The sequence below is a fragment of the Trichosurus vulpecula genome, chromosome 6 (assembly GCF_011100635.1).
Source record: "Trichosurus vulpecula isolate mTriVul1 chromosome 6, mTriVul1.pri, whole genome shotgun sequence".
NCBI lineage: Eukaryota > Metazoa > Chordata > Mammalia > Diprotodontia > Phalangeridae > Trichosurus > Trichosurus vulpecula.
Genome location: NC_050578.1, coordinates 155,829,795 through 155,973,973, shown reverse-complemented (window position 1 = coordinate 155,973,973; position 144,179 = coordinate 155,829,795). Strand labels below are relative to the sequence as shown.

Sequence of the window (144,179 nt, the reverse complement as noted above, 5' to 3'; positions counted from 1 at the left end):
TGCCTTTTCTCCTGGTTCTGATTATTTGTAAGAATTTCATCTTACAGTATTTTAAGCATATAGTAATAAGAATAGAAGTATAACTAGGATGAGGCAATCAGGATTTTTCCCCAGGGCATCAAAATACAGAGGGGACTGAGAGCACTTGAACTTCTTTTACTCCCCTATGACCCTGTCGGTCTTTTAGTCTTTCTGGACCTCCATTTCTATATTTGTAAAATGAAAGAGTTGGATAAGTTGGCCTCTAAGACTCATTCCAGCTTTAAGTCTCTAACTCAGTGACCTTTCAGAACCTTTTCCAACATAGAAACAACCAAGTTTAGCACCTAGTTATCAAAAATAAGAATTAAAAATAAGAAGCTGTCAACTGGTTGTTCCTCTCTCAGAAAGGCACATCCATTAGAGTTCCTCCAGGGCACACCTGGACCATACTCCCCATTGGCAGCTTCCCACTGAATCTTCCTGAGAGTCAAAATCGCTAGTTACAGCTCTGAGTAAATGAGACATTCTAAGCACAGTAAATAACCCTTTTCATCACAGGAATAGTCTTTAAGGAGGGACTGTAACATTATTTTGAGGGGGGGTGTTTTGGCAGAGATTTCCATGGTATAGATTAGACCTCCGAGGTCCCTTGAAGCTCTGAGATCCTATGAAACTGGAGGTGTAAGTTATACTGCCAGGTGAAAAGGAGGCTTGAGATAAGAACAAATTTAAGACATTGGTTAGGGACTGAAGGAGAAGGAGAAGCTGGAAGATAATTTCTAGGTGCAGTTTCCAAAATAACTTGAGCTCCTTGCCTCAATGCATGAGATCAACCTATGAAATGCATTCTTTAAAAGGGTGGATGAAAGGTAAGTTGGTAAATGGATATATACCCTAAAGGAGAGAAAACATGGTGGGGGCTGAGTAGGTCTGAGACACAAGAAAATTGTCTTTAAATATTTAAAGGGCTATTATGTGGAAAAGAGATCACCCTTATTCTACTTGGCTGTAAAAGTTATAACTGGAACCAATGGTTGGAGGTTACAAGGAGACAGATTTCAACCTGACTTATAGAAGAGCAATTAAAGCTGTTCCAAAATAAAATAAGCTGTCTTGTGATGTAGTGAATTCCCTCTCCCAGTACTTGTCTCAACAGAGATTCTATGAACACTGGTTGGACATAATGGAGAAAGCCTTACCACCTTGGGTAAGGGGGCTAGACTAGAGAACATCCGAGGTCTCTTCTAACTAACGATTCTGTGGTTCAGAAAATAATGAATCTCTAAAATAAGAGGGAATGTGGAAAGGTCAAGAGAAAGGAATTTGTTGAACAGCCTTGGAACTGGGTTTTGTGATTTGATAAGGTACGTAGGAGCAGATCAGACCAGTCCAAAATTTTTTTTTAAATTACTATGTGCCTAAAATGTGTTTTGCTGATATAACTGAAAACAGTGTAAGAGTTTAGCTGAGCTTGACCCAAATTCATTCATTCATGCATTCATTGATTCAACATTTATTAAGTGCCTATTATGCTAAGCATTTCTCAGTGCCCCTGCTATCGTTTTTTTTTGTTTGTTTTGTTTTGTTTTTTTTGCTGCTGATAGTAGTCCCAGGCTGACATCTCTATTCTTCTTTAAATATGGCAAAACCTTTCTCTTTGTAACTCGGAATCCTAAAGAAGGTGTTACACTATGTGTATTGTCAACCTTGTTTTCGGTTGTCTCAAAATGCAACCCAAATTCCTTTTCCCATATCATTAGACCTGCTTGCTGGTGAAGGGGATGGAGAGATACAGTATTAATAGCAAAGAGAGCCACCAAAAAAAGGTTAAGTGACTTGTCCAAGGACATACACCTACAGTTTTATCAACTCTAAGGCCAGTACTGTATCCACTATGTTAGCCTCTCAGAATTAGAGGACGTGGGTTCCAATTCTAGCTCTGTGATTTATTACCTGTGTGGCATTGGGGAGGTTATTCTGGGTCTCAGTTTCCTCATCTGTAAAATAAGGTGGCTAGACTAAAAGACCTCCAAGGTCCCAGGTCCCTCCTAGTTCTAAACCAATAATTCTACAACTTATCAGAAATAGGAATTCCTTCAGTGAAAAAGAGCAAAAATAAAATAGTAATATAATTGGCCTTCATGACAATTGTTTCCTTAGCTGGGTGCAGGTGAAAGGGGTGATGTAAAGATGAGAGAAGGGGTGAACTGGGGGCCTAAGCCGCAGCCATAATATGACTTTCCTTGGGGGAAAAACTACAATTCCAGGGAAATTACCTGTTTCCTCAGAGTTAATTAAGACATGATACTTGAGCAGCCAACAAGAGTTCTGGCTATTGGCCCAGAAAGGACCCCAGGAAAGGGGAAAAAGAGCAGGCCTGAGAAGGTCTTCATTTGAGCTAGTGGGGAGGTAGGAACGGTGAAGAGAGTCACATATGTGCTCAGCAGTCCCCTCAGTCTGTCTTTGTAATACATGGGGAGTGAGAAGTGGAGCTATTACCAGGGTGGGGTGTCTGGGACTTGGCCCAAGGGCCCCAAATAGAAACAATCTAGCCTAGTACCTGATTATCAAGGATAATTAGTTAAAAGAGGAAGCTACCAGGTGGCAGGCTGGGCTGAGCTCAGTAGATTGAATCTGGCCCGCTTATGAAAACAGGCATCACAAAGGGTGGGATTTCTTAAGACAACCCATTGTGGTGAATCCCTAATCAACTTTGTCTTTTCCCTTGGTTGAGAAGGCTTGAGTCGAATTCTTTCGGCAGGACCCAGCGTGTAGGTATTTTGGGGTCTCGAGCACCCCTAGAAACGTATGGTTCCCTGTCATTCATCATTTTGCTTACACCTCTTCATCACCACCAACACCCCAGCTGGGGGGCAGGTTTTGTGACATTCTCCCTGGGCATGGTTTGTGGTACTTGCCAGTGAAACTTAACTTAGGGATTTACATGCTTGCTCAAAGATTTATATTTTGTCTTCTTTTGCTTGATTAAACCATTCTATAATATTGTGAACCACATGTTTGCAAATGGGGATTTGAACTAAGTATATTGAGGGATAACTTTGCGTACGTTTCCCCAGATTCCCTGGGTTGGAGCTAGGAACCAGGAAAGTGGGAATAATCTCCCAGAGTTACTGGGCCCTTTATATCATAAGAAACCCCCTGACCCAAAAGATGACACCAAATCGGACCTAGTAACTTCCCTCTCAGACCTCTAAAATGCTTGAAATTTAAAAGGACGCTGAAATTGTATTCCAAAAATATGGGCTCAGATCCCAACTTGGCTGCTTAGTACTTACCACTTAACACTCTTGGGTCTCTTTTCTTCCATTGAAAGTGAAGGGATAGTACTGGATGATCACTAAGGAGCTAAAGGTCCTTTCCAACACTAAATCTATGATCCTACATCCCTGTGTTACTTGTTCATTACTTGTTTGTTTCTTTATTTCTGGAGATGAATTAGAGAAGGAGTGAGGTTCATAGAACTGGCACCCAGTGTTAGGCTAAATTAAGACATCCTCTCTTTGGGAGTCTTAGACCACAAGAGGCAACTTGACTCTTTCTTGGATCAGGTAAAATAGCCTGTACTTGTCATGGGGGCAGAAATATATCATCTGACCTTTTGGTCTGTATCAGGAGGAAAGCTTCAAGAACTTGGCTCCTTTCAATAGCCTTTTAGTGGGGCATGTGGTTTTGAATAGCACATCACAAAAAGACTTCAAAACATCCTAAAACATTGAACCCAGTCCTGCTTGTTTGACATTTCCCTCCTCTGTCAGATGTTCTTTTCTCAGACATACCACTTTTTCTTTTCAATATTTCTTAGCTTGGAAAAATTACACATTGCAAAGATTTCCCAAAGACGTGAATTGTCAAAACTCAACTTGGGCTTATTTTGACTTAGAAACATCCAAAAGAAATAACCTCTCTGTAATGTGTCTGAGCAGAGAGGACTCTTTCCCTAATGCCTTTTCTCCTGACTTCTGACCTATCTCTGTGTCAAGTGGAAAAAAGAAAAGTTTATTTTTTATTTTTCCCTTTCAAGTGTGGCTAGTTTGCAAACCCAACATGACAGTATTCCACAGGGCCCAATCTGGCTTAATGCTAATAATAGCCAATATTTACAATGTCTTTAAAGTTAATAAAGTGCTTTACATATGCTCTCTAAGTTGGACCTCTCAGCAACCCTGTTATTATTTTCCCTAATTTTTTAGATGAGGGAAGTGAAGCTAGAGGAGTTAAGTGAAGTGCCCAGAGTAGTTATTTGCTGCTGTTCAGTCTTTTTTTTTTTTTATCTGTGACCCCATTTAGGATTTTCTTCGCAAAGATACTGGAGTGGTTTGCCATTTTCTTCTCCAGCTCATTTTGGAGATGAAGAAACTGAGGCAAACAGGGTTGGGTGAGTTGCCCAGGGTCATACTGCTAATAACTATCTGAGGCAGGATTTGGACTCAGGCTTTCCTGACTCCCGGTCTTACACTCTTTCTACTATATTGCCCAGCTACCAGGTTTCCTATCACATGATGATAGCTGGCATTTAATACCACTTTGGAGTTTTCATATAAATTCTCTCAGTGGATCCCCACAACAACCTGGTGAGGTAGATTAAGAGGTAGTGACGTTTTACAGATGAGGAAACTGAGGCTCATGGTGGTAAAGTGACTTAAAATCATAGATCTTGAAGTTGGAGGCAACCTCAGAATCCCTCTAGTCCCACCAAGGAAGGTAAGTGACTTGCCTGCAACACACAGGTAAACATTGTCAATGTCTCTCAGAGCGTAAATGGAAGTTCGCACACCAAGGCAGCGTGTCCGTCGGTCTCCAAACCCAATGCTCTTCCGCTGCCTACCTCGTCACAGTTTAAAAAACAAACCAGCAGAAAGCATGACTTCATACACAAAGAATCAGAGCGATGTCCCCTCTAGTTTCCAGGCTGACTCCAGTTTTACCAAATGAGGCATTCACTCGTTACCTTGTCTGTGCTTGCTCTCGTTCTGCTCAGGTTTCTTTTTTGTGTGTAGTGCCAGATTTTCTACGCAAGTAAATAGAAACACAAACACGTGTCATCTTTACATGGTATTTGCCGTGTCTCTACCTTCTTGTAGCCAGAAAACTCCCTGTGAGCAGGCATTGAGGGAGATATGTAACAGGCAGAATCATGCCCATGATTTTTATCTTGAAGGTGCCCCTTGACATAAAGAATCCTAAGCAGCCGTTGGCGGTTCTTACGTATATATGTACTTCTAAGATCAGCAGTTTGTGGGTTCCTCTCGGTTTGTCACTCCAAAATGATGTCACTTGGGACAGCTAGGTGGCCCCAGCCCTGGAGTCAGGAGGACCTGAGTTCAAATCCGCCTTCAGACACTTGACACATGTACTAGCTGTGTGACCTTGGGCAAATCACTTAACCCCAATTGCCCTGCCAAAAAACAAACAAAAAAACAAAAACAAAATGACGTCACTGGACAGAGAGGCCGCCCTAACTGACCTGTGTATTCCATGAACTCTCATTAGCAGAAGATGTGATCACTGATTACAGATTCAAGTTTTCATAGCCTCCCACCTGGCTGCTTCATTTACCAGAAGAGAAAAGGAAAACCAGCAGTCATAATTCACTTTTCTCTTGCAGAGCACATTCAGCTCCCTTCCCTACCACATGCTCCCAGTATATCAAGAATGGATGTTTGGGAGCTGATGACTTCTGGGAAGGGCTGTATGAAGCTGTCTGGGACAACTGGAACATTCTGGGACAAAAACAGAGAAAGGGATGGGGAAGTAGGGTTTGGAGCAATGTTCTCCATCATGGGAGCATATGGGGAAGGTGCTAGTTCCTTAGGCTTGTGTCTCTCCTTCCCCCCACACCCCAGCTCTTTCCTTTAGAGAGACCATGATGTGCAACTGATTGCTACTTGGGAGGCATCTGAGGGTGTGGCGGCCGTTGTAGTTGTCATGGATGATGAGGTGCTGCTGTGTTGAATGGACCAGGTTTAGTGAGATTATCTCTTGGAGACATTCTCTTTTTCCAACTGACAAGGAAAGAAGGGGCTGTGTTAACTGCCCCTCTACTACCTCCCGCCCCACTCATGTCTAAGCAGGAAAACTATTTCCTTCCCTTATAGTCAGATATGCTGGCTGCTGTTAAAGCCATAGACTGGTTTCTTTCTTCCCTATATTTTCTGGCCCCTCTTACTAAAATTTATCAACACTGCTATATTTAAAAAATATGTTAGTGGCCAATAACCATAGTTTTGTCTTTGATATTACATGATGATAGAGGTTGGTAAAAGTATAGTCTGGATAAAAGTGGCAGACACATTCATTTAGAGGCAGCTAGGTGGTCCAGTGGGCAGAGCATTGGACATGGAGTCAATAAGACCTCAGTTCAAATCTAGCCTCAGGTGTTTACTAGCTGTGTCATCCTGGGCAAGTCAACCACTAGTTGTATGACAAGTCACTTCACTTCTGCCTGTCTATTTCCTCAACTGTAAATTGGTGATAATAACAATATTTACCTCCCAGGGATTAATCTGTTATATCTTTAGCACAGTGCCTGGTACATAGTAGATGCTTAATAATAAATCCTTCCTTCCCTCCTTCCCTCCCTCCCTCCCTCCTTCCCTCCTTCCTTCCTTCCTTCCTTCCTTCCTTCCTTCCTTCCTTCCTTCCCTGCTTCCTTCCTTCCCTCCCTCCCTCCTTCCTTCCTTCCTTCCCCCCAGCAATAGTAATGGGCTTTTCCCAGGGAGATCACTGATAGAGTGATCTAATAGCTAATAGCTTCCTTAACCAGATAAGGAAAGCTATCACCTGCTCATTTCCTGGGTAATGAGCAAGAGAAATTTTTTAAAAAGCAGAGAAAGATGAGGAATCAAATGAGAATTAAAGAAATTTCACGTAGACCAATAAGTGAACTATTTTGAGAGAAATAAGAGCATCCTTTTTGGCATGCTTAGCAGTGCCTTCCTGGGTTCCCTCATTCAGCAGCTTCTTTATTTCTAATTACATGTAATATCCCTATTTATTACATGTAGGTAATTATTACAATAGGAATCAAGGAAAATCCCTAAGACATTTAGTTCCATGTTAGGACAGTTAACAGCTGGAGAGAGTAAGCATGGTTGCTTTTTTGTGAATTGGTCCATCCACAGTGTTATAGCATCTTAATTGGAAGGGACAGATGTCAGAGTCAGAGATCATCCGGTATAGCCTGTGTTTGAATGGAAATTCCTTCTGAAATGTCCATAAGTGGTCATCCAGCTTCTACTGGAAGCTCTCCAGAGATAGAAAACCTACTAGCTGCCAAGGCAGCCCATGCCACTTTGGAATAACTCTAATTATTAGGAAATTTTTCCTTGTAGGGAAGCCAAAATCTGTCATTTTGCAATTTCTATCCATTGCTATCTATCCATTGCCATCTATCCATTGCTTCTAACCTGGGTTCAAATAGAATAAATCTTATCCCTCTTCCACAAAAGAACCTTTCAAATATTTGAAGACTGTAATCGTGTCCTCCCTAAGTCACCTCTTTTCCAGGCTAAATATCTTTCATCATCATTTGATTCTGATAGGGCACGATTTCAAAGCCCCTCCTTTCTCAAACTCTACTTTGTCAATATCCTTCCCAAAACATGGCACCCAGAATTGGACATAATTTTCTAGATAGAGTCTATCCAGGGTAGAGCACAGTGGGACGATCAGTTCCTTGGTTTGGGACACTATGCTTCAGTGCAATATAATTAGCTTTTTAGGTTACCTCATCACACTGTTGACAATAATTGAATTTGTGGACCTCTAAGACCCCTAGCCTTTTTTCCCCACATAATCAAGGATGTTGCTGAAACTAAAAAGGAGCTTTGTAGAAAAATCAGAGGATCCAGCCAATGCTGAAAGCATTATCCCCTCTTATTAATAGTGTTTGAGGAAGGGTCTGAAAGGGAAGTCCGTGTAGTTTATTTCGAGATATCTAAGGGAGCTGGAGGTTGGGCAGATATGTGTGACCATGTGCACGTCATTTGGCCTCTCTAGGTCTATTTTGTCACCTGTAAAGGGGCAGGGGGGAGTGAGAGAGGGGGTTGGACCAGGTGACCTTCAAGGTACCTTCCCATTTGAGATCCTATTATCTATGACTCTCTCCCTCATTTCTTCTCCAGCCTCCTCTACCCTCAGGATTTAAGCCAGCCAAGCTCAGGCCTATCCTTACCCCCTACCCTAAAAGGTGAGAGGAAAAAAGAAAAAAACCCATGTCTGGGTGGATAAATTCTAGGTAGATCATTGCTGGTAAATTACCACTCAGAGGAGCTTCATCATCATCATTTTATATTTCTAAAGCACTTTCCTCATAACAACTTTGCTCAAACAACTACTGTTATTTATTATCTTTTAAACTACTGTTGCTATTTTTTACTATTATTATTATATTCTCATCTGTGGCTCCAAGAAGCTATAGCATGCAGCACCCAAGTAAACTGTCTTGGCAGATGAACTAAACAAGGTTGAGGGTAACCTGTCAGTGAGTTAGGGGATGTCTAGCCCAAGTATGTGAAATATTCCCCCAGTGGAATGGGCAGATGAGAACAATTTGTTCCAATGGCCATGGAGGGAAGCTGAAACAGGCATTGTGGACCACTTAGAACTTGGTCAGGCATCAAAGACACAAAGGGGATCCACTGCATCCTAGGTCATCACCAGTCATCTTGATGTCTGTCTGTCTGTCTCTCTCTCTCTCTGTGTTTTATTTTCTGCTTTTATTTAAAACTTTTATAAATTATTTATTTACTTATTTTTAGTTTTCAAATTTACTTTTATAAGATTTCGAGTTCTAAATTTTTCCCTTTCCCTGCTCTTCCTCCCTCTCATGATGGCATGCAATCTGATATAGACTATCCATGTATAATCATATTAAACATATTTCTACATTAGTCATACTGTGAAAGAAGAATCAGAACAAAAGGGGAAAGCCATGAGAAAGAAAAAGAAGAGAGAGAAAATAGTCTGCTTCGATCTGCTTTCGGACTCCATAGTTCTTTCTCTAGATGTGAATAGCATTTTCCATCATGAGTCTTTTGGAATTGTCTTAGATCATTGCATCATCTTGACTTTTGTCCTGCCACTGGACTTCAATGACTCTGGAAGAGAGAGTGAGGCTAATGACTATGCAACTCTGCCTCACTTAAGTCCAATTCATGCACTAGTTAAGACACCACCCATGATCTCATTGGTCCTCTTTGAAAACAAAGGACAAACAACAACTCTTATTTCCAGTTTACAGGGAGGTAAATTAAGACCCATAACTAATCCCATGACTACTAAGTAGCTGAGCCTAGACTTGACTCCAGTCCTCCTAACTTCAAGCACAATGCAATACTATTAAAAAAAAAACATTTTCTTTAACCCCAGTTACATGTAAAGACAATTTTTGACATTCATTTTTTAAAAATTCTAAATTTCACAATTTTCTCTCCTTCCTTCACCTTCCCCTTCCCTGAAACAGTAAGCAATTTGACAGGTTGTATGTGTTCAATCACAATGCAATGCTATTTCTGCTGCAGTTTGGCCCCTTCAGAAAATAACCCTTCCTTGTCCTTTCCTTCTTTTGCTGACTCCTCTTTTTTCTCCCCCCTCTTCTCCTGCTCTTAACCCATCATCAGATGTGTAAACAGAACTTCAGAGTTGGAAGGAACTTCATAAGCCATCTAGTTCAACCTGGATCAGAACATCTGACCCCACTGTTCTACAGACATACCCAAGAAACAAGCATTTAGCATTTGCTTGAAGACTTCCAGCAAAGGGTAACCCATTATCTGCCAAGGTGGCCCATTTCACCTTGCTACAGCTCTTCTGCATGTCGCTTCTTCACGTGGGCCAGATGATTGCTCAAGTTGTGTCCAGATCTAGAACTTCAGAACAAACAATAACATCAATGTTTTAAGATCCATAGTGGTGGCACATGATGGGCATCCAGGCTAAAACAATGAGTTTGTAACTTTAAGGACTCAGAAAAGAGTCATTGGCCTAGAGCAAATTCTTTCTAGAGTGTATACATGATAATTAAATTTGTACATATCTCTGCTGATGGAAACACTGTCCTCAAAGTCACCATGGTTCATAGAAACCCCAGGATCATCATGAAAGACTCTGTTCTTCCACACTCCCTAGCTACAATTTCAAGGTCTTGTCAATTCTGCGTCCACAAAATATGTCTCACTCCATCCTCTCCTTTCCACTACTCTAGTTCAGGTGGTTACTCTCTACTTGCCTCAGCTATTACAGGAGCCTTTTAATTGATCTCCCTGTATTCAGTCTCTTCCATCTCTCTGCCAATCCATCTCTCATGCAGATGCTAAAATAATTTTTCTAAGAAAATGTCCAACCATATCATATTCTGGTTCAAATACCCCCCATAGCTCCCTATTGCCTACCTAGTAAGTTAAAATACATTTAAGGCTCAAACTATCCTGGCTCTGACTTGCTTTTCCTTTTCATAATCTCTCTGTTTTAGTAAATCTGGATTGTAAAAGGTTCTTAAAACTCAATACTCCATTGCATTTGAACAAGCTATCTCCCATGCCTGGAATACACCCCTCCTTATTTCTAGCTCTCAGAATCCTCATTTCCTTTTAGGCTTAACTCAGATGCCTTCCTTTATATAGGAAACCTTCCTGGCCACCTCCCGATCCACCCCCCACTACAAAAGGAAAACTCCTTACCCAGGTAGGGGCAGGTACCGTTTTATTGTCGTTGTATCTTACTTCCATTGCCTAGCACAGGGTCTTGGATTGAAGAGACCTTAATGAATGTTTGTTGAATTGAGGATTTTGTTGCTAAAGTTCTGCCTACACCTTACTTCTCTGGTCACTGCTTAAAAGACAGGCCCAAGTAGGGTAAAAACATCTAGGACTGTCGAATTTAATTAACGCTAGCAATTAGATATATCTTACAAGTGCTACTAATTGTCTCTTAAAATAGACTGGAACGTATGAAAATTGATGCCAGTCTAAAATTACACATCTATTTTGAAGATCTAATTCATAGCTTCTCCTTAAATGTTTACAGATTATAGTAAAAAATAAGGACTATCAAAATTGCAAAATGTTTAAGTATAATTTATGAGAAATTTATCATTCATGATTTAATTAAGTAGTACTTCGCAGCTGTTCAGTCTTATTCCTGAATAAAATTATCTTGTACCAGCAATACCATAAGAAAACTCAGAATTCTTTTCCCCATATAACACAGAGGTCTTTATTTTAACTATAACAAAATAAAACTGGATTCTAGTTACAGAATACAAGAAAATAAAATGAACTGAATTCTGTTTATAGACCATAAGGACAAGAGCCATTCCCCAAGAGATGAGTGATCAAAGAATATGGATAGGTAGTTTTCAAGTGAAGACATGCAAGCCATTAACATCCAGATGGAAAAAATGCTCCAAATTACTAATGAGAGAAATGCAAATGAAAAGAAGTGAGGTTTCACCTCCTACCCATGAGACTGACACAGATGACAAAAAAAGAGAAAATGACAATTGTCTGAGTGGTATGGGAAGGATAGACATGCATAGCCGGTGGAGTTGTGAATTGATACAACCATTCTGTAAGGCTATTTGGTACCATGTCCCCCAAATGGCTTACTTAAAGAAGTAAAAGACAAATGCAAATGTACAATAATATTCATATGAGCGCTTTGTGTTGTAGCAAAGAACTGGAAACAAAGTTGGCGGCCATCGATTGGGGAATGACTGAACGAATTGTAGACTATGGACGTAATAGGATAGCATGAGAAATAGTAAACATGTCAGACTCGGGGAAACCTGAGCACACAGAGTATGAATGGATGCAGAGTGAAGTGAACAGAACTATTTACACAATGACCACAAGAATGGAAAAGAAAATAGCTTTGAAAGATTCCAGAATGCTAATCAATGCCATGATCGATCATGACTTCAGAAGGCTGAAGATAAATTATACTTCCTCTCTCTTGTCAGAGTGTTGATGGGAATAAATTAGATGTATAGAGTGGAACATATTTTAAAAAAAAAACATAATTTTATTGATATCTTTTCTTTTTACATCAATCCCAGCCTACCTGCATGATACTGGGCGAGTCATTTTATGAGCCTAAGCCTCAATGTCTCCTTTAAAATGGAATCACATTGACACCAAATGTTCATGTAAACTTCAAAATGCTATATAAATGTGGGCATTTTCCTCTCTCTATCCTCAGTTTTCTTGGTTGTGAAATGGGGCTAGTAATACTTGAATTAGCTATCTCACAGGTTTTTTGTGATGCCCAAAGGAGATAATGTCCCTAAAAGGCTTTTAACCCTAAAGTTTTCTGTAAATCAAGCTACACTTCCCAACGCAGGAGACATTGGCATCGATCATTCCTTCTCCTTTCTCTTCTTCTGCCCCTTGGTCCTTTCGCCAACTGGATGGCTTGCAGACACAGGAAATGCCACCTCCCACTTCAAAGTCAATTTTAGCTTTTAAAACCAAGTTCTCATGATTGATTTAAGTGGGGAGAGGGGAAAAGATGCTACCGCTAGCAGAAAGTTCTTTTAAATGAGGAGCCAAATATTTAAATTGTAAGGTCTAAAAGCATTTGGAATCCACAGTCTGTTCAGAGTTGTTTCTTCCCTTGAAAATGTTTAGAAAAACAAATGAATCTCAAGGCCATAGACCACGGGATGGCTTGTAGCCCCATGCTCCCAGGCATATTATGCAGCCCCTTTGTCCCTTTGTTCAGATGAATGGGAAACTCAAAAAGCATCTCTGAATAATGGAAAGAATCATGGATTTGGAGCTGGTGGGACCTAGGTTCAAATACCAACTGTGGTGCTCACTGCATGGTCCTGGAAAACTCATTTAACCCTGTAAGCCTCAGAATGAAAGTAATGATACTTGTACTATTGACATCATTAGCACTGCTATGGTGGAAGAAGTAAATGTGAGCAGTTAGTGGTTGTTGGCCTTCCTGCTCAAAGAAGACCAAAACAACATCATTATGTCAAGGTCAAGGTACAGCAGGTCTGACTGTGACTGATCAGAACCATATAGGCTCAGAAAGCTCTACCACAGGTCAGGCATAAGTAATCCATGTGAACATTTGGAGTAGAGATGTCTCTAAATTTGCACTGCACCTTCTTTGATGTGGGTATGCCATGCTGGGTGGTCTTTTGCCAGTGTCTCCCATGTCTCACAATCGATTCCAAAATTCTTCAGAGTGACCTTGAGATTGTCCTTGTATCAAGTCTTCTGACTTCCACGCAAACACATGCTTTGTGTGAGTTCTCCGTAAAATAGTCTTTTGGGTAAGCATGTGTTTGGTATTAAGGCTACATGCCCAGCCCGTTGGGATTCCGCTCTCTACGGTAGAGTTTGAATGCTTGGCAATTCATCTCAAGAAAGGACCTCAGTGTCCAGTACTTTATCTTGCCAGGAGATCTTCAGAGTTTCCTAAGACAATTCAAGTCAAAGAGATTCCATTTCCTGGCATGGTGCTGGGATACTGTCTGGGTTTCATAGGCATACAACAATGAGGTCAGTACAATGGCTCTGTAGACCTTCAGTCTGGTAGGCAGCCTACTACCTCTTCTCTCCCACACTTTCCTTTCGATTCTCCCAAACGCTGGCAATGCATGCATCAACTTTATCATCTACATGGACATCCCTGGAGAGTAAACTGCCAAGGTAAGTAAAGTGATTCACAGCATTCACTATTTCTCCACGTACTGTGACCAATGGTTCCAAGTATGGATGAAGCGGTGCTGGCTAGTGCAGAGCCTCTGGTTTTTTGGTGTTGATTGTCAGGCCAAAATTAGCACAAGTGACAGAGAATCGATCCATACTCTGTTGCATCTCTGTCTCAGAAGCTGCATTGAATGCACAATCATCTGTGAACAAAAAGTCATGCAACAATTCTCCCTCTTTGCTTGTAGCTTTTTTCAAGCCGAGTAGTTTACCATCAGTCTGGTAGCCAACTTTGATGACATTTTCATCCCTATTGAAGGCATCTGACAACATTGCAGAAAACATCATGCTAAAAAGCATGGGAACAAGCACACAGACATGCTTTACTCCACTGGTGACTGAGAAAGTGTGAGAGCATCTAACTTCATCCAGAACTCATGCAAACATGACATCATAGAACTGGAATACAATACTGATTAACTTCTCCAGGCAACCAAATTTTGCCATGATCTTCCACAAGGCCTCATGACTAACAGTATTAAAGGCTTTAGTCAGATCAATGAACATTGTATACAGACCTCTGTTCTGTTCCTGGCACTTCTCCTGGAGTTGTCAGGCAGTAAATTCCATATGGACCGTTCCTTGGTCCTTTCTGAAGGCACACTGGCTCTCAGGTAGATTGACCATCTTTCAGGTGAAGGAGTAGCTTATTAAGGAAGACTCTGGCAAGGATTTTGCCAGCCAGTTTTCAGAGGAAGAAATTAAAGATATCTATAGGCATATGAAAAAATGCTCAAAATCACTACTGATTAGGGAAATGCAAATCAAAACAACTCTTAGGTACCACATCTCTCCTGTCAGATTGACTAAAATGACAAAACAGGAAAATGATAAATGCTGGAGAGGATGTGGGAAAATTGGAACATTGTTACATTACCGGTAGAGTTGTAAACTGATCCAGCCACTCTGGAGAGCAATTTGGAACTATGCCCAAAGGGCTATAAAAATGTTCATACCCTTTGACCCAGCAATACCACTTCTAGGGTTGTATCCCAAAGAGATCACACAACTGGGAAAAGGACCCATATGTACAAAAATATTTATAGTGGCTCTTTTTGTAGTAGCTAACAATTGGAAATCAAGGAGATACCCATCAATTGGGGAATGGCTGAACAAGTTGTAGTATATGAAGGTAATGGAATACTACTGTGCTATAAGAAATGGGGATGATATGGACTTCATAACAACCTGGAAAAACCTACACGACATAATGCTGAGTGAGGGGAGCAGAACCAGGAGAACATTATACACAACCACAGATATATGGATTCTGTGAGTACTAACCCTGATAGACTTTGCTCTCCTCAGCAACACAAGGTGCAAAACTCCAAAGGACTCATGACGGAGAATGCTATCTACATCCAGAGAAAGAACTATGAAGTATGAATGCGGATTGAGGCACCTTTATGCCTGCCTTTTTCCCCCCTTTTTTCTCTCTTTTTTTCTGTTTTGGGGTTTTTTTTTTTGGTTCTGTTTCTTCTTTCTCGTGATTCATTCCATTGGTCATAATTCTTCTTCACAACTTGACTAGTGTGTAAATAAGTTCAATGTGAAGCCATCTTGGGGAGGGAGGGAGGGAAGGGGGGAAGAAAATCTGGCACTCAAAATTATGTAGAACTGAGTGTTGTAAACTAAACAATAAATAAATAAATAAATAAATAAATAAATATGTATATATTGCTTGCCAGCAATGACTAAGAGAGAGGGACTTCTCTGTGATTGTTGCAGGACAACCTATTTCCCTTTCCTTTATAGAGATGGATAATGGAGCCATCTTTGAACTCCTGAAGAATAACCTTGTCTTGCCATATAACCCAGAAGATTTCAGTCAGCTTTTGTATGAGCAGTGGACCCCCTGCCTTGTAAATCTCAACTGAAATAGAATCAGCACCAGGCTCTTTGCCACATGAGAGGAGCCTAATGACATTCAAAACCTCTTCTTCAGTTGGAAATTTGGCTAGAGAGGGATTGATTTCAAACTGAGGTACACAGTTAATGGCTTCAGCATTGTACACTATGGGAATTTTCAGCCCATTTCTCCAGTATTGTGTTGTTATCACTAATCAATGTAGCTCCATTAACACTGAGTGGTTGTTATTATCAGCATAAAACTGAATTTCATCTATCTTTTTACTGAGCCAAGAATCCTGCATCTCTCTAAGCTTTGCTTGCAATTTACTTTTGATGGACTTAAATGCTGTCTTCTTAGAAACAGATGAGCTATTCTGCTGTAAACCCTGTAGAGTTCTTGTTTTTTGTTTAGCAGTTTCTGAATTTCCCCATCATTTTCATTAAACCAGTCTTAATGTTTGCAAGTATTCTGGCCCAGATGAGTAAATGCAGTGCTGTGTACCAAATCTCTGTCCACGCCTTTTCTGCTCCACTGTTGCAGCTTTCCCTCCAAGTTAGCAACACATTCTTCATACAGGGAGAATATTCTAATCTGTTGACATTAAGTCTTCTGATAATCTTCTTGCTTTGGGGTCACTGTTTTTATTGAATGGTAATGTTTAGCTTGGAGAGGATAAGTCTATGATCAGTCCAGCACTCTGTACCACACACTGCCTTTATCATACTCACATCTTGACTGTCTCTTCTCCTTACAATGACAGAGTCTGTTAAATGCCAATGTTTGCTTTGAGGGTGGATCCGTGAAGTTTTATTGCATTTAGGTAAACCAAAAACAGTGTTGGCGATGAGAAGGTCATGAGATGCACAAGTTTTTAGTAGTAAGTGATCGTTGCTACTGCTTTTTCTGACTCCATTCCTCCCAAGTACTCCCTGCCATATCTGATAACCTGTTCCTACTCTGGCATGTAAGTCACCCAGAATTATGAGCTTGTCTTCAATCAGCACATTGATAATGAAAGTCTCCAAGTCTTCATAAAATTTTTCTTTGACCTCATCAGGGTTCATCATGGTGGGAACACGTGCACTGATGATGGTGGCATGGTGCTTTCCTGCAAGTGGCCTTGACACTATCATGAGCCTGTCTTTCACTCCTTTTGGTAGGCATACAAGCCTGCTGACCATTTTGATGCATAAAACCTACACCATGGTGCTCGCTATCATTATAGCCACTCCAGAAAAATCTGTATCCAGCTCTGACTTCAGCAAGCTGGCCTTCATTTGTCAGCCTTGTTTCATTCAGAGGTACTATTTGGATGTGATACTTGTTGAGTTCTCTCACAACAAGACCTGTTTGTCTTTTAGGTTTACTGGATTTTGTGTCTTCCACAAGCATATATACATTCCATGTACCAATGGTGAGTGGAATCATCTTTGGAAAAATTTTTGCACAACCGCAGGGTAGGCTCCCTGCTTGCTGCGGTAAGCAGGTCAAGGTTAGGTTAGGTGAAGCAGACAATTTTTAGGGTACTTTTTCTGACCCCTTTTTCAAGCCAAGGGGTGAGTGAGCAGTGCAGTCCTTAAAAGGCTGCTCAGATACCCAGGGGGCTGCCGAGTCCCACTGACGCTTCAGTCCAATGAGATGACCCAATGACCTGGCAGTGATTACAACTCCCAGTGTAGATACACCTGCAGCTTTGTCACTTGTCCATTACCACAGGTCTTTGAGGTAGATAAAAAATGGTAAAATGATACATGTGATGTCTTTTAACTTGAGCATAAATTGGACTTAAATGAGGCAGAGTTGCACAAAAGAAGTCATCAGCCTCACTTTATCTTCCAGAGTCATTGAAATCCAGTGGCAAGACAAAAGTCCAGATGACTGGGATGGCCTGGGATGCCTTGGCATTGTCAATGTCTAACCAGTCCCTGAGTGCTCCATAGCCCTTGCTAGCCTTCGTGGCCATTGGAACAAAGTGTTTTCAACCAAAATCTTCACATGCTTGTGGTAGATACCTCCCAATTCAACCACAGGGTTGAGGCCTGCTGGTTACCCTCAACCTGGTTTAGGCCATCTGCTGAAACGGTTTACTGGGGTATGACTGCTGTACATGCTACAGCTTCTTGAAGCCACAGGTGAGAGTTGAGTGGCAGATGGACACTCAAGGTGGAAAGCAGCCCTCACACCAGAGGTACTAGTCTTCCCTGAATGCCCGTAGACCCTGAGCTGTTAATAGCAACAGGAATATAGAAGTCCTAGAAACAAACTAGAATGAGCCCCTCTCCCCAAGTGGGTACTAGATGTTATCTGGAGCGAGTGGAGCACTTCCTACTTTTGAAGGCAAAAATAGTCACATACAGTCCTTCCAATAGGCATTGGTAACCACATTCTTTAGAAGCTGCAGAATGTTAGCCTTGGAGTTGCTATTACATTACAGAGAAGGACAATGGGGTCCTGGGCAGTTAAGCAGCTTGGCTAAAATCATCTAGAAAAGCCAGATTCAAATTCAGGTCTTTTGACTTGATGTCCCTTGCTCTTTGTCATTTACTGGGGGATTTTGCCTCGAAACTAAGATTTGTTAATCTTTTTTTGTTTAATTACATACTTCATTACATTTGTTCATATCTCATAGGCATTTGAAAAATTTTCCTCAAACTAAGTCATCTATTGGGGTGGCTAGGTGGTGAAGTAGGTGGAGCACTGGCTCTGGAGTCAGAAGGACATGAGTTCAAATCTGGCCTCAGACACTTACTAGATGTGTGACTCTGGGCAAGTCACTTAACCTTGATTGCCTCCCCAAAAAACCAACAAAAAATAAGTTCTCTGTTCCACTCATACCTCTAAGCTGAGAAGTTTTTTGTTATTGTTTTTTGTCTAAGACGCCCTGTGTGGAAATTCTATCCACTGATACAGATCAGCAATTGGTCTATACTTTCTAGTCTTAAAGAGTTGCTTGGGGCACAAAGAGGTTAAGAGACTTGCCCAGGGTCATTTGGCTGCTACTAATCAGAGACAGGAATTGAACCAAGGTCTTGCCAATTCCAAGGTCAGACTTTTTCCTAATGTTTCGTACTGGCGTCAGTCAGCAAAATGCATCCAAATCTCAAACATTTAGGAATTTGGGATCCTCTTTGTGGATTTTCTACCTCCTTTGTTTTTCCTCCATCGTCTCCTTCTTGTCACCTATCAAGTCACATTAGGAAGAAAATACAACTGAAACCTTTGTCAATTTTGTTTCTTGTGGAGAATTTGGTTGAGAAGGAACCCAAAAATAATGATGTAAATAAAGTTTTAGACAAATCCATATTAGAGCTTTTCTAACTGTACCCAATGTAACTTGGAATGCAAATAATAAATTGTCATCCAAATGTGATTAAAAACCCCAATAATAGTAAATAAAAATCTGGTTATTAGAAAGAAGAGATAAGCCACTGTGAAAGAAGATAAGATAACAATATTAGCTTTTTTGCCATATGTTGTATTGTGGTTCATGTACATGGATCCTGTTCTATTTTTATGGAAACTAAGTTATTTTCAGTAGGGCGAGTATATAACAGGTCTTCAGGGACTTTGGTTATGTAAGGGAAATCCTTGCATATAAAATATAGTCACTATCCTGTCAAATGTCTTTTTACTGTTCTAATTTTATCAGATTGTCCTGGTGGGAGCTTGCCTTCAAAGTTAGGATCTTATAAAATGTAGAAAAGAAAAGGTGATAGGGTACCTTGGGTTCTACTTTGTGTATTTTACATAATTTGGGACAAATTCTGCTCTTAGATGCTTTTGTGAAAAATATCCAACTGAATTATCTCTCCTCCTCCTTGTCCTCAGAGTCCTACTCGTCCTCGTCCTCCTTATCCTTGTCTTCCTCTTCTTCTTCCTCTTCTTTCTCTCCTTGTTCTTTTTCTTCTTCTTCTCTTCCTCCTCCTCCTCCTCATTCCCCTCCTCCTCCTCCTCTTTCTCCTCCTCCTTCTCTTCCTCCTCTTATTCCTCCTCCCCTCTTCTTTTTCTTCTCCTCTTCTTTCTTTTTCTCCTCCTCCTCCTCCTCTTCCTCCTCCTTTCTCTTCCTTATTCCCATAATACTTTAAACCAGCTATAATTAATCAGATCTCAAAAATATTTTGTCAGCAAAGTAACAGAGAGAGATGTGTAGACTTACAGAGAAAGGTAATACATCGGGCTTGTAGCAGAGGTGAAATTACAGCCCCTAGTGTCCAAATTTCCAGTGTGACTCTGTTGGAAATGGTTCGCTCTGTGGATTCTGACTGGATACCAGCTAATTATTTAGGGGATCACAAAGATGGCACTTAAGACAAAGATACTATGCAAGACTGAGCAAAACCCACAAATCATCTAAAAATCTAATTTTAACTCTTCATTGCAATGTCTAGCATCATCAAACTTTTTTTTTCATTAGCCTCTAGCAGGAGAAACTTGATTAATTGGAGTTCTTTTCCCTTAACCTTTATGTCAGTGTTCTAGTACAGTGGCCAGTGGTTCACTGGAGGAGGGAATGAGCCTTGGATAATTGACAAACTATACAATCTGCTAGTAAATATTTGAATTGACTGAATTGCTAAATCTAGAGGTTTAAAAAAATTGGAAAATAGGATAACAAAATTTTCTGGTACAACCTGATCAATTCCACATTTTGACTTTGCTGGGCTAATAAATAAGCATTGGAAACGTGCTGTACATTTTAAAGGCATTTTCCAGGAGGAAAATGGTAGAATTCACAGTTGAATCATTTATGAGTTATTGAATGAATCCCAGAAAATCATCCTGGTGTATTTCCTCATTGAAACCTCTTCCTTTCCCCCAGTTTCCACTTTCAGTAATTCACCCATTAGTCCACATTGAAACTTATGAATATCTTAAATATTTTGTAATGTTAGTTATCATTGAACAGAACAGGGAGAAGGCACAGCCTTTGGCTTTTAAGTCTTTGCTCACAGACTACAACATGGAGCCTCCTTACGTCTCCCTTTGACCATTTCTAGCACCTTGATTTAAAATAAAAGACAAATGAACAATTTATGAAAGACAGAGCACTCCTCCCTTGCCCTCCAGTGGTAGAAACCTCAAAATCAAACGTGATCTTCTGAAAATCAAGTATGATAGGCACCTATCTACAAAGTTCATAACATTTGTACCCGTGAACTGGTTCCAAAAGCATTTGAGAATGAAAATAGCAATGTTGTTCGACTCTTGAGTTGGGCTTATAATATCTGAAATATATTCTTACTGCAAAAAAAGACTTTTAAATTTAGATGCTCATGTTACAAAATTTAAACAGGAAGAGATGCCATATTATCATTGTATTTGTGTGGCTCTCTCCCTTCCATCCTTCTAAATTATAAATTTCTTGTGTGTTTTAAAATTTTTTTTGTATTTTTGATGTTTAGATGACAAGCCAATAGTCAATATTTATTAAGTACCTATTAATGTGCAAAGTGTTGTGCTAAATGCTGGGGATGCACAAAGAGGTAAAAGACAGTCCCTGCCCTCAAGAAGCTCACAATCTAATGACAAGTGGCACGGAATAGTGAATATTTGTCTAATCTCAAAGTCTGGGAAGCCCTGGGTTCAAGACTTGCCTCTGATATATAATGTCTGTGTGACTCTGGACAAGTCACTTAACCAGCCAGTGCTCTAGGCAGCTCTCTAAGATGACAGACTACAGAAAAGTTGCCAGCCACGGGGAGTGTACTCTATGGATAAAAACACCAATTCATTTTTTCCCCTTCCCTAAACCCCTTTGTACTGTATGCCTGAGGCCTAGCATAGTAGGCCTTAAGGGTCAGTCATTTGGTCTATATGGGTGATGCCTCCTTTGATGCAGATTTCAGCTTTTCCCTCTCCGATTTAGAAGATGATCTTTCAGAATTGCTACGCCCCCTCCCAAAAAAAGCCACCACCCCGAAGCCAAGCTGCTATTGGGCCACTCTAAACTTAGCTCGGCCGTTCCTCGGAGGATCACCAGGCCCACAGCTGAAGCCTTCCCGGCTTGGCAAAGGGATGCCCCAGAAGCCTCTAGCTCCCCTGACGGAACATTCGAGAAGCCAGGCTCACCTCCGCAGTGCAATTCCAGAAAGATCTCAGGGGAGGGCAGGCCCTTAATCCATGTTTGCTGAATTGAATTTTTGAAAATTGCAGGGCACTGGAGACAATAACCGTCTTGTAAAAAGTGTTTCTGTTCATTTGAGGTCAGTCTGTTTGGGGACAAAATAGTTCTGCTTTTTGGAGGGCCACAGTCAAACAGAACGAACAAAGGTTTCCAGATTTTACCCCCTCCCTTCCCCCTACCCCCCCCCACTACCCCTTACCACTTAAACTGTGCTTGAATGCTGCATTGGGCTGCCCTGGCTCGGGCTCCAGTCTGTCTGGAGAAGAGGCCTGTTGGCTCCTGGACTGTAAGGATGAATCTGGGAATCAGCCTCGGTTTTTGTGTTAACAACAAATGTTATCTTAATCTTCAGAAAAAGCCTGGATCTTCTTTGTCCACTATCCTGTATTACTCCGGCACAAGGGAAAATAGCTAGCATTTATATAGTGCTTCAAGGTTTGCATGGCATCTATTATTTCATTTGGTGTGATTCCCATTTTACAGACGAGGAGACCGAGAACCAGAGAGATTAAGTGACTTGCCCAGGGTCACACAGCTAGTAAACATCTGAGTCTGGATTTGAACGCAGGTCTTCCCAGACAGAAGTCTAAGGCTCTCTCTACCAAGCTACACTGGAAGTTATCTTGCTTCAGAATGCCACCTTCTTAGCTGTAGCCATGGGGTAGCTCTCCAGGCAGTGACAGCCAGGCTTGGGTGGAATTCCCAGGCAGGGAAGCAGCAGAGTTGTTCTATGAATCTTACATGTGTTGGAGGGAATTCGGGTCCTGGAGGATATATGGGAGGGAGTTCCCTTTGTCTTTCTGTATCCTGTAAACAGGAGATGCTTATAAAAATGGCCAAATGACAAGTGTAAGTGAAGCAGTTCCTGTATCTTCACGTCTAGCTCCCGCTCCCTGCCCCAGCCCCCTTTCCTGCTCTCCTTTATGCTTTATCTTCCCCTGTTACAAGCTCCTTGAGAGCCGGGAATGTCTTCTTTTCTTATTTTATATCACCTGTGCTTAGCACAGTTCTTGGCACACAGTAGGCGCCTAATAAATCCTCAAATGGTCTATCTGAAGGCATGGTTTTAGGTCATCCATTTCTTGGTCACCAGTGAGGGGTGCTAATGATTTTTTATCCACCCATCTTTTGCTAAACCATCAGCTCTGGGCCACTGCTGCTGGGAATAAGCATTTATTAAGTTCCTACTGTGTGCCAGGTACTGTGCTAAAATATCATCCTATTAGATCCTCACAACAATCCAGGGTGGGGGGGGGGTAAGTGCTATTACCTATCTCCATTTTACAGTTGAGGAAACTGAGACAAACAGAAGCTAAATGACTTACCCAGGGTCACACAGCTAGTAAATATCAGAGGCAGGATTTGAACTCAGGTCATCCTGATTTCAGGCTCAGTGCTCTAACCATTGTACTACCTAGCTGCCCTAATCCTTACTATGAGTGGTAGGATGCCGTCCAACCTTGTCCCTCCCTTTCCCAAGTGCTAATAGTCAACATTTATACAGTGCTTTATACATACGTAATTAAAATGAACAATCTAACAATTAATCAATTTAATGTTATATTGTATTATATTATGTTATGTTATGTTATATTACATCATATCATATTAACATAAAATTAATGAATTTAACAATAAAAAATTCTATGCCATAATATATACATTATTTCATTTGATCCTCCATGAAACCTTATGAGGTGGATTCTATGGATATCATCTATCCCCCTTTTTTATATAAGGAAGATGAGATTCAGAGAGAGTAAGTCAATTGTCCCTGGTGACATAGATAAATACGTGATAGAGGTTACGTGTGAACTCAGATCTGTCCGGTTTGCAAGTACAATGGTTCTTGGCACTATCCCCTACCACCCATAGGCTGGGGACATTCTTGAGCTCTGAGAAACTTCATGTAATAACCACAGTTCCCATGTATGGTCATTGCTTCCACATCCTTATGTCTTTCTTCGTCCAGTAAGGATCACCCAGTATTCAGAAGGCACGCAATGGAAAAGCCATCACTGGAGGGACTGACTGTCTTTTGCCTCTTTTTGTATCCCCAGCTCTTAGCACAACGCCTGGCGCATAGTAGGTGCTTAATAAATGTTTATTGAGCCATTGGTTGAGCTCCCTGAGAGTAGGGTTTGTTTTCCTCTGTATTTATAATCTTCAGTGCCTAGCACAGTGCCTTCTCCCTAGTAAGCATTTACATAAATGCTTGTTGATGGATTCATGTGGGGAAAATCGAAGAAGAGACTCTCCTACTCATTTGCTCAACTATGGAGAAGACCTGTAATGGGCTACACATCAGCAACTCCCATTGCTACTTCTGTGGACTTGAGCTATGTAAGTGAGACTGAGATCCTATTTCAGTACTAGGGTGCTCCGATGTTTTTCCTTTTCTTTTTTTTGAAGCACAGGCATCTATTGACATGGTATTTTAAGAACAATAGCTATGAAACATTCCCTCATACACTGGGAGTGCATTCTCCCCCAAATACAGGTCGTGTCTGTGGGAAGAGTGAGCTTGCACACAAGTTATTCTAACAGAGAAGCACGCTAGTAGGCAGCCACATGTAGAGAGTATGTTGAGAGAGACACGCACATGGCCCATGCAATTCACACTCTCTGGCATGGCAGGACTCTCAGGTTCTTTCTTTTTTTGGTGGCATCTTGGCATCCTCATGATCCTCTTTCTGGATGTAGCGTTTTTGCTGCTGCCTATGGGCAAGTCACTTAATCCCCCTCAATTTTGGTTCCTCATCTATAGAAGGGGAATACAATGAGTTTTACCACATCCCCCACAGAGTTGTCGTAGGGCCCAAAAGAGATAGTAGACATAAAGTGCTCTCCAAACCTGAAAGTACTATATACATGATGTTTATTATTGTTTCCCTCCACGAATGCTTTTGCCCAACCACCTCACTCCTATCCCGCTAATCTCGCAGAGTGTCCACCCCTTGCTTTTGCTAACATTTCCTTCCTTCCCTAAAGGCAGCTAGTTGGTGCACTGAGTCTGGAGTTGGGAAAGACCTAAGTTCAAATCTGGCCTCAGACACTTACTAGCTGTGGGACCCTGAGCAAGTCACTTAGCCCCTATTTGCCTCAGTTCCTCATCTGTAACATGGGAACATGCTGGAGAAGGAAACGGCAAATCACTCTAGTATCTTTGCCAAGAAAACCCCATGGACAAAGTCCGTGAGGTCACATAGAGTCAGGCACGACTGAACAACAACTTCCTTCCCTGCTCAATGGGCATAAACTTCAAGAACCCAGGTCAGCCCTGAACCACAGTGAGGTGTCTCAAAAGGACTGTCGTGGAGGTTTCAAACAATTTCTAGACTTTTAATAAGAGGCAATGCTTTAAGTTAGGGGATTTTAAAGGTCTGAGATTCACAGATCATGAGCGTCTGAGGATAGATTTCAGGGGGTCTATAAACTTAGATGTGGGAAAAATCATCTTTATTTTTACTAGCCTCTAACTGAAATTTATTATTTCCTTCAGTTATTTAAAAACATTATTCCAAGAAGTACATAGGTGGAACTAGACTGCCAGGTGGACTCATCACTCACACACACACACACACACACACACACACACACACACACACACAAAGACCTTTGACTAAAGTCTTAATCCAAAGCCTCAATGTGGCTCAGAGGTTACTCTGGATCCTTGAAGTCTGTTCCAACGCACCACAAGCTCAGGCAGGTCTGGCAGGTTGGACTGGCTTCAGGTCTGGGCCTAGTAATGGCCTGTCCTCAAAGACCTATCCTACAAGCCTAGCACCTCACCAGGAGTTGGGTCACTAGGGATGGGTTTTCTTTGGCCACAGAAATCCATGATCATAACTCACTACTGAGGCCCTGGAGGGGTCATAGTCTATGTCAATGGAAGGTAAGAGTGTTGTGTTCAGAGTCAAACAACCAGGACTGCGATGCTTGCTTTGCCAATTAGGACCTGCATGACTGGGCAAAACTTTTCTGTGCCTTGTTTTCCTTATCTGTTGAATGATGGGGTTGGACTAGGGAACCACTAAGGTTCCTTTCAACTCTATATCTATGATCATGTGATCATGGCTCCTTGAAATCACAAAATTATCCTTTATTCTTTATAAATTATTCTTTATATTAGGCAAATGGTGCCTGATATAATATCTTGTCCATAATAGGTAAAAGTCACTTACCCTCCCTCAGTAAATGGAGGTGGGTTGTAATGGATGGCTTCTGAGGTCTCTTTTAGCTTTCTATGATCCTATAATCCATGAATGTATAATTTGGTGTCAGCTCTTGAGTCAGGAGGGCCTGAGTTCAAAGTTGGCCTTAGATACTAGCTGTGTGACCCTGGGCAAGTCACTTAATCCTGTTTGTCTCAGTTTCTTCATTTGTCCAATGCACTGGAGAAGGAAATGGCAAACCACTCCAGTATCCTTGCTGGGAAAACTCCAAATGGGGTCAGGAAGAGTCAGATACAACTAACTGACCAAAAAAAAAAAAACCCAACCCAAAAAACTAACCAAGTTGACTTGTCAGATATGTCATATAATGTGAAAAATACCTCCATTCATTTTAGCTTTGTGATGCAAATATACTGAAATACGATTTATAAAAGTGACCAATCTACCACTAAATAAGGCGCAGAACTGACCAGTTATCTAAAGTTTCTTCCAGATGTAAATCTATGACCCTATGATCTGTGACAGGAATGACTCAGGCTGGGGTCCAGGGGAGGGAAAAGGTAAAATACAGGTATGACTGTAAAGTAGTGAGAGCTATGACAGATCACACCCCCATTGTCAGTTTCACCACTTAATAATCTGCATATGCCTTTCACCTTGCATTAACCAGATTACATGTCTTGGTTTATCCAGCCTCATATTTAATCTGACTTTATTTATAACAGATTAATTTTCTGTAATACCTCAGGAGATCATGGGAAAGTCACTTCTATGAATCTGTTCCCTTCTTCCCAATAATAATACCTGTACACCTTACCTTACACGGCTGTTGTAAGGTTCAAATGAGATAATGGATGTAAAACTGTTTTGATTTTTTGGCAAATTCTCAGATACCAAATAAATAACAGTTAAATTATTTTATTATTTCTGTGACTCCAGGAATAGGCAGATATAAAAGTTTGGATTATAAAATTATGCAAATCATTCTTAAGATCATCCTCTACACGAATACCTCTATGTTTCTCATTTCTCTGTAGTTTGCTCAGAATTTCCTATTTTATGAATTTCATGTATATGTGTTCTTCAAGGCATTTGCATATTCTAGCAGATTTCTTGGTGCAGGTGTACAGAAGTGACTATAATCTGTTGTGATCATGCCTCAGAAATCCTCACCCGGCTGAGCGGATAGAAAGGACAAATTAAAAGTGAGTCAGATAGGCAGCAGTTCAGCCTTGCATAATGCCCATGTTGAGGATTTTTCTGCTGGAAGGGTCCTGCCAGGAACTTGATTGCAATGTCTCGCCTACTTACTCACTCTCCCTCCAGCATCAGCTGACGGAGAAAGAAAATTGCAACTTATTTCTTCTATCTCAGGCATAATATTGATATTTTAACTTGTATCTATTTCTCCTCTCCCACTCCACCCCATACCTAAACTGGAAGGATTTTAAAAAATAAATCAAGGTCCCAGAAACTCATGATTGCTTTGAGCCTTTCTGTCGTCTTGAGAGAAAAAAAAATGTACAAAACAGAAAACGTTCTTATTTCATTTTTGCTCCTTCTTCAAATTTGGATCCTAAATCTGTTCGCTCATTTTATAGGAGGAGATCCTAGGACCTGGGTTATAATCCTAGCTTTTCTACTTTACTGCCTGGTACATAGTATGATATTAATTAATGTTATTGACTTCACTGCCTTTGTAATCCTAACCTTTATGGAAAGCAGTTTCTTCATCTAAATGAAGATGGGATTGTGGGCTAGATGACCTTTGAGATCCCTTGTACCTCTAATCCAGTGATCCTCTAGGAGAAAGAAGTTTGGGTTGGTTTTTTTTTTTTTAAATTGATCATCAGTTAAATCATTCTAGGTCCAAAAAATGCATTATTTTGGAACCTGGGTAATTACAGTTAGGACACATCTAGATAGTCATATATTATATACATAGTTTTTCTTTTCTTTCTGTTCTTGCTAAACTACCAAATAGATGTATGCATATGTTATAATACTAACCCTTTAGTTTAACCTAATCTTAACCCTAACCCCCAGCACGCTGGCTGGACCTTTGTAGCAAATTTATGGAAAGACAAGAATTGAGCAGGCTGGGCAGGCACGCATAATTTGAGATTTGCACCTCACTAGAGGGAGATCACGGACCCATTTGAGTATTTGGGCGTTATAAAGCCTTTCTCTGATGGTCAATCACACTTCCTTGCTATCCCCTGAGATTGTGGACTTTGGATGTGGGGTAATTTTTGCCTGAATTGGTAGGTCCACAGATAGGAAGGTGCTGGAAGCCCTTCAGTCCCTGTGGGGTCATTAGCCTCTTCTGCATTATTACTGTACCGTTCTGCTGTTCTGTTCTTTTAAGCCTGAAAGGTGGGAGAAAATACTGAAAATTCCGCAGAAATGGGCATGGTCCTCTTTATCAATTAATATGGCACAGTGATCATTATTAAGAGGTTAAGAAATAAGAAAACAGAGAAAGAGGGGGTTCGACACAGCTTGGAACGTCATTTAAATCGTCTCTTCACACCACACTTTGCAAAAATCCCTTCTCCCACTCCAGTCTCGGGAAACGTCGCCCTCTGTGTAGTGCAGGGGCTTTCTGGGCTAGAGAGTTAAGCTCACGAGAAGCAAACATTCTCCCTCCAACAATACAGTTGGAGAAAATTAACATCAGTTTTTTTTTTTAATTTTGAATCGAGCGCCTTGCACTCTAAGCCACTGTGCTTGGCACTGGAGATGTAGATAAGGTTTGGCTCCCGGACTCATTTTTGTCCTCGTCCTCCTCCTCAGATGACAGAACTACCAGAGAACTGCAGTGGTCAGTTTCGGATTCTGGTTAGGGGCTGAGCCCAGAACAGGTCCCTATCCACATCCTCCCGGACCGCTTGCCCCAGCTGGGGAGGCTAGCAGCCTTTATTGTCTGAGGGAGCACCTGTCAGGTGGAGGCACCCGCCCCACAAAAGCGGCCGCACCGATTGCTAATTAGCAGGTGGTGCTGGGCAGGGCGAATGGCTTCACAAAGCACTCAGGCAACGCAGTACTAGCCCAGTAAACACCTCCGGCGTCCTGCCCACATCCCAGCCGAGGAAAGGTGAAGCCGGCCCAAGGAGCAGACTGGCAGGGGGAGGTGGGGAGGGGAACGTGTCTACTTGTTACCTCCTCCGGGGTCAGGAGTGCGCAAGTCTAGGGAGAGAGACCTGAGTTGGGGGCTTGCAGGGGTTAGAACTAGGAGGGAGCCTGAGGAAGAGAGAGAGAGAAAGAGGAGAGGGAGAGGAGGGAGCAGAGGAGGGGCGTGGCCGGCGCGGCAGAGGGAGGGCGCTGGGAGGAGGGGCTGCTCTCCTTTGCTATCCTCTCCTCTCCCGGCTCCCAGCTCTGGGGGCTTCAGCTTATTTGCCGCGCTGGGTGCATTTCGACTGGAAGAGGAACGCGGAGCTGAGCTCCGACCCCGGAGCGGCTACAGGATGACCGGGGCTTGCGGTGCCTGGGATTTTCTGTGTCTTCTGATCCTGCTAAGCTTCCAGACAGGTGGGTTAACTGCTACCTACACTTCTTCTTGCCCACTCTTATTTTTCCTGGGAATGTTATCAACCTTGCAAAACGTTTGCTCCGGGGGAAGCGTCTGAAGGTCCTTCCAGTTCTTGTGCGCCCCCAGTCCGGAGGGCTTTGGAGGGGGTAGGCACACATGAGACTTCCCTTTGGGTTTCCCTAGCGTTTTGCTTGCGCTTAGGAGTGTGTACCTGCTCCCTTGTGCAGAAACAAAGCGTTTTGGCCGGGCGGAGCAGAGAGAGAGCAACTGTGAGTGAGTCTGGGAAAGAAGGGGCTTTGGGGATGGGTGGGGGGTATGGATGCGGGTGTGCCTTTGGATTTCTTTTGTGTTGGGCTCGTGGGTGCGGAGGGCCAGGGGATGGGTCATGAAACTGGAGCTCTCCACGTTGGAAGGCGTTCGGCCGCAGCTTCCTTTTGTTGAAAGTTGTCTGCGGCTGGCGCGCCTGCCACGAGCAGGTTCTGGGCTCCGCGGAAAGGGAAAGTTTGCCCTGCTGGCTCTTTCCTCGTCCGCAGCCGCCTCCGGCTGCCGTGCAAAGCCTCGGGCACCCTTTGTGCTCGGGGGAGCGCGGGTGTGGAAAGATAGGGGACAGAGCCAGACCCTCTTTGGCTCCTGCAGTCACCCTCCGAGGTGACCGGCGTACGGCCGGACTGTCCCCCTCTAATGGCCTTTGGAAATAAACGGCACGTTCGTTTTGTGTTTAACATTGGGAGCCCGCAGCGTGCTGGTCTGGGGCTCAACATCTTGCGGCCAGAGGTGTCCGTATGGACAGCCTTAGCGCCGCTGCTCTCTTACAAAGGTTGCAGACTTTAAAAAAAAAAATAATTCCAACTGACCTCTTACCCCTTGCTGGGGTGGCTGCGAGGTTCATTCATCCCTCCCGCCTTTCCTCGCTTCCAGGCGCGGTGGGAGGGGGCGACTGGGTCTTGAGCTTTGCCTCCCGCGCGGGAGGAGGAAGGGGCTGCGCGATTTAACCGGTGCGCTCCCTAACTTAAAGCGGCGCGCGCTCCCAGTGGAAAGATGAGGGACCGGCGCGGGGTTTCAGTAGGGACCTGCAGCCTTTGCCTCCTCGGCCCCCTTAATTCTTAGGGTGTTCGGGATTCCCCAAAAGAGCGCTTTAGGGAATCAGGCAGGCAGTTTCAGGAGCAAGTGCAAAATACGAGGAGGTGCAAAAAGCACATTTTTATTTAGTACTAAAGCGGATTCTGGGAAAGTTAAGTTTTAAGCCTCCCCGTGCACGGACGGGCAGCTATGTGGAACTTGGGGAGATCATTGATGCTGCGAATATTTATGGAGAGCCTGCTAATCTTAACTGTCCTCTCCCTCACCCCCAATTTGGTAGCCGTCCGGTGATAAATCATCCCTTGCACCCCAGTCCTTAAAAATGTCTTTTTAAAAAATGTTTAAAAAAAAAACACCGTTGTGACTTCCCTCTTCTAACAAAGAAGGTAACCACAGTTAAGTAACATATATTGACCACTCCTGACCATGATAAATGAGGCATTCCTCACCTATATTCCACCACCTCTACGGGGGAGGCAGGAATTTTGCTTCCTTTCCCTTTCTGCCACTAAAAGATGAAAAAAAGAGCTAAGCGTGTGCTTTAGTGTGTGAGGGTGAATGGAAAGCTTTGCTGCCCCCTCCGATCCAACTGAGGTCAGGAAAAGGAATTTAGCAATTCACTCACTATTGTGGGAATGAATGAAAGCACTGGAGGCACTGGGTCGGAGTTTCCCTGTAACGTGTAAAAGCTTAGCATGCCTGCTCAGATGTTTGTTTTTGGGCATTGTAAAGCTTTTCCTGTGGGGGCGGAGAGGCCTCGCTCTGGACTCTTGTCCTCATCTGGACTCAGATGGAAACGCCGAATTCGGTTCCCTGACGCATCCAGAGCTTCTAGCATTAAGAGTCCAGCCCCATCGGTGGCCCTTGGAGAGGATAGCTAGATCTGAGCAGAGGTTTGCTGACAGACAGCCAAGCCAGAACAGTGTCTATTTTGGGTCCTCTGTGAAGTCAATTTCCCTTCCTGCCTAATACTGTCTCTTCCAATATAATTTTTTGTATAGCGGATTTTTTTCCAGTCTCTCTTCATCACCTGAGCTCAATGCTAATGCATGTCCTCTGATACTGCCCCCAAATTTTTAACCTGGCGTCTCAAACTGCCACCTTGTTTAGTCCAGCCCCTCTCCCTTAAGGGGCGGTCTACATCTGCTCACTGCCGGCATTCTGTCCTTTAGGTCTTCTTGCCATGTCTCTTTCACTTTGTAAGAATTGGGATAGGGTGGGGTGTATGTGTGGGGAGGGTAGAGGGGTGTGTGTGTGTGTGTGTGTGTGTGTGTGTGTGTGTGTATTTTGATGCAACTTTTCCACCCGAATTAATGTCAGAAGCAGGATGAAACTGCCAGGAGCAGTGAATCATAGGTCCCTCTTCCTGCCACTGCTGTGGTGTTGGGCAAGAACCATCCAGAGCCAGAGGACAGAAGATATTCTGGGGCTGTTGAAAACATGATGGATATGAAAAAGGAAGACCACCTACCTAACCCCATTCTAGAACTCTCTCCCTCTCTTCCCCCATCATTGTCCTTAGATTTCTCGCATTCCAATCAGAGTGTAAGCTTCTTGAGGTCAGAGCTTTTTGTGGGTTCAGCCCAGCTTTGTTTCTTGTATGTAACAGGCCCTCAAATGCTTGTTGGATTAGATTTGGATATGGTATTACATTTAAGCAAAAGTCTACCCGTCTACCTTTGTCCTAAAATTTCATTTTGCCCAATTTTATATTTATATTTATAATTCCCAAAACAGAAAATGGGAGGAGGATACATTTCTTAGAAGGTTTCTTAGAAATTTAAGCAAAACAAATGAGTTCTTAACTATCTTATCTCTTGGGATTTACCCATTTTTAAGACAAAACAGATAATTTACATTCCAAAAAGAGCCTCTGTTTCTGAACAGGATACCCTGAAGGGAGTCTTTTCAATAGCATTTTCCCTAGGGAATTTAAATGATTTATAAAAGGTGGGCGAGGGAAAGGCTTTGGGTTCAGTTGTAGCCAAAATTCATATGCAACGCTCAGAAATGATAATGGAAGCCCCCCAGAGAATGATCTCTATTTTGCACTAGTATTTTTTGAAAATTTAGTGTAGAGGAGCAAGCAGGTTCAAGTCTTGTCTCTGACATATAAGCCGTATCACTATCCCCCAGTTCTCTCTAGCTCTCAAAGGCTGTTTCAGAGGACTTAGCTTACTTGCACTGGTAGAACTTCTCAGCCACAAGCCCCCTCTGCCTCTGAGAAACCACAAGTCATCTGAGGCAGCAACATGGAAAAGTGGATAGAATGTTGAACTTGGAGTTGGGCAGACCCGAGTTCAAATCCTTCCTTACTAGCTGTTCAATCTCTTTCAACCTCAGTCTCCCCTTCTCTAAAGTGGATATTGTGAAGATCAAATGAGAAAACATGTACAGTGTTTAAATACAAATGCTAACTTGATATTAGCTACCCCCTTCCCCTCATTTAAAAAAAAATTAAGAATTTGGGCTATTCTTTTTCTTGTAATGCGTATAAAGATATATTCCTAGAGCTTTTTAAAGAGTAAAAGAAAAAAAATCGAAGTATTACTAATATCTGATGCCACATAACAGGGGACCTTTACTAGCCTGATGAAGGTTATAAGATATGGTAGATGGGAAAGGGTTAATGGGGGGGAGGCGCAGGTTATCAGTTGTAGCCTTCCTTCCCTGAAAGACAATTCTCATGAGAGCTGCTATCATGTATTCTGTGCTTCCCGTCTAAACAACCATATACTTACAGATGTTGTTGTGAGGGATTTATTTTTTTTGTTCATTGCAGTTAGAAATTTCTTTCAGGATTTTGACTCATTTCCTTAAGTCTCTTCCAGCTGATTAAAGGACACAAGGAAATGAGCTCTGATATCCTGAAAAGTGTTCTCACCATCGGCTTATAGAACCAGGCTTCAGTTGTGAAAAATGCTGCAAGGAGAGCCACAGGGGACATTGACTTCTTTGCTTTTCTTAATCCTTCCGAGAGGAGTTAGGAGTTCTTCAGCATTCTCCGAAATAATTTCAGTTCAATTTTTAAGATTTATTGATTAAAAATGGGTGACTGACTTATTGTATTCACAGGATAACAGATTTATATACCTGGAAGGGGCCTCAGAGGCCATCCAGTCCAATACCCCCATTACACAGATTGGGAAACTGAGGTTGAGATGTACTAGCGTTTTACCCACAATCATATAATCACTACATTGCAAAGCCTGGATTTTAATCTGGGTCCTTCTGATTCTAAATTTAGCACCCTTTCCACTTTCCACGTTTTTCCACTACTAAAAAAAATGAGATTAAATGAAGATGAGCTATTTTATAATGCAGATCCATTTCAAATATGTTCTCAGATGGTTTAAAAATATAACTACGGTTTAAATGGTTTTAATGGCTAACACCAGAAATCTTGGCAGAGGAATGGGAAGGAAAGCCTGGAAAGGAGTCTTGAAAGGTGAAACCATCTTGATAAGTAAGTGGAGCTGGCAAGTAGAATGATTGTCTTCAGACTTTTTCATAAGCAATATGCCATATATTTTAAAAGTTATTTAGATTTAGAGCAGAACCAGACCTTAGAGTACTTTAGTTCAGTCTTTTTATTTTGTAGGTAAGCTAATGCCCAAGGAAACTTGCCCAAGGATCACGTAGGGAAGGTGGCAGAGCTGATTCAGATTCAGTCACTTTTCTTTTCGCTGTAGGACACTATTTCTAACTTGTGCAGAAAAAAGGAGAGGATTTGGAGTCCAAAGTTCTGGGTTCAAATTTGAACTCTGCTATGCTACCTCTGTGATCTTGGGCAAGTCACTTAATACCTTAGGGACTTAGTTTTCATATCTGTAAGCTGAGGGAACTGAATCAAATTGATTCAAGGTGACTTTTAGAAGACTACTTCTATGATCCTAGCTAGGTGACCTTGGCCAAGTCACTTAATCTTTATAGGGCTCAGTGACCTCAACTGTAAAAGGTTTAGTTGAGCTAGATGACCTCTCAGGTCTCTTCCAGCTCTAAATCTATGATAATGATCAGAATTCTTCTCATTCATACTAGTAGGCACTCAAAGGCGGTGCAAGTGGAGAGAATACCAGGCCTGGAGTCAGGAAGATCTGAGTTCAAATGTGCCTTTACAAGCTATGTGACCCTGGGCAAGTGACTTAGAACCATATATGCTTCACTTCCTCGTCTGTAAAATGTAGACATGCTGGAAAAGGAAATGACAGTCTATTCCAGTGTCTTTGCCAAAAAAAGCAAAACAAAAAACCACCCATGAACAAGCCCACGGGGCCAGGAAGAGTCGGATACCACTGAACAACAGCAAGGCACTCAAATACTTGTGCATATGATAGCTTTCATTTTGTCCAGACTTTTTGAGAGAGCTGAGAGTTGAAAATCTCTGGCTTCAGAGTAAAGATATGGGGAACACAGATTTGCCATGACCAGATTTTGGTGAACAAAATGAAGTTGTGTCTTTTGTTTCTTTGTAGGTGATCAGGACTTGTTGATTGAGGGGTACCTCTCTGCCGCCTTCTGTGGGGAGTTGGGAAAGAAAGGGCGGGATCATTTATGCTGTAGATTGGTAGCATACCTGGCATCTTTCCAAGCCTTGTCTCCTAATCATTCCAAGTTTCACAGTAACTGCCAACTGTCAGTAAGTGCCCTGCCAACCCTCAAGGGTGTTGAGAATTGAAGAATAAATTAGAGAATATTAGAATGAGGAGGGGATGAACCCAGAGACCATCTAGTCTAACTCCTTTGGTGAGATGATTTGTCCAAACACAGTTTGTTAGGGATGGAACTGGGTTGAGAAGCCAGACCACTTGAAAGGGATGGATGTGTGAAATAGGAGGAAGGTCAGGAGATGTAGTGACCAAGTCAGTGCTGGGGCCAGAGAGAAAGGAAAAGTTAAAAATGCCTCTGCCTGGTTAGATGAGACATTAGTGGAACAGATTCATCAGGAGGGGATGCCCTGTTGGTCTACATGGCCGTCAAGGCCCCTTCCATTTCTGGTATTGATTTTGAGGGGATGGTGGAGCATCAAGATGGCAGGCTGGACCCAACTCACATGCCTGCCCTTCTTTCCAGTCTTACAGTGCCACCAGCCTAGTGTTCCGGTTGCTTTCACCTCTTGCCTGGATTATGATCATCGCCTGCTAATTGTGCTTCTTCACTCATTGCTTCCTATTCTATTCTATCCACTATATAGCCACCAAAATGATATTCCTCAAGCACAGGTCTGCTTATGTTACTCCCCTACTAAATAAACTTCAGTGGCTCACTACAGCCCCTAGGCTCCCTTCTCTTTAGCTTTTAAAAGCCCGTTACAACCCGGCCTCAACCTACCTTTCTCCAGGCTTATTATATATTGTTCTCCTTCCCTCCCATACTGGGATAAAGCCACAACGGCTTTCTTGCTGCTCCTTACACAGAACCTATTCCTCCATATCTGGACCATGATAGCATGATAGAATTGTTAAGTCTTCTGAAAAGCTTTAGCTCAGAGAACACCCTCTCTTATTCACATGAGCCCAAAGCCCCTAAGCTGCTAGTACCTACTGGACAAAATTACCTTGTACTTCATTTGTTTCCATTTTGTATACACATGTGCATATGGTCTCCCCTAAGAGGAATGTAAGGTTCTTGAGGGCAGGGGATTTTTTTTTTGTTTTATCTTTGTTTCTCTGGGACCTAGCACAGTTCCTGAGAAGTAGAGGGATGCTTAGTAAACAAATAAACAAACAAACAAATAAATAAATAAATGCTTATTGATTTATGGAAGTCAGTGAAGTTTTTATTCAGGGACAAGTATGCCATATAAGTAATGTTAAATACACTTAACAGGATCTGTCTTTATAGGATCACCTTAGTAAAAGATCTGGGGAACATCATTGGCCACAAGCCAATGAGAGGTAAGTGTGATAAAGACTACAGAGCTGGAAATCACCTTAGAAATCAAATCCCTCATTTTATAAGATGACCAGATTTAATCAATCAGCAAACACCTAATCCGGTCCAGGGATAACAGATACACCAAGGTAAGGGCAACAAGAGCAGCTGGAAGTTTCAGAGAGGCGGGAGAGGGACATGTTCACACTTTACTGCATTTAGATTTTCCCAGCAAAAGTGTGAAGAATGAGGCTGGAGGGCCAGGAGATAGGAGGGTTAGAAGGACACTAGGAGGACCTGACTGCAGTGGTCCGAAAGGAAGAATATTTCCTGGAATCCACAGGACTTGGTTACTACAAGAGTGAGCATCATTTTTTTTTAGTCAAGGAATATTGTGTGAATGAGACTGGCACAGAGGGAAATGGGATGCCAGAATGAGGTTTAGGGGGAACAAAAGGTAAGGAGCCCAGTTTGGGACGTGTTGAATTTGTGGTGTGCTAGCAGTATCCACAGGGAGATGATGTTCTGTAGCTTGGTCCCTGTGACTTTCAGATGGTAGGTATCTGGGGATGGGAGATTCAGACTTGAGAATCATTTGCATAGATGCTTGAAGCTGTGGAACCGAATGAAGAAATGGCCAAGGGAGAAGAGCAGAGAGGGAGGAGAAGGCAAAAGATAGCCTTAGGGTACAATCAGGGCTCAGGAAGAAGGTACAGAGACTTAAGTACCATAAAAGAACATAAGAAATACTGTCACATGTTGGGCATTGTTCAGCTCCCCACCCCTTTGTTGTGGGACTACTTTTTAAAGGTATTCTACACTGTTTGGGTTATAAGTGAAACTGGCATCTTGGCAAGGCTGCAGTGGGGGGCCATGGAATTGATAAAAGATTTTGGAAGGAGGAAACTGTTGAGGCAGCCCTGTGGTATAGAGGGAAAATCGCTGGATTTGGAGTCAAAAGTTTGAGACTTAGCCTCTTAACTACTTTTGTGAGTTTTCCCTCTCTATTAAGAGGATAGTACTAGATCTAGGGTCCTTAACTAGAAATCCTTGGGTAGATTTCAGGAGGACAAAATTGGGAATATAGAGGGAAATCACACCTTTATTTTCACTAACTTTTAACTGAAATTTAGCATTTAAAAAAATTAGTCTGAGAAGAGTCTGGCCAGACTTCCAAAGGGGTCCATTATTAAAAAAAAGTTAAGAGCCTGATATTAGATGATCTTTAAGGTTCTTTCTAGCCCTAAAGTCCTATGATCTTATGAATTGGGTTTCTAGGGCCTGTAAAGGAAAAAGTTGGGATTGAGACGATGGGAATGAGTTTCATGTTTCAGACTTGTGAAGAGTATGAGACAGAAGAGTGTTGAAACAAGAAGAGAAAGATTTAAATAACCTGAAGAAATCAAGGTTAAGATAAGGAGAGTTGTATCATAAGGACTGGAAAGCAAGGTACATCCTAGGGTCATCTCTTTAGGCCCTTATCCACTCTGGAATGATCTGAGTAAGGCCCCAGCCAAAGCCAAGAGGAATGGATTCGATGACCCCTTCCAGTCATTCCCCAAATAATTTCAAACTATTTGAAAATTATTGTAATCATTTTTCTTTTTCCTTTTATCCTGAGGATCATAAATGGTTTTGTGGTGGGGTATTTCTCATAAATGCTAATGAGCTCACTTTCGCAATAAAGGCAAACAGCATAGAGAGAGGGTGGGGATCTTAGGGTCCTGTATTCACAAGTGAGATGGATCTGTGCAAGAGCTCAGAGGTTCATCTGCCCATTCCCCCCATTTGGGTGGAGAAGGTGTCGAATGTCCTCATTTATTCATACTCTGGAAGCCTAGAGGTTAAGCGACCCAAGGTTACATAGCTGTACTGGGAGTAGAAGGGAAAAAGAAACAGGTTGGAGGGATATATTAAAGCATTTTCAATTGCATTTGGGGATTTCAATTCAGTTGCACAGGGAACACACAGAAAGGCAACGTAAAGTGGTTGTGATGGATAGGAAGGGTTCTGGTCTTGAAGGTAAGAGGACCTGGGTTTGGGAGCTGTGAAATGATGGGCAAATCACATAGGCACTCAGACTCAGTTTCTTTATCTGTAAAATAGGGCTTATTCTCTGAAGAAGGCTGGGGACGGTGTATAGTAGTGAGGAAGAAGAATATTTGAGGGGCATGTAGTGGTGAGAGATCGAGTGATATAAGTGGAGATCAGCAAGCAAGCAGAGCAGTTTGGGTAGAATGTCAGACTCTCCGTGGGGGTTATGGGAGATCAGTCTGGAAAGAGGTTGGAGGCTGATGTCTGAAGGGCTAATGTTCCCTCCAGCTCCAAATCTGTGACCGGGGAAGGGGCATGGTTTGAATGGTTGTATATTAGGAATTTGGGACTATCACTTTTGCAACTGTATGGGATGGATTGGAGAGAGGGAAAGACTGGAAACAAGCAGTGACCTTCAGTGGTGGCGGTGGCCGTGGCGTGAGAAGGAACAACCAAGATGTGAGAGCTTGCCTGGGGAGGCCACATGTCCTTCATTACAAGGAGATAAAAGGAGAGTGAGAGGAAGGGGTCTAATGTGAAAGGATATTTTGTTGTTTCCTTGAAAGGAGGGTCCAAAGGACACCATGGGAAAGGAGAGCCAGGTCCATGGAGCAGAGTGGGGGAGGATTTGGGGGGAGGGTGGGAGAGCAGGGCCAGGGTGAGTTAGGATGAAGGAGCAGGGAGTAGCAGTGATGACTTGCTCAAGGTCACACAGCTAGTAAGTGTGTCAAGTGTCTGAGGCCAGATTTGAACTCGGGTCCTCCTGACTCCAAGGCCAGTGCTGTACTCACTGTGCCACCTAACTGCCCCAGGACAGATTCTGTAGGTCAGCTTCAGACCCTTGGCAGCAGGGATCCCCAGTACTTTCCATAATTCAGCATTTATTAAGTATTTACTGCATGCTCCACATGCTTCTGGTCCAAGACAAAAATAAAGAGAAACAGTTCCTGCCCTCAAGATGCTTACCTTTTATTGGGAGTGGCAGACAACATCTACACCATAAAAGTAAACACAAAATTTATGCAAAACAACTGGGGAGAGGGGGCCGGGAGGTGGATGAAGATTGCACTAACTGGAGCAAAAGCAGGTAGGGATTCTAAGAGGCATAAGGAACAAGCACCTTGGCTATATAGAAAACGGCCAAAAGGGAACTATCAGGGCCTACAGGTGATTTTCTGATCTAGTGTATGGCCAGTCTCAGAACAGACAGGACTGACTGAGAACCCCAAGGTCTGACTACTGTATCTGAGCAGAAAGGGGCGAGTAAGGTAATGCCGTCCAGTGCCTTTAACTTGATGATTCAGGGACAAGTTACTCCGTTTATGAATTGTACAGGTCCCTTGATTCTCTTTTCATGTTTTATTTTACCGGTCGTGGCTCTTCCATGTTTGCTGAGCTCAGCTTCAGCAACACTATCCCCAGAGTTCACAGAAAAGAAACTCACTTCTCAGTTCAGGTTCATCCTTGGGTCTTTGCCTGGTTATTTGTACACGATGAACTATTTGGATACTTTCTCCCAGAATGCACTTGAGGGCTTCGGGAGATATCTGACCTCGATGCTGTGATTATTCCTTCTCAGCAGTTCAGACCTGACCTCTTCAGTCCTACTCTAAAGCTTTTCTCTGACATAGGGATGACCTTGGCTCGGAGCTATGACGACTCTTGTATGAGCTTTTTTTCCACCAGTCTGGAGAAACTTCAAAGACAGGCAGCCAGGTGGGGCGGTGGGTGGGGAAAGTCCTGCCTTCAACACTTACTTGCAAGCCTTGTGACCCAGGGCAAATCACTTAGCCATTCTCAACCTGTTTCCTTTTCTGTAAAGACGAGGAGGATAGTAGCACTCCCCTAAGGTTGTCCTGAGGGTCGAATGATATTATATGAAACGCACTTTGCAAAACTTTTAAAGCTCTACATAAATGTTAACTTATTACAGCCTTCCTCTGTTCAGCTCCTCACCAAAAGGTTGGCCCCTGGTCAGTCAGTTAATAAACCTTTATTAAGTGCCTACAGAGTGCCAGGCACTGTGCCAAGTGCCGAGATTATAAAGAAAGGCAAAAGACAGTCAAGTCCCCTTTGGCTATAGGAGCCCATAATAAGCCAGTGAAACCCAAAGGACTGGATAATAGGATTATTGTTGTTATTAACAAATAATTACTAACCATGTATTGTACAGGGTACCACTTAAGAACTGTGAGGAATATAAAAAAGTAGCTGATACACAAATATGTAAAAAGTTAAAGTAGGAAAGGAAAAATTGGACTAGGATAGAAAGCCTCTGATTTGGTTGTAACCTGCTGTGTGACTCGAGTCCTGAAATCACCCTCAAGCATCCTCTTCTGTAAAATGAGGTGGGGGATTGGACTAGATAATGATCTCTAAGGCAAAATTTTTAATTTTGAAATTCTCATTAAAATACAGTGACAACTGTTAGTGTAGAAGAGATGTCACAAGGAGGTACTTTTATTTCTACAATAGCTAAGTGATTTGTGGAGTAATAGAGTGCTGGACTGGAAATTCAAAGAAGACTTGTTTTGGTTTCAGACTCTAATGCTTACTAGCTCTGTGACCTTGGGTAAATACCTTTTTCTCTGTAAGCTTCTATTTCCTCATTTATAACATTAGGGATCTACTACTACCACTACCATCAATCCTCCTGCCTCTCCCCCACTCCATCTTAGAAGATTTTATGTGAGAGAAGCACCTTGTGATCAGTAAAATACCCCCCAAAATGTGAGCTTTTCTTCATTGCCTGTGATGTTATGTGATGTGTTTTGCTAGCCACTGGAGGAGGGAGGTACATGATCCCTGCTCTCGAAGAATTTATAATCTCATGGGATTGATAAGATGTGTGCACATAAGAATGCATGGGAGAGGGATACAGAGAGCTGTGGAGAATTCAGTGGAGCTGGGAGTTGGGACAAGAAGCAGTAAGTGAAAGTTGCAGACAGCTTAAAAAAATCCCAAAACAACAGGGTTTCTGTTTTTTTATGGAGTGCCTGATAAGCCTAGTGCAGTGGTCACTGGATGGAAAGTTACATGGTCCCTCCCCTCAGAGAGTTTATGATCTAGGAGGGGAAGAGATGTTAACACAAGGTAGGCTCTTAGTGAGAAGGAAAGATTAAACAAAGTAGCATAAGGCGTTCAAAGAGGGCTGCGGGGACTAGGGAGGACCTCATGGAAGCAAAGGTACCCAGTCGGGGTCTTGAAAGAAGGAAAGAATTTCAGTTCAGTTAATGACCGCTCTTTAGAAAGGCTCAAGAGTTAGAATTATCCCATAGTGGATTGGGCTGCTTGGGGGGAAGTTGTTGGTTTCCCTTCCTCAATGGAGATTTTCAAGCAGAGACTGGCTAGATGCTAGCTTCTGAGTTTACAGAGGGAATTCTTCTGCTGAGGACTGGATTGGATAAGAAATTCTTAATGTAGGTTCCTAGACCCAGTGGTGGGGTGTATGGAGAGATTCTGGAGGGTGGTGGTCTGTGAATTTGGATGGGAAAAAATTACATCTTATTTCAGTCTAATTGGCTTCTTATGTAATCTTACATGCTTTGTGCATGTAAAAATACTGTATTGAGAAGAGGTCCTTGGGCTTCATTCAACTGTTAAAGGGGAACCATGATGCAAAAAAAATTTAAGAACCCCTGGGCTAAGTTAAGTTGTTCTTGAGAGCCCTTCTGACACTGAGATGCTGTGATTCTGTGGGATTAGGGAAGAAGACTTCATGCCGGCTGGAGCAGGAGTGGAATGGGGGGTGCGGTGTAACATGACAATTGGGCCTTGAAGGAAGGGTAGTATGTTAATAGGTCATGATGGAGAGGACGGCACAGAGATGAGGAGGCAGCTGTGTTCTAGTTGTAGGGGAACAGTGTGAGCTAAGGTCCAGAAGTAGCAAAATGGGGGTGATATTGTTTAGGGGATGGCAGCTAGTTACTATGGAATGAATCATGGAGAAATAGAAGAGGGAGAGGGAGGCTGGGATGATGATTAAGTCTAAGGGAAGAGGTGTAATTGGAATTTAAGCCTGAAGAATTTGGACAGAGGAGAGAAGTCTGTGTGGGAGGAGAGGCATGAATCTTTTCTTGGAGCTAAGTTGGAAAATAAAGATGGGTGACACTAGTGAGAAATCAAGATTATTGGTACAGTGGAGTCAGATCCTAGAGGATCCTGGTTTTTAAAAAATTGCTGATGTGTTTTGATGCTAAATATCATTCATTTCCAAATATATTCTTTCTTGTCCACTCTATGAGCCATTGCTTATTAAAAAAAAGACTTTAATTTTTAAAATGGAGAAAAGAAATCAGTTCAGCAAAATCAACCATCAACCATATCTGATAGTATATCCAATATCATATACCCATAGTCTGCCACTTCTGGAATGAAGAGAAGGAGGTGCATTTTCTCATCTCTTTTTCAGGTACCAAGCTTGCATAATTACACAGTGCTGTCTTACATTATATAGTTCTTTCCATTTACATTGTTCTCATCAATGTTGTTTTCCTGGCTTCTGTTTGATTCACTGTATCAATTTATATAAGTCTTTCTATTCTTCTCTGAGTTTTTAGTATTTGTTATGTGTGGCAGTGTATTTTAATTTTTTATTATGCTCAGTAATTCCCTTACATTCACGTGGTATTTGGCCATTCTGCCAAATGGGTACCTACTTTAAATCAAATTCTCTGTTACCAGAAAAATGTTGCTATGAATATTTTTTGTACATATGGGATTTTTTTTCTATATTTAACTTTGGGGTTCTAAGCTTAAGAGTAGGACCTCTGAGTCAAAAGATATGGACATTTTAGACCCTTTAAAAAGCATAATTCCAAATTGTTTTTCAAAATAGTTTTTGGGCCAGTTCACAGTTCCATTATTATTTTATGTATTGCTATGTATATTGTTGTGTGTGACTTCTTACGGCCCCTCTGACTTTGACTATCCCTCTATCTTTTGTCACCTCTGTTTAATTTGCTGAGTTCAAGGTGAAACCTTAGAGATATTTGGATTTGCATTTCATATATTAAGAAGTGGTTAGGATCCCTTTTTCATATGCTTATTAGATTGCATTTCTTTTTTTTAAGCATTTGTTCATGTACCTTGGCCCCTTAAATTCACTGGGAATTGTCTCTTAGTCTTAGATATTTGTGCCAATTCCCTTTATATTTCAGATGGAGTTCTTATTAGATGTTTCATACAAATAATTTTCCCCAATCAACAGTTCTCTTTGCTATGCAAGATGCATTGACTTTGTGCCAAAGCTTTTCAATTTCATGTAATTAAGATGGCCTCTTTTATTAATTGTGATCTCCTTTTACCCTTGTTATGTTAGAAGGTCTCCCTCTGGTTATAGAAGGTAACCAGCTGATCTTGGGTCTTTTCTATTTTTTTTTTAATAATGTGATCTTTTATGTTCAGGCCATTTATCTGTCTTGAACTTAGTGTGGAATATGTTGTAAGATGCTGGTTTAAATTTTATTTTTAACCAAATTACTTTCCAGATTTCTCCACGGATCTGGTCAAGAAGGGAATTATACCCCAGGTAGTTTGTTCTTAGGTTTATGAAACACCGGGTTATTGAGAGAACCTTTATTTCTCTGTCTCGTTATAACTGAGGTTAACAACAGCAACAGCAAACTGTTCAGTGTGTCTTCAGACTTCTAGAAGTGTGTTTGAGTCAAACAAATGCAACATGAGCATCTTAGCTTTTTATATGTTATGTATGTATATTGTTGAGTGCATTAAGTCCCTTAATGGAATCTGTGATTCAACATTTCCTCAGTTCTGAGTTATCTCTGTATTATTCTTGAGTGTATTCAATAAATGGTTGTTGAATGAATGAATTATGTTTATCCACTCTGAATTATTTATGACACTTGACAAAATCAAGTGGCTTTATGACAAACAATGTAAACAATGAGATATCAGCACCAACTTAGAACTATATAACATTATAAAACTTCTTTATGACCTTATGAGTTTTTTATGTTATAGCAGTTTATATATAAATATATAAGCATGTATTTATGTATATAGTGTCTCAGTAGCTATATTAAGAATGTAGTACACATGGTCCTTTTTACCTTTGTCTCATCATATTTCTGTTCTTCATATTTGTCATTCTCTATGCCAGTTAAATTAATATATTTTGGCATTATTTTGATCTTAGCCTAGCTTCCCACCAGCCACCAGTCCGCTCCTATGGGTACATCAGCTGACATGGTGATGGAAACTTATAAACTCATTTTAATACCATTCTGAGTAGAGTATAATTAAGAAGGAAGGGAAATTGGGCTTTGAAGTACATGAATTTTTTTCCCTATAGAACAGCTAATGATTTTTAGAAATTCTCTTTTGGATCATTCATGTTACTACTCAGTGGTTCTCTAACATCGACAGTTGGCAATGTCTTTAGTACCTTGAATGAGCGTTTCATTCATATACTCACTGGTGATTTGGATCTGCTGCTGGAGAGCTGAGCTGACCTTGATTCTTCTCTCAAAGGATGGATTTTTACAGTCTTAAGCAAAATGATAACCCAGTTAGCGTGCCCCATCATGAAAAGAGATTTTTATTTTTTTAATTTAATTTTTTTCAATGAATAAAAATCTAGTCCTCATGCTCCTCCCCCCAAAAGTAAAAAATAAAACTTTTTTTTAAACAAATATTCATTATCAAGCAAAACCATTGACCACCTTGGTCAGAATATGTCTCGTTCTGCACCTGGCATCTATCAGCTCTCTTCTGGGGGTCTGTGGAAGGTGGGAGTGGGCAGGGTAAGCATTTTATTATCAGTCCTCTCAAATTCAGGCTTTTAGTGCATTAATCAGAGTTCTTAAGTCTCTTAAAGTTGTGTGTAAAGGGAATTTTTCGACATGTGTTTGCTTTAAATTATTTTTAAGAACCTTACCTTGATCAACGTTCCAAGTAGCTGGATTGGGGTTCCTCTCTTGTCCCAGTGATATAGCTACTTGGCTGGAATCTTTTCTCTCTATGAAAGGTAGAATTTAGTTTCATTCAGTAAGCATTTATTAAATGTCTACTATGTGCCAGGCCATCTGCTAATTCTACAGGTACAAATCAGAAAAAGACAGCCCCTGCTCTCAAGGAGCTTACCATATAATGGGGTAAGATAGCACCGAAGAGGAAGCTGGAAAGGGCAGGGGTTAGAGGGGTAGGACAGGGCACACCCAGCACAGGAATACATTGTTCTGTGGAGTCGAGACCAAGTGGAGCTGCTGATGCAAAGTGGAGTGAGTTGCAGAGAATCAGTCTCCATCTCAAGGGGGTTGTGGATGAGACTGGAGGACAAAGAATCTTGGACAGTTGGACTATGGTGATAACCAGACAAATAATAGGTGGCTGCCCAGAACATGGCAGATCTTCAAAGAATGGGGAGGCAAGAATGAGAAAGAATACTGCACTTTTAATCACTGAGCACCTGCCCTGCTGTGGATGACTAATGGGTGACACTGACCCAGAAGAGGAAGGAGACAGGCAGTGACAGGAGACAGCAAATGAAAATGTAAGAGGGCAGAGGGAAACTTCAACATGTCCCGGAGTGATGCCCAGATCCAGTCTGTCATATACAAGGGGCTCCAGTGGTCGCAGTGTGGCAGGATTCTCAAGGTCAAATTAAAATTCATCTACTTTGCTTTATAAAAGATATGCTTTCTAGACCTTGAAGGGTAAAGGAGCAGGTGTGTGTTTGTGTGTGAAATTAAACAAAGAGGAGGATCCTGCTTTGGAGGAGGCTCATGATGAAATATCTCAGGTAAAAGACATACTGTGCCTTGGAGAACCTCACTAATGAGAGAGACAACATGCAAGAACTAAGTACCACAAGTTATAAACAAGATAAATTGGAAATAATCAGCTGAGGGAAGACACTTTAATTAAGAGGGATTAGGAAAGGCTTCCCTTAGAAAGTATGAGGAAAGGCTTCCTCTAGAAAGTGGGAATTTATCAGGGACTTGAAAGAAGCTAAGAAGAAATAAGGAAGGAGGGCATTCCATGTGTGGGGGACAATCGGTGAAAATGCCCCAGAACAGGAGATGAGTGTCTTGTTTAAGGAATAGCAAGGAAGCCAATGTCACCATTTGGAAGAGTCTTACGTGGGAAGGTATAAGGTGTAAGACTGGAAACTTGGTGAGTGGTGGTAGCTTTATGAAGGGTTTTGAACATCAAACAGAGGATTTTATAATTGATCCTGGAGGTGATAGGGAGCCATTGGCTTTTATTGAAATAAAAGGGAGGGGGGAGCCACTGGACTTTATTGAGTAGTGGTGTGACGTGGTCAGGTCTGTGTTTTAGGAAAATTGCTTTGCCAGCCAAATGGAGGACTTATTCACTTCTTTGGGTCCTAATTATCCCATGGCTGGTGACTCCCAGGTATGTTATATATTGCACATCTCAAGCCCCTGGCTCTCTTTGGAATGCTAGCCTATTTGTCAGCTTCCTGTAGACCAATTCCTTCCAGACGACCCTTTGGCTTCTCAGATGCAATATTCCCTCAGACAGAATTGTTTATTTCCACCTTTCAATGTGCCTCTTCTCCAGATGCTTCCCAGTCACTTGGATTCACTTAATCATCTGTAATTCTCTCTCCTTCATCCTCTGTATCTCATCAGTTACCAAGTTTTATTGATTCTGCCCCTGCAAAATCCCATGTATTGGTCCTCTTGCCCATACAGCTACCACCACAGTCCAAGCTGTCATTACCACTCATCTGGGTATTATAAACGCCTCTTAATTGCTTTTTTTACATCACCTTACTGGGATTGTCTTAGTAATAGCCTCCCAACTGGTCTTCCTTTCCCCAGGATTCCCCTTGATCAATACATCCTCTACAAGTTTCCAAAATAGCCATCCTAAAGCACAGGTCAAATAACCAGATTTCTTCCTTGCCTAAGGAAGAACTTTACCGATTATTTTCAGATAACATGCAAACTCTTCGGTCTATCATTTAATGCCTTCAAAAATTTGATTCCAGGCTTCCTTACTTTCCATTCACTCTCTCTTCCAACCCCCTGGACTTCTAACTGTTGCATGGATTAGGGGATTGCCTGGAGTGTGCTCCCTTCTTATCTTTGGCTTTCAGAATCCCAGCCTTCCTTCAAGGTGCAGCACAGACGCTACTTTGTACAGGAAGTCTTTCCTAATTCCCCCAGGTTGTTGGTGCCCATTCCTCCTCAAGCTCCATGGTTCTATTTATTTATGAACTTCTCCCCAGTCCCTCACTCTCTGAGAATGCAAACTCATCAAAGGTAGAAACTTTTGTTTTCTTTCCCTAATATTCTTAGCATGTAGGAAGCCATTAATGGATATTTTACCTTGGACAAGAAAGGATTTTAAGAGGCAGATGTGGAGGTTTTGTGTTCCAGGCACTGGAAACAGTGTCTTTGCAAATGTTATGGAAGTGAGAGTTCAGAAGGAGATCTGCAAGGCATTTTACTATGGTGGATAGTAGTTTAACCATTAAAGTAGATTTTAGTGTGGAGAATTTGAAGGTTTGAAGTAATGTAAAGTAGGCTGGAAAGGTAGAACCATAAGGTTATAGATTTTGAGCTGGGAGGGACTTTAAAGTCCGTCTCTTGTCCAACAAATTCATTTTACAGATGAAGAAACTGAGGCCCAGAGTTACAGGACTAGCCCAAAGTCACACAGCTGGCAGGCTGGGATTTGAACCAGCCTGGGGAGGTGAATATTGCCCTTTGGCTTTGCATTTGTACCATGCATGCTGTACCATGCTTTCGAAGCCTGACTGTGTGCAGTGCCATCAAGGAAAGGCTCATTTTAATACATAGACAGTAGGGATCCCCTGACAATTTTTGACAAGTGTAGTAACATGGCTAGATGTGTGCATTAGGAAGGTTAGTTTGACTGTTGCATGTATGCATAATGTTTTGGAGAGACCAGAGACAGGCAGACCACCTGAGAGACTACCATTGCAATAGTCCAGTTTACAAGTACATAGCCTGAGGTTGGGGGAGGTGAAGGGGTCCATACATTAAGTCGCAAAGGCAGTAATTTTTTTAATTAATTAATTTATTTATTTTTAGTTTACCACACACGGTTCTACATAATTTTGAGTTCCAGATTTTCTCCCCTCCCTTCCCAAGACGGCATGGAATCTCATATAACTACCATGTATAACTTCGCATTGAATTAATTTATACACTAGTCAAGTTGTGGAGAAGAATTATGACTAATGGAATGAATCATGAGAAAGAAGAGACAGAACCCCAAAAAAAAAAACAAAACCCAAAAACAAAAACAAAAGAGAAGAAAAAAGGCGAGCATGTAGTGCGCCTCAATCTGTATTCAAACTTCACAGTTCTTTCTCTGGATGAAGATAGCATTCTCCATCGTGAGTCCCCTGGAGTTGTCCTTGCATCTTATGTTGCTGAGAAGAGCGAAGTATGTCAGGGTTGATCCTCACGGAATCCATATATCTGTGGTTGTGTACAATGTTCTCCTGGCTCTGCTCCGCTCACTCAGCATTATGTCGTGTAGGTTTTTCCAGGTTGTTATAAAGTCCGTATCATCCCCATTTCTTATGGCACAATAGTATTCCATTACCTTCATATACCACAGCTTGTTCAGCCATTCCCCAATTGATGGGCATCCCTTTGATTTCCAATTCTTGGCTACCACAAAAAGAGCCGCTATAAATATCCTTGTACATATGGGTCCTTTTCCCGCTTGTGTGATTTCTTTGTGATACAACCCTAGAAGTGCTATTGCTGGGTCAAAGGGTATGAACATTTTTATAGCCCTTTGGGCATAGTTCCAAATTGCTCTCCAAAATGGCTGGATCAGCTCACAACTCCACCAGCAATGCAACAATGTTCCAATTTCCCCACGTCCTTTCCAGCATTTATCATTTTCCTGTTTTGTTATTTTAGCCAATCTGACAGGAGAGATGTGGTATCTAAGAGTTGTTTTGATTTGCATTTCTCTAATCAGTAGTGATCCAGAGCATTTTTTCATATGCCTATAGATAGCTTTAATTTCTTCCTCCAAAGGCAGTAATTTGGCTCCAATATACCATTCCCCTTACCTCCACCCTTGTTAGTCTATATGCTGTCTTTTAACCCAGAGGGTCTCAACATTATTTGCATCTTGAATCCCTTTGGCAATCTGGTGAAGCCTATGGACCCCTTCTCAGAATAATGTTTTTGAATGCATAGAACAAAATACATAAAATTACAAAGGAAAACAATAATATTGAAAAACGATTATCCAAAAAATGTATTTTTTTAAATTTAATTTATTTAATATATTTAGTTTTCAGCATTGATTTTCACAAGAGTTTGAATTACAAATTTTCTCCCCATTTCTACCCTCTCCCCCATTCCAAGATGGCATATATTCTGGTTGCCCTGTTCCCCAGTCAGCCCTCCCTTCTGTCACCCCACTCCCCTCCCATCCCCTTTTCCCTTCCTTTCTTGTAGGGTAAGATAAATTTGTGCACCCCATTGCCTGTGTATCTTATTTCCTAGTTACATGCAAAAAATTTTTTGTGGTGTTGTTGTTTTTGAATATCTGTTTTTAAAACTTTGAGTTCCAAATTCTCTCCCCTCTTCCCTTCCCACCCACCCTCCCAAAGAAGTCAAGCAATTCAACATAGGCCACATGCGTATCATTATGTATAACCCTTCCACAATACTCATGTTGTGAAAGACTCACTATATTTTGCTCCTTCCTAACCTATCCCCCTTTATTGAGTTTTCTCCCTTGACCCTGTCCCTTTTCGAAAGTATTTGTTTTTAATTACCTCCTCCCCATCTGTCCTCCCTTCTATCATCCCCCTTTTTTTTCTTCTTCCTCCTTCTTTCCTGTGGGGTAAGATACCCAATTGAGTATGTATGGTATTCCCTCCTCAGGTCAAATCTGATAAGAGCAAGATTCACTCCTTCCCCCTCACCTTAACTTCCCTTCTTTTCCTACAGAACTGCTTTTTCTTGCCACTTTTATGCGAGATAATTTACCCCATTCTATTTCTCCCTCTCTCCATATATTCCTCTCTCATCCCTTAATTTGATTTTATTTCTTTTAGATATCATCCCTTCATCTTCAAGTCACCCTGTGCCCTCTCTTTCTCTCTCTACATATATATGCACATACATACATACATACATACGTAGACATATATATGATATATACATACACACACATATATATACATATATACATATATATGTATACATATATATATATATACACACACACACACACACACACACACACACACACACACATGCATATTCCCTTCAGCTACCCTAATACTGAGGTCTTATGAATCATACACACCATCTTTCCATGTAGGAATGTAAACAAAACAGTTCAACTTTAGTAAGTCCCTTGTGATTTCTTTTTCTTGTTCTTTTTCTTGATTACCTTTTCATGCTTCTCTTGATTCTTGTGTTTGAAAGTCAGATTTTCTATTCAGCTCTGGTCTTTTCACTGAGAAAGCTTGAAAGTCCTCTTTTATTGAAAATCCATATTTTGCCTTGGAGTATGATACTCAGTTTTGCTGGGCAGGTGATTCTTGGTTTTAATCCTAGCTCCATTGACCTCTGGAATATCGTATTCTAAGCCCTTCAATCTTTTAATGTAGAAGCTGCTAGATCTTGGGTTATTCTGATTGTATTTCCACAATACTCAAATTGTTTCTTTCTGGCTGCTTGCAGTATTTTCTCCTTGATCTGGGAGGTCTGGAATTTGGCAACAATATTCCTAGGAGTTTTCTTTTTGGGATCTATTTGAGGAGGCGATCGGTGGATTCTTTCAATTTCTATTTTGCCCTGTGGCTCTAGAATATCAGGGCAATTCTCTTTGATAATTTCTTGAAAGATGATATCTAGGCTCTTTTTTTGATCATGGCTTTCAGGTAGTCCAATAATTTTTAAATTATCTCTCCTGGATCTATTTTCCAGGTCAGTGGTTTTTCCAGTGAGATATTTCACATTGTCTTCCATTTTTTCATTCCTTTGGTTCTGTTTTAGAATATCTTGATTTCTCATAAAGTCACTAGCTTCCACTTGCTCCAATCTCATTTTTAAGGTAGTATTTTCTTCAGTGGTCTTTTGGACCTCCTTTTCCATTTGGCTAATTCTGCCTTTCAAGGCAGAATTCTTCTCCTCATTGGCTTTTTGGAGCTCTTTTGCCATTTGAGTTAGTCTATTTTTTAAGGTGTTGTTTTCTTCAGTATATTTTTCAGTATTTTTTTGGGTCTCCTTTAGCCAGTCATTGACTTGTTTTTCATAGTTTTCTCGCATCCTTCTCATTTCTCTTCCCAATTTTTCCTCTACTTCTCTAACTTGCCTTTCCAAATCCTTTTTGAGCTCTTCCATGGCCTGAGACCAGTTCATGTTTTTCTTGGAGGCTTCTGTTGTAGGCTCTTTGACTTTGTTGACTTCTTCTGGCTGTATGTTTTGGTCTTTTTTGTCACCAAAGAAAGATTCCAAAGTCTGATGTACTGAATCTGGGTGTGTTTTCGCTGCCTGGCCATGTTCCCAGCCAACTTACTTGACCCTTGAGTTTTTCAGGGGGGTATGACTGCTTGTAGAGTAAAGAGTACTATGTTCCAAGCTTGGGGGGATGCGCTGTTGATTTCAGAGCTATTACAGCCAGCTCTGCCACACCAAGAACCTTCCCCAAGAACCCGCAACCCGGCCTGGACTTAGATCTTCAGCAGGCTCTTCACTCTTGCTCTGATCTGCCACTTAATTCCTCCCACCAGGTGGGCCTGGGGCCTGAAGCAACTGCAGCTGTAGTTCTGTAGCTGCCCCACCTCTGCTGCCCCTAGGGCAGTGGCTGAACCCAAACTCTATCACCCTGTCCCCAGCAGCTTTTCCCACTAACCTTCTCTGTTGTCTTTGGTGTTTGTGGGTTGAGAAGTCTGGTAACTGCTGCAGCTCACTGATTCAGGGCGCTAGGGCCCGGCTCCTGGTTTGGTTGTTCCGCGCAGCCCATGCTGAGCTCTGCTCCCAGCTCCATGGGGGAGAGACCTTACCCAGAGACCATCCCAGCTGTCCTGGGCTAGAGCCCTGCTTCCCTCTGCTATTTTGTGGGTTCTGCAGTTCTAGAATTGGTTCAGAGACATTTTTTATAGGTTTTTGGAGAGACTTGGCGGGGAGCTCACGCTAGTCCCTGCTTTCCAGTTGCCATCTTGGCTCCACTCCCTCATTTTCCAAAAAATATATTTTTTATTTTATTTTATTTTATTTTAAAAATGTATATTTTTAAAAAATGTATTTTTAAAACACTACAGATCCCAGGTTTAGAACTCATGTTCTAATCCATATCTTTGTATCTTCCAGTAACATCTGTAAGCTAATAAAGCTTAGTAAAGGAAAAAAAGAAAAGCTAGTAAAGGAAAGGTTAGCATTCAAAGAACAAACTGTGGTAGTTGATTCAGTGTGTATGTGTACATGTAGGAGTGTGTACACACATGTGTGTAGATATGTATACACAAACATACACGTTTGTATATACACATGTACATATTCACATGCTATATGCTTGCACACAAATACGTATATGTATGTATATATACACATACATATATACAAGGCAAAGGAAAGAGTAGGATGAAATTTTTTATTTAAAAGTAAAATAAGGATTTTTTTTTAAAATTCATAAACTTTTATAGATCTCAGAGCAGGGAAGGGAAGATGCTCATTTGAAAACAACAGCACACAGAATTCATAGAGTTCAGGAAGAAGTACTTAGGGATTAATTTGTAGATAAGGAAACTTATGGCCTAAATCTCCCAGCTTGGTTGCAGAAGAGCTGAGATTTGGCCCTAGGTCCTCTGACTTCAGATAGCAAATACTCATAGATTGAGTTGAAGGTGTGGGTGTGGCTTGATATCCTTTACTGTGCCAGATTTGGTTAAAAGCCAGCAGCTGTACTGGAACTGAATGAAGTTTCTGTAGTGAAGGGGCATTAGAGATGGTTTAGTTCAATTTCCTTTTTTCTTCCAATTGAGGCATCTGAGCCTCCCTGGGGAGGCAGTGGGTCTAAGGGCCTTCTCAGAGTCACAGGGTTGACCTCTGTAGAGACCAGACTAGCCCTCTGCACCATCTTGAAAGCTTGATCAGTGATAGCAATCCTTATACTTAAGAAGGTATTAAAGAAGAAATGATAGGTGGGAATTTGAAAATTATAAAATGTTAAAACAGTGAAGGAAAACAACCAGTCCTCCTAACACACAGTACTTCAGACTGCCTGGCATTAACTTTCTAAGCCTGTGATAATCATCTGTCACGTTGTCTGTAGGCCCTGGTTGGCTCTAGGTAAAATGCATATTCTCTTTGGCATTTAAAGGTCTTCACAGTCTTGCCCCAGTTTGTCTTTTCCAGGCTGATTGTGCATTAAGTCCCCCAAACAGGGTTGCTTTTTCTACCTGAAATGTTCTCATGTCACCTCCACTTTTTTGGAACTCTCATCCCTCCCTTCAAGGCCATATTGCTCTGGAGACCTTCCTGGATTCCCCTGGTTGTTACCCTGCCCCACCACTTTTTTATAAAGATTTTTTTATTTTTAGTTTGCAACACTCAGTTCCGCATGAACCTGAGTTCCAGATTTTCTTCACCGCACCCCCCTCCCTCTCTCCCCAAGATGGCATGGAATCTGATATATCTTCTACATATAACTTCGCATTGAACTTATTTACACAATAGTCATGTTGTAAAGAAGAATTATTACCAATGGTATGAATCAGGAGAAAGAAGAAACAAAATGAAAAACAAAAACGAAAGAGAGAAAAAAAAACAAAAGAAAAATAAAAGGAGAGCAAACAGTTTACCTCAATCTGCATTCAGTCTCCATAGTTCTTTCTCAGGATGTAGATAGCTCTCTCCATCATGAGTCCTTTGGAGCTGTCTTTGAACCTTGTATTGCTGAGAAGAGTGAGGTCTATCAAGGTTAGTCATCACAGAATCCATATATCTGTGGTTGTGCATAATATTCTCCTAGTTTTGCTCCGCTCACTCAGCATTATCTCTTGTAGGTTTTTCCAGGTTACTCCATCACTTTCTATGTGCTTTGTGTATCTCCTGTGGTTATTTATCTGTGAACATATTAGACCCCTGTAGCAAAATATAAACCTTTTGAGGGCAGGGACATCGGACTTTTGTATTTGTAGCCCCAGGGTCTGGTGTATAAGGGGGGTTGGTGGTGAAGACTCAGGAAGTCTTGAGTTTGAATTCTGCCTCCAGATACTTATCAGCTGTATGACCCTGGGTCTCAGTTTTCTTATTTCAGAGGAGATAATAATGGTGCCTGTTTCACAGGGTTACGGTAAGGAATGCTTTTTGGCAAATCTCTAAGCTATTATTACTATCATTATTATTAAAAGTTGCTATTGATCGATTGATCCAAACACCAGATTGGTTAGAGTAATGTTTCTTGAGTTCTGTTAAAGATAGTGATATTTCCTAGATTTAAAAGTATTCAGCCGCATGTATGTTTTTAATATTGCCTAACGAGGATAACATCATTACTCAATTAGGTGCTTTTTTTTTCCCCTCCCTTGGCTTTTGTCAGGGAGAAAAATTTGCATATCTCTAATTATAGTCATTTGATAAAAATACTGCCAGGGCTTGACATAATATTAATTCAGATTTCCAAAAATACTAAATTTCCTTCCTCAATTGAGTCTCCTCCAACTGGTCATTGATTTAAATTATATAGCAAGAGGCTACAATTTTGGAATGGGCCCTTTCCCCCCTCCTAGGAATACCCATTATTCTAAAGCCATACAATAAAAAAGCAGAGCTTTCTTGAGGAATAGATGGGAAACATTTTTTTTTATCTGTGAAAATAAAGGATGATAATAGAATTCTTACAGAAATGATTTATTTTTGTTTTCTTCAAAGAGATTGAGAAGAAACAATTTCAGACCTGTGTTTGACCATTAATGCTTTTTTTTAAATGGAAGCAGGTTTAATGTGTTTGGTCTTTTTTTTCTTTTTTTTGAGTGATTGTCACCAAAGAAAAATTTTAAGAGAAAAGTGAAAACCTATTAAGCAAATTGACCAGCAAGGGTTCTGATAAATGCAATGCAGAAACGAATTTGAATAAGCTAATTTTGTCCATTAGTGTGCTTTTAAACCAATTTAATTGTTTTTTTCCAATTATTTTCTATTTTGTTTATTCAAATGGAGAATGGTTAGAAAACGAACTATGGGACTTTATTATCTGACTAGCAGTTTAGAAATCTGGTTAAAAAAGTAAGATTAGTCTCTAAGTAATGAAACATATTTTGGTAAGTGTTTAAAACACTTGCCAGGGCAGCTAATTTAATGTTTTATACCGACCATAGAGGTGTGTTTCCTGAGTGTGCCTTCTAAGAAAAGAAGCATTGATAGAGTTCTAGGACATGGGATATATCTAACCAGATTCAATTCAGATGCGCTTGAGAAGTTTCATTTGTAATCTAGCTATGGCTGGTGAACGCTGCAAAATTTTACACTTTAGAAAGCCTGGGGAATTGAGAAGTCTGTGCCCGTGTGAGTAGTTGCCAGAGTTTGTCAGGGAGACCCAGTGTTAGGCCAAATTCTAGGTGTAAAAGCCAGGCAGATTTGCTCACTAAAGAAAATCTGTTTTTGCAGGTTTGCATTAACTTCCAAGATATAGAACTCTGGCAAAGTTTGTACTGTATTCTTGACATTTTCTCGTTAAGGGTTCCTTTTCGGTAGATGCCTGACCCTTGTAGGCCAGGGGCATTGGTCGGCGGGATGCCTGGAACATTAGAATTCATTGGACTGTAGATTGATAGGTAGAATGGACCTTAGAGAGGCCATGGAGTCCATTTTACAAATGACATTTGGAGATTTGTTTTCCTTGAGTTCTTCATTCTTGTCCTACTCCCAGATTATTGCTTCATATTTGAAAAAAAGTGAAAAAAACGCAACAATCCATTCCCCCCAAATCCTTGGCTAAGTATAATTTAATTGCCAATGTCTGTTGAATAAATTGCTGACATGCTTAAAAAAAAAAACCCTCTGGCTAGGTTAACTTAAGTCTCGCTATCCAACCAGTCCCTAAGTTGCTCTTTCTACCGTGGCTGGATTTTCGTGTTGCCTGGTTCTAGTATCCCTCTGACCCTGCATCTTGCTGTGGCTTCAAGGTCTTTAGATTTTGTTTCTGGGTTTTATTTAATGAAGGGAAGATACCATATGGAAATATTTATTTAATGTAGAACGGATAGCATAGAATGGAACTTACCAGTTCATTCTACAAACATTTATTTTTTATTTTTAAAGTTTAATTGATGCCTTGTCTTTACATCACAATCATCTTAGAGTGTTGCCTTTGGAGACACAAGATAAGAATTTGGATGCTGGTTCTGTCCCTTCCCAGCTGGGTCACCTTTGGATAGTCACTTAAGCACTCTGGGCCTCAGTTCCCCTGTCATGTAAAACGGGGAGCTTGGATTAGATTGGCCTCAAATGCTCCATTTCCTTCCGTTCTCTCCCTTTTCATAAATAAATATTAAGTGCTGGGAATCCAAAGACAAAAAAGAACCATCCCTTCTCAAAGGACTTACAGTCTGCTGGTGCTCACTGTGGGCAGAAAGGATACAACATATACCCAGGTATGGAAATACAAAGTACATACAAAGTTATTTCAGGAGGGAGGATCAACTTAAAATGGAGGGAAAAGAAAGGAGCAGAGGGAGAATCAGGAAGATTCTTGTGTTGACTCCTGAAGAAAACTTAGGTAACTTTATTTTCATTTATTTTATTAAATTAAAAATTTTTTTCAAATGAACTTTCATCTTGTCTCCCTTCCACCTACACTCCCTCTACCCCAACGAAAAATCGAGAAAAACAAAGAAGTATAGGTAAATTCCCACTTTCGTCCATTTCAAAAAACAAGTCTCACTCTTGAGTCCATCGGCTTTTTTTCAGGAAATGGATAATATGTTTCATCTTCAGTCTGCTGGAGCTGTGGTTGGTCGTTGATTCCCAAGTCTTCCAAAGTTAATTGTCTTTACAACATAATTATTACTGCATAAATCATTCCCCTAGCTCTGCTTACTTCACCCTGCATCATTCAGTGCATAGGAATCTTCCAAGATTTCTTCGAAACATCCCCTTCATCATTTTGCACAGTTCAGTAATATTCCATCACATTCCTGTACCATGACTTGTTTTAGTCATTCCCCAGTCCGTGGCCCCTTAGTTTTAAATTCTTTGCCATCACAAAAAAAAACAGCTATAACTGTTAACAGAGGACCTTTTCCTTTTATCATTTTGGGGTATAGACCTACAAGCAATATTGCAGGATCAAATGCATGCACACTTAATAGATTTTTGGTACGAATTGCTTTCAGGAATGGGCAGACCAGTTCACAGCTACACCAACAGTACTTTAATGTATCTGTTTTCCCATAGCGCTTCCAGCATTTTCCTTTTTTCTCAACTTTGCCACTATAATGGGTGTGAGGTGGTATCCCAGCTGTTTTAATTTGCATTTCTCTAATTATTAGAGATATAGAAATTTTTTTTCAGGTTGCTATAGAAAACTTGGATTTCTTCCACTTGTATTCTTATAAATTTGACTCAATTCCCTGTATATTTTAGAAATGAGGCCTTTATCAGAGAAACTCGTGGCAAAGATTTTTTTCCGCATTTATCCGCACCTTCTAATTTTATCTGCATTGGTTTTGTTAATACAAAAACTTTTAAATTTTACATGATCAGCCTTCTCCATTTTACCTCCTGTGAACCTCTATTGTTTTTGCTCATGAATTTTTTCCCTATCCATAGCTCTAACAGGTAATTTCTTTGTTTATTCCATTTGTTCATGTTGTCACCTTTCATATCTGAGTCATGTACCCATTTGGAGCTTATCTTGGTATATCATATAAGATATTGGTCTATACCTCCACCACAGGTAGGGAGGTATAGAAGGGAATGCATTTTAGAAATGGTGGAGGGGGGGAGGAGGAAGGGGAGGGGGAAGGGAGATGATCAGTCCCCAGGAACAGAGGCAGGAAACAGAAAGGAGGGAGAGGTACACGGCTAGTTTGGATTGAAAAGTGTGCGAAATAGGATTGCAAAGGTAGCGGAAGCAAGATTGTTACTGAGGACTTCAGGTGTCAGTCCGAGGATTTATGCTAGGGGCTTAATAAATTTTAGTGATTGATTATTGATATATTGATTTGGCAGCTCTTTAGAGGCTAGACTGGAAAGGGAAACCAATTTAGGCTGTTGCAGTAGTTGTAGCAAAAGGCAGTGAGATTCTGATTTGTTGTTGTTTTTAGCTGTATCTAACTCTCCATGACCCTGTTGGGGGTTTTCTTGGCAAAAATACTGGAGTAGTTTGTCATTGCCTTCTCCAGCGCATTTTACAGGTGAGGAAACTGAGGCAAACAGGGTTAAATGACTTGCCCAGGGTCATACAGCCAGTAAATTTATGAGGCCAGATTTAAACTCAGGAAAGTGAGTCTTCCTGTCTCCAGGTCCTGCACTGTATCCACCGAGCCACCTAGCTGCCCTCCCCAGAGTTGTTACCCTGGCCTATAAGAGCCCACGCCATGGCATACTGGAGAAATTCTAGCATTTACTTAGAATTCACTCACCCTATTCTTGATCAGGGTCGTTTGCCTAGTCTATCTACAAGCTCAGCCTCTCTAAATCATAAAGACTCTTTGTTTCTGGCTGGCTTTTTGTGTCTTTATCATATTACTTCTTTGACTGACTCCATATCTTTTATTCCTTCTCCCCAAAATGGGGATGGAAAGAAGGGGTACATGTTCCCTCAAGGAGCCCCTTTAATTGTAGTGTTGATCAGATTTTGTAATGTCTGTTGTTTTTCATAGTCTAAATAATAGGTATTATAATTAATAATAATAATAATAATAATACCAATAGCTAGGGGTGTATGGGGTGCCCTAGGAGGACTAGCACCCCTGGTGTGAGGGCTGGCCAAGCCCTTTACAGGGCTGCTCATCCACCTTTGGCGTCCACCTGGCATTCAACTCTCACCCGTGACTCCAAGAAGCTGTAGCATGTTCAATACCCCCCCCCACCCCATCCTCCCTCAAAAATGGTCTTGGGCTAAACCATGTTGGGGGTGACTCGACAGGCCTCCAACCTGTCAGTGAATTAGGGGATGTCTACCCCAAGTACGTGAAGACTTTCCCTGGCAGGATGGGGTGGATGAGAACAGTTTGTTTCAGGGGACGCAGAAGCGGCTGAAGCAGGAGCTGTGCAACGCTTAGAGCTTGGTCAGGCATTGAGGATGCCAAGGCCATCACCAGTCATCTTGACTTGTCTTTCTGCTGGACTTAAGTGATGCTGGAAGAGAGAGTGAAGCTGACAACTTTGTGCTGTTCTGCCTCACTTAAATCCAGTTCACACACAAGTCAAGATAGCACCCTGTGATGTCATCGGTCCTCTTTGAAAATGAAGGACAAACAGGAACAAGCTAGCACTTATACAACTCCTTAAAGTTTGTAAAGCACTTTATCTGTGTTAAGTCGTTTGTTCCTGTTGCCTGTTACCAGTTCTGATGCAGGATGTGGGAGTTAAGAGTGCCTTCTCTAACCATTATTCTCCTAGCCAGTTGGCGGCTAATGTCATGCTTGCTTAAAGTTGGCACGTGGCTAGATTTTCAATGGCATGTTGGCTGGTTATCACCAATATACCCCTTCCATGTTCTTGTGACAGTTGCTGTCTACCGCCATCTGAGACTGTGCCATATGAGGATGTATGGAAGGGATTGGGGATGTTTAGCCAGAAGAAGCTAAGACTGGGCAGGGGGAGGGGTTGGGAAGGGGGGAGATGTAATAGTGTTTTCAAGAATTTGAAACACTGTCATGTGGAAGAGAGATTCGATTTGTTTAATTTAATCCAGACGGGCAAAGGAAACGGCAATGAATGGAAATTGCAAAGGATCGAATTCAGACTTGATTCAAGGAAAAATTTCCTAACTTTTAGAGCCATCCCCAAATGGAAGGAGCTGCTTGGGGCAGGTGTGGTGAGTTTTCCCTCACTGATGGTTTTTCAAGCAAAGGTTAGATGATGCCTCGTCTGTTTGTTATGTTGTACCGGCTATTATTTTTTGGGTATGGTTTGGATTAGACGGTCCCCTCCGAGTCTGAAATTCTGTTAAAAGATGTCCCTTGGCCAGCCCTTGCCCCTTCCTCCCCCCCCCCCCCCGACCCAACTCATAGGAATTGTTGTTACTACCACCATTTTGGGGCTCATGAACTTGGCAAGGAAGCAAAAGTTAGGCAGGTAATTGGGAGCTGAATGAGAGCAAAAGGAACCACAGACTGGTTGAAACTGGGAGAGGCCTGTGACAGACAGGGGTTATCCAAAGTCTATATAAAGAATTAACCTAACAGTCATAGATAGCATTTTGGACCCCTTCTCCATCATTCTGCTTCCTACTGGGGGGGATGGGGGAGAGGGGACAGGGCTGGGACCACCAGAACATGAATCAGTACCTTGGTATGGAAGGATGGCAATCCCTGCCCTAGTGGAAATTTCTTGGTTTGGATATCATAGGGGCATAAATCAAGAGCTGGAAGGGACCTTTGAGCTCTCTGTCAGCACGCCTCCTCATTTCATGGATGAGAAAATAGGCCCAGAAAGGTGAAATGACCTTTGGTCAAGGTCATGCAGGTAAGCCTGACACAGCCCACTTAAAATCCCAACTTTCTTTCCATTGTGCCACCTGGTCTCCCTATGGCCCAGGCTGTCATCCATCTCTCCTCATAAGGTGAAGCAGAGACAAAGTTTGGTCTCTCAGAGTAGAATCGTTGACCAAATTATAATGAATTTTGCATGATGTTAGATAAAATTGCCCTTATCGGGCCATATCTATATTGACACTTAATGTTCTCAACAGTGATTTTTTGAGGGGGCATATTCTATTGTCTTTTTTTGCCAAAGTCACATTTTTGGTAGTGCTAGTGACCCCTAAAGAATATGGCAGCTAGCTATTAAAAATAAAATGGACAATAGAAGAGCAATCCTCCAATACTGTTCAAGAGTACACACATACACAGGGCAGTTTTTATCAGTGCCCCTAGAGTTAAGCTGCTTAATGTTTGCGCCTTTCCCATAAGATTAAAACTTTACCTTTGGAATTTGGTTTACATATAGTCTTTCTGTAACATGCCTTCTGGGTGCCTGTCTCATTCTTGAAATTTTTTTGAGCCACTGGAGAGTGTGCCACTGAATTTGGCACCAGAAGATTTAGTGGAATCCAATCTCTTTGTGGGTGACCTTGTGCAAGTCACTGGACCTCTCCGGGCTTCCTGTCCAATGAGGCAGTTGGACTGGATGACCTGACCTCTAAGGGACTTCTCCCACTGTAAATTGATGGGACTTTTGGTCTTTTAAAACTAAGAATCCTCTTCATGGGTATAGATAGACCTTTGCTCTTAAGTCTATTACCTTAATTTGATTGTTACAACAACCTGGGGAAGCAGGCAGGAGCAGCACATAAATAGCAGCCCCTTCACTCTGGCAATGGACCTGATCCCCTTCTGCTAGCTGGGCTTGCTAGGGAGTTGGGGGTTGTCCAGAGGAGAAAGGGGTGGAGGGCAAAGATAGCTGCTTACAACTTAGAAAATAACCTGCACTTCCCTAGCCTCCCCAATAAAACAGGCCCCTCCGATTTTGTTTTTATTTTCCCTGTGAACAGCTGCAGTGTTGCTGCAAAAACGGTGTCATTTTGAAAATGACATAGAATGGAAAAAATGTACCGTCTACCCAAAAAAAAAAAAAGGAGATAGGGAAAAGAACCATTTTCCTAATCTGTCAGGCCCATTTAAGGCCTGGATTTTAAGGGTTTTCACCATTGCAATGTGCTGGCTTAACCATTAAGGTAGAAGATAACACAGATAAGTATCCAAGCTAAATATAGACCCTAGCTAGCAGCAATTTTGCAGGGAAGTCAGAGAGTCATCATTTATTTCGGTTGAAGTGTGGGAGCCAATGTGGGATTTCTGGTCGTTTCCAAAATATGGATTGTCATAGGTCCTGGAATAAAAGTTTGCCTTCCAAGTTGCCAGTGGTTGATTTGCCTTTATTTGTTTATTTGTTTTTAAAAGTACTTGTCCTGTAGAGATTTTCAGGCCTTTAAGCTAGAGGCTGCAAACCAGTGGGGGGCGGGGGCGGGGTGGGGGTGGGGAGAAGAGGTGGGGAATACAATAAAGCATAGATAATGTTAATTTGTGGTTTTCTAAGTCAATATACAATTTGCAGATATTTTAATGTAAGCAATTTTGACACCACTTTGTAAGGTGAACCTGAAGGCTTTGTGTCATCTGTAAAGTAAAGAATCAGATGATTTAAGGCAGGTTCCCCACCCCTGATTTAATGTATTTGGTGGGAGAATGGGGGGAAAAGAATGATCCAGGAACGTTCTATTGTCTTCTCAATCAAAGTGATTGCAGGGTCCTGAGCCTGTTGAGAATCCCTATTTTGCTTTTGCTTAAGGTTCTCTATTTTCGTTTGAGAGAAAACAGGCCTGGTGGTCCATTAATTTACAAATGCTCTCCTCCTCCCATGCTTTGCTTCCCAATGAGTGCCACATGTGCTCTGGAAAATGCCAGCAAGAAAGCAGTTTATGTTCGTTCACTGGGTCCATTTGCAGGATCTTGCTGAAATCCATCTGTTCCTGGAAAGAAGCAGCCAAAGCTATGCTTTACGAGCCACTCACTCAGCCTGTGGGGACCTAATGAGAACAGGGACGTAAATAAACCGTCCTCTTGTTGGTGTTTCTGGGTCTTGACAAAGTCAGTGCCACCCCTTTTTGTGTTAGGAGGTAGCCTCGAAGCCTTCCCCGCTGGTGCCTTCAATGGGTTTTTAACTTCACTTGGAAAGACCAAGGGAATGAACATTTAAAGAAATAGATATCAAGAACCTGTTATCCCATCAGCATCCCAGGTGGGGAGGACCTCAGAACCCATAGCTATCCTTTCTTATCATTCTATTTTGATTTCAATAAGAGCTTTCCAGAAATTTTAAAAAAAAACCGCAGAATTATAAATATCTACAGTTGTAGCTCCAGGGGACTATTTGGAGGAAAGGCATAGAAAGGAAGAAACTTAGGTTTCCAGTCCTAGGGATGGATCCACACTGCCACTTGAGAGTCTGCTATGTTTGGTGTTCAGGTGAATTTTATTCCATTTGATTATAAACGTACCTTTTTTTCTGAAACCTGAAAGACTTATTTTACAATGTCAGTGAAAGCTTTCCTCACCATATCTTCCTTTGAGATTAGAACATAGAAAGAGGAAGTCCTCTTTCCTTTAAACACTGGCTGCTCCTTCTTTAACTCTCTCTCCTTTTTTCTCATTTCTCCTCTTAAGTAGGTTCCTTGCTAGACCAGGGCCTCCATTACCTCTGAAGTCTATGGAACCACATCCTACAAGTGATGCATATGCAACTAGAAGAAAAGCAGTAAAATGGTTCATCTTTCAACTTAAAGACTGAGCTGCATCTTCCCATATAGCAAACTTTATAGAATACTTATTAAAAGCTGATTTTTCAATCTTCTTTGCATTCTTTCCTTTTTGCTCTGTTAAAGAAGTCCTTGATTGAGTGTCTGGGAATCCTTCCAGGTCTTTGGGATCCCCTCCCCCACCCCCATCGTGAGTTTTCATGGCCAAAAAAAAAAAATCCTTGTTGGTGGTTGGTCTTCCAAAATACTTGTTCGGAGTATGGCTTTTCAAATCAGTAAGTTCTACTTTAGAAACTTAAGACATTTCCACTTCCTCAAAGCAAATTAAAGGGTTTCTTTTAAAAGTTTAGGATCTGGCTCCTTTTTTCACTCATATTTGAAGGACTTCATGGCTGATCTGTGAAACATTTTAGCCCTTTAAAGCAGTTCCTAGTTTTAAGTTTTTGTATCTGTCAACTATGGTGAATTTAAGTTGAGAAGATATAATTAACATGTAGCAATCAGGCTGTCAACTCACAAAGCATTTATGAAGTGCCTACTATGTGCCAGGTGATGTGCCACATGCTGGCGATAGAAAGATACAAGTTAAACGATCCCTTCCTTCAGGAAGCTTTTATTGGGGTCCACAATATGTACGTATTTAGGTTTATTCAAAAGAAAAGCGAGTTTATTGGGAGCAGGATGAGGAATTGGAAGGACAGCTAGGTGGTGCAGTGGATAGAGCACCAGGCTTGGAGTCAGGATGACTCATCTTCCTGAGTTCAAATCTGACCTCAGATACTTACTAGCTGTGTGACCCTGAGCAAGTCACTGAACCCTGTTTGCCTCAGTTTCCTCATCTGTAAAATGATCTAGAGAAGGAAATAGCAAATCCCTTTGTTATCTTTGCCAAGAAAACCCCAAATGGGGTCATGAAGAGTCAGACACAACTGAAAAACAACTGAAACAAAAATGTGCCGGGCACTGTCCCAGGTGTTATTAATATAAAGATGTAAATTAAACAGGTTTGCCTGTTGTATCCCCTTTGTACAGTGGTGTCTAACCCCCGTACATGCCCAAGGTGTGGGGCGCTTCTGTTGATAGATTTCAGGACATCTGTGAACTTACATGGGAAAAAAATTACATCTTTAACCTCTAAAATCTAGCATTTCCTTCAATTATTTAAAAAAGATTATTTTGCAAAGGGCTCCATAGACTTCACTCAACTGCCAACAGGGTCCATGATAAAAAAAAAAACAGAGCCTTTGAGAACTTTGGAAAAAAAGGCTATTCGTAGTAAGTCTGTCTTTTGTATTTATAAGCCTACTACCTAGCTCAACACCTGGCATATAGTAGGTGCTTAATAAATGCTTCTTGGATTGAATTGGATTATTCCTTTAATTTTTGTTTACCAAGGAATGTATGGTGACTGGTCTGTCTTCTCTCCCCTCCCCCTTTGAAGTCTTTCTCTTCTATGATCATTTAGGTTCTCAATGTTTTATAGTCAGAGGGCATTCATAAAGTTTTCAAGAGCCAGGGTATAATTCCATAAAGTTTAGAAGGCCATAATGGAACTTCAGCAGGATGATCAGCATGCTAAAAATGGGCTCGGGTGGGGCTTTGAGATCAGAGGACCTGATAGTCTTTCTGGACTGGGAAATTGATGCAAACACCCTTGCCATGATTCTGTTTGGATAACCTCAGTTCTCTGATTTGTGTTTGCTTTGGGATGCAAGGGAAACAGTATTGAATAAGGAGGCTTTTTTTCTTACATGAAAAATGAATGGCCCCATAAACAAGATTGAGAAGAAGATGAGATAGCATCGGTATAACAGACTAACATTTATTACTGGCTTCGTCTCATGGGCTTGTGTGTGTTTTAATGATGTTGTGTTTGAACCAGATAAGGACTTTAATCTGTATAATGAAGGTTCTGTCATGCTATTTTACCCAGAAATTCCTGTTTGCAGCAGCACAGAGTTCAGAGCTTCTTAGGCATAGCAGAACTATCAAATTACCACCTCTAGATGATAGGAGTAATAAATAGTTCGTGCATATGCTTTATAGTTTGCAAAACACTTTACTCCTTACAATACTCCTGAGTTAGGTAGTCCAAGTATTATTGAGAGCCTACTATGTGCTGTGCATTATTAGGTGGTGGGGATATTACCCCACGAATGAGATAAATCCTTGCCTTCTGGTTGTTTACATTCAGTAATTAAGGCCCTACTGTGGGTAGAGAGCTCTGTCCTGGGTGCTGGATTGCACATACAAAGACAGAATGGAAAGCTAGTCCTGCCTGGAATGACCTTAAAATCTACAAAGGGGGAACGCATGTAATGTGTGAGTCAACAGAAAATACATATAAAGTAAGTATAAAATGATTCACAGGGTGTGTTAGGGAGATAGTATTAAAGACTTGGGGGAGGGAGGATCAGGAAGGGCCTTGTGAAGGATTCGAAATTTGAGCTCAGCCTTGAAGAGAACTACAGAGTTTAAGAGGATGAGATTGGGGGTTGGGTGGGGGGAAGGATGGTTTTACCAGCACAAAAGTGCAAGGGATGGAATTCTAAGTTGTAGGAACAGCAAATAGGATCTTAGGCCTAGAGCAGGAAAAGAGACCTCAGCTGCCACATAGTCTGACCTTTTATATATAGAAAAAGAAACTGGGGCTTTGACTGGTTAAGAAAGTGACTCAACCAAGGTCACACACAGGTAGTACCAGAGATAGGATTTGAACCTGGATCCTCTTGATTCCTAAGGCAGTGCTTTTTTTTTTTTTTATTCTATGCTTTTGTCCGGAGGGCAAGGCATGTGAGGGAGCCTGGAAATGAGGTTGGATGCAGAATGTTAAGAGCCTTAACAATTTCAGTATAGATTTCCTCCTTCTACAGTGGGTCTCATGTTTTGAGTCAGGGTCCTATAAAAGTACTGCATACAGGGCTTCAGTGTTAGGGTACTGCCCTAGGCACTTGGGCTCCCCCCTGTATGAAGCTAGGTTGGAGCTGCTGCCCTAGTAGTAGGAGAGGGGGAAGTTCTAGTCTTCCCATCCTCCATATGGTAGCTTGGTTCCTTACTGCTACTCCAGTGGGGTCTTCTTCTCAAGGAACCGTTTAGGACTCTTGCCCTTTCTCTCTAGAAGACTGATTTCCCAAACTCTCCCAGAACTCGACACCACCCCTCCCTTACTCAGGATGCTGTTGCTAAGGACTTTGAACACCCTTTGAGAACGGTCAGTGGGATATCATGTCAGGCTCGTAGAACAGTGTGAACAAAGACAGGGAGGAGGAAACTGCAAAGTGTTTGAAGGACAGAGTGGTCCAATTTGGGTATAAAACGGTGGGAGGAGGGTAATGGAATGAAGTTAAGGTGGTAAAGAGGTATCAGAGATTCAAATGCCAGGCAAAGGAGCTTGAATTAGATTTGGGATCAAGGAATCATAGATTTAGAGCAGGAAAGTACCCTCGAGGCCATGAAATCGATCCCCCCCACCCATTTTAAAAATGGAACAAGGCTCCAAGAGGTTCAGTGACTTGAGGTAAGTGATTCAGGGTCTCTCCTGTGAGTGTCTGAGGCAGGATTCGCCCAGTACTCTAACCACTGTGCTATCTGGGGGCCAAGTCCCAGAAAAATGTATCTTGAGCAGAGAACTGATAAGAACACATAGTCAGTTTTGGATCCAAAGTCCAGCAAGTAGTTTTCCTACTACCTTTCACAAATATTTCAAATTCTTTTTAATTTAATTTAATGATCATTAACAAACATCAGCATTTCAGTATATAGAAAAAGAGAAAGGTCTGCATATGAACCTGAAATTATAGGCAGTTGTTTAAGAACTCAAAGTTTTAATATCCTGGTTATAGGAAGAATTGATAAAAGTCTCTAAGAACCTGAGCCATTATCTTTCCCAGTGGTAAGGTATGTATTGTACTCTAGGAATATAATCAAACTAATATGTATAATTAGGAAGTTATACCTATTGCTAAAAATGTATTTCAAAGTAGAATCTAAACTAAATTTGGCTTATTTATGCCAGCTTTTTGTTTGCATGACTTTTGTGAACCCTTCTACTTGATAGGCTTTTGAAGATGGTGGACAAGTGACTTGAACTGAAGTGGGGCCCATAAACTTCTAACCAGTTCTATTTTCAGGGCCATCCATTGGTTTTTAGAAACTCATGTGAGTTGTCACTTATCAGTGAGAAATTTTCCAACTTCTTGTTTGTTCGGTTCACCCTTCTGGGGATATGAAAGTATACCAAAAACCTCATTCAGTACAAATCAACCAGCTTTTTATTTTGTCTTGTGGTTTAAGGGCCCTTCCACCTCTAAATCTATGAACAATATAGGAACTGAAGGGTAGGTGAGCTAAATACCTTCGAGTTAAGCTGGTTCCCTTAATTACTCTAACACAGTCTAATCGGTCCTTCCCTTCTTCACTTCCCCAAATTACGCTACTTGCCTCTGTGTAGGTTTTTTTCCTCATTGTTGTACATTGTTCCTTCTCCATGTAAATGGCTTCTCCATTTAAGTTAAAGGCTTGTGGGATACTTGATTTTTTGGATAAAAATCTTTTTAAGTGGAAAGAAAGTTGGAATGAAAAGGTAACTATGAAAAAAATCCAGATGCTATATATTTCAGCAAAATTGAACCCATTCCTCACCAACCTCATCTGTCTTCCACATGTCAATTTTTCAGTGATGGCATATATTAAAGAGTCAGGTTTAGCTGTATGCTTAACCTGAGGAAAGCCAGATGCCTTACACACACCTACGCTTTTTACATTAGAGTTGACTGGGTACTTTCTATGGGCCCCAGCACCTTGATAGACCCCGCAAAGGAACCCAAAAAATACTAAAATCTGTGCTTTCAAGGGACATCACTTATCATTGGTCAATTAATCAATCATCAGTCTTCCTGTTTGAAAAATACAAGATTCACCCTCTACTCTGAAGAATTGAAGGGGGAGAGGTCACAGAAAAGATTTAGGGATATAAGATAAAAGTTTAAGAAGTTAATTCATAAAGTTTGTCTCAAGACAGTTTTCAAGACAGATACCCACAGAAATCATCAAACTCCTAATTTAGCCTGACTTTCTCCTACCCATAAAGTATAATTTGCAAAAAGAGTTAAGCAAGACTAGGCAACCCAGGACAAAACAAACAAAAAAGAAACCTGAGGGATTAGAACTGATGGCCTAGACAGTAACACTCCAGTAGTTTGTTAACAGGAAGAAAAGGCGTTTGCTCTGTCTTTAATAAACTGGCACCAGCGTATTTGACTCTGGTCCTGTTGCCCTTTAAAGTTGTGTTTGTTTATATAGTTATCGTTACCATGGTTCTTGTGGTTTTGCTTTTTTCACCGTTAATAAAGGAAAGAAAAGAGTTGAAGACAAGAAGATGGCTAAGTAGATGCTTGAGGTCCTTTTTTCCCTCCCATAGGCGGGCAACCTCTTCATAAAACTGTAATTGCTGGGCCTAATAGAGTTCATGGACACGTATTTCATTAAATCAGAGATCTGAAAGGAGCCTTAGAGAGAGAGACTTTTGATATGACAAAGGAAACATAGAATGCATGGGATGTAAGAACTGCTCGCTATCCTAAAGGCCTCCATCACTCAAACATGGGAATATGTGACAGAGTGTAATAGGACCAAGCATCTCCTCTGTTAGCATGGAGAACTGAGAATGGACTAAAGGTGATTTATTTTCCCAAACAAAACTTGTACTTTTAATTGCCAATGTAGAAACAGAGGCAGGCTGCCATAAAGACCCCCTTTTAATTCTGCAGTGGTCTCTAAAAAGATCTCATCATGTAGTCATTCTATATTTTCATTTTCTTTCTAGCCCAGCAGTTCTGAATTCCTATGATTATTCATGGAATATTTATATTATTCTGGTGATAGGTCACCAATGATAATAAGAACAGCTAGCATTTAGAGGCCTTTCCTTCCTGCCCTTTCTCATTATTTATTCATTAAACACGGAATTTTCGAGCACCTGCTATTTGGGATGGATCACTGTCCACACGCTGGGGTCCGCAGAGTAGTGTGACCCCTGTTTTTTCGCCTTTGGGTATTTGACAGCCGATAAGAATGAGGCACAGGTGCAGCAGCCAAGTAGCAAAAATTAGTCGAGTGAAAGTGTTGATTAAAGTGCTAAATGAATGCTACGGATAGTGAGTGTTGAAGAGTCTGGAGCATGAAGGGGTGGAGGATGGGGGAGGGGAGAAGACCGTCAGAGCCGGGAGTGGTAGAGGGAAAGGTACACAGATGGAAGGATCCGTGATCTGAGCTTTGAAGATATGATGGATGTAATCGAAGGGCATTGCTGGTTAGGGAAATGAAGGCTGGTGGTGTGGGAATGAGCAAAGCATGGTCTGGGGATAGTAAGTGTCAGGAACTGAGGGTGGCTGGTGAAGTACTGTGAGATTATACCATGGCACCGTGTCATAGAATCATGTGTTTGGAGCCAGAAGGGCCCTTGAAAATCATCCAGACCATCTCAGTCACTTTATAGCTAGGGAAACGGAGGCCCAGGCAGAGGAAGTCACTTGCATAAGGTCACGCAGAATAGTGGAAGCAGAGCTGGGAATGAAGGCCAGGCCCTCTTGCTCCAGATTCAGACTTCAATTTGAAAAACAAAAAACAACCTGCCACCAGATGGCCAAGGCCCTTGAATCTTAGGCCAAACCAGTAGGAATTTTATCCTATGATGGACCGGCCAAAGAAAATTTTTCATCAGGGAAGTGACATCATAGAACAAGAAGATTAATTTTGTGGCGACATTCAGGATGGATTTTGAGGGGGTGACAATTTTGTATAGAGTGGTTCAAGAAAACCAGCCAGAAGGCAGCCTAGGTGTGAGGTGGACTCTGGATTTGGGTAGCGGCCATAACTTTGGAAAGGAAGGTACAGCGATAGACTTTTAGGGAGTATTGACTGGATTTGGGGGGTGGGGAGAGGCGACTGGCAAAATAATTGATGGCAAACCCCCGTTAATGAAGGAATGATGCTGAGTTTTCTATCAGATGTGTTGACTTTTTGATTTGGAGCTTCTCAGCGACAGACACATTTACCTGACTGAATCTTAATGCATTTATGTACTTTTAAGTGTCTCTCAGCAAAGAGGTAATTGAATTGCCTGGAATATATACCAGTTCAAGCTATTTAGAAAAGTCCCTGTATTGAATTTAGCCCTGTCCATATCAGTGGCCATGTTCCCTCACAGAAGGTACTGATTTTTTTTTTCCTTAACAGGGAAGAATAAATTGAATTATTGTTATTTATTTACTATCTCTGCCTTTATTTTCCTCAATGCCGTATGATCTTTTAAATATAATCCCAACAGCTCTCTTTAGGTATTTTGGTGGTCAAATGTAGATGGTGTCTAATAGACATCAGTGCTTTATTTAGCACATAACATGCTGTCAGTGCTTCTGAATGACATTTTTTTTCCTTTTAAGTATCTTGTTGATTCTCTTTCCTTTTTATGTTTTTGTTGCTTCCCGGGTGGCCCTTCTCCATCCCCCAGTTAGAACTCTTCTCCTTATAATAAATAATCAGGCAAACCAACCAGCACACTGATCCGTGTTACAAAGTACGCCTTGGTCTTCTCCTGTAGTCCATTGCTTCTCTGCCAAGAGACTGGGAGGCATACTTCCATGTCTTTTCTGAAGTCATAATTAATCATAACTCCGAAGTCATTTAATATTGGTTTTGCTTATTTCATTTTATGTTTGAATATCATATTGCTGGGAATATGTTTATTTGCATTTTGCTTCAAATCCTAGCATTATGTGATTGGATGTTGCACCTGGAAAATTACCTAGGAAGATGCATGCTGGAATATGCTGGGATATGGGACCGTGTTCAAATCTCATTGTGGCATGGTGCTCCTCTCTCTCCCTCCATCTCTCTCTCTCTCTCTCTCCCTCCCTCCCTCCACTAGTTCATTCTTTTCTACCTACAAACGTGGATGTATCTCCTCCTTCTGTAAAACAAGGATTGTAATGCTGTGTCCACACACTATTGAAGACATTTTTAAATTACTTTTTATTTTTGCCATCTCTGATTAATGATTAATTCCCCAATGGCCCTGCTTATCATTATCATTATTATTATCATCATTAATAATAATGATAACAACATCTAGGTGCCTACCAGTTGGTGTATCTTTTCCCCCCTTTCCTTCCCTTCCTCAACACCTCAGACCACTAAGCTGCCTACCGCCCCATTATCCTCACTGGGATGAGATGAGGCTCACCAACTACAATTCTTCTAATGAAATGGGGGGCCATCAGGTCATATCATCTGTTCTACCATTGCATTAAGAGCCTTCTGGGCCTTTCACCCTCCAGCATCCCCCTCCCCGCACCCCACCCCCCCATACGCAGCTATCAGATTTGCTGATGTACCATGAACCACACCTAATCCTGAAATTTGCCTGGCCCCTGCCCAACCTTTCTATCCACCCTGTAGCCAGGATCTCCTGGTTGTCTTCCCCAAATAAGCTCCTTGAGGGCAAGGACTATGTCAATTTTTTTCTTTTTCCCTGCCTCTTAGCACAGTGCTTGGCACATGTTGTTGGTTGCTCTTTGGCACATAATAAGCATGTAACAAACACTTTTAAAAATTCATTTGTAATTTGCTTCATGGGTACATAATTCCGTCGATTGTCTATCTATCTATCTATCTGTCTGTCTGTCTCTCTTTCTAATTAGTTCATCTGATCTTCACCAGAACCTCATATTATGAACATTTTGCAGACCAGGAAACAGGATCTAAATTAAACAAGTAATAAAAAGTGGAGCTGTGATTCAAACCCGGATCCTTTGAAATACTTTTCCATTTAAGTTAGATGTTTGTAGGGATACTTGTTTTTATTTCAATAAAAATATTTTTTAGTGGAAAGTTTGAATCAAGAGGTACTATTTTAAAAAAAATACTGAATATTTCAGCAAAATCAAACTCACCACCCACCACCCAGTCTAGTCTTAACATATCAGTTACTCAGTGATGACATGTATCCAAAGAATCAACTTCAGCGAGATGCTTAACCTGGAGAAAGCCATAGCATTCGAAGTGCATTCTTTGAAAAGTAGGATGCATCAAACGGATGGCAAGCCCAGGCCCTTATATCGTCCACCCTTCATGGTTCCATTATTTGTGCAGAAGAAAGTGCTTTTTTTGGATGTGCTTTATTAGCAACTTTAGACAAAGCTATCTGTTTAATGATAAACCAACAGGGTAATTTTCCTCTTTATATTCCAAGGACACACCTAAGATGGGAATCAGAAGTGTGAAAAAATTCTCCATTTGACCACGATTTTTTTTTTCTCTTTCCAGGTTATCTTCAACCTTCTACTAGTCCGGCTAATTATTCTTCACCATCAATCACTCCAGCCAGATCACAGTTAACAGTGAATTTTGGAAGTGAGATTAAGTTGTCATGTAGCGATCTTCACTTTGTAAACTGGACTTTTGAGAATGCCGCCCTCCATCTTGAATCAAGCAGAACTACCGAAACGTGGCTCACGACCAACGCCAAGGCTCAAGACACAGGCAGATATACGTGTACCAACAAAATGGGCTTGAGCAGTTCCATTTATGTATTCGTTAAAGGTAAATGTGTTGGCTTTCCGTGTTCTAGATCTGTGGTCTCAGTTTTAGAGCGAAATCTTGAGCCCTGGAGGAAGTGGTCCTTGGCTTTAAGAAGGCACACAGCACACAACCATTTAATTGGTTGCATTCTTGTCTCCCTTTTCTGCTCTCTCATAATCATGGCTAGAGCCTTGTCTAGAAGTATGATGAAGTATTGCCTCTTTTCTTAGTTTTCGTAGTTCTTAAAATGGTATGTGAATGTCTACTGTAATTATTGTGAATGAAGATGAAGATTGTACATTTAATCAAATCATCTGAACACACCTCTTGGAGTATAAATCAGACTCCTTTTGGAGATACATTTACCCTTTAAATATTCTTTATCCTTCCACTTAGAAAGTCACTACTTTTTTTTTTTTTTAGTGTGCCATAGTTCTTTAAATGCCTAAACAAATGCACCTTTCAGAGATTAACTTTGGAGAACACTCTTCTGAGAAGTGGCAGTTTTCACACACTCACATAACATTTGTTGAGTTTTTAATCTTCTGATCAAGGTAAAAATCCCGGGACATATACCATCATGGTGTTCTAGACTCTAAACCCTAGACTTGGAAAGACTTCAGTCCTTCTTGACAGAAAGCAAAATCCAACTTGACTCTGACTTACCCATATACTCATACAAATGTCTGTGCTTAGGAAAGGAGGTGCTTACTGATCAGCAGAGTAGCTGGGGGATATCTCGGTTCTGTAGTAAAATTAGACACTTGTCCCTTGCACAGTCTAAGTGCTGAATAAATATTTGACTTGTTTAGGAATCTTGGCCTCCTGGAAAAAAGTAATTTAGTTAGCATCCATGTACCTCATGAAGTACTCCAAATGTTTCATGAGTTGTCCCAAAATGTGTATAATAGTGCGTGTTAACTCTGCTATGTAGATAAACAGGCACAGAAGGACTTTGTAAAGGTTAAAAGGCAAATCAGAGGCAGGTCTACACACCCCGAGTTCCCTAGGATGTTACAAGAAGACCTTGTTCATTGATTGGATAGATGGAACCCACCTGTTGACCTGTGTAGCCTGCGTTACCAGGGTATAATCTGTGCCTGTGTCCCTAGCTTACCTGTTGGTACTCATGAAGTTCAATGGAGCCACATAATGTGATTCTTCTTCTCTGTATTTTCCTGTCTCATCTGCCACATATATTCCCTGGCCCCACTGAGCTAGCAGGCATTTCTTTCTACACCTGACACTTGGAATAATTGTTTTTTAAGCTCATTGCTATAGTAGACGGTGTTCTCTTCTAAAACATAATTAAAATCTGATGAGAAGATAGTTGCTTGTAAAGGGTGTTTGACTAAAACGTTGGAAGAATAGTGTTAAGCAAGTAGCTTCTTTCCCAAAGTTTTCAGTGGGACTCTCTCCCCGTCTAAAGCTTTGTGCATTTGCAAAGTTTGGTAAATCAGAAAATTTAAGTGTTTGAGTCAGGGGAAGAGAGCTAGCTCAAAGACATGCTAGCCAAGTATGTTAATGAGAACGAACAATATCTATTTAATAAAAAATCCTTGAAGCTGACTTCCTGAAAGGTCTTCCTATAGCAATCTAGACAATTTCAAAGTTTACACTCTTCAGTTAGGAAAGAAAATTCCTATTAAACTTACCACAGTCTGGAATCATTTCAGTTTTCTATGACATTTAGCTCTTCAGACATGTTTTTGTCAGATTTGTCATATGATGCAACATAGGACGTAGAAGGAATTAAGGACAGTCCGTGTCCTTGAGGATCTTACGGTCTGGAAGCATCTCATTTGATAAGACTTCTTCTAAGTGTTCTCGATCAGATAAGGTTCTTTCCTAATTTGTGGCTATGGCTTTTATCAAGGAAATATAATAAATTACTATATTTGGGCTTGAGTGATTTAATCTTCTGTATCAGATCAGACTTTTAAAGACTAAAGAATACTAGAGTTATGCATAAATGTTTTAATAAGGGACATTCTGATGAGAAAACAAAGAGCTTTTTGCTTCTTAGGAACTATTTGTTGGCTTGTTTCAGATTTGTAATCTTTGTCTCTTTCATCTATGGATAATTTTATGTGTAACTTAGGTTAATGTAAAACAGATGCAAAGCCATACAAAATTAGCTGATATTTAAATATCTAATTAATAGATTCAGTCTTATGATTGGTTTAAAGATGTGTCTTGATATATAGAAGAAGCTAATTTTGTATACGTTGCTGATATGTAAGATTTTTTTTTTCAGGATCAAATATTTGGGGGAAGAATATGGGCAGCTAGGTGGCACTAGGAGCCACACTGGGCTTAGAGTCAGGAAGACGATTCTACCTGAGTTCAAATCCAGCCTTAGACAGTGAGTATCTGTGTGACCTTGGGCAAGTCACTTAACCCTGTTTGCCTCAGTTTCCTCATCTGTAAAATGAGCTGGAGAAGGAAATGGCAAACCACTCCAGCATCTCTGCCAAAAAAAACCCAAAATGGAGTCATGAAGAGTTGGACATGACTAATAACAACTCAAACATTATTGAAGAAAGAATAATGCTTTTCTTTCCTCTACCTTCTCCTCCCCTCCCTTCTTTTCTATTTTTTATTTAATTTTTTAATTTTTAATTTTTTTTTGCAGGGGGGAAGGCAGGGCAATTGGGGTTAAGTGACTTGCCCAAGGTCACAGAGCTAGTAAGTGTGTCAAGTGTCTGAGGCCGGATTTGAACTCAGGTCCTCCTGACTTCAGGGCTGGTGCTCTACACACTGCATCACCTGATGCCTCTCCTCCCCTCTTTTTTTTTTTTAATTTAATTTATTTAATATATTTAATTTTCAGCATTGATTTTCACAAGAGTTTGAATTACAAATTTTCTCCCCATTTCTACCCTCCCCCCTCACTCCAAGATTTCTGGTTTCCCTGTTCCCCAGTCAGCCTTCCCTTCTGTCACCCCACTGCCCTCCCATCTCCTTTTCCCTTCCTTTCTTGTAGGGCAAGATAAATTTCTACGCCCCATTGCCTGTGTATCTTATATTCTAGTTGCATGCAAAAACTTTTTTTTGTTGTTGTTTTTGAACATCTGTTTTTAAAACTTTTAAGTTCCAAATTCTCTCGCCTCTTCCCTTCCCACCCACCCTCCCTAAGAAGTCAAGCAATTCAATATAGGCCACATGTGTATTATTATGAATAACCCTTCCACAATACTCATGTTGGGAAAGACTAACTACATTTTGCTCCTTCCTAACCTATCCCCCTTTATCCAATTTTGTCCCTGACCCTGTCCCTTTTCAAAAGTGTTTGTTTTTGATTACCTCCTCCCCCATCTGCCCTCCCTTCTATCATCCCCCTTTTTTATCTTCTTCCTCCTTCTTTCCTGTGGGGTAAGATACCCAATTGAGTATGTATGGTATTCCTCCTCAGGTCAAATCTGATGAGAGCAAGATTCACTCATTCCCCCTCACCTGCCTTCTCTTCTTTTTCTACAGAACTGCTTTTTCTTGCCACTTTTATGCAAGATAATTTACCCCATTCTATCTCTTCCTTTCTCCCTCTCTCAATATATTCCTCTCTCATCCCTTAATTTGATTTTATTTCTTTTAGATCTTCATCTTCAACTCACCCTGTGCTCTCTCTCTCTCTATGTATATATGCACATACATATATACACACATACACCCACATGTATACATATATATAGATACAAATATATATATATATATATATATATATATATATATATATATATATATATATATGCATATTCCCTTCAGCTACCCTAATACTGAGGTCTCATGAATCATACACATCATCTTTCCATGTAGGAATGTAAACAAAACAGTTCAACTTTAGTAAGTCCCTTGCAATTTCTTTTTCTTGATTACCTTTTCATGCTTCTCTTTCCTCCCCTCTTTTCTAACAAATGATACTCTTGCCCATCTCTTGTGGGCAAAGAAATTGTGGCTTACTTTCTCATGATTCATTCCATTGGTCATAATTCTTCTCCACAACTTGACTAGTGTATAAATTAATTCAATGTGAAGTTATACATGGTAGTTATATGAGATTCCATGCCGTCTTGGGGAGGGAGGGGAGAAAATCTGGAACTCAAAATTATGTAGAACCGTGTGTGGTAAACTAAAAATAAAGAAATAAATTTAAAAAAAAAAGAAATTGTGGCTTAGGACTCATATGCTTTTTTTTGGAAGTGCAGAATTTCAGTATTTTCTCTGAATTGGTCTAATGGTTTGAGATAGGAATAAAGAGGGTGAAACTGTAGACTTCCCAAGCAGGAAGCTCTGGAAGATTGAGAAGCTGAAGGAGATGGTCAGACAATGATGAGAATGTTCTAGAAAAGTCCTCCCTTTCTCATGAGACCACAACTCCTCCTCACCCCTTCTTTCCTGCAAGTATGAGAGAGGTACATTTTCTTTTTTTTCTTTTTATCCCCCTCCCCCGTAATAGTATTTTAGTTTTCCAATTACATGTAAAGATAGTTTTCACCATTCACTTTTATAAGATTTCGAGTTCCATGTTTTTTTCTCCCTCCCCTCACTCTCCTTTTCCCTCCCCAAGACGCGAGCAATCTGACATAGGCAATACATGGACAATCATATTAACCCTATTTCCACATTAGTCACGTTGTGAAAGAAGAATCAGAACAAAAGGGGAAAACCACAAGAAAGAAGAACGATAAAAAAGAGAAAATAGTATACTTTGATCTGCATTCAGACTCAGACTCCACAGTTCTTTGTCTGGATGTGGATAGTGTTTTCCATCATGAGTCTTTTGGATTTGTCTTAGATCATTGTATCACTGAGAAGAGCTTAGTAATTTACAGTTGATCATCATACAATATTGCTGTTACTATGTATAGTGTTCTATTTCTGCTCCCCTCACTCAGCATCAGTTCATGTAAGTCTTCCTAGGTTTCTCTGAAATCCACCTGCTCATCATTTCTCATAGCACAATAGTATTCCATTACATTCATACACCACAACTTGTTCATCCATTCCCCAGTGGATGGGCATCCCCACAATTTCCAATTCTTCGGCACCACAAAAAGAACTGCTATAAATATTTTTGTACATGTGAGTCCTTTCCCCTTTTTTATGATCTTTTGGGATACAGACCTAGAAGTGGTATTGCTGGATCGAAGGGTATGTATACACAGTTTTATAGCCCTTTGGGCAGAGTTCTAAATTGCTGAGAGAGGTCCCTTTTCAAGAAAAGCAAAGGAAAGAAGCCATCAACATCTACTCTACAGAGAAAAAGCATAGAGAGAAATGTAAAATGGACGGTGATACAATGGAAAATTTCACATATATGTGTCCATTTTTCTAAAACCTTGGTTTTGGGGTTACAGTAGAATGGAAACTGAGTAAATCATTCTATTTTCTGCTGCTTGAAAAATAAAGATGCATGATGAATAGGACTTGGAGGTAGTAACACACGTGTTCAAATGCTGTTTCTGATGCTTATTATCTGTGTGATTCTGGGCAAACCACTAAACCGCAGTTTGCTTATCTATAAAATGAGAGGTTTGGACTGAATGGCCCTTATAGCAGCTAAGTTACAATTTATCCTTGCAATCCTTTTGAGTTCTTTTTTCATCTCTCTCGATTTTACAGATCCCAAAATTCTTTTCCTTTTGGATCGTCTTCTCTATGGGAACGAAGGCAGTGATGCTTTAGTCAATTGTCCTGTGACAGACCCAGAGGTCACCAATTTTACCTTGAGATTATGTGATGGAAAGCCGCTTCCCAAGGACCTGACACTTATTCCTGATATACAGAAAGGCATCACTATTAAAAATGTGAAGAGAAGTCACAACAAGATCTGCTTCCAATGTTCTGCCTACCAAGATGGACAGTTGAAGCTCTCTGACAGGATGACCCTGAAAGTGAGGCCAGGTAAATGAAACCCTCTTAAACTTGGCAGCTGGAGAATGGGCCACCTTATTAAAAATGACCAGGTTTAGTCTGATAAATCAGGCAGTTGGCCATCAGCCAAGGGATTCACTAACTCTGACTGCCATCATCTTCCTCACCCCCTAGCTTCTGCCTGGTTCCCCTCTTGGTCTCTTTTCTTCATGTTTTCTATAGATGGACTTGACTGTGTGGGGTATCTTTTATGCACCAAAGCTTCATTATATTAAGAAATGGTCTTCACTTATAAATGAAGCACATTGGATTGTTTTATTTCCACTATTTGAAAAGGGGGGAAAAAGGTTAACACAGAAATATAGTTATGACCCACTTCATTGAGGTGAAATGGTTTATCAGCATTCAGTACTGTCTCCCGCCAAGAGTCTTTTGGCCTTGTATAATATCACATGGTCCTAGTCTATAGAGGGGAAATTCAGTGGAGTGTATGGTTTCAGGCAGGAGTGGTGTCATAGCATCAGACATTCTTTTGAGCTGTAAGATAGCTCAAGAGTTTACTCAACTCCAAGGTTCCCCTAAATATTTAATATTAGACTGGTGAAAATTCAGAAATAGTGATGTATTCAGCAGACAATTTGGAGGTTGGATTTGTTTTGCCTTTATTTAGGAATATCATTACTTAAGTGCTTTTCAAGGGTTGGTGGGAGGTATGGTGGTACTTACTGGTGGGAGAGGAGAGGACCTGGAATGAGAGGTCCTGAGTTGACTCCCAGTTAACTGATCAGTTAACATTAACCGACCTGATCATAGATAACAATTACTGTTCAACCCCCCTCTCCCCCTCCATGAGGAAAATGAGTCCCAAGGGAGTTAAAGAGATCTGTCCAAGATTTCATAGGTAGCAGCAGGGGTAGAACCTTGGGCAAGTCATTAGCCTTTCTGTGGCTCTGTTAACTTTTTTTGTGAAATGAGTCTAGTAATACTTAGCTACCTACCTCGTGGTATCGTTGTGAAGAAAGTGTTTTTTATAAACCTTAAAAGTGCTGTACAAATGTGAGCCGTTCCTCACGGTTTACTTCATGTGAATGCTTCCTTCACTGTGGTCCAGTGGTAAAAGCTTCGATTTTGGAATCAATCTAAGAACCTGGGTTCAGATTCCATCTCTTACTACCTATGTAATCTTGAGTAAGTAAATTACTTAATCGTTTTGTTCCTCGGTTTTCTCATCTGTAAAATGAAAGGGTTTGACTAGATGGCCCTGAGATCCTTTCCATCTTTCTGCAATTAAAATCCGATGTTCTTCTCAACTCCCCCACCCCACACCCAAAAAAAAAAAACCAAAATAAATTTTAAAAGGCCACAACTCATTTCATGGCCAACCCTTTGAGTGAAGACCTTTTCTTAATTCAGCTAGGCTGTTCCCCAGACAGGAAAGTATGAACTATTTGGCTTGATCCAAAATCTGCCAGGCTGTATGCCCCCCGGCACAGAGCCTTTGAAAACCCAGGCTCTCTACCATTTCATGATGAGACATCAGAGGATCACTTTAGTGGAGGTTTATATTTATCATTACATCGTTAAAATCTGTTTAATCAGCAATAGGGGAGGAATTTATAGTGGAATTAAATGGGCCGGGATTTTACATTTTATTTATTTAAGCAATCAGTCTAGCTTTTAAACATGTTCAAGCTTATGAAGAAATTTTAGAATTTTGTTGTATTTGATTTGTTGGGTGGAATCAGGGTTTATAAAGCAGGATAACTTGAAGGAAGTGAACCCATCCAGATGATGAGGGGGAGGACGTGGGGGCATGAGTGGGCACAAATGAATTATATCTTTTTAAAAAACCAACAAAATTCTATAGAGATGCCTTACAGCACCACTGGAATCCAGTGTATACCACCTGAAAAGCACTTTTTTATGGGATAAAAAGTTAAAAGCAAGAGGTGCACAAAATGGCACTCCTGCTTGGAGGTATGGGTCCTGCCTTAAGAATTGTTTCAGTCACTTATAGTCAGAAAGGGGCAAAGCATTGTTCTTAGAAGTCATGTGGAGAAAAGGGACATCTTTTATTTGATTAAAAGAGCTTAATCATGCCCTGGCTGTGGACTTGGAGTACCAGAATAGTTATCTGGGGCTAAAGATTAGGTCTTTCCCAAACTTGAGTTGGCTCCTAATCATGTTTTTCAAAGAGTATTTCCAGGTGCATTCCTAAAGTTCGTTTCCTTTCAAATCAATAATAATGAAATTATTTGACATAATATTTTCACTGTTAAAATCTAAAGGAAAGACTTGAGATGAACAGGAGACAAAGCTCTAACCTGATCTAACTTTACCACCACTAAGTGGTGGTAAAAATTAAAGTGGATATGTGTTGTCCTTTGGTTTAGTAAATATAGTATGTTAAAATGGTAGGATTTTATGGGAAGAGTCGACCCTTCCCCTGAGATTGCTGATTGAAACATGTACCCTTTTCTTGCAGCCCCGCAGAGCGTGCCAGAAGTCAGCTTGCTCCAAACCAACTACCTTCTCAGGGAGGGAGAGACCTTTCAGGCCACATGTATGATTAAAGATGTGGCCAGCTCGGTGGTGTCCATGTGGATAAAGGACAACAACAGGGTACATTCGTGGTTGTATTTGTCTTCTGGGCTGTCTTGGTTTCTGTTTAAGGAGAATATATATGTATATTTTTAACGTAGAGGCTTTTGCCCCAAATATGGGTTTCTTCCTGTTCATTCTTTTTGCTTCTAAAAGTAACTCTAAAAGATGAGGTATTCTTTCTGTCTGCCTACAAGTTTTCAGCCGATTAGGCAAAGTAAATGGAACAGAACTTTGAAGTTATTTTGTTAAGTTGAACATCACTCCACTTATTGTATTACCTTCCAAAGAAGAGCAGTTTATGTTTATAAAGCAGCAAACATGGCATCCTCCGATATGGTGTTTTTGTTTTGTTTGTATTTTTAAGCAACTTTGGGAGTGAAAACAACGTCAAGGGTATCATGCCTTCCCTTTGAATGAAGTTGATGTGAGATTTATGGGGGAAATGATTAAAGTACAAATGACTCATTACTTTGACATTATGATTAGCAATATGCAGATTTACTGCTCATCCCATTTGTATTTTTATTATTAAAGTGATTAGAAGAGCTATACTAAATTTCCTCTTCCATAGTTAAACAGTTTTCCTGCAATTCCCCTATGTAAGGAATGGCCTATCCATTAAGAACCAACTGGCATTCAGTTGCCAAATATTCCTTAGTAATTTTGCTTGAGGTTTTCCTGCTGTTTAACTGGGTACTTAGTACCAAAACACTACTAACTAACCTTTTAGTTGACTTAATCCCTGGTAATAAAATGGTTGGTCACCTTTCTAGGAATCTTTCCCCATACCTAGGTCTTTTTTTAGGTGACACATTAGCACCAACTCATCGTATCTGAACATAGTTCCTTCATTAAAATCTCCTTTGTCTTTAATAAATACTGTCTTGAAATTCTTCCTATAAGAATCTTCTTAGTAGTTTTGAGCATAGTGTCATAGCTACAGCTTTTAGCTGTTGAAATTAATTCTGTTCATGGCCCAGGTAAGCATTCTAAGAAATTAAAAGGGAAAGGTGGGATGGGGTGGGGGGGGGAGGGAGGGAGAGGGAGTAGAGAGTAAACTCCCTCTCTATCTCCCTTCCCCCTCCTCATGCCCTATGTGCCATAGGGTGTTTCATGCTTGTTTTAAGAACTCTTTACCAGACAGGTAACCATGGTGATTAACACAATACAAAGTCATTATAATGGTATTCATGTAGACTTGTAATGATACCTTGCTAAATGAAGCCTGCTATTGACTAAGATGATGGTGTGAACCATGGCCTATGCTACTGGTTTGAATTAGCAGGGGAAGCAAGTTTAGTTCCCATATCATATAATTTAATAAAGCAAAAGCATATATATGGATTGTCTACTAATCTTACAGAATACAATCCCATATTAATTGGCTTTCTATAATCCCTTGCTTCAGCTGGGAAAGATTGAAATTATATGTGTATTTTAGCCTTTGTGTATAGAGAAAATTAGCCATTTTGAGATGTTCAAATCAAATTGCCTCGGGCAAATTTGTTCTGAATGCTGTTTCCCCAGAGCCCCACATGCCATTCCCAATTAATCCACTGGTGCTGGTTGATAAGCACTTAGCTGTGGGAGCTCTTTGGGGAAATCCCAATCTGCAGCAGCAAAGGTTAAGGAAAAACTGAATCATATGCAAACAGTATGTGACTTGCAGATGGAACTTCTGGCTTTGTGCCAGGGTCACCTATAAATCATTTATTGGCTTCATTTTGCTTAATTGTGGCTCCTTAATTGAGAGTGACCACATTTAGGAATAATCTTAGCATTCTTTTATTTTTATAGTTTTCTCTATAGGAAAGATTTTTCTTGTTGACTTTACAGGTTTTCTTTTTTAATATAAAATATACTTTATAAACTTCATAAACAATTCGATTGGATTTAAAGTTGAATGTTCTCTCTTTTTTAACCAAAGTCTTAGGCATCATTTACAACTCATTAAATCCTGATGAGTTCTAACCCTGGAAAACCACATTGTTTATTCTCATTTGTCCTCAAAATTACTTTTGACTGGGCCCTTAACAATGATGCTTAGGTCTGGTAATAATTTTTACATCATCTATGGAGAGGAATTATTTCTTTCTAGCCATGACTCCTTGAATATCCCTGAATGACTTAAATTCCCTATCATTGAAATGGATGGGCCTGCTTGTTGTAGGAAGTAGAAACTAGATATCGGAAGGCAGCCCTAGAGTTGAGTCTGTTCTCTGCTCGGTGACATTAACTCAGCCACAGGAAATGTCTGTCAGACACTGAACTGGATAAAGGGTAATGTGAAAATGTCACTTGACCTTACTATCTCTGCCTGCAAACCTTGTTTTTAAGGCCCCAATTCTCAGTAGTCGGGTTCTGCCAGCGATTTAAACTAGACCCCTTGATAGGGCAAAAGCTGATTGCACAGAATCATGGAGCTAGAAGGATACCTTTGAATTCATCTAACCCCACTCGCTCATTTGACAGATAAGAAAGTGAGGCCCACACAAGGGAAAGTGACTTGTATGTGGTCGAATGGTAGTTAGTGGTGGGACAAGTGTCTCTTGATTTGGAAAAACTATACTAACCATTCTTAGTTCTTTTATTTGTGGCTGCACTGATCTTTTCTTGATATGACTCGTAATTAAATTTTGGGTGTTCTCAAGTAGTTTAATTTCTTCTGCTGGAAAAAGCATCGTAGCTGGCTTCAATTTTTTTTTTTAAATGAAGAACCTTCCCAATGCCTGCCCATCAGGCAAAGATAAAAGACAGGATAGCATCACCTGTGAGGTAATTTTGCTGCTAATTCTCCTTAGCCACCTTTTTCAGCTAATTTGGGATACTGCCTCACCAGGTCTGGTTGGTATATCTCAGCATAATAAAAAAATCCACATTTCTATATTGCTTCAAAGTTGACAGAGTATTTTTCTCATAACAGTCCCAAATAAACAGTGTACTAGAAAATATTGCTACTTTTTATTGAGGCAGAGAGATTGTGAGTGTGTGTGTGTGTGTGTGCGTGTGTGAGAGAGAGAGAGAGAGAGAGTGTGTGTGTGTGTGTGTGTGTGTGTGTGTGAGAGAGAGAGAGAGAAAGAGAGAGAGAGAGTGTGTGTGTGTGTGTGAGAGAGAGAGAGAGAGAGAGAAAGGTTAAGCTATGGCTGCCTGGCCAGTAAGTGTCTGAGGTAGGAGTTAAATTCAGGTCTCCTGACTCCCAGGTCCAGCACACTTTCACTGGAATCATGGGTCTTCCTTCAACTTTGAGCAATATTCTGCTGAACAAGACCTAGAGTTATTAGTTGTTCCAGAGCAGATGCAGACATTGCTTATTGTGAAGGTGTTGAAAACCCAGCAGAATGCCTTCATAGCATTCTCTTACTTTCATTTGGATGTGCCATTCTTCTTGTCCCATGTAATTTAGAGGCCATAGCATTCTCTTACTTCTATTTGGATGTGCCATTCTTCTCATCCCATATAATTCAGAGGCTTTACCAGCCTTAACCTATCAACCAGGTGATTAATAAGAGTTTGTTAAGCTATGCTTCAGGCATCTGTGCTACACACCACTAGGTGCTTCACAGTACAAAGATATATTGCCCTCAAGGAGTGTACATTCTGTTGCAGAAGATGGATATACATATGTTTTATATTCTAAAGAGGATTGACTCACTATCATAAAGGATATAAATTTGGTCTTTGTAGTATTTGGAGTTTTGGATTCCATATTTATTTGTAAGAAATGTATTCATATGCATTTTCTTTTCTCTCCTCTATAATGACATACTTTCAATATGGTATTGTAACATGAAGAGAGGTTCCAGTGACAGATTTGTCATGATGCCTTATTATTCCTTCTTAAGCAATGTAGGACATGAATATTAATATGATCGAGTTAATTGCTGCTATTTTTAATTTATCTAAGAAAGATTTTGCATCTCTTTTAGATGTTAATCTTTGATTTTTTTTTCTTCTTTCTTCCTTCTCTAACCCACAGATTAGCACACATACTCAAAGCAGGCATTCTGGTGATTATGCTTATGAACGTCAAGACATATTAACAATCAGTCCAGTGAGAGTTAATGATTCTGGAGTTTTCACATGTTTTGCCAATAATACTTTTGGACCTGCAAACGTTACAGCAACCTTAAAAGTAGTAGGTAAATATCTCATATGGGAAAATATATACATACATATATATGTGTATATATATATAAATTATTGTTTATGGTTGGAGATGAAATTGGGAGGTTGGCACTTTATTTCCCTTAAGTAAAATTTAATGTTGAGCTTTTTCTTTGAAATAGACCATTGTGGGCATGCCATATTTTTGTAACCTCTTTATACTGGAACACAGAGGCCAAAACTATACCAATTAAAATTTTCTAAAAGGGTGCATAAAGACATAAATAAGGTTGTTTCAGTTGAGACCTGTGGGTTGTGCGGGAGGTTTTGGTTTTTTCCTCATAAGAGTCTCAACCAAGTTTGCCAATATAAAATTACATTTCCAATTTAGAAAAATCTTGTGCTTCTTTTGTGACTCTACCTCAGAAAAATGGAGATAATTCATCTATTGCAAAACCTAATGCTAGTGTCCTGGGACAGTCATTGACTCTTTCTGTTCCCCTACCCTCATTATAGTCAACAAGTGTTTATTAAATGCAGTACATGTTTAACTGGAAGATTGTGGTTGTAGCTTGCCTCCTGAACCCCCAGGAGGACTTTGATACTTTGAAGACCAGAATTGGTTGAGAAAACATAATTGGAAAATATTTAAGAAAATAAATAAAAATACAGTTGAACACAGATAATGTTAATATGTGGTTTTCTAAATGAATGTGTGGCTCACAGGGATCCTCATGTACACTTTCTATTTGTCTTTGACATCACTGTGGTAGACTAATCTTTCTGGGAGTCCTACTGAGTTTGAAAAGGTAGAGGAATAATTGAAACTAAGCATCCCAAACTGGACCGAGGCAGAGGGCTAGGGTCAGGTGGAATCTGAACCAGTGATTTCATCAGTATGGAGTGAAGACGGATAGTGAAGACTGCAGACGGATAGCACAGTTCTAATTTGCATTTGAGTGCTTTTCCTAGGACACCAAGAGGTTAAGTGATTTAACCACAGTCACGCTGCTAGTATACTTCAGAGGAAGGACTTCCTGACAAAGATCTAGCCCTCCATTCGCTAAACCACTCTGCCTCTTAATGGTATTGTCTATACAGTATCTTTATATTTTCTCTTTGACCTTTTAATATCAATCTCTAGGACAGTGGTTGGGTTTACATGGCCATTCTCTACCATATAGAATGTAAACTGTAACTAATAATTTAATTAAACATTTAATTTGGAAGTTGATTGGAAATGCTATGTAGATGTAAGTTAACAATGTTGTTGGTACAGTGAAACACCCCTCATCTTTAGTTTGGCCTAGGCAATTGTAGGGTTTGTTGTTCATTCTTTTCAGTTGTGTTCTTTGTGACCCCATTTGGGATTTTCTTAGCAGAGATCCTGGAGTGGTTTTGCTATTTCCTTCTCCAGCTCATTTTGCAGATGAGGAAACTGAGGCAAACAGGGTTAAGTGACTTGCCCAGGGCCACACAGCTAGTGTCTGAGGCTGGATTTGAACTCAGGTCTTCCTGATTCCAGGCCTTGCACTCCATCCTGTGAGTCACCTAGCTGCCCCAGGATGAATTTAGAGACCTAAATAAAGGGATAAATTTAAATACTTCTTAGCCTCTGAGAAAATAAGTTAGGTGGTGAGATTGGCTTCCCATCTTAACTCACTTTGTCGTGAACTCATTCAGCTCTCATTTACTCTGTGCTCTGTGGGGGAAAGAGAGTAGGCTTGGGGAATAAGGAAATACAGGTTTTAGCTCCTCTCTGCCACTAACTAGCTATGTGACTTGGCAATTAGTCTCTGGATCTCAGTTTACTCTTCCATGAAACAAGGTGGTTGGATTCTCTTTAAGATTCCCTTCTAACTGACTGAGATCTCCTTTTGGCTCTGTGATAAATACTCAGATCCTTTGCTCAAATGCCCTCTTCCCATCCCCTTCCTCCCTCAAGCTAGATATATTGTTTGATCACCCCACCGATGTTCTGTCCTTCTTAGGTTCTAGACTCGTAAGTTACACCTATTTCCTTTGATAGGAAGGCCATTGGAAAACCAGCCACTGCTTCTGAGAGGGAGAAAATGAGGAGCAAAATTCAGTTTAAAATTGGTATTCCCAGTTACTCCTTCTCCCCTCTGTCTTCTCTACAGGCTTTAGCTGCCATCATTTTTATGATTTTTGCGTTGGGTGAGGTGTTAGACCAGTCAAAGCCACTGTATGAATGTTTGCAGGTAACTCCAATATTCTGGTACCAGGTGAATGATGTTAACTTGGTTTGATGAAATAGTTGGGCATAATTTGACTCAATGAGAAAGGTCCAGAGTTTAAAATAGCAGGAACCCCTTCCCACTCCCCCTTCACACAGACCACCCCCCCCCCCCACACCCAAAAAAAGTCCAAACTTTTCTCTGTCATAATCAGTATCAGAGACAACAAGGAATAGTGGAAAGACATCTTTCCTTGGAGCCGAGAAGACTCATGTTCAACTCCACCAGTGGAAAAAGGCCACAAGGTCTTGGGCTTAATCAGTCCGCCGGGGTTCTAGGTAATTCTTTAAGACTATAAGTTGCAGAGAAACTAGCAACCAATATTGATAGAGGGGATTTCCTCTTCTGTGACGTTTTCTATACCACTGAAATCATAGGTCCATGCAATCAGTCTTGTTTCAGAATCCTTCCCAGAATCTCACGGTGTGCCATCCTTCATCAATGCGGGCAGCACAGCCTAAAGCCCTTTGTGGAGAATGGCAGCAACCCAATGGATGTGGTGTTGGGTTTCATTCTGTTTTCACTTTTAAGTTTGTTCAATAAATGTTTTCTATGGCAGTGTTAGAGGTTTGTGGCACACTCTAATTCAATTGCTGTTTTATAATTTGGCATCTTTTTCAATGTCATAATGGAAAATACTTCAGATTGAACATAGAAGAGATACTTTGCTAACAATTATGGTGCCAGAATACAGAGACAGGAGACTATTTTGGCCCCAAATGTGATTGCAAGCCCTTTTATTAATTTGAATAGAAGGCCATGCTTTTTAAATATTAAACTCCATAAGTGCTAATTAGCTAAGTTGATTAGGGAGCATGTTGGTATGATATCAGCCTCAGAAAGCAATTAGTAAAACTGTTCTAAGCGCATCTTGGTATGTAATCGGATTTTTTCCCCCTAATCCATTCATCTGTTTCCAAGAATACAGTGATGCATAACTGGAAGTGCATACAGCTTTGAAACCTGACCCCGGTTTTGTATGTTTTATGGGTGGTTTTTGGTGGGGTGTGGTTGGCCAAAGGGAGCTCAGGAAAGAGGGAGGAAAGCCATTGATCAATTCCTTAGCATGGGTATGAAAATGGTATCAACCAGTTCCTAATGCAGAGATCCCAGGTGTGTATCTTTATGACAGCAGCCCATAAGCAATCATGTAATTCTGTTAATATTTTCATTTCCATGGTCAGAAATGTAGTGTGTTCTCCTGGACCAAAAAAAAAAATTATACTGAGTATGTGAAAGAAGATAGCAGGGGAAAAAACCGCAGGGGATTTAAGATAAGGCTGTTACATAGAGAACCTGAGAGAAATCTTTTAGATGCAAATATTTTTGGCAAACACTTCTGGACATTTTGCCAAACAGTACTTTGAGTTATGAGCCTGAGAACCTGAGGATTTCTCCATTTTCAAGAGAGTATTGTTACTTTAGAAATTAACCTAAATTAATTTAGGAATTCATTTTCCAGTAGTTGACCAGAATGTTTTCAATTACTTTGTAGTTTCCACTGTGGTTTATGATGGAAATTGGGAAGTAAAGGGAAATATATAGGTGATTTATTAGGAGCTGGCCCTTCCTAAGTCAATTCGTGTTCTTCTTATAAGGTCTAAATAGTACAGTAGACAGAGTTTTTTAGATCTTTTTTAAAAAAATATTCTTTAATCTCTACGAAATTGATATGGGTGAAGGAGTAGGCTATTTCCGATGGAACTTTGCTCTTTATAACATCACCTTTATTTCCCAGTACATGAGAGAGCCATCCTATGGTATAAAAAATAAAAAAATAAGCAAGGAGAGAGGAAAGCAGTTCACCAACAAATTTAATTTCTTTAATGGGATAAAGCTAATGAAGATTTTTAAACAAATTCATTTTAAGACTAACTCCTAGAAGTACATATTTATTGAGCTTCACATCACAAAGAACTGACCATCCCTAGATAAAGAATACTACTTGAAGAATGGGAAGTACAGACTTAAGTTCTCTGGACTCCATTTCTAAATTGATTTTTGTTATATTAACATCGAATGTTGTGCATAGTAAGCAAATTTCAAATACAGTAAGATAGCCTTTTATTTTTTCTTCTTGCTACGTATTTGACAACTCTTGGCTCAGAAAAAGTATTTGGAAATTTTTAAAATGCTTGACTATGGAACTGTAAGCCTAGTCACTATTTTTCCAAATGTATACATTATCTTTAACAGGATAGTTAAACAATTTCCATGTCCCTATCAAAACTCTTCTCCCCCCGCCCCCTCCCACCCTTTTCTGTGTATTTCTCTAGACTTTGGTGGTGGAATCTCTACTTCCATAGTCATAATTGGTGTTCTCTATTGTAATTTTGGCTCTTTCCCCAGTCAATCTCAGGTAACTCACCTGTTTATCTTGGCAGTCCAAAGGTAATGTAGTTTTCTTGGTCTTAAGGAATGAAGAAAGCTCCTTTGTGAAGTATGTACCTTTATAAAATTTTGTATTAATAGTTATGGGTTTGTGTCTTTTCTCCTTATTAGATTGTAAACTCCTTGAGTACAGGAATTGTGTTCTAATGAAACTTAGTCTATCACCCCCTCTGTATACCAAGCATCTTATACAGTAGCTTGTTCAAAATAGACGTTTATTAATTATTTGATGAATGAATGAAGTGGCAAAAGACTTCATTTTCATGCTGAATTTCACTGGGGGCTTGAATTAATCTATATGGAATGAGAATTTTGTCTGATGAATGGAGGCTTTGGGAAATGTCATTTTTAACTTTTTTTCCCTTGATTCTTTTCTCTGTCATCATTAGAAAAAGGATTCATTAACATTTTTCCCAAGATGAATACCACAATTTTTATAAATGATGGAGAAAACATAGACTTAGTGGTCGAATATGAAGCATTTCCCAAACCCGAACATCTTCAGTGGATATATATGAATGGGACAGTGACTGACAAATGGGATGATTATACCAAGCCAGGGAGTGAGAGCACCATCAGGTAAGGCAAATATGGCAGACCTGATACTTGGGATCTGAAACATTTGGGGCAAATCTTGGAATATACTTTGTTCTTTGGTTCTTCCAGGTGTGTGTCTGTATCTATAATATAACAAAACTTTTGTTCAGTTATGCAGAGATGTTTAAGCAAGGCACAGTCCTTTCGTTCAAAGAGGTTTACTCTCTAGTTGGGGATGTGACTGGAGTAGGGGCAGCTAACAGGTACACAGGTATCTTATTCTCTTTGTCTCATTAAGTGTCCTAAGAGAAATTGAGAATTCTTGAGGGAATGGGGCCTTTTAGCCAACTGAGCTTTCTCTTTAGCTTACGGTAAAGCAGAAGACCCTCTCTGTTAAACTGTTGAAACTTCTTTTCAGAAAAGGCTAGCATATTTTTCTGTATTTGTAAGTAGTTTTTCATGAGCAATGCTTCAAATTTTGACAACTATGAAAATGGATGAGACCTCAAAGACCGTGGGGTTCTGCTCTGAATTTTGAAAGTAGAGTACATTGGGTTGAATGTTGACTTGACTTCAAAGTAAAGCCTGGAAGCTGTGTGTACATACTTTTGCTTAAAACACACACACACACACACACACACACACACACACATATACACACACACATACACACACACACACCTCTAATAATCCCCACTATATATTTTTTCTTCTTCCTCCTAAGAGAAGGACACAGGAAAAAATAATTAGGAGAAGGCAACAGAGTTCTGAGTAAATGACTCATTATCAATAATGTGTACACAGTCATGTGCATCAGCATAATTTTAGGGAATAGAATTTTCGTAAATCAGTTTTTTTCCCCATTGTCTTACATTATCATCTTGGGCTGTACCTTCTTCCTGCTTGATCAAAATTCCAATGGGTAGTGGTTTGTAATACTTTAATTAAATTATAAACAGACACTTTAGGATAGCAAAAAAAAAACCTTTTATTTTAGGTATCAAGTCAACTGCCTACTTTGTTAGTTGAATTACATGTGTTTGTTTATATATATATACATATATATATTGCCTATAATTTAGGAAATCAGTTGCTATCACTTTTATGTACTTTGTTTCCCCTACATTTATGGTTTTAGAAATTTATTCTAGCCATGCCCACAAAAATTTGATTTACCTATGAGATACAAAATTGGCTTTTTCCAAGATTTTGTTTGGTTTCAAGATCGGAAGTGTAAAATACTAAATGATGTTAAAATCTTAAATGAGGTTGGAATTCATGATCCCAAGCCCTAGACTGATGTAATTTCCGAGTAGGAAGGTCGCTAAACACTTGGAGTATTTTCTCCAACTGATTAAAATGGCATATTTCCAATTGGAGATGATGAAAAATGCATGATTCCAATTTATTTTTATTTTCTTTGTAGGTATATAAGTGAACTTCACCTTAACAGACTAAAGGGAACTGAAGGAGGCCCTTATACCTTTTCAGTGTCTAATTCAGATGTCAGCACTTCTGTAACATTTAAAGTTTATGTAAAGAGTAAGTAAAACTTAATGGTTCTTTGTAATTTTTTTCTAAGTGACTTGTGTCTATAACAGGTGAAGAATAGAAGGTGCTCTGCTCTGTAAATATGTTTTATGGTAATTGTGATCTTATTACTGGATGACCTTGGAGGTATTCCTCCCAGTCAGTTTGCTTTTTTTAAAAAATTTATTTAACATATTTAGTTTTCAGCATTGATTTTCACAGAAGTTTGATTTACAAATTTTCTCCCCATTTCTACCCTCCCGCCCTCTCCAAGATGGTGTATATTCTGGTTGCCCCATTCCCCAGTCAGCCCTCCCATCTGTCACCCCACTCCCCTCTCATCCGCCTTTCCCTTCTTCTCTTGTAGAGCAAGATAAATTTCTATGCCCTATTGCCTGTGTATCTTATTTCCTAGTTACATGCAAAAAAATTTTTGTGGTGTTGTTGTTTTTGAACATCTGTTTTTAAAACTTTGAGTTCCAAATTCTCTCCCCTCTTCCCTCCCCACCCACCCTCCCTAAGACGGCAAGAAATTCAACAGAGGCCACATGCGTATCATTATGTAAAACCCTTCCACAATATTCATGTTGTGAAAGATTAACTATGTTTTGCTCCTTCCTAACCTATCCCCCTTTATCCAATTTTGTCCCTTGACCCTGACCCTTTTCAAAAGTGTTTGTTTTTGATTACCTCCTCCCCCCATCTGCCCTCCCTTCTATCATCCCCCCTTTTTTATCTTCTTCCTTCTTCTTTCCTGTGGGGTAAGATACCCAATTGAGTGTGTATAGTATTCCCTCCTCAGGTCAAATCTGATGAGAGCAAGATTAACTCATTCCCCCTCACCTGCCCCCTCTTCCCTTCCTACAGAACCACTTTTTCTTGCCACTTTTATTCGAGGTAATTTACCCCATTCTATCTCTCCCTTTCTCCCTCTCTCAATATATTCCTCTCTTATCCCTTAAATTGATTTTATTTTTTTAGATATCGTCCCTTCATATTAACTCACCCTGTGCCCTTTGTGTGTGTGTGTGTGTATCTATGTGTGTATATATGTAGGTGTATATATGTAGGTGTATATATATACACACACACACACACATATACACACATACATAGACACACACATATGTATACATATATATGCATATTTCTTTCAGCTACTATGATATTGAGGTCTCATGAATCATACACATCATCTTTCTATGTAGGAATGTAAACAAAACAGTTCAACTTTAGTAAGTCCCTTATGATTTCTCTTTTGCCTTTTCATGCTTCTCTTGATTCTTGTGTTTGAAAGTCAAATTTTCTATTCAGCTCTGGTCTTTTCACTGAGAAAGCTTGAAAGTCCTCTATTTTATTGAAAATCCATATTTTGCCTTGGAGCATGGTACTCAGTTTTGCTGGGTAGGTGATTCTTGGTTTTAATTAGCTCCATTGACCTCTGGAATATCGTATTCCAAGCCCTTCAGTCCCTTAATGTGGAAGCTGCCAGATCCTGTGTTATCCTGATTGTTTTTGCACAATATTGAAATTGTTTCTTTCAGGCTGCTTGCAGTATTTTCTCCTTGACCTGGGAGCTCTGGAATTTGGCGACAATGTTCCTAGGAGTTTTCTTTTTGGGATCTATTTGAGGAGGCGATCGGTGGATTCTTTCAATTTCTATTTTGCCCTGTGGCTCTAGAATATCAGGGCAGTTCTCCTTGATAATTTCTTGAAAGATGATATCTAGGCTGTTTTTTTTTGATCATAGCTTTCAGGTAGTCCAATAATTTTTAAATTTATCTCTCGTGGATCTGTTTTCTAGGTCAGTGGTTTTTCCAATGATATATTTCACATTGTCTTCCATTTTTTCATTCCTTTGCTTCTGTTTTATAATATCTTGATTTCTCATCAAGTCACTAGCTTCCACTTGCTCCAATCTCTTTTTTAAGGTAATATTTTCTTCAGTGGTCTTTTGGACCTCCTTTTCCATTTGGCTAATTCTGCCTTTCAAGGCATTCTTCTCCTCATTGTCTTTTTGGAGCTCCTTTGCCATTTGAGTTAGTCTATTTTTTAAGGTGTTGTTTTCTTAAATATTTTTTAAGTATTTTTTTGGGTCTCCTTTAGCAAGTTTTTCGTGGTTTTCTTGCATCATTCTCATTTCTCTTCCCAATTTTTCCTCTACTTCTCTAACTTGCTTTTCCAACTCCTTTTTGAGCTCTTCCATGGCCTGAGACCAGTTCATGTTTTTCTTGGAGGCTTTTGGTGTAGGCTCTTGCACGTTGTTGACTTCTTCAGGCCGTATGTTTTGGTCTTCTTTGTCACCAAAGAAAGATTCCAAAGTCTGAGACTGAATCTGGGTGTGTTTTCACTGCCTGGCCATGTTCCCAGCCAACTTACTTGACCCTTGAGTTTTTCGTCGGGGTATGACTGCTTGTAGAGCAAAGAGTACTTTGTTCCAAGCTTGAGGGGATGTGCTGTTGATTTCAGAGCTATTTCTATATAGTCAGCTCTGCCACCCCAGCACTCCTCCTTCCTCAAGAACCACCAACCCAGACCTGACGCAAATCTTCAGCAGGCTCTGCACTCCTGCTCTGATCTGCCACTTAATTCCTCCCACCAACTGGACCTGGGGCCGGAAGTAACTAACTGCAGCTGTAGTTTTGTAGCTGCACCTCCCCCGCTGCCCCTGGGTTGATGACCGAACCTCAAACTCTGTCCCCCACAGCTTTTCCCACTAACCTTCTCTGTTGTCTTTGGTGTTTGTGGGCTGAGAAGTCTGGTAACTACTGCAGCTCAGTGATTCAGGGAGCTAGGGCCCGTTCTGCCCGGCTCCTGGAATGGCTGGTCCTGCTGCCTCCCACGCTGAGCTCCGCTCCCCTCTACTCCATGCGTGATAGACCTCATCCAGCAACCATCCAGGCTGTCCTGGGCTGGATCCCTGCTTCCCTCTGCTGTTTTGTGGGTTCTGCAGTTCTAGAATTTGTTCAGAGCCATTTTTTATAGGTTTTTGGAGGGATGTGGTGGGGAGCTCATGCAAGTCCCTGCTTTCCAGCTGCCATCTTATTTTTTCCCCTTTTCTTAAGATACTTTTAGGTGTGGTAGAAATTAAAAAAAAAATTTAAAGAAATTTTATGTATTTGTTATTTACAATGGAAATTCAGAGGTTGCAAAAGAAGTTGTAATGTAATTTCTTTGCCCTTTAAACAGTATCTTTTTCAGTGTGAACAGTCTGATATGCATCAATATGGTAAATGGTGTTTACCATATTGAAGGAGGGCTGGCCTTGGGGTTGTTCAGTCAGGACTTGGTTCATTTTCTGCCTCTGCATAACTGACAGTGTGACCCTGGGCAAGTCACTTTACCTCTTGATGTCTTTGACCACTTTGAGGGACAGTAATTCACTCAGGGATAGAGAGAGTTTCTGTGGTTGGAGTTCTCTGCCATGATTAGCACAGAGTACACATACGTAAACCTAGCCAAGAAATCTAAAAAGTAGGCTTTATCCTTGAAAGCACAAGTTGTATGTGTGTGAAAGCTTTGATTTTGGCTGCAAAACCTATGTCTGTTTGGGGTTTTATGACCTCACTTCAGTATTTGGGAAGATTGGTATCATTATGGGTCCTTCTTCCACCAGAGGTGACTTTGGCTTCTTCACATCTCCAGTGGTGGTTTTCAAAACCATATTACCAACAAAAGTAAATGAAATAACCTTGATATTCAGTGGCCTCCCTCATCATAAACATTAGGGTGAGGTATAAAATTAAGAGCTGACTGCCAAAGGTGTCGGCTGCTATGATGGAAGAGATCCAGCCCAGAATCCAGGATGGAGAGGGAATCCTGGTGGACTTCGTAGATTCATCCAAGCACTTCTCTGTGTTCATGACATTGTTTCAGCTGACTCAGAGGAACAGAAGGTATTGGTAACCACTCAAAACAGCTTGGCCTACCCATCCTGGAAAGATATGCGGATGAAAGATATCTGTAGCTCAGATTATCACATGTACTTGGATGGACAGCTCACAATGCTTATTCATTCATCAGCCTCCCTTCCTGGGACAGACAATACAAATGGACCTCAAGCTGGCCCCCCAAAATAAACAGACTAGATTGCCTTTAGGAAACTGAAAGACTCCCACAATTGATTCAGCATTTTTTCAAGAGACAGAGGCCCATCCCCATCTCCTTCATGCCAAAACTCTTCTGGTGTTGCTATAGGGATGTAAGATGTGGAGCTCGACAGTCCTCTAAGAATTGGAAATGGATGTTACGGAGTAGGAAATGACAAGGCTTATAGTGGATGTTGGTTGACTACAACCTAAAACCAGTGAGGAACTTGCAAGAGCAAGAATAAAAGATGTCATCAGGGGAAGTAGAAGTAGAAAAGAGGTTGGTCACATAGAAAGAGCAAGGGCTGGCAGGTGGATGTCCAAGTGCTCCCCTGGTGCCACCGCAGTGTTGGGAGAAAACAAGGATCCCTGGAACATTGAATTCACACTATGGTGGAATTATGGGAGGATGTGTTCGCTGTGCAATCTATGTTGTTAGAAGGAATTTCCAAATTGTAGAGATTGGAGATCCATTTGAGTAAAGCCTGAATAGATTTAGTGACAGATACAGAGAAATATGTGACAACGGTTTTCACCAGTTTCTTAATGGGTTGCCTTCACAAAGGTCTTTTAGAAGCCATTAGTTTGGAACTTGGAACATATTGGAATAGTCATAATCCTCATTTTTTGTGATTCACTTTTCTCATAACAACCTTGTAAGATGGGGAATTGTCCCCATTTCACAGAAGAGGAAAATGGCTTGTAGAGGTTAAAAGTTGCTGCTTCACTAACTCATCTTAGCATTGAGAACCTTGTGGTCTAGGCGACAGGAGATCCTTCTTAGGAGAGACTCAGGGAAGAAAGGGAAGGGGGTGGTCTCAGGTGCAATGGTAAGGAAGCCAGGGGGAGAGTGCCTGCACGGGTGAGCTGGTCCTGGTGACTCCTTCAATGGGACTGTATAGAGTTGGGGAGTGCCTATAGATAGAATATCTGTAGTCCTGTTATCTCAAAAACTGCTCTCTTAAAACCAAAGCAAATCTTTTGTAGCAGGTGGACATGGATGGCTCTCAGAGCCTCTTTCATTGTTTTCTCCCTCATGTCTTTTTGGGTCAATCTCTCTTCCATCCATAACTTGGAGATAGATTTCCTTTCAAAGTGGCAGCCCCTTTGTTTGACTCTTCTTCCCCCACCATCCCACCTCCCCCCGCCAAGTGTGGACAGAGAAACTTAGTCTTTTCTGGATTCCAGCCCATTAATTTTCTGATTCAGATTTGAGAACAACACTGAAGCTGACTTGAGGCATTGTCCAGAGCTGTAGTATTCAAGAGCTTTTAGAGGTAGCATTATTGTAGGAAATTGAGAACTTTCTCCATTTTGGAAGGTTTCCCAGTTCTTTACAAATTGTGTAAAGTGTTGTGTTTTTTTTTTTAATTGGAAAGTTATTTTTACTTGAGTTAAGGACATTGCATTAGGGATAAGGTTTTTTTTTTTAAAGCTTCAAACAGTTTTGTCCATTCTCTCATGCTTTTCATCTATGAATTTATTAATCAAGAAGAAGAATTGTCGTTCTATTGTGTGATTTGAGTACAAATAAGCCCAGTTAATAATCATATCACTTTAGAGGGCTGGAAACACGATCATATTTAAGCTTGACATCTCATTTTTATTCATGAAGAAACTGATTCTCAGAGAGGGTAAGTCACTTGACCAGAGTCCTAGGGATGAGGGGAAAAAAGGTGTTGACATTAAAACAAATGATATAAGTAAGCTAAATTAAAATTATTTAGATCTTGGTCTTTTTTTTTAAAATTCACTTTAATTCCCAAATAGCTCCCTGTACCTTTCCCCACTTCTTCAGAGAGCCATTGCCTTGTAGAAAAAAATAAGAAAGAGAAAAAGGAGTTTGACAAAACTAATCAATACATCAACCAACTGTGACAGTATGTGCCACATTCCACACCTCTAGTCTTCCATCTCTGAAAAGAAGGGAGGGAAATGCATGGTGGCCAACCTTGGCTGTCATAATTGTAGCGTTGCTAGTTTTAGGCTTTCTTTTGTTGGTAGTGTTCAGTCCCAGTTGTGTTGGTATAGATATTGTATGTGTCCTTTTTGCTCTGCTTGTTTCACTTTGAAGTGTTTCATATAAGACTTCTTTTTTTCCTCTCTACCAAACTTCCTTTACCCATTCCCCAATTGATCAGCATCTCCTTGTTTTCCATTTGTTCCTTAAAACAAAAGAAAGCCTGAAACTGGTAACACTGTCATTATAATAGCCAAGGTTGGCCATGATGCATTCACCTCCCGTCTTTGCTACTCTAAAAAGAGAAGCCACCTTTTTAAATGATAATGATTAAGTGGCACAATTTATATTGAACTCCCAAACTCCTAATATTTCTCATTTAGTGCATATTCATGTGGATAGATTTACCTCTAAAGAAATCTAGTGAAAGTATAATTTGGACTGACTGATATTTGGATTCAACAAAATCCAGTTTATGTTTGGGAAGCCATTTATAAGTCTGGCTACTGATCATTGAGGAATCTTAAAAAAAAAATCTCTTATTAGCTTTAAATGAAATCCCTTTTCTTTGGACTTTTGTTTGCTCATTTATAAAGTGAGCAGATTTCACTAGATGGACCCTGTTGTTCCAAATCCAGGCTCTAGACTTTGAATTTGCTTCGTTGTCATTAGCACACTCTGGAAGCCCTCCAGCCAAGGTTTGATTTATAAGTCTTTGTTAGTTAATTGACAGGATTCAGATCCAGCTGTCCCTTGACTCCAAGACCCTACTATTTTGAACTATAACGATACCTTTCAAAATAGCTTCTCAAAAAGCACTCTAAGACTTGAAATGCATATTTTCATTTGTTCCCAGTTCTTGAGGGACCTGGGCATCACACTATTAGAATGGCATGCCCAGTGTTGCATAGCTTAATAATGCTCTGAGGTCTCGGGTCTTTTCTTGACTCTTAAGTTCAGTGGCTATTTTTACTACACTGTGCTACTTCAATTAGTGGATAGTATCTAGGAGCTGCTGTGACATGGAAAAAAAAATCATCATCTTTTAGACTCGGCTAATAAGCCAGATTGTCCTAAGCTGATGCTCAGAAGCTGTCTATGAGCTGAAGTCTTTCTAATTTGGTAGATCCTGTCAAGGACTTGTGTCCCACTGGCATCACTTGGGGTTACCGGTAGTTTCAGAATAAGGGCCAATAAGCTTATAAAAAGTGGGCTCTAACGTGATTTCTTCCCAGGTATTGCTCTTGAACGATTTTATTCTTTTTGTATCCCTTTTTACAGGCAGGGGAAAAGTGATACTTAGGTGAACTAATGCATTCTCCAAGATTCTCAGGGTAGCTTGTGGTATACCCAGATGAAAGACTTATGGTCTGATTTGCCTCTATAGAAAAGCAAATTCTAGCTCTTTAAATATAGAATGTATACAACGTAATTTTGATCTAGTACCGAGAATAGAATGAAAGGCTCATTTCTGCCCTTTTCTTAACTTGATCAGTTACAATGTTTTAATGCCACCTCCATAAACAATTTTAGCATTTATCTTTACTCATTTGTAATCATTTATATTTTTAATCATTTATAGACTTTCTGAAAACTAAAATATGATTAAATATTTGAAATTTCAGTGACCATTCCCTTACAGAATGTTCAACCTCCTTAAAATAGGGGTTCTCAACAATTTTTGTGCCGTGGGTCTCTATTGACTGTCTGGCGAAGCCTATGGAACCTTTCTCAGAATAACATTTTCAGATAATTATAGGAAATGCTAAATTTCTTTTTAAAATTCTTTTAATTTTTATTTTTTAATTAAATTTTTTATTTTTAGTTTACAACACTTAGTTTTACATGTTCTTGAGTTTCAAATTTTCTTCCCTTCCTTCTCTTCCCTCCTCTCCCTCCTCTCCCCCAAGACGGTATGCAGTCCAATATGGATTCTACATAAGCCTTTGCGGAAGTGCTAAATTTCAGTCAGAGTTTAGCGAACATAAAGCTATAATATTTTTCCATCCAAATTCATGGACCCCTTTAATCTATACATGAAGCCTAGGGTAAGAACCCCTGCTAAAGAAGAATCCTATAAAAGAAGACCTTGTAGTAAGGTCTAATGAAAAGATCCCTTAGGATTCAGAAATCTAACGTCCTTGTCTTTGTTCTGGCACTTATGAGCTCTCTTTGACCTTAGTTGAGTTACAACCTTTCTTGAGCTTTGGCTTCTGCCATAAAATTGGGGTAGTAACACTTACAATACCTACTTCACAAGGTCACAGCAAAGAAAGCGTTTCCTAACTCTTAAGGCCTATAAAAATGTGAGCTCTCATTTATTAAAGACATAGAACTTTGGAAGTGATACTTTTAGTCTCTCTACCTGATGCCACTTTGAAGTCACAGTTCACCTCAGGTTTAAAAGCCTTAATTAAATTATATGGGGTAAATTAATAGCTTAAATTATTTTGAAGTCATAAATGAATTTCTCTTCATTTTTGGGGTATCCCCCTCCCTCACACCCAAGTCTTTGACAGTGGAAGTAAGGCAGGATGATGAAGAGATGGAGAATTAATGAACCCAACACTCATCCTTGGGGTCACATAAGATATCATAAATGTTGAGTTAGATTGGATTCCAAAATGGTATTAAATTAACTCTTCCCAAAGCCACTGATTTCATTCCGTTTATGGCTAGCTGTTATAGAGGCTTTGACACAATTTGAGGAAATGCTAAATAATGTATTATTTCTGAATCACTACACCATATAATTAACATCCTGTCTGGTGTTAGTGATTATTTATAGATCATAAAGTATACTGAAGCAGCCAAAGCGATAAATTGCCCAGAATGAGGCCATTTGATGAGAAAATTTCCTGTGCCCCTCAAACCCCTCACAAAACCTGATCTGCTTTTACTTATTTTTGCCAACGGTAAATTCAGGTAAAGGATGGTTTAAATGATTTTAGGAAGAAGGCTCTCAGGGTAAAGTTATTCTTCTTTCCTAGTGAACACCACCCCAAGAATGGTTAAAAGCACAGTCCACTCATTCTTAACCTTTTCTGTATTAGACACCTCTGGCAGTCTGGTGACGCCTATGGATCCCTTCTCAGAATGATGTTTAAAATTTATAAAATAAAATGTAAAGGGTTATAAAGGAAACCAATTATTGAAATGCAGTTATTATCCAAGTTTATTGACATTCCCTCTGCCACCCCTCTTCCAGAGCCCTAGGTTAAGAGCCACTAATAGAGTTGGCCATTCGTGTACCGGCATCTGTAGACCCATAAGTAAAATAAATGTATGAATTTTTCTTAAAGCCTAGTCTGTGCCCTTTATATTTCATTAGAAATTTCTGGAAACGTTTCCCTCCTTCCCTTTTCAACTTTAAATAGGACACCATACCCCACCCCCACCATGTAACAAAGAAAACTTTCTGCAAAAGCATTGGATATATTGACTAAGTCTGACAGTCTGTATATATAATCTGTCATTTCTTTGCTGAGAGAAGGGGTTGTGATTTATTAACTGTTCTTGGATTCCCCTATTAGTTTTTAATTTGCTTAAGACCCTGCCTTCCTTCTAGTAATCTTATGATTGACACCCTTGTAGTAATTGTGTATAATGTTCTTTAGTTTCTGCTTATTTCATCCTCCATCAGTTCATACCAATCTTCTCAAGTTCCTCTTCATCCTGCATTCAAAATTGACTTCATAGTAATAGCACTCCACTTCTTCATCTACCAGAGTTTATTCAGCTCTCTCTCCCCAACTGATTGTCACCACTCGATTTCCATCCAGTTCTTTGCTACTGTAAAAAATCATGCATAAGATTTCAATCTGTCCACCAGCCATCCCTACCATCCTTTTGGCAAAGAGCCTGAGATTCTGATGCGGGTCTGGGAATGTTTGGATAACTGACTATTGAGACTCTGAAGTGGCAAGCAGCTCTTGTAATTACTGAGACCATAGATGTGACAAGAAAATAAAGGAGCATTTAGAAGTGGTTAGCCATCACAAGAATTTTAGTGCTAGAAGAGATGGAAGGGATAAGCTCTTCCAGTCTCCCTTCTCCCTTATTTTTACAGATGAAGAAACGGAGGCCATCAAACATGAAGAGACTTGCCTAAGGTCACACAGCTTATCACTGCCAGTTACATACGCTAGTACTCTTTCTGCAATGTAACACAATCCTGGAGGATGCACAATAAAGTCAGGCCTTTTCTTCATTTAATAGTATTAGTTTAACTCATAGATCTTTAAGGTTTACAGACAGCTTTGCCTGTATATCTCATTGGATCCCTTGTAACAACTCTGTGATATGGGCGATGGATCTCAGAGCTGGAGAACAACTGTAATCATTTGGTTGACAAGTATTTATTAAGAGCCCTCTATGTTCCAGGGCCATGCTAGGTAGGTTCTGAGATAGATATTCTCTCTTTTATAAAGTAGCTTATTATTATTCCGTTGGGAAAGATGGCACACATATATGTAAGCATATATGGGATAAAGCTATGCAGAATAAATGTGAAATAAAAATTAAGATAGTTAATAAGGGAGGATATCAGTGGTTAGGAGGTTTAGGAAGGGCATTGTGTAGGTAGCTGCTTAGGCATTTTGTGGAAGGAAGTTAAGGATTCTGGGAAGCAAATGTGAAGAAAGGAGTATGTGCCAAGCTTGGGGGACAGCCAGTAAAAAAAGGCATGGAATTGGAGGTGTGGGTGAGGAATAGAGACCAGTCTGGCCAAATACTAGGGATTCTCTAGTCTGATCTCGTCAGGCCCAAAGAAAGTCAGTATTTTATCCATCAACAAACAACTGCTCAGTCATCTTGTAGTCATTCAAAGCCTTGGGCTGTCTCTGTCCAGGTCGAGGGGAGGTGATGGTGGTGGTAATGATTTGACTTGACTAGCCCAACCTGGCTCCTATCTTCCTTCCTGAAGACTGGGAAAAGAAAGTTCTTAACACCAAAATCCTAGAGTGTTAAATGGCTCATCATCAGTGGGAAAGGACCATGGAGCCTTTCTATCTGACCTAAAACCTCCCCTATCAGAATGTGTGCTCCTGCAGATCAGGGGATATCTTTTCTGTTTGTATGCCAAGCACTTAGTGCACTGTGCTTTGTGCCTAAGTCAACACTTTATAAATTTCATTTATTCGCTGGCAGAGCTGGAATTGGAGCTCAGACTTCTTTTTTTTTTTTTTTGACTCAGACTCCTTCTCCTCCACCATTTGCAGAGGGATCTAGTTCAACACTAACAATATAAATGGAAATTTTGGCAAAGCTAAGATTGAGTGGGTAATAGGCCTCTGGTTTTGAGTATTTCGTATCACAGCTCTTCCCCAACCCCATTTCCTGAAGGGGGGACGTCGCCAGCTAATGACTTTTTTTTTTATTACAAGTTTATACCCATTGGCTACAAGAGTAATTTCATGATCTTATATCTATCGGAAATTTAACAGCGTGTGCCCAGCTCATCTACTATGGTACCACCACAGACACCTCACCATGGTCACTGGCTCTCTGAGTACAGCTTGTCCCATGTTACCACATTCGCGTTCTATTTTATTTGGAGACTAGAGGAACTTCTTCGGTTCCTATAAGAAGATTCACCTCAATTAGGAGATGGTTTCTTTTGTAAATGACCTGAATTCTGGGAAGCGCCCCTACTAGCCAGGAAATGAGCTATGGTTTGAGGTATATTTTGTATGAGTTTTGAAATATCACTTACTGGAATTTGAAAGCAAATTACCATTCTAATTTACAATGTTTAGAAAGAGTGATGCCTCAAGTAATTTTTTAAAATGTTATTTTTTAGTAAATATGCTATTTATCTGCTCCTGAGCACTGTTGATTTTACTAATTGTGGTTCAAGTGATGATGACATTTTTTTCTTAGTCCACAAGCAAAGGAGACTTTTTATTATTTATTTGGAGACCCTGATTTGGAAGACCATGGGTTTTAAATCCCTCCATACTACCTAATATGATCTTGGGTGAAATCACTTCACCTTGATTGTCCTCTGATTGCTTCTCTGAAATGAGCTGGTAGATCAAAGGGTAAGGTCTCTGAGGTCTCTTCCTACTTGAAATCTCCGATTCTGTGTTCCTTGTACCCCCCTTTTTATAATCTTTGAAGGTAAGGAATATATATAAACACCTATCAATGATTGGCCAAGATGAGAATTGGTACTCCTATGAGCTCTGGCTAAGAGAAAGTGGCTGTGTATATGTGTGTGATTAGGATGGTCCTAGTGGTAGGGAGGCTAAAGGTCTTCCAGATCCTGCAGGGACCTATTAGTTGGTTAGCTCTAATTTAATATTTTTTACATGACTGTCATTTCTAAATGTGTCCTTCCCCTTCCAACCAACTTCTCAACCATTTTCCAACCATTCTTTAAAACAAAAAATAAGAAAGACTGAGAAAATAGTGGCTTGGTAAAACCAACCAAGACATCAACAAGGCCTGACGGTGAATGCAGTATTTCACACTCAGTCTTCCATCTCTGCACAAAAAAGGAAAGAGATACATTGTCTCATCTCTTCTCCCAGACCAAGCTTGTCTATTGTAATTACAATGTCTGGGGTTTTTTTTTTTAATTGAATGTTTTTTTTAATTGAATGTCAGTGTGTATATTGTGTTCTTGGTTCTGCTTACTTTACACGGCATCAGTTGATAGCAGTCTTCCTGTCCTTCTCCGAGTTCATCATGTTAATTGTTCCTTTCTAGCGAAGATTTTTGCCATACCCTGATCAGTCTTTGGCAAAACTTGGAAATGAAGTCAGAGATAGAAAGAAAGACCCCATCTGTACCAAAACATTGACAACAAAACTTTTCATAGTAGGAAAGAATTGGAAACAAAGTAGATGTTCTCAAAGTCTCTTTGATTTGTATTTATCTTATTGTTAGGGAATTGAAGGTATTTTTCAAATTCAATGAATAGTTTTTAGTTCTTAAAAACGGTTTATTCATATCCTTTGACCATTTAGCCACTGGGCCCCCAATTTGGTCTTAAATGTTTTCTCTGATTATGGTAACTGAACAATTATCAGAATCTCCTCTTAGTCAAAGAGAATGTTTGCAGTATCACCAGTCTTCCTGGTAATGTGGTCAGTTTTGTGGTTTAAGGAGGAATATTGAAAACTGCCTGCAAAAGTTGATCAGTGTTGTTGACAGGTGTAGGATGACTCAGTCTTCCATGCTGAAGAGGGCAATGTGCACTGCCTTTCCACAGTGCCATTTTTATCTCTATAGGAATTATATTGATCAGTAAGCATTTATGAAATGCCTCCTCTGTGTCAAGAACTGTGTAAGTGCTGGGAAACAAAGACAAAAGTTGAAATAATCTCTGCTTTCAAGAGCTACTTAAACACCCTGTCTACATCTCCAACTTCTTCTCTTTATCCCTGTTAGAATAAAAGTCCCTTTTTGACCCTTGCACATTATAGAATACCTAGGAAATCACATCTCAGATTTGTTCTCTGTAGTCTTTCAAACGATCCCGTCTGTGCCTTTTAAAAAAGAAATGCATATTTAATTGATTATAGTGCATTGAGAGAAGACTTATAGTCTGCAGAGAAACTTAGCTTTTCATTTTTTAAGACATTATACTTAGCTCATTCTGATTATGTGAGACATTTTCATACAGTCCATACTAGGGTAGTTGCATATACTAGGAAACTACCATTGTGGTGGCCTTTCTTTGGGGACTTGAGTGATTGTTACTGTGGATGAGGTTTACGACAGAGCAGCCACACACCAAACCACCTACAGGGAATAGTGTTTTCACCAGGTTCCAGTGTGTTAGCACCATGGCCTACTTTCATCCCAATTATATTGTTGGCTGTGATAATTAAATGAAACTTGCCAGATGGATGCATGCATGGTGTGCCGCTTTGTCTTCTTGCTCTATTTGTGAAGGCTGGCATAGACTTTCAATACTTGAGTGTGCCTACCTTCTGATTGCTTGAGAGTACGTGTGTGTGTGTGTGTGTGTGTGTGTGTGTGTGTGTGTGTTTCACTTCACAGGGCTGCCCACCAGCAGCATCAAGCTTAAATGATAGGGTGGTGTGCTCACCATGTGCCAAGACATATTGCCTTGGGGGAGGCGTGTTGCAGGAGTCATCCTACAAAGAAATTGTCATTTTCTTAGTGTGTCTGCCCTTTCAGGAAATAAACTTCCAAAGATTAAAATCTCAATCTTTTTTCCTCTGGTCACACATTTTCTATCAGTTGCTAGCAACATTGTAATATTGCAAATCCAGGATATGCTGTTTGTTTAAATAATATTGCAATGGCCATCCATAATGTGTGGAACTAAAATGACATACCTGCCCTCTTTTAAAATAACAGCTTTCAGATGTTGAAAAATACTATTTCAAGCCACATAAGAAATGGCTAGCTTAGGAGACATAGGAGTGCTCTGTTGAATAGGGAGCTTCAGTTTATCATCATCATTAATGTTAGTCCACATGTAAATATTGTTTCAAGACCTACACAGTGCTTATAGTAGTCTTGTGAGTTAACATTTTGTGGTTTTGTTTCTTCTATTATGGATTTGTGATTTTTGCTGTTGGAGGCAAGTTTTCTAGACCAATAACTCATCTGAAATATGATAATCCTGGTGTAGATGGAAAAGGAACAAGATTTAGAGGATTAAAAGAACAAGCTTTGTAGTCAGGAAAACCCAGATTCAAGTTCTGCTTTGATCCAAGTTTGATGGAGGTCAAGGCACTGACTCAGTGCCCTCAGGCGATCCTGTGAATCAGAATTCCAGCTCATTGGAGTTTTGAGAGCTGGAAGGTATGCCTGGGGTTATCTTGTTCCAAGTGATGTCAGAAAGGAATCTCCCTACTCTAGGAGGGGTCATCTAGCCTTTGCTTGAAAGCCATCACTATTGGGGTAGCCCACTGCTTCTTGAAACAGACTGTTCCATTCCTGCAGAACTCTAAACCAGGAGGTTGTTTTTGTTTTTGTTTTTTTTCCTGATATTAAGCCTAAATTTACTTTTATGTAGCTTCTCCTCATTGCTCTATCTATGCCATTTAGGGCCAAACAGAACCAGGTCTAATCTATCTTCTCCAAGACCACCCTTTAGATCCTTAAACAGGGGCTATGGGTACTCCCTCAGTAAATGGCCTTTCTGTAGAGGGGGTAGGACTTACCACACCACAAGTCCCCCACTCTCATTAAATAACAGGTACTGGCAAAACCTTATCTCCTCAAACCAACAAACAAACAAAACCCAGACTGATAATTACTTAGTTAATTGGATTGTTCTGAGGAAAACACTTTATTTGAATCTCTAAGGAGGAATTTCAGCATTTTCCAGACTTCATTGTCATTGTTAAAATGTGCCATTTCAAAGTAGTCTCTTTAGTAGAACAAACCAGCTTTTTACTTGAACCACTGACCTACTCATCTCTTGGTTAAGAGAGTGTCTATATGTGGAATAAAATATGAAGTGGGAAATTCCCTCTCTACCATATGTTCTTCCCCATTACAGTGCTTACTTGAATATTTTAATATTAAAGATAGTAGGCTCTAGAAAGGGACCTTACAGACCATCTTGTGTTTATAGAGGAAAATGACCCAAGGGATAAAAGGCTCTTCTTCAGCCCTTTCTATTCCCTTGGGAATATAGGAATCCTGCCCTGACGAAGAACCCCTTTTTATTCAGAAGTGAGTTTCGGAAGGGATTTGGGCGGGTCCTTCAACTTCCATGAGTCTTGGTTTGCCCATCTGGAAAATGACGGGGCTCCAGGAGAAGATAGTCTCTGTGGTCTCTGCTCATTCTGGATCTGTGATTTGAGGGGTCTTCATGGTTATTTAATCTAGTATCCCAACCAAAGTAGCAATTCATTTCTACAGCGTTTATATCAGATGTTCATCCAGCCTCTACTTGAACATTTCCAATGATGTGGACCTCACTACCTCATTAGTTAGGTGGCTTGTTCAATTGCTGAATAGCTCTAACTTTTTAGAATAGGTTACCTTTTATTGAGCTATAATATGTCTACCTGTAACTTCAGCTTCTTGATTCTCTTGGAGCAATGATGTCTAATAATAACAAGAAGTAATAACTCTGTTTAGTTCATCATTAGCCCCGTTTCATAGGTGAAGAAATTGAGATCCAGAGAGGTAGTGTTTTACCCAGAGTCACATAGCTGTTCTGTGTCACAGCTCAGGTCTTCTGACCCTGTTCTATTGCCAAGATCCTTTCGAGTTCTGAGAACCCCTGATAACCAAGGAAGGGGACCTTGAGCGAATGAACATTTGAAGCCTGAAGTCTGAATTGTGACTATTTTTCTTCTCTTACAGCAAAGCCAGAGATTCTTACATCTGACAGACTCATGAATGGCCTGCTCCAGTGCGTGGCAGCAGGGTTTCCCAAACCTACAATAGACTGGTATTTTTGTCCAGGAACTGAGCAGAGGTGAGATGATTTATTTCTGGCACTACTTTAAATTCGAAAGAAACAGCTACTGTTCAGTTGAATTCTGGGTACATTTACACATACACATACACAAAATCTTTGATTTTTCTTTTTGTTGGAGTAGCTTTTTGATTGGAGTGGAGGGGGTGGATAATTGCTGTGTTTTCCTTGGTAGATACTAATTTTGCAATTCTGTTTCCAGAAAAATGATTACTGAATGACTTCTCTATTTTGGTGGTTATCTTTTTGGATTTATCATGCAATTTCTAGCCTGCAGGTAGATAAAGCAATTTTCCAGGGCACAGTAATTAGATTTCCATCTTATACACAGGGGGTAATGTGTGTGGGAAATGTGGCTGGAGTGATCATGAAAAAATTACCTCAGAAGTTAATTACCAAGTTGCCAAAAAGTAATGATCATGCAATTACAAGCATACATACGGTATTTGTAAGCTGGATATTAAAAAGACTGTCCTCCCCTTGATTGGCTACGCAGAGCATTAACAGAGCACACACAATATTTTTGTTGTTCTTATTGGGGCGGGGGTCGGGGATTCTTATTTGCCTCATTCTTTGCTTATCCCTTAGGGCAGTTAGGTGGTGTAGTGCATGGGGCACTGGGTGAGGAAACCGGGGAGACTCATCCTCCTGAGTTCAAATTCAGTCTCAGACACTTACTAGCTGCGTGACCCTGGGCAAGTCACTTATCCCTGTTTGTCTCATTTTCCTTATCTGTAAAATGAGCCGGAGAAGGAAATGGCAAACCATTCCGGTATCTTTGCCAAGAAAATGCCAACTATGGGGTCATAGAGAGTCAGGTGTGACTGAAAATGATTGAACAGCAACAAAACCACTTGTACCTTAAACTGATTTTTCATAGTATCTGAAGGCTAACAGATGAATTGGTTGCTGCTTTATCCAACAAATAGTGTTTTACAATTAGGTTCAAAGCACAGTTGGACATGATTGGAGTAGGTAAAAATGGTAATTTTGTGATTTGAGAAATTGGGGGAGGGGGAATATATGTTTACAGTGGAGGAAACTGAATCCCAGAAAAGTGAAGTCTTAGAGATTTAGTGTAGCAGATGTTGAGATGTCTTTTAACCTAGATACTGAAAGAGCTTTTATGGTTCCATACTATATTTGGGGAGCTATCTCATTCCTCTCCCCTTCACCCACTTAGGTAGTAGTGAATGGTTTGGCAGAGTTTTAAGACCCTTAGAGAGTACTTTGCTCAGGTAGTTACTGGTTATCCCAGCATTGTTGTAATAAGGAAACCTTACAATGACTCTCACCTGGTCATTGATATGAGGGGAGGGGAGGTATTCTCTTCAGTGATGCCCTTCTGAGGCATTATTGGAAGGTAGACCAGACTACAGGGTGGATAAGCCACAGGAGAGAGAGGTATCTCCAGCCTTGAGTATTAAATACTTAAAATTAAAAATTGAGAGTTCTCCTAGTAGGTGCCCCCCATTAACAGATCTTCATAATTATGCAATATCCTTCGTGGAATAAATGCTTATTTCAGAATTAGTTGCTGTTGGGGAGGGGGGAAGGAATAAATGAGGGAGCTTATATTGAGATGTTAAATCTTCTAATGTAGATTAGAAACATTCTTTAAGGAGGGATGCATGCTAGATCTTTTTTTTTTTTAATGCAGTAAGAATCATTGTTAATTGCTTCTAGGTGTTCAACATCTGTTCTGCCAATGGATGTGAAGACAAATTCATCCATGCTGCCACCCTTTGGAAAAATAGTGGTTGAAAGCACCATTGATTCCAGTGCATTTAGATACAATGGCACTGTTGAGTGTAAGGCTTCCAATGATGTTGGCAAGAGTTCAGCCTTTTTTAACTTTGCTATTAAAGGTAACATTAAAGGTATATTTCTTTTTAATGCAATTTAAGGGGATATTTAGTCTCTTCCACCATGTCCCTCATGATTTAAGCACATTTCATCCTTCATTATTTTTATCATAGTATCATACTGTATGATCTGAACGATGTTAAAATTCATTTCACAACAGTTCAGCTCATTTTATGTATTTCGTGAAACGTCACCATACCATTGGGAATTTAAAAATTAATGTTGACTGCCCATTTTCACTCCTGCACATCTGAGTAAAATTGTATTTTGTTCCCCTGCCTAGCAAGACTTTTAGTGGAGGGAGGAAAGAGTAGAAGAATATAAGCGGTCACCATTGAATATCCCATATAATGATGGTTATGAAAACATGAGTAACTCCTTAATACTGGTCTGTTGTTTTTCAGTTACAACAAACATTTATTGATCACCTAATGTGTGCAGAGCCCTCCTAGGTGCTGGGAGAGTTACAAAGATTAAAAAAGACAAGGCCCCTGCCTTCATGGAACTCATAGTTTAATAGAAGTTTATGATATAACAAATATGTGTGGTTAAAAAAAGTCGTATATGATGAGATGCACATCAGATGTGCAAATCAGGTGCCATATTATGCACCAAGAGGAAGGTAGGAGGAAAGATCGTTCCTGACCTGGAGTAGGAGGTGACTGCAAGAGGTTATAGAGCAGGCAGTATTTTAGCATGAGACCTGGAAGGAGAGGCAAGCTTTCAATGAAGCAGAGACAGTTGAGGGAAGAGTGACATTCCAAGCCCATGAGAATCAGACTAGGTGATTGTTCTGTTTATTTTAAGTGTTAGATTGTGTCAAAACAGTTCCTTTTTTTATGCTGTCATGTTAACCACTTTTAAAAAATATAAAATGTGGTTCATACAGTGTCTCTGTATCTGAAACAGACAGGCATCTCAGGAGTTACTTAGAAAAATTCTCACTTAAAAAGGAGACCTGAAAATGTTTTCCATCCTAGTTCCTTGTTTGCTAAGTTGGCAAAGACTAATGTGTCCCCCCCAATTCCCCACCCCCCAAAAAAAGTGTTCAGTCTTTGAGTAATGGGAGGGAAGATTCTTACGTTGTGAGGCCTCGCTGATTCTTGACCAAGACCTTGAAAAGAATTTAAGAAAGGAAGCTATGACACATACATTTCTTGATAAAGCCTTAGCACCCAAACTTTATACAAGTGGAAAGAACTCTTTAAAAAAAAAAAGTAGTGTAGAAAAAGTAATCAAGGTTATCCCCCTCCTCATTCAGAGTATTAGGAGAACACAACTTTTCTCAGAAAGTAGTCTTGTTGAAGGGACTTTTGGAAGTCTAGAAAGGGAACCTTGAGTAAGTACCAACAAAAATAAGATGATTGGAATGAGTGGTTGGTTGTTGCTGGAGGAAATTAGATTGATTTGATCTGCCACAGATTGATGCCAGCTCAAATGGCCCCTCCCCATTGCCTTGACCTCTTTTTATTCATATCTTATTGACCATTCAGTTTCTGGTATCAGCTGCTCTGAGGCTTTTCTCTCTCCTCAAGCCTCGAAATCTCCAGTCTTTGCCTCACACTTAACCTCCTGCATGACTGTCTCCTAAGATGTGCACTGCTCTCTAAGGAAGGTGCTTTCTTCTTGAACGGGGACTGGATGGAAGCAAGCCCCACTGTGCCATGATTGAGATAATCTGTGCCAGACAGAATGTGATCTCAGGGTTCTTGTCATTCCTTCCTCCGCACCGGCATATGCTTTGTGAGGGGCATTAGCAACCAAATTACCAACTGAGAAAGATGCCCATTAACTGGCATGACTCTCTAGGGCAGGGATTCTTAACCTGGGGTCCATGAATTAAAAATTTGGTGGGGGGAGAACTATATTTTAATATAATAATTTCCTTCATAATCCTATGCTTTTTATTTTCTGCACTTAAAGGTATTATTCTGAGGAACCCCAGAAAGGTTAAGAACCCTATATTCCTCCCAGCCTTTGCATTTCCTCTCTGTTCTACATAGTTTTAACCCCAACCACTGACTCCCCTGTCTTGTCCTGCTCTATTCAGTTATTCCAAATCCTTCTGGTCCCATGCCAATTCCTCAGGGATGCCCTTGAATGAATTTCTACTTCTCCTCTTTGCCCTCTCCCAGCTTGCCCTCCACTCATGACAGCCAGAAATTGTTCTTTTCCATCAGGCCTTTCAGATTGGTAAGAGTTATGTGTGGAGGGAAGCCTTCCCTTACTCTGGCTCTGTCCCAGTCTCCTGAAAGACTCTTGCCTGGGAGGATTGGAGATCCTCTGTCATGAACCTCCTTCAACTCTTTCCACCGTGTTTCCACCATGTCTTTGCTCATCTAGTGCTTTCTTGTAGTCTGGCAGGAATGGGTAGTTCTTTTTGCCAAGGCTAATTGCTCTATGCATCCCCTTTGATTTCATTCTCTTCCATGCTCACTGATGTTTCTGATATCACCTTCTATTAACACCCCCCCACACACACACCCTCTCTCATGTACCATTTTCTGTATGTTGCCTCCCCCTATAAAATGTGAGCTCCTTGAGAGAAGAGACCTTGTTTTTACCTTTCAATAGTGATGGCACCTAGTAAGTGTGTAATAAATGCTTGTTATCTTTTATCCTGTGCTGTGTCTTTTTCCTCTCCTCAGTCAGCAACCATGCTGGGTTGGGGAACCACCTTTACCTCACCCAGCTCCCCTTCCAGCCTTCTGTGTCTCTTTACTGCCAAACCAGAGGGGAGTAGACAACATTTCTTGCCTCTATCTCACCGCTCACCTCAGCTCTCATCAATCTGACAAGTTTCCCCAAAGGCCATTGGAAATTTCATTACTGTGAAACCCAGTGGCCTTTTTTTTCTGTTCTCATCCTTGTGCTTCTGGTAGCATTTGGTTCACCTGCTGTATCTTGATACAGCTTCTTTTCCCTTGACTTCTGTATCTATAATGCTGCACTCATGGTTTCCCTCTTCCTCTCCAGCTGTTCCTTCTCCTCTTCTTTCTGGCTTATTGCCCTCTTCTCTATTTCCTGTACATTCTCATGGCCTCATCTGCTCCCATGCCTTCAGTTCTCATCTCTGTGATGGTGACTCCAAATCTTTATCTCTATCCCCAACCTCTTCCCTGAGCTTCTTTATCTCCAGCTGCTTCTTCTTCTCTACCTGGATGCCATGCCTGTAGCCCACATACCTAAAAGGAAACTTGTCCTCCCTCCACAACCTGCCCTTTTTCTTAATGTCTCTAACTGGGTTACTAGATCTACCATGCTTCCCTTACCTCGGATGTGGTCCTCTCCCTTTTTTGTGCAAAGCGAGTGGCCAAGTTCTTTCAGTTTTTTTTTGTTTTGTTTTGTTTTTTGCTTTTTGGCAGGGCAATTGGGGTTAAGTGACTTGCCCAAGGTCACACAGCTAGTAAACGTGTCAAGTGTCTGAGGCCGGATTTGAACTCAGGTCCTCCTGACTCCAGGGCCAGTGTTCTACTCACTGCACCACCTAGCTGCCCCCAAGTTCTTTCAGTTTTGCCCTTGAGATAGCTTTTGCATTCAACTCTTCTGGTCTACACTTAAAACTATCCTAGCTGTCACCAACTTTGCTTTTCTTTCCTAAACTCTTATGGAAGCCTCCTAACAGGTCTTCTTGCTTCTAGTCTATCCACACTTCAATATATCTTTTACAAGACAATGTTCCTAATGCAGTGCTCTGATCACTTCTCTCCTCTCTCTACTTAGAAACCTTTAGTAGCTCCCCATTGTTTATTGGATAAAGCATTCCTTCTCCACCCCAAATTGTGGCATCAAAGACTCTTTACATTTGACTTCAATACACTTTTCCAGCCATACCTCCATACATTCTAGATTGCCACCATATTGAAGTATTCCCTAGCTTCCATCCTTGTCCTGCCCTTTGTCCCCTCAGCCTTTACTCTAGCTGTCTCCCATACCTGGAATTGATGGATTTTCCTCCATCCCCCATCTTGTTAAAGTCTTCCTTTTCTTTCAAGGCCCAACTCCAATGCCGTTCCCTTCTCCCCTGACACCCCTCCATGCTCCACCTGAAAGGGCTCTCATCTACTATATTTCATCACACTTTGGCTATCCCTGTCCTTGCAGTCAACCATTGTCCCCCATGATCTCCCATGTCTCTTAGCTGCTAGTGTTTGCCTTCTCCGGTTGGATGGCGAGCTCCTTGAGAAGAGATTCTGTGTTCTGTCTGTCTTTGTCTCCCGGCACCTAGCTTAGTGCCTTGCTCACAGGAATAAATGTTTGTTGAATTGATTAAAGCAGGGCCTGCCAGACCGAGCTTTAGATCCTGTTGTCACTTGCAGTAATCCATGGGGGAAGAGGAGATTTGATGATTGTTTCTGGGCTACAATTCTACTGTGCTCTCTCTCCCTTTTAGAACAAATCACTTCGCACACACTATTCACACCTTTACTGATTGGCTTTGTGGTAGCAGCAGGACTGATGTGCGTCATCGTAATAATTCTAACCTACAAGTATTTCCAGGTAACTTTCAGTTTTTTTCTCATTTAGAGGATAATGGCTGAAATCCTAACATCAGAGGGTGATGTTTCTCTCTCTGGGTAATGCGTTCCTCCTCTTTCTTCCCCAACAGAAACCCATGTACGAAGTTCAGTGGAAAGTCGTGGAAGAGATAAATGGGAACAACTATGTTTACATAGACCCAACACAACTTCCTTATGATCACAAATGGGAGTTTCCCAGAAACAGGCTGAGTTTTGGTCAGTGAGAAACAGGGGCTTTCCATGTAACCTTTCTGTGGACTCTTAAAAGTGAATTTGGGGAAATCACACTTCCTTTGTTTCATTCTACCTGAAATCATGGCTCTGTTTTCTCAATTAGAATTTTAAGACCATAAAAAGAGTCTGATTTGAAATGGATGTTAAAGGGGGAAAATTGTAATCAAAGTTGCTGCTTTATTTGTTTATACCTTTTCCTCCCTCCCTCCCTTCCTTCCTCCTTTATTTCTTCCTTCATCACGTCTTTCTTTCTTTACCTTATTCACTTTAAAGACACATATCATGCATCTGAGAGTAAAAGTACCTCCTCCATTGGGTTTGTTACAGGGAAAACACTTGGTGCAGGAGCTTTTGGGAAAGTGGTTGAGGCTACTGCCTATGGCTTGTTTAAATCGGATGCTGCAATGACCGTTGCTGTGAAGATGCTGAAACGTAAGTGTCCTGGGGAATCGGATGAGCAGCAGCAGCATCATTCCACTATACACGTAACTTGCTAAATAAGATGTTTCTAATTCCAGCAAGTGCCCATTTAACTGAACGAGAAGCTCTAATGTCTGAACTGAAGGTCCTGAGTTACCTCGGTAACCACATGAATATAGTGAATCTTCTTGGAGCGTGCACTATTGGAGGTAACATTTAGAAACCCATTACTCACTGCCTAATTAGCAAAGGGAGGGGAACTTTGTGACCAGAGCATTTGATGAAAGTTCCTCATGAGGCATTACACTATTCTTTTTATCTCGTTAGAGCTTTGCTTTGGAGAATTACAAAATAATCAATTTTTTAAAAGAATCTTAGCCTGATGGGTTTGGAGGTAGCTTTGAATATAGCCTCCTTATTCTGAGAGACCTACTGAATTCCAGAGTTGGAATGGGTCTAGGCAGCAACAGAGCTCAGCCTACCTGGTTAGAAAATATACACCACCTGGAGTATAAGAACAAAACATGTTTAAGGTGACTGAGGTCTGGACAGATTCATAGAAAAGTGGGGGTTTTTTTAACAGAGTTATGAATTGTCGAGAAGTAGTTAGTCGTAGCTTGTTGATAAAGAGCTGAAGTGACATAGTCATAAAATTGAAATACCTTTATTAGCGAGGAACACTCATTGCCCAGGTAACAGTTCAGCCCTGCTCCAGCATTTCCAGGTTCCTAAAATTCCACCCCACTTCGGTCTTGTCTCAGCAGGCTGTTCCACGTGAGCAGTTTTTATTATTGCACCAGAGGATGTTCCCTTCATTTCCATCACATTACAGACAGAGTGCCACACTTTGTGGTAAACAGAAGTGAATCAAAGGGATTAATGTTGGAAGCCTGATAATACTATAACATTTGAAAGAAATAACTTCCGTCAGGATGTGAGCAAAACCGAGCAGATGCATTGAGCCCCAGACACAGGCGAAAAACAGCCACTCGTTTCGTTCTTTACCCTGTGTGGTGGTGCCATTCAGTAAGAACTGCTAATGGATGTTATTTGGTTTGGACAAGAGGCATTAAAAATCAAACTGTTTGGCATGAACAGCCTTGAGCCCTCCCCAATCATATCTGATTTATTTGCGTGTTTAGCAGTAAGGCTATCCTACAAACTTAGCTCCTTCCAACTCTCTCTTTCTCTCTCTGCCTGTAGGGCCCACATTGGTCATTACAGAATATTGTTGCTATGGTGATCTTTTGAATTTTTTGAGAAGAAAGCGGGATTCATTTATTTGCTCAAAGCATGAAGATCACGCAGAAGCAGCGCTTTATAAGAATCTTCTTCAGTCAAAGGAGTCTTCGTGGTAAGGCTGATTTACATAAGTAGTACATAGGAGACATAGGGGGTCATGAGAGCTGGCAACCAAGGCTGTTTTTTTTTTTTTAATGAGCTGAGGTAGACTTAAGGTGCAGAACCCAAGGTAATAAATCCTTTCAATGGATGGTATTTAAGTGGGTCTGGAAAATAATCCAAATTACTTGATGCCTAGAAAAATATATACATGCATCTATTTAAAATTGTTTGGTGTTTTCTTCCCCTGCATTCTCGATTTTCCCAAGTTTTAGACTTAGTTGAATGAATTTTATGCCTCTTCCTTCTTATACTAGTTCCTTTCCATAATGTTGTCTCTGCTGCCATCAGCTTATTTGTCACTAGTTTGGTATAGGCTCTGTATTGTTGAACACAAATACCGCAACCACCTTCTAACTGGAAAGGGGACCTCAGTCACTTAGTCCATGAACCACATGCCTATTGAAAGGTGTTCAGTCAAGATATGTTACCTCTGCTTTTCTGCACACAGCCATGGTGCTAATGAATATATGGACATGAAACCAGGCATTTCTTAGGTTGTCACAATAAATTCCTTAAAATCTTATGTTAGAAAAGCAAAAAGCTCTGGTTTCCATCCTGAAAGCATCTCTCTCTACTGTTTGACTTTACCCCACTGCAACCCTGAAATTTTTTTTTTAATGTCCTTTGCCTTTCTTGCTTATATACCATCTAAACACAATTCTTTTTCTTCCATACCTAACCTATCTTGAGAATGACTATCCTGCTTCCCTTATACCTAGACCCAACTAATTTTTGTCCCATTGGTTCCTTCATACATTTTATAGTAAAGAGCTTCCATTCCTCTTGAGGGAGGGCCGTGTGCCTTACTGACATAATAAACTTCCTTCGTGCCATAATCACTTTTCCCTTCCATATGCAACTCTTCATCTTTACTACTTAGCACATCCATGAAGGTTTTCCTCACTTAATCAGCCTGGTTTGAGTTGTTTCAGTAATTCTGGTTGTATATCAGCAGGCGTCTCTAAATGTGTCATCTTTCATAGTGTTCATGACATGTTTGTGTATGTGTTCCCTGAAGGAAGGTCTGTTCTAATTCTTGTGTAACTTATTCAGCCAGTTCGGATCAAAGAGCATGGGTACAACTACTATTTTCCAGGTACTCTGTTGGGCTCTGGTGATGTAGTTATAAAAATGAAAAAGCTCTTACCCCCGATGAGCTTATGTTCTCTGGTACCCAAAGTATCCATCTTGGGTGTGTTGCTACTACCTTCTGCATATAGTGAACATTCTTGTGACGTCTGTTGACATTTTATTTGGTTTCAAGACTTTTAAGAAATAAATACACCTGTGAAATGGCCTCACACTAAAGTTTTTGACATCCGGTATTTCATTCCAAGTGAAATTTCCTTTAACAAAATACAGCAAAGTGCCCCCAAGATGCAGTAGAGGACAAACTTACCCTTCAACCTTGTTTCCAGAGTACATGTTATTTGTGAGAAAGGGTGAACATTTGCTAATTTCTGAAGCTCTGACATATACTCTTTTTAATGGGAGAACAGGGAGAGGAAATCTAATATGTTAGCCTAAATTTTTTTGCTCCTTTCTAATGTACTTTGTGCTTTGGGATCCCATATGGGACTGGAAGCACCAGAATACTGTGCAGAAGACTGTTGTCATGGTGTTTCCATGCAAATCAGAAGCAGGAAGTACTAGAAATCTTGAAGAGTCTCCAGCCAAATGTTGCAGATTCGAGAGGTCCAGATGGTTCAGAAAATCATCCAAATTATTGGTGTTTATCTAAACCAAACTCAATTTTTGGACTCTTCCATCAATATCTATATGTTAACAATCACTGTACTTCCTCATGTCATGGTTCAAAAGCTCCTAGTCTCTTTTCTTTTTTTCTTCCTTGGTAATACAGTTTTACAGAGTTTATGATGTTTCTAATTACTTCTTTTAAATACGCACAGTCTAGAAAAGAAATGCTCCTAAGCTCAGCCCTATATTGTTGAACACCAATACTGAAACCACCTTCTAACTGGAAAGGGGACCTCAGTCACCACATGTCTCTCAGAAGGTATTCAGTCAAGATGGGTTAACTCTGCTTTTCTGTACACAGCGATGGTGCTAACGAATATATGGACATGAAACCAGGCGTTTCTTATGTTGTCCCAACAAAAGCTGAGAAAAGGAGATCCGCGAGAGTAGGTGGGTAAATATCTGGCCTGGCCGTAGCAATTTCTTAGTAATGAAAGCTGAAAGGAATCTTTGGAGTCTCTGTCCTCTGTCCCTCATTTTATAGATGAGGAAACTCGAGATCTAAATAAGTTAAGTGACTTGCCCAAGGCAACTACAAATCTAGAACCTTCTCTATCAGGACATGCCCTGTCACCAATCAAAGCAACTTGTTGGCAAGGAACGTTTTAATATCAAATTATCCCAGTTGGTGAATATCCTCACTGGCAGTGGGAATGAGCTAGAGGGGAGGTCAAAATGAGATCAGCTCTACAAAGGTAAAGTGTCCGTGCATATCTCTGTATGGGTGACTGCATTTTCAAGGATCTGAGGGTTATTCATATCAGTGTTCCCCTTTGTTAGCCCAGGGTGTTGAAAGTGAACTCTCTTCCTTTTTGGAGGTTATAGATAAGACATTGGATTTTTCTGATATTAACATTTTTTGCCTTGCTTAAAAATAATATTTAGAAGTGTATCTCATTGGGTTTTCCCACTCTGCCCCCTCCCCTAAACCCATTGTTAGGTCCTCAGATCCTAGACAGCTGCTGACCCTTAGTCCTGCCTGTCTGTGCCTTTTGGCATTCAGTAATTCAGTAGTAAGATCTTAGGAAGGCTAAATAAACCACAAAGTCTCATTCAAAGACCTGTGGAGACACCGAAAAGCCCTCCTTTACTGTCCTTATCTTGAGTTTCAGTTACTTACCTATTTGAGGCAATCTTAAAGATTCTTCCACTTCTCGTTGAATAGGCTCGTACATAGAGAGAGACGTGACGACCGCCATCATGGAAGATGATGAACTGGCTTTGGACATCGAAGACCTATTGAGTTTCTCTTACCAGGTGGCAAAGGGCATGAGTTTCCTTGCTTCTAAGAATGTAAGTGGAAGTTGGCTCCAGAAAAGCCGAAATCTTTTCAGCTATGTACCTCTTTATGGACCTTTTTGAGAGTCTGGTAAAGCCTGTGATCCTTTCTCAAAATAGTGCTTTTAAACGAATAAAATAAAATACATAGGATTCTAAAGGAGACCAATCATACCAAAATACTGTTGTCGAAAAAAATTTTTTTTTAAAAGATCATGGGCCCTAGGTGAAGAAGCCCCAATCTCGAGCCACAGTATAATGAAGAGTGTTACTCTGAAGGGTGGTAACCTAAAGCAGTCGAGAATTTGTTAAATTCTCATGTCTTAGCTGCTTTTTATAATTGCCTTTCCAGTTCATACAACCCTGTCCAGATTGCTTTTCCATGAGTCTTCACAGGAGATGAACTGATTAAATTTCTCCTTTAGTTTTTAGAATAGAGACTCTCCCCGTGAAAGAAATTAAAATATCATTTGTCAAAGTACAAGGCTTGAGCTAAAACCCCCTCTGCCGTTGCATGAAAGTCACCTTAGATTAAACGTGTTGCTGAGGAGGGGTGATGCTTCTTCTGTTTAATTTCCAGTGGCTAGTGGAAGTGAAACTGAATAAAAAGTCCAAGCCATGGTTTTAGAACTGGAAGGAGCCTAAGAAGCTCTCTAATCTTCCCCTCCCCCATTTCACAGATGAAAAAACTGAGGCCCAGAGAGACAGACGTAGCTTGCTCAAAGTCATACAGGCCTGAAACTCAGGTGCTCTTCTCCTCTTGTACAAAGTTGTTTCTGGAGTATAAGTATAGTGTTGGGATATGAGGCACTGCATGCCCACTCATATTTTTATATGAATTTTAAGTGGGATGGAGACTTTTTGGTGATTGACATTCTGAGGGGGCTTGCCCAGTCATATCTTGAACTTGATGGAGACTTCTTTCTGGAAATTGTAGAATTAAATTTTCGTATGTGCCCATTGAATTGTTGAGCTTGCCAAAATGTGTGCCTATCCTTAGTTGGTGTGCTGTACTGCTATTACTTGGAGGTCAAAGTTAATTCAGAGATCTAATGGTTAACAGAAAGGTTTAGCATTACCGTTTGTCCTTCCATTCTGGAAGAGGACCGTGACATCAGGGAGGTGATGCCATGACATGCAAATGAATTGGATTTAAGTGAGGCAGGGCTGTGCCTGACTTTGTCCTCCAGAGCCATCTGGGTCCAGTGGCCTGATAAGGATCAGGACAACTGGAGATGACCCAGGATATAGTAGGGGAACTTGGCCTTTTCAAGCTAAGGTCTTTAACAGATATCAGTTTGACTGAGGCAGAACCCATTCAGTGATTAAAGCTTAATAAGAAATGAGGCAAAGAATGGCCTCTTTAAAAAAAAAAATAGATCTGGAAGGGAAAGACCCTCCAGGTTTCTGGCCAAAAGAGAAACAATTGTTAAATCCATTCATTCTGAACCAGTGAGTCCCAAAAAGTAGGGCTTGGCCTGGGACCTATTGTTGTCCAATCGATGAGAACCAGAGTGATTTGAGGTTAAGGCTGGTCTTTAAGAAAAAAAAAATTCAGAGATTAAAATTGTATTCCTTCCTTTTGGGCAGAGCACCTGCAGATAAGGGTGTCATACCCTATGTGGCAAAGAAAGATAGATAAACACACAGACACACACAGATGATGGATAGACAGACAGAGATAATTGATAGATAGACAGACATAGATAGATAGATAGATAGATAGATAGAGGAGTTGCCCAACTGGAAGTTTGGTCCCCAGTGGGCAGCTCCTTCTCTACTCAGAGATTGCATTAAAAGTGTCTACAAATCTATGTCTCCTGGACACCTAATTCACATTTCATCGTAGAAACAGTAATGCCTAATGTATTTTAATAGTGCGCCAATTTATAGTTGAGTATGTTTGAAAGTCCTGTCCTAAATCGTCATCTGTGACATCTGCAAACAATTAACAGGCTAAAATAAGGACTCCAGGTGGTTGAAAGAAAGGGACATCTTTCTTAGAACCTAAGATTTACAAGTTCTTTAAAAACATCCCTAGCTAAGTTCTTCCTTTAGGAAATCATAACAAACATTTAAGGAAATTTAGATACAATTCATTTTCATTTTCTTTAAAAAACTTTTTAAAAAGTAATTTGCTTTGTGTCCTTCCTCTTCTTTGATAAGATTGAATGAGAGAAGTCCTGGGGGGAAAATGGGCACCTATTGCTCATTTTGAGAAAAAATGATTTCTAGTAATTATTGAATGTGAATATCACATCACTCAAGGCAGTATTTTCAGTGCAATGTAAGAGAAATATTAATGCTTGGCCTTTGTGTGACATAGCTCTTAATATGTGAAAAGAAAAAACTCTTACCTCTTTTGTTGTTAAAGATGTGGGAACTAAAATACTTAATGTTATTTTTTTTTCTCTCTTGCCCTAATAGTGTATTCATCGAGACTTGGCAGCCAGAAATATTCTACTTACCCATGGTCGAATAACAAAAATCTGTGATTTTGGCCTGGCCAGAGACATCAAGAATGATTCCAATTATGTGGTCAAAGGAAATGTGAGTATGTGACCTCTTTCTGAGAGCCAATTGAAATACTTAAGATTCTCAGGTGGGAATGAAAAGCTTTGTGGGGGTGGGTGGTGGGGAATGAATCCATCTGGGGTCTTTCGTGCTGTTTAGCAGTCAAAGTAAGTATGACCTAAACGGAGTTTGCATGGTGTGGTGAGCATTACTACAACTAACATTCCAATAATAGAATTCCTAATGCTAATTGTGTAATTATGGGGCTCATGAAGGAAACAGAAATAGGCTTAATTTTCGTTGTAGACTGAGAATAGCAAAGAATTTGATTTTACTGGAGTGTAACAAATGTAGACCTGAAGGTCACAGTGGGAGATATTTTTCCTCTGAGTTGAAAATGCTCATTATGTGAAAGATAATCCCAAAATCTAGAAGACGATAAATCCAGGATTTTAGCGATCCCGTTTTAATCAATAAAGAAACAGTGATTAATGTTGATAGTTTGCAGAAAACGTATTTCAAAGTTCTTTCATGTATGACAAACCCCTGAGGCCCAGATAAGTTAATTGACTTCCCCAAGATTACTTGGTCATTACTTGGTTGCTTCCTGATGACCAACATAGTCAGTGTCCCCAACCTTTCAAGTGCTGAGCTCCTCCTCCTTTGTACTAGCCTACACTGTGGTATGGAAGTGACCCTATGGTCTTAGCTGGGGTTTTCTAGGAGAAGTGAAAGACCTCAGTAGCTGCATCAATTTCATCTAAGACATATGTCAGAGGGTCCTGTCAGCACCTTCCCGGTACCTGGGATGCTTTCCCTGCTCCCTTCCACCTCTTAGAATCTCTTCCTTCTTCAAGGCTCAGCTCAAGCACCATCTTCTGCATGAGGGGTTTCTTAACCTGGGGGTCTCTGAAGTTGTTTTTCAAAAAGTCTCCCAATATAATTGGTTTCCTTTGTGATCATACATAGTTTGTTTTATGCATTTGAAAACATTTTGAGAGTGGGACCACAGTTTTCACCAGACTAACAAAGGAGTGTACTACCCACCACCACCACTAGCACCACCACCACCTAAAGGTCACACTGCTAGAAAGTGTTTGAGGTGGGATTTGAACTCAATTCTTCCCGATTCCAGGCCTAGCTTTGCACTCTCCACTGTACCACCTATCTGTTTCCTAAAAAGTTAAGAATGCCTCCTGTACCTGAAGCCTTTCCTTCTGCCGCCAGCTGCTGATGCCCACTCCCTTATTTATTTATAACTACCTTATTTATTTTATATTTATTCTGTGCATATGTCGTTTCTCTCAAATATAAGCTCCTCCAGGGCAGAGACGGTTTCATTTTTATCTCCCCTGCCCCCAATACAAACTGTAACTGATATAAAATGGGCAATTAATTGCTTGTTGGCAAAGTGGTGCCTACTCCACAGTGTGCTGGTAAATATTTAACAATCACCTCTGCGTGTGGGGGGGGGAGGGAGAAAGCATATGATATACTTTAAGGTTAAATCTGCACTATTAACATTTTCCTCGTCACTTTCTTAAACGTAGGACATCCCCGCTCCAAAAAAACCAAAACTCAACAAAACAATCCTTGCTTTGTAGTATTTGCTGATTTCTGGGCATTTTGAGTTGACTTCAACCCTCTCTTCCCCCCACACTTTACTCATTTGGGAATTGGCATCCCCCATCCCCTCTTTAACACTGTGCCCCTCTCCCTATTTTATTATAAAATTGTAGATTTAGAGCCAGAGCGGACCTTAGTAACTGCCATATCTAACCCTCTCATTTTACAAATTTCATGTCGCTTCTGCAACGAGAGGTGAAGTGTCCCAAAGGTAGTAAATGACAGAGATAGGATCTGAAACCAGTTCCTCTTAATCTCAATCCAGCATTCTTTGCATAGTATCAGACCCTTTACGTTAGTTAAGACTTGGGAATGTATTTGGAATGAAGCATGGAGTTGTGCATGGAAGGGCCTGGCTCCTTCCTTGCATGTAGCCTCAGCCCTAGGTGGAAAGGGAAGCAAAGTATGAGCTCTCCACTGAAATGCAAAAGGCTAGGGTGGGGAACCTGTGGCCTCAAGGCTGGATTCAGTCAAAGGGCTGCCTTTGAGGACCTGGAGGGACACATGTGGCCCTGCCCCTGGCTCAAGGCTTAACTTTGTCTGATACCTGTCTTGGAGGTGAGTTAACCCCCCTCAGCTAAGATCAGCAAAAATAGAATACCAGAATGGAAAAATGAAATTGCTTTGAGGATAAGAGAGGGCCAAACATAATTTGGGCCTCCTAAGCTCTTCTGCCCCAGAGATGAAGCCTTTCTCCTTAGCCACAATCCTCTCTTTAGGACTAAAATGATTTTTGACCTCTGCCCTCATGTATAGAACCTCCCTATGCAACCTAACAACAAACATTTATTAAGCTCCTACTATGCAGACTAAGGGATGAGAAAGGGGCATTTGTTAGAGGGCAATTTAAGTGGTATTTCAAGAGATTTGCAGACTCTCACACATTTGAGAGTTATGAAACAAGATATTAATGTCAGGTCTGGTGGGAGAGGGGGGCAGTGTTTCAGCCAAGGGGATCAAGGAAGTTATCCTTCTGAAAAAAATTGGCATTTGAGAAGAGCTTATAAGTCAAGAATGGGGGTGGGGAAGGCTTTTCCAGCTTAGGAATCAGCCTGGGCAAAACAGGGACTACCCAGCTGTGCGTCTGGGTAGCAATGGCTGAGTTCTCTCTGGTTAGGCTGGACCGTTGACTGCTGGGAGGAGAGTAATAGGAGAGAAAAGAAGGGTGGAGAGGCACCGTTGTTATCCTTTGTCCTAAGGCAGCTCTTTCTAGAATTGTGTTTTTTTATACATATTATTTTATTTTTTCCCAGTTATGTGTAAAAACAATTTTTAGCATTCGCTTTTTAGAATTTTGAATCCCAAATTCTCTTCCCTCCTCCTTGAAGAGGAAAGCAATTTGATATACATTATACATGTGCAGGCGTGCAAAACATTTCCATATTAACCATGTTGTCTTTCTAGACATGTTAAGAATTAAATTAAAATCTGGAAATAGATTTGGGCTACACGACCCTTACATTCATGTGGCGGTAATTTTGCTGACCCTCGGTGGTGCTCTGCCGAGTTCCAGCTGTTGGGGCATCTTTTAGGAGCTCTGGTTCAGACCATCTGAAGGGTTGTCAGGTTTTAGAATCATTAAACATTTGTTTCCTCTCATTACCAGACAGTCCAAAAGCAGTTCTTATTTATAACATGCTAGGGTTTGCAAAGTCTTTAATCCTACCTGTTCAATCCTCACCACAACCTTGCTGCGGTAATCGCTGTTAACCTTGCCATTTTACACATGAGGAACTGAGCCTAAAAGTAGTTAAGTGACACAGCCAGGGAGGATTTGAACTCAGATCTTCCTGACTCCAAGTCCAGCTGTCTGTCTACTACATGACTACGCCTTAAAAGGAATTAAAGAAAGTTGGAGAGTTTCTCTTTGTCAAAAGTATTAAAGTACATCAGGCAAGCCAGAGCAATAAGAAAAGTTTGCAATTGAGAGATTCTTTGATAATCGTTCTCAGAGGAGGGGTCTGGGGAAACTCAGGACTGAGCCCGTCTCCCTCCTCCCCTCCGTCCACCTCCATCGCATGTAGCTGTGGCAATCATTTTTAGCCAGTCTTGCGAGTTTCTTAAAGTACCGACCACCTTCTTCCCTTACAGGCCCGGCTACCTGTGAAATGGATGGCACCCGAGAGTATTTTCAACTGTGTTTATACCTTTGAAAGTGATGTCTGGTCCTATGGAATATTTCTTTGGGAGCTGTTCTCTCTAGGTAACATCCCCCCCACTTCCCCTGACGTGTCCCTGGGGCTCTATTTTGCGGTGGTTTTCGGTGTTTCCAATGAATTCTGACTTGGGCCATGTTCGCGCTCTAGGAAGCAGTCCGTACCCTGGAATGCCTGTGGATTCCAAGTTCTACAAAATGATTAAGGAAGGTTTCCGAATGCTCAGTCCGGAATGTGCACCTCCTGAAATGTGAGGCCTGAGTCCTTGCCCTTCTTCTTTAACAAGGGAAAACACGGTGGGGGGATTTGGGCTAGCTCATGCCTTACAAAGGGCACCCAGTTCCGTTCTGTTGTTGTTTGATTGAGTCGCTCTGTTGTGTCCCACCTTTTGTATCCCTGGGGACCATAGCATGCTAGTGACGTCCTCGGGGTTTTCTTGGCAGAGATACTGAAATGGTTTGCCCTTTCCTTCTCCATCGGATTAAGGCAAACAGAAGTTAAGTGACTTGCCTGCAGTCACACAGCTAGTAAATGTCTGAGGCTAGATTTGTACTCGGGTCTTCCTGACTCCAGACCCAGTGCTCCATGACCTGTCTACTTACACCCTATTCCATTTAGTTACAGCTGGTCAAATGCCACTTTTGTGGCACATTTTTTTTTCATAACAATATGTCATCCAAAGATGAGACAAGGCATTGTCTCAAGGCATTCCCAAAACGTTTTGAATGTACATGTCTGACTTTAGGTAGACGTGATCCAATTTGTCCAATTTCCTGTTCTGGAAAATACTTTTTAGATTAGTACATCAATCAGGCCACCGATAATCATTATTAAGCAACTGTTATATGCCAGACACTTGTGGTGAGCCGGGGAGGTATCTAGCAGGGAAGGATGCATTAGACCCACCTGAGAGTGAGATATAACAGAAGAGGTTTCATGGCCTTATTCACTGGTCATGTTTCTGCAGGTATGAGATTATGAAGAGCTGCTGGAACGCCGATCCCCTGCAGAGACCCACCTTCAAGCTGATCGTGCAGCTCATTGAGCAGCAGCTATTGGACAGTACTAACCATGTGAGTATATTCTGACTAACTGTAAATGTCTTTTTTTCTTCCCTTTTATCTAAGACAGGGGTGGGGCGACCTGCAGGTCCTCAAGTGCAGCCCTTTGAATCCAAACTTCACAGAATAAGTCTCCTTAATGAAGGGATTTGTTCTGTAAAACTTGGCCTCACCCAAGGACCTAGAAGGCCACATGTGGCCTCAGGCTGCAGGTCCCCCACCCCTGGTCCAAGGTATCCCCCATTCAGGCCTTAGGGGTGGGAACTGTGGCTTGTTCCTCCTTCTCCACCACCACCACCAGTGGGTCTTCTCATCTTAGTGGCTTAGGTCAGAGAATGTTAGCCCTAAAAGGGACCTTAGAAAGCCTCCAGTCCAGCTCCTTTAGATTACAGTGGAAGAAATGAGGCCCAGACCAGTGAGGTGGCTGGTCTTGCCCAAAGCCATAACCACTGCATAAATGGTGGATAGACGCACAGGTCCCAGGCTTTCCAAGTCCTAACTCAACAATGCCTTTTAGTTCTTTTAAGTGATGAGATCATCTAAGCCAGGATAAAATGCACAAAGCCCGAGTTCCAAAGCAGGTTCTTGTCTTCATTGGTAGGAGTTTCCTCATCAGAAGTTCCATGCACCAGTGAAATCTTCGGTCTTGTCTTCTCTTCCCCTCCCCTCCTTGCCCCTCCAACCCACCCAGCCAGGTTGTTTGCATCCAGGCTGCTCTCAGAGAGGGTAGTTTGTTGATGGTAAGGTTTGCAGACTTTTTGTCCTTAAGTCATAGGTTCTTTTCCCCAAAATTAATCCTATCAGAAGACTTTGACTTGGTCATTTTTCTGCAAAAGGGTTCCTAATAACCCAATAAAAAACTTGAGAAACATAAAGAAACTTGGAGATTGGCCCAAAGTGTTTCACTAAGTTTTCTTGATATAACTTATGTTTTGACAACCCTTAAGATATACAGTCATCCTAGTGGAAGTGATAGAGAATTCTGGGCTTGAAGTCCAGAAGCCCTAGGTTCTAATTCCATCCGTGGCACTTATCAAGTGACACTGGGGAAATCACTTAACCTCTTTGAGCTTCAATGACAACTTTAGAATTTATCTGTTGTAGTCTGCATTGGTGAGAGAGGGTTCCCACATCAGGAGTACACATTGATGCAACCAGTGTTCTTAGAAACTTGTGGCCAAGTTGTATTTTCTGAGAAGCTGAAATAGCTCAGCTAAGTATATCTGTGCTCCTAATGAGAAGCAGAGATAGCCCAGTTAGGAGTATCTTTGCTCCCCTTGAGAAACTGAGATAGCCCAGTTAGGAGTATCTGTGCTCCTAATGAGAAGCAGAGATAGCCCAGTTAGGAGTATCTTTGCTCCTAATGAGAAGCTGAGATAGCCCAGTTAGGAGTATCTGTGCTCCTGATGAGAAGCTGAGACAGCCCAGTTAGGAGTCTCCATGCTCCAGAGTTTGCTTACATTGGCTTTCCTCTCCTCAGGTTTACTCCAACATCACAACCAGCAGCCCCAACCACGAGAGTCCTGTTGACCACTCTGTGAGAATTAATTCAGTAGGCAGCAGTGCTTCATCCACTCAGCCCCTGCTTGTACATGAAGATGCCTGAAGCCTAGGAGGTGATGGGCCCAAAGGAGGATGGGCCAGTTCTTTTGGTTTCCATGACTTTTATTTTGTCCACCTACTTGCTGGCCACTCTAGCACAGTGGGTGCATTGCTGTAATTCTGTCCTTTGTGAATACATTGCCATAGCTTGAATGAACTCACTCGCTCACCACAGTTGCAGCCATCGTCACGTTGCAGGGCAGAAGTTGTACATATTCTCATTAAGGAGCTAGCTGGGCAAAATCCATATAGGGCCTGAATTAAAGGAGTAGGGGTATTGATTGCAATCCCCTTTGACACCTGGCCTGTGAAGGGAGGTTGCTATTGGATTATTTTTTCCTTTTTCAGATAATAAATAAAAGTAGTCGATCACTTTTGGCCTTTTTTGGTCACATTTGCAGTTGGGGTACAGGAGCAGAGGCCCTGGTTGGGGGTGCCCCCTTTTTTCTGCCCCATGAGTGCTCCATGAGTGCATCATAGCCAAACATTTCTGTGCAAAATGTCAGGTTGTAAGAAGCAGAGTCAGGGAAGGAGGAAGGCATACCATGTTAAACAAATTCTCCAAAATGAAAACTAGATTTTTCATATCAGAGAGGTTCATGAGCCCTGGAAAAAAAGTGTTACAAGTTTCCCATGTGAAGCATGAAGGAAAGGCCTCCTAGCCACCACATAAGCTGGTACTCCTACACTTGGGGCCTCTTTTAATAGTGACAGCTTAGGTAAGGGGGTAGATAGAGTGGATCAACAGTGTGCTTGCATGGCTAGCACTTATATAGGTCCCTAAAGAAATTGCCCGTGTATATTAAGGGAAGAACTTCACTCATTTGCTTTCGTGCACAACCCTGGAGCCTCCCCAGGGCTTAGGGCTCTCTGTTAAGACTCAAAGCCACATGAGCAGTTCATTTGTCATCTTTTTTTTTTTTTTTTGTCTTTTATAAAGAAGGAAAGCACAGTCCTAGGAGTCTCTTTAAGCCTGTTAACTTGCTGTACAGATTTCCCATACACAGCTTACGAATCCTAGAATGGCCTTTTAGCTGATGCATTGGATGCCATTTGCAATATCTATCTATCTATCTACTGCATGATGTCTGAGGGCATGAGAAAGCAAGCTATTTCATATGGATCCTTAATGTAGCAGGAAAACTAATTTAGATTCAGCCTCATTTATAGGCATGCCCTGGACCCTGGGCCAGTATATATTATATATAAAGATGTATGTATGTGCGTGTGTGTATGTATAGATAATCTATTTTGAGGCTAACCTAGCCCTGAGTCCAAGAGGGTACTCAGGCGCCCACAAAGCAGCCTTTGCTTCCTTCCCAAATACTGCCTTTGCTTCTCTTGCCTCGTCCGTTCACAATACATTACCCAAAGCACGGAGAGAAGAGAACGTAAAGTACCTATTTACACTTGAGGCACTCTGTTACTTATATACTCAGTATACAGCACCAGTCTCTGAGGGCCCCTTTTCTGTTTTGGGTCCCACTGAATGGGTAAGAATTGTATTTAAATTTTACCTTTTGGTCTCTAGCGCAGGTAATGGCTTTTGCTATAGTACCCATTTCGATAAACTCCATAGCTACCCAGGTGAAATAACCATTAAATGAATACGTGACGGGTTTTAAGCAAGAATTCCCATTTGTCTCCATCATTTTCCTTCTTCCCTTCCCCATTCCTTCGACTATGCTTCCTGGCCGATCTCTGGCCGCTGATAGGAAGATAACCATTTGCACTGGACTTGCCTATGCTGTTTCTAAAAGTTGGTGAGTTCTTTGGGGGTAATTGTTATGCAGACAGATAGTTATCCTGGAGCTTATTTTCATCACCAGAACGTTCCTTCCCGTAGCATCAGCTTTTATTATATTAGTTACGGTAGAAAAAAAAAAGCAGTTGCTAATTGTAGATATCTAGGTACTTCAGGGGCACTTCGCTGAAAGTTTTGTCTCAGATATCCTTGAAAGGTTATATTTTTATAATTTTTTTTTAATTTTTAAATCAAAAGTTACTTTGCAGTGGCTGGATGTTTAAAATTGTTTTGTGGTGTTTTATGTAAATATTGAGATGTAGCAATAATGTCTTTTGGATATTCCCAAATCCTTAAGTCCTTGAAAATATTTTTTTATATATATAAATATATATAAATACAGTATGTATAAATATGTAAGTGGTGCCAGTTTAAAGGATATTGTTCCGTGTTTTTTGTTTTTGTTCTTTTGTTTTGGTTACGTTGCCCAGTTGTTGACAGTTTTGAAGAATTCTAATAAAAATATGTAAACAGTAGACTATGCTTTTTTTGTTTTGTTTTGTTACCTGTGTATATTCAACATGATCAAAGAATTAGGAGGCCAGAAAAGGGTGAGAAAATGTTGCTGAGTTGCCCACACACTGTAATTATGGAACTGGGATGTCATAAAATCTTGGAGTTGGCAGTGACTTCAGAGGTCATGTTGTCTGAACTAGACAAACGTGAATTCCATTTATATTATACCCAAAAAATGATCAGGCAGCATTTGCTACAAGAATTATAGTGAGATGGGAGCCTACTGCCTCTTTCCAGTGTAGCCTGTTCTGTTTTTGGACAATGTAAAAGTTTTTCTAAACTCTGTCACTCTGCCAGCTCCACCCATTGATCCTAATTCTACCCAGTGGGGCTAAACAGAATCTTCCACCTGAAAGCCTTTCAAATAATTGAAGGCAGACATCCATCCATTCATCCCCTTTTCCTTCAAGAAATGATGGAAAGCAACACTTCTCAAAGTGTAATCTTAGGAACCCTGGGGGTCTAAACCATTTTCCTAATAATGCTAAGGTGTCATATGCCTATCTCCCTTTTCTAAACACATATCTCTGTGGGACCAGATTTTCTTAATACATTTCAACCTAAACAGTATATCACAACAGATTGAATGCAGAAAGAGATAGGAGAATCTAGCCATCTTCTATTTAGCAGATGTTAAGTTTCCCCAAAATACCTCAAACAAGCCACATGTCTCACTAATTTTGTTTTATTAATAAAATACGGTCATTCATAAAACTAGCTTGTAATCGATTATTTTTAAATGAATACATATTTTAAAAATTCATGAGTTTTAATTTCTGACCTGGAAAATAAACACATAAAAACTCTTTGGGTTTCTCAATTTTTAAGAGTTGTAAAGGGGTCCTATGACAATTTTGAGAAGGACGTTCTTCACCAAAATCACTGGGTAATCTAACTTGCCAATGCCTTCCTGTCCTAAATGGGAAGGACACCAGGCATGACCTACTGGGGGACTATGAAGAAGGGAATTTGGCAGCGAATGTACAGCCAACAAAATGAAATGAAGGTTTGCTACAATGAGTTCAGAGACCACAGAAACCTCCCACGGAGTAGCATGGCTAAAACTGTCTTGATCTTGATTTTCAATATAAATGGAGATGATAAGGGCTGGGCTTCATGGTTCAGACTTCTAGGCCTTTAAGTAGGAGGTGTCAGAAAAGTGCTAATGACATTAACACAGGGATGGATAATGGCTGGTGGTGGCCAAACCAAGGCTTTCTAGAGATGCCCTCTGTTGATCTCTTTTACAGGGCTTCTTCCTATTCTTTCTAGGATTCCCCAGTGTTCTCTTATTAATAGGGAACAATAAGCTGCATTAAGGCTTTGGAAACATTGGGTTTTTTGGTGGGGTAGCCTAGGAAGCATGACAAAAGAGATTAGTGTTCTGCCAGCTACCTGGGGAATGGTGGTTTCAGGCGATTTGAAGCAAATAGATGAGAAACTTTACCTGGTCCAAACTCCGAGTTTTTCAGAGGAGGGAACAGGCCCACACAGGTAAAGTGCTTGTTCAACATATAAGTAGCAACTAGTAAGAGTTAGGATTAGAGGGCAAAACTAGGAGTTTTATGAAACTATCGTTATATTATTACATATGTTATATATAATATATATATTGTGATATATTAGTTTGCTAAGCGAGAAATTTATTCAAAAAGTTAGACACCAGAAACATGGTCGGATGAGTTTCTGTCACCTGGTCTTTGGCCACTCAAAAAATATTTTTTTCCTTTCATGTTAACATTTCTATTCTCTCCCTCTTACCTTTCTGGGTGTAGTGAAGTTTTCCAACTAGCCTAGAGTTTTAGGCTGTTAGGGCTGTTACTTCCTCACTATTTTGTGACTATGACATCCTGTGACCCAGAGTTACTGTCCAAGTACTGGAGTTGATGAAGTGGGAATGTTCTGCCAAACTCAAACTATGAGTCCTACTTAACCTTGTTGGTCCTATTAAGAATTTGTTAAGCTCATAGAACACCATTCGTTATGAACTTATTTTTATTGGTCTAACATCTGTTACAGAGTGTTTTCTAGAAGTGTCAGTTGAAAGGAAGAGAAAGGGTTGAGTGTGTATGCTGGTATGGGGGTGGGAGAGAGGATCTCTTCATTCCAACCACTCCACCTCCCCAAGGAAAAAAAATCCATTCAATCAGTTGCAGTCTTGTGGCTTCCACCTCCATGATGCAGCTGGTATCAATCACCTCTCTGCTCAAACGACCACCACTCTAGTTCAGGGTCTCATCTCTTCTCCCCTGAACCATTGCAAGAAGAGTACTAATTGGCCTTCCTGGTTTGAATCTGTCTCCTATCCAATCTATCCTCCACAGATGCCAAAATTATATTCCTAAAGCAAAAGTCTCACCATACCATTCTCCTCAAGATGCTGCCATAGCTTCACGTATCAACTAGGATCAAATACAAACACTTGTTAAGCATTTAATCTCCTCTACAGTCTGGATCCAATAAGCTTTCAAGGCTTATTGGCTATTACTTTCCTTAATGAATTCTAAGGTCCAGCCAAAGTGGCTACGCTGACCTTTACAAAACATTCCATCTCCTATTTCCTTCTCTGCATAGGCCTGGCATCATCCCCTCCTCCCCCGACCTCTGCCCCTTGAATCTTTAGCATCCTAAGAAGGTCAGTTTGAGTGCTACATCTTACAGGAGGCATTCACTCACCCCACTGGTTGACAAAGCCTCCTCCCCAAAATAACTTGTGTTTACTTTGTGTATACATATATACATATATTTGTGGACATGTTGTACATTCATAGAATATGAAATTTTTTTGACAGCGGTATCCCCAGTGCCTAGAATATGCCTGGCATATAGTAGGTGTTTAATAAATGTTTGCTAATTGAAGTCCATGAAAGCCCAAGAGAACTGTCCACTTAGAAAAAGACTATATCATCATGGACTGATAAGAGTTAAGCACATGCAATATGGACCTTCCCTTGGTCTGAAACTGATTTAAAGACACACAAAATAGTGAGAACAGCTCCCTGGATGCTTTGAGCCAAATAAAACCTTGGACTATGAAGGGTCGACACAGGTTTTGGTCATTCTAATTGGCAACACTTTCCTAGTTAGAGCCAGCTTAATTAGCAAGCAGTTGCTTACTTAATGTGATTTGAGTGTTTATGTCGTCCCCCAGGCCCTAAATCTCTTTCATCCAGGTGCCACAGTGCTTGAAATTCCACCACTTAAGATAATTCTAGAGTCCCAGAATTTTTAGACATCTAATCTATGCTCATTATATTTCCTATGTTTACATTAAGAAATCTCTCTAAAGAGGTAAAAATATACTATGGGACCGATGCCTTATGTAACACTGATCTACCAGACAACACCATTTTCATGAGTGTGACAAGCTTGTCCCTCACATTTCTGATTTAGTGCCTTGCGAAGCCATTTCCTAAGCCTGAAATCTTTCCTCCCCACCACTGCTAATGCACACATACACTCCATGATCATCTCCACTAGTTGAATTGTTACCATACTTTTTATAGTGCCTTATGGTTTACATTATGCTTTCTTTACAAAGCCTACAAAGGCCAGGGTCTACCTTTGCATCCTGGGTCATCTTCAGTCATCCTGATGAATATCTGGTCACTGGATCCAGGTGGTTCTGGAGGAGAAAGTGAGGCTGGTGACCTTGCATAGCCCTTCCTCACTCAAATCAAAGTCAACTGCAAGTCATGTCATCATTTCCCTGATGCCATGGTCCTCTTCAAAAATGAAGGACAAATACAACCTATGAGTAGACCGAGCTGCCTGAATGGGGACGCAGCTAGTTAGGTAACTCGAATTGCCCTCTCCCTCTCCCTCTCCCTTTCCTCTCCAGAGGAAGGTAAATTCTGATGGCCATAAGCTGCCCACTTAACTTGGAGTTTACTGGCTAGATTCCTTCCTGCCTTCCTGCCTTCCATCCTCAAAACCTTAAACCCAGTTTACTCTGAAGCTCATGAATGGGTTCCTGCCCAAGCTCCACTTAATGGATGTATTTTGGGCCCTCCTGATTCTAAAAGGGCCAGGATCTCCCATTGCATCCTGGGTCATCTCCAGTCATCCTGATGAATATCTGGTCACTGGATCCAGATGGTTCTGGAGAAGAAAGTGAGGCTGGTGACCTTGCACAGCCCTCCCTCACTCAAATCAAAGTCAACTGCAAATCATGTCATCATTTTCCTGAGGCCATGGTCCTCTTTGAAAACGAAGGACAAACACAACGACCTATGACAGGTAAATAGTGCAAATATAACCCCCATTTTTCAATTTAGGACATAGATTCTGAGAAGTTAAATAGTATGCCTATGGTAACACGATAAGAATCTGATATGGGAGCCAAACCCAGGTAGTCTTGTCTGAGTCTTAGACACTACTCTTTTATCACCTCCAGTGGTCTCATTCACCCAACAGATACTTGCACTCACAATTTGGGACCCTCATAGGTTCATTTGACTACATATTTTCTTAGAATTCTAGGAGTAGGTAACCTTGAAGGCCTGAATTTCTAGAAGTGTCACTCATGAGCCCCCATCAGTACTCTTTCCGTTAAAAATCAGATTGGTCTCAATTAGCTTTTAACAAAGGTATATGCTAAGATATAATAAAAATAGTGGTTATAAAATATTTCCCCCTAGTACATGAAGATACACAGAAAAAAATGAGCTCAAATTTAGAGTACAATGATGGTAAGGCATAAGTATAAGATACATGTGGCAAAGGAGTAATTCATGATTCCTAGCACTTTATGTCCTGGAGTTCTTTCTTATGTCTGTGGGTAGTATTCTTTAGTAAAAAGAGTCATGCTTCAGAAATTGCTGCCCTTTCTTGGCTGACTGTCTGTCTAAATTCATTTATCCTTGGTGTGTCACTCTGTTCTCAGTTAAACTACTAGTCCAGTCTCTGAACCCAGCTTGATGCACTGGCCCCTGTTGGTCTAGTCTCTCTGAGATCAGTCAGGGAGGAAGAGGAGAAACAGAGAGAAAAATCTTTTCTCCCAAGACTGATTCCTTTGTGGGAACTTAAGTCCAACTCTGGAACTGAAATTCTCGGGTAATATATTTGTATTCCTCCATTGCTGACCGGTTCACTTTTTGACCGGTTCACCATTAGATTGACTGCTATTTTCATATTTAGTCCCAGAGGTACGATTCTTTCAGGTAATCATAAGATATTTACTCTCTAGCATCATCTACTTTCATCTGATGGTCAAAGTGCCACAATCCTCTCAAATTAATTAATGACCTATTCACACTGTGGTGAGGTTGTAAGAAAATTTCTTCATACTTAGTTTATTCCATTGATTGATTCAACTGAAATGCCTGGCCCTCGATAATTTCATTGATTGAGGTGGGGTTAAAACTTCCAATGCCTTAGACGTCAATTGGTTAATGATTTCCCAACTAATGGCAACCCATTTCCCCCTAATTTTCTTTTTGCCACCACAAAAAGTTGTGCAACAAATTTTATAAAGAATACTATCTAATCTTTTTTAATTAAAAAAAAGGTTTTGTTGATTAAATGGACAAATCCCCAGTTCTCTAGAAAATTAAAATGTCCAGAATGATTTATTCCCTGAGAGTTCCAGATAGTCAAGTTCTACTGTATGTTGAACCTCACAAAACTTTCTCCGATCTGATACTAACTCTGTAATCCAATTCTCAAGTTTAGCATTCAAGTCATATGACAGGGTGGTTCTCTAATGGGTTCTTAATTGCTTTCTGTAATAAACAAATTAACTGAGGTATAATGTGTTACCACTAAAAGATGAATCCTATCTTGAGGAACTAGGAAGATGAATTTACAAAGTTCAATGATGAATTACTAATGATACAAGAGATTTAGAAGCAGGCACGCCTTAGAGAGACAATCATGCCTGCTAAAAAGGAATGCTGTACAACCAAGTTAGGAGAGAAACCCTTGTTTGATGTCTTTGTCTATCTTCAGAGCTCTGGTCATTTCTGCTCTCTTAGCAATGTTGTAGCAAACCTCACATTCTAGACAGGACCCAATGTTTGTTAGGGAGATCTCTGAGCAACAGCTTCTTTTGATTCATCTAAGTGAAACTCTTGTAATCTTGAGGACCAGGTTCTCACATGCTAATAGCCAATGACAGCTGGGATGCCTAGGCAATTGATGTTTGAAGGAGGCCAAGCATTAATAAAGCTAAAGAAATGTTTTAAGTTAATAGAAATAGAACTTCAAAAAGCACATATGACAATGAGAGTCCTTCATAAAAGTCTTACTCTGGTGCCTCATGGAAATGTCATCAGTTACCAAAGACTATTCTAGTGGAGCACATGCAGTGGTAAGTCCCACCAACCTGGAAATACTTTGAGTACAAACCTGACAATACATAAAGATCAGTCTTGTTAAGTTTGGCATCCCATTTTAAAAAACCTTTTGTTTCTGGGGCAGCTAGGTGGCACAATGGATTGAGAACCAGCCCTGGAGTCAGGAGGACCTGAGTTCAGATGCAGCCTCAGATACTTACAGCTATGTGAGCTTGGACAAGTCACTTAACCTCAATTACCTCCCTCCCCGCAAAATAAATGAAAATCTTTTATTTCTAATCCATGCTACTATCCTTTTTCATTTTATGGGTGAATTCAACACACTAATGATTATTAATATATACATCTTCTATCCTATTTTCCTATACTTTTTGTTTTTACACCCTTTCCCCTATTTACAAAGAAGAAAAAGATAGTGAGAGATGGGTATACATAGCACTAGTGATCTCTACTTGATATAATCTCTTTGTGCACCTTGCCTTTATTTTCTTTCCCTCACCTGACACCAATCACTAGTTCTTTCTTTCTTTTCTTTTCTAACTCCCTTCCCATCCATTCTCCAAAGCTAGCTTTGTTTTGCTTATAACTAATCCCTTCCTAAACTTCTCTTTCCCCCACCTCCTCTCTTGTTTGCTTGCTGAGTTGAATATAGTTCTATGCCCAGCTAAATATGTGTTCTATTCACCTTGACCAGCTCAAAAAGAGGATTAAAGTGATGCCGGCTCCCCCTGCCACTTCCTCCTTGTTTATATAATCTTCTATTTGCTCACCTAGATTATGTGTATTACTCATTCTCTTGTTCTTTCTTCGCCTTGGTTTGCCCAACATCCCACAAGTAATAGTGAGTAGTGAGCAGTGAGAGAGGCAAGAGTAAGCCCAGGTCTTCGGACTCCAGAAATGGTTCTTTTTCTGCTGTACCATACCAATTCTCAATCTTTTTACAAGCATCACATCATTGGTAGAATATTGCAACCTATTATACTCACCATGCCTTTTTGCACTGCCAACAGAGTAATCTATACTTTTGATTCTTTTAAGATCAGGATGTTCCATGACTCACGGTTATATAGTGAGAATTCTCACCTTTGCAACATCTCTTGAATACATCTTCTTCTCTTCTCTGACATTGCCACCTCTGCAGTGCAGGCCCTTATCCCCTCACACTTTGATCATTGCACTAGCCTGCTGGTGGGTCTGCCTGCCACAAGTCTTTCCCCACTCTAAACCATCCTCCATTCAGTCACTAAAGGGATTATCCTAAAGCAGAGGTCCAATCAAGTCACCCCCCACCCTCACCTCCACCCCTCAACACACATGTTCAATAAACTCCAGTATAATTCCCCAGGATCAAATGAAAAATACCCTGGCATTCAAAGCCCTTCATAACCAGGCCCCTCCTACCTTTCCAGTCTTGCCACATACTCTTCAATCCAATGACTCTGATCTCCCGGCTGTTCCACAAACAAGATATTCCACTCAAAATGCCGAAGGCATTTTCTCTGACTGTCCCCCATGTCTGGACTTTCACTCTTAGCTTCCCTAACTTTCTTTTAAGTCCCAACTAAACTCACGTGTTCTACGAGAAGGCTTTCTCAACCTCTCCTAATTTTCGTTCCTTCCTTCTCTTAACTATTTTCTATATATCCTGAATATAACTTATTTGTACATATTTGTTTGCTTGTCATCTGCTCCGTGATATTGTAAGCTCCCTGAGGGTAGCAACTGTCTTTTCCTTTTTTTTTTTGTATCTTCAATGCTTATTATAGTGTCTGGTACATAGTAGGTGCTTAATAAATGCTGATTGATCTAAAGAAGAATATTGATGTTAAAGAAATGGGCTTTTTCAACAGAGTGCAGCTTGTGATCACCAAAAGCACTGAACAATTCTCAAATTCAATCTGGCTCATTGACCTCCTCCAATTCAAGCGTGGGACCAGTTCATTTTCCAGTGTAAAGCACCTGTCTACATCCGTACATACATACATTGCTGGACTAATTCAATGGACCATCTGACTATATGTTGTAATCTAGCCAATATACAATTTTAATCCACTTTTCCTTTCAAAGGTGGATGGTAGAAAGACAGCCAGTACTGCCTCTCTTATTTACTAGTTGTATGACCCTCTAAACAGGTCATTTAACCTCTCAGTCTCAATTTTTTCATCTATACAATGGGGATAATGTTACTTGCACCACCTACCTCCAAGGGTTGTTGTAAAAGAGGTTTACCAAATCTTAAAGCACTACAGAAATGTGAGCTAGTACTAGGATTACTCATGGAGGAGACTTTTTCATGGGGTCCAGCTAACAGACAAAGTGGCCCAAAGCAAATGAATGATGAATAGAAAAGAAATCACAGAAATAGAGAGATGGACTGCAGGAAAGGAGGGATGTTTGGGCCATTCTAAGTGGGTGCCCTAGTGTAATGACATCTATAAACAGGAGCATTTGGAGAAAATGCCCCTAGGAGGGACACTATTTAGGGAGAAAAGAGTTGAAGCCACGGAGAGCTCTGTTATTTGGGTATGGAAGGTCTAGTTGCTGATGGCTCTTTAGTGGGGAGGGGATTGTGAGCTAGAAGACATAGGAGAGGACCCAAGGGGGTTGTAGCATAGGCTCCTCCCTGTTGCTGACTCATGCAGTAAGATGATATGGAGTTATCCAAATTAGCAGCTTCATTCATTCTTTGCCTCCTCTGCTCCATTTCTCGTCATTCAACCTTTCCTAAGTAAGTCACTTCGTAATAACATCAGCAGTACATTATGAGCTAACCACAGAGCAAAGTCACAAAAACTCACCACACAATCATTCGGCCTATTGTCCATTTATAACATTTCTAAGGAACTGACTGCCTCTGCTAACATTGTTTCATCTTGCATTATTACATGTTCATAGAACTAGTCAAGAATATTAGGTGGGACACGTCTGTAATAGTAGTATGTTTTCACTTCTTGGAGCATTTTCTATAACTGCATTTTATTCAGGTTATCAGTGCTTACCTTAGCCAAACACTGGGAGACAAAGAAAGTCAAAAATATGATTCCCATACTCAAAGAACTCATTCTAGTGGTGGAGACAACAAGCAAACAATTATGTACATATATGTATATATGTGTGTGTGCATGTAAGATATCTACCAAGTAGATGAAAATTAATCTCCATGGGGAGGCATTAGCAGTAGGAAGAACGAGGAAAAGGTCTCCTATAGAAGGGAGAAGTTTAACTGAGTCTTGAAGGAAGACAGGGATGCTGTTAGGTAGAAATGAGGAGGGAGAGGAAGATCAAGAAGACAAGTGATGTTGGATTGTCAAGTACATGGAAGAGACTAACGAATAAAAACACTGGAAACACAGGAAGATGCCAGGCTGTGAAGGGCTTTGAAAACCAACCATCTTGGAGGTGATAAGGAATCATTGGAGTTTACTGAGGGTGTGTGTGTGTGGGGGGGGGGGGGGGTGGTTAACACAATCAGACCTACACTTCAGGAAATATACTTTCACACATGAGTCTCCACTCAAAAAAAAAGAAGTCCATCCTTGAATGGAGTAGAGTGGGGAGGGAATTCAAGCAGGGAGACCAATCAGATGGCTTAATTACAATAGTTCAGAAGTGTGAAAATGAGAACTTACCTTAGGTGTGAGTGAAAAGAAGAGAAACACACAAGAGATGTGAAGGTAGAAATGTCCATGGGATTGCATGGAAAGAACCCAACAGTAGTGGATAGGACTAGCCACCCTACTGATCAACTCTTGCCTAAGGAACTGGAGTCAAAAATACAACTGAACCCATGTTTACCCCTGCCCAGCAAGTGCTCTCTTCTTCAGTTGGCATTAAAAAAAAAACTTGGCATTGTATATAACTTTTGGTGTCATGGATTCACATTGGCAAGGCTTTTGCTTCAGCAGGCAATGCAGAGAAAAGCAGCTAAATGGCCTCCCCTGCCGAGCCACTGGATGGATAAACCCAGAATACCCAGAAAAGAATCCCTGACTCACTGAAATGAGAGATTAATGGCTAGCTCAGTCATTAAGAGAAGCCCTACCCAGGGACTAAAGAAAATCAGGACAGTCTTCGTGCAAAATAGGCAGAAGATACTGTGAAATCAGGTAGCAAGACTTTTCTTTCCACTCTCTTCTCACTTGGTTTTCACGGTAGTCTGCATTGATGAGAGAAGATGAGACGTATTAACTGTAGCAAATGGTTGTGTTTTCTGAAGTCAATGATGCCTGTGTGGAGGAGAGGGAGGTGAGGGTTGAGGGCACCCTTGAATTTGTGAAGGGCAGTCTGTATCGTGCATCTAGCATTTGGCTGCATTGCTCAGTTCAATGAAGAGTTATAAAATAAGCATTTGTAAAATTTGTATGTAACTACAGGATTTTAAAAAATATACATGCCATCTCCCCAATGAGATGTGACTAACTCTCCCCACCCCAACCCCATATTGCCACCAACCAGATGTCATTTAGTAGTCATGAGATCTTGCATATTGTTGTATATTCTCCATTGTCATTATGATATCAACAACTTTGGCCCCAGGAAAATACTTGCATTGTAAAGGCAGACTCTCTCATCCCCATGTGTATTGGCAGACTGGACCCTCAAATCAAAACTGTTACTTGTCCTCTTGTAGTTTAGGGCAAGGGGTTGGGAGCATCTTCGTAATGCTCCCACCAATGTGCTTCCTCCCTTGATTATCAGTGAAATCAATAGTCGGTCATCCTTAATTAGCTTTTAGAAAGGGGGTATTTGGCAGTATAGTAAAAACAGTTGATTCTGAGCACACACCTTACAAAGGGATAAGTCCTAGCTCCTGGATACTGGAAGTACTTTTCTCCCTTTCATGGGGGTAGTTATAAAGTTCTCTTTTTACACAGTGTAGTTTTTCTGGCTAGACTTCTTGTACAGCCTCAAATCCACCTTTCCTCATCATGTCTGGTCTGTCTCCACCTCTGATGGAGACACTATCATAAGCTGGTTGAGGGATGATGCTAGGATGCCTATGGGAAGATGAGAAGTTTTAAATCCTCCAGGCCCTTCTAAGTTTGCAAGGTCCTCTTCTGGTCAAGGTGGGGTGGATGGGAGACTTCCCCTCTGCCTCTCAAACAAGTCTTTCTCAGAGATCTTGCTGGAATGTCTCTCATGCTGAGCTGCTGGGTACTCCAATCTCCTACTTGACATTACTGAGCTCTGAAAGAGTCTGATATCACCGGATGTGCAAAATCCATAGAGATTTTTGTACAGGTCAAGACTCTATAGCCAATATACCAATAGACTTCATGTGCGGCATCATTTCACTTCATCCGATGGTCCTGCCTTCTCCACACATTCTACAACACAGAGATGCCGGTCTTCAGGTTATTCCTTCTTCTACATTGATCAAGGACTTTTTTCGTGCCAAGTTGAAAGCCAAGCTTGACCCATAGATTCAACAGAAGTCTTTACGCCTTGTTCATACCTCTGATTTGATTAATTCAAGTCGAATGTGTTCTCAGTTAATGAAGAGATCAGGGCTAAGTGAAGTGGGGGGTGATTTATTGTTTGACTCAATTAACAATCCTCCCTTTGAAAGTTCAATATAAATATGTCAATTATTCAAATGATTCGAAATCATTGTGATATCAAGGAAAGTCAAGTCATGTCAAGTGCAAACTATGCATCAGGCACTATGCTAAGTTCTGGGGATACGAAGGAAGGCAAAAAAAAGTTCCTGCATTCAAGGATGTCAAAATCTCATGGGGAGAAAAGTACAAACAACTATCTACAAACAGGAAAAATACAGGGTAAATTGGAGGTAATCTCAGAGGAAAGGTGCAGGAATTAGGGGGGGTATACGAAAGATTCTTGTAGAAGGTGGGCTTTTAGTTGAGACTTGAAGGAAGCCAATGAAACTAGGAAGTAGAGACAAAGAGGAAAAACATTCCAGGTGTGGGGGCAGCCCATGAAAATGCATGGA

General features: G+C 40.6%; 1 protein-coding gene across 2 annotated transcripts; it reads left to right on the top strand.

Moving 5' to 3' along the window:
* Nucleotides 1–29,270: 29,270 nt before the first annotated feature.
* On the top strand, nucleotides 29,271–131,876 carry KIT (KIT proto-oncogene, receptor tyrosine kinase). Of its 2 annotated transcripts, none has more exons than XM_036764368.1 (21): nucleotides 29,271–29,409; nucleotides 73,154–73,429; nucleotides 79,031–79,312; nucleotides 81,768–81,904; nucleotides 85,863–86,025; nucleotides 91,029–91,218; nucleotides 92,603–92,718; nucleotides 109,057–109,171; nucleotides 110,858–111,039; nucleotides 115,431–115,537; nucleotides 115,647–115,773; nucleotides 116,119–116,223; nucleotides 116,310–116,420; nucleotides 117,415–117,565; nucleotides 119,675–119,763; nucleotides 120,539–120,666; nucleotides 123,079–123,201; nucleotides 126,883–126,994; nucleotides 127,098–127,197; nucleotides 127,915–128,020; nucleotides 129,489–131,876. In XM_036764368.1, exons 1-21 carry the CDS (start codon nucleotides 29,346–29,348, stop codon nucleotides 129,612–129,614), a joined length of 2,910 nt encoding a protein of 969 aa, XP_036620263.1. In that variant the 5' UTR covers nucleotides 29,271–29,345; the 3' UTR covers nucleotides 129,615–131,876. The 2 variants fall into 2 exon arrangements, with proteins under 2 accessions (XP_036620263.1, XP_036620261.1); XM_036764366.1 differs by having other exon boundaries at nucleotides 110,858–111,051.
* The last annotated feature ends 12,303 nt before the right edge of the window (nucleotides 131,877–144,179 follow it).

Coding starts and splice junctions, on each gene's coding strand:
- KIT (XM_036764366.1), top strand. CDS start 29,346: ATGACCGGGGCTTGCGGTGCCTGGGATTTTCTGTGTCTTCTGATCCTG. Junction 115,538..115,646: donor TAACCTACAAGTATTTCCAG/GTAACTTTCAGT, acceptor CTTCCCCAACAG/AAACCCATGTACGAAGTTCA. Junction 119,764..120,538: donor AAGGAGATCCGCGAGAGTAG/GTGGGTAAATAT, acceptor CTCGTTGAATAG/GCTCGTACATAGAGAGAGAC.